General features: G+C 45.5%; 3 protein-coding genes across 7 annotated transcripts in view; 2 read left to right on the forward strand and 1 right to left on the reverse strand.

The window, feature by feature from the left end:
- pogzb (pogo transposable element derived with ZNF domain b) overlaps positions 1-14,127 on the reverse strand; it is a 17,863-nt gene extending 3,736 nt beyond the window's left edge. The window contains exons 1-19 of one of the 5 annotated variants that reach the window (XM_042319155.1): positions 13,975-14,112; positions 13,236-13,319; positions 12,802-12,917; positions 7,906-8,058; positions 7,259-7,461; positions 7,058-7,157; positions 6,677-6,922; positions 6,462-6,575; positions 6,261-6,337; positions 5,902-6,143; positions 5,526-5,671; positions 5,290-5,390; positions 5,039-5,185; positions 4,363-4,497; positions 3,707-3,924; positions 3,231-3,371; positions 3,060-3,119; positions 2,853-2,965; positions 1-1,059 (exon numbers count right to left, since the gene is read on the reverse strand). The exon at positions 1-1,059 is cut by the window's left edge and continues 594 nt beyond it. In XM_042319155.1, coding sequence (XP_042175089.1) covers positions 1-1,059; positions 2,853-2,965; positions 3,060-3,119; positions 3,231-3,371; positions 3,707-3,924; positions 4,363-4,497; positions 5,039-5,185; positions 5,290-5,390; positions 5,526-5,671; positions 5,902-6,143; positions 6,261-6,337; positions 6,462-6,575; positions 6,677-6,922; positions 7,058-7,157; positions 7,259-7,461; positions 7,906-8,058; positions 12,802-12,913 — 3,367 coding nt within the window. In that variant the 5' untranslated portion in view covers positions 12,914-12,917; positions 13,236-13,319; positions 13,975-14,112. Of the gene's footprint in view, positions 1,060-2,852; positions 2,966-3,059; positions 3,120-3,230; positions 3,372-3,706; positions 3,925-4,362; positions 4,498-5,038; positions 5,186-5,289; positions 5,391-5,525; positions 5,672-5,901; positions 6,144-6,260; positions 6,338-6,461; positions 6,577-6,676; positions 6,923-7,057; positions 7,158-7,258; positions 7,462-7,905; positions 8,059-12,801; positions 12,935-13,235; positions 13,320-13,974 lie in introns of those variants that run through there. The other 4 variants (XM_042319153.1, XM_042319154.1, XM_042319156.1 and 1 more) reach the window with 4 other exon arrangements.
- A 1,945-nt stretch (positions 14,128-16,072) lies between these two features.
- LOC112242232 (retinol dehydrogenase 12) lies at positions 16,073-19,387 on the forward strand. Its single transcript, XM_042319159.1, is given in 8 exon segments — positions 16,073-16,403; positions 17,342-17,476; positions 17,724-17,915; positions 18,246-18,407; positions 18,496-18,615; positions 18,778-18,982; positions 19,184-19,200; positions 19,203-19,387. Coding segments are annotated over 8 exon segments (984 nt in total). The 5' UTR covers positions 16,073-16,336; the 3' UTR covers positions 19,289-19,387.
- Positions 19,388-70,200: 50,813 nt separating this feature from the next.
- plekho1b (pleckstrin homology domain containing, family O member 1b) lies at positions 70,201-120,081 on the forward strand. Its single transcript, XM_042319094.1, has 6 exons — positions 70,201-70,771; positions 71,444-71,590; positions 109,857-109,997; positions 111,406-111,510; positions 114,768-114,869; positions 115,112-120,081. The coding sequence occupies exons 1-6, from the start codon at positions 70,745-70,747 to the stop codon at positions 115,898-115,900; spliced, it is 1,311 nt and encodes a 436-aa protein (XP_042175028.1). The 5' UTR covers positions 70,201-70,744; the 3' UTR covers positions 115,901-120,081.
- The last annotated feature ends 1,815 nt before the right edge of the window (positions 120,082-121,896 follow it).

The following is a 121,896-nucleotide window of genomic DNA, read 5'->3' on the forward strand; positions in this document are numbered from 1 at the left end:
TGGTGGACAGGCAGCCCATCTCCTTGGTGTCTTTCCAGCGGGTGGCCAGCAGGGGACCCAACTGCCTCTGCAGGAAGTCCCCAGGCTTCTCCAGCTGACCCTGCTCCCACAGCTCCCTGGGGAGGATGGGACTTGGTGGAGGAAAGGAGCTGGAGGCGTAAATGCCCTGGTCCAAGAGCTTCTGCATGAGAGGGGCAGAGGCCAGTGAGCTACCCAGGAAGAGCTGGTGATGTTTCTGCTGGAGTCCCTCCACTAAGGGGGGAACTACACTGAACCCCAGCTCATTCTCCTTCTCCCTCCCCATGTGGATGAGCAGTCGGTGGCAGTAGCCAGACTTGGAGTCACACAGCAGCCACACCCCTGGTTGGGCCTTGGGGTTCCCTTTGGCTTGGCCGGCCTCCGTCTCCAGGCTGGGCAGCAGGGCCCGGTCGATGGCCAGGCACCGGTTGGGTTGGTAGGCTTCCCACATGGAGTCGCCAAGGATGCTCAGCATAGGTCTGAAGAGACGCAGCCTGTCGCTGCCACTGCCCTCCCCCTCCTCCTCCTCCTCCTCCATGGAGGTGAGCAGACTACCCATCCAGATGTTGTTGGAGATCTGCTGGAAGCGCTTGATGGACATGGCCCTGAAGAAGGTGTGGCAGTTGTCGTAGTGCTGCCAGGACCAGTAGTTGGCAGGCTCTGGGAGGCTCTGAAGGCCCATGAGGATACTGAGACCTATGAAGCCCTTGATCTCGTGAGCGGCAACAGGGACCCAGTCCGGGTCACGCTGCCCAAGAAACTGGCAGGTCTTGGCCTTGGCGTTGGTCTCGTTGGCGATGAGCTCCATGAGCGAGTACGGAAAGAGCAGGTTGAAGTAGTCGACAGCGTCACTGTTTTTGTTTAAGGACTGGCGAGGACCGCAGCTCTCTGTGAAGTCGAGGATAGTTGCGGCGTTGGTGCCTCTCAGCAGAGGCTCTCTCCAGTTCTCCATTAACGCCCATTCAGACCTCCCCACTTCCACACCCCCCCTGGATTTGTCCTCCTCCTCTTGGCAGAACTCAATGTCAGACTCCAGAGACTCTGTGGGGGAGGGAAGGGGATCACAGGAACAACAGTTAGTCTTCTGCTCCACAGAGCCAAGTTGACAACTTTTCTTTTATAAACACCCTGGGCCATTTCTTATGTCAGCACAAGTCCACTTTTACAACACCATGTGTATAGAACGAGAACAGGGAAAAATATAACACCTTCTCAACTGGCCAGTAGTCTGAAAACAACAAACGGCAGACGAAAACAGATTGGTATGCAGACTGTCTCCTTGGTAAGACATTACTCCTCTGCACTTGGGTCATTTTTAGACTCCACACATTTTCCTATTTACTTTGGCACAAAACATGCTTTGGAGTGTGTCTTGATGTACAACAATCTGTCAGTTCCTGTAATGTAGGGTTCCACAAGTGGCAGCCCACAGGCCTCTTTGTTGGACATAAGACTGTAAACACACCAGCAAATCAGGGCCAGGTGATTTATATTTCCTGTTCCAACGTATTCCCACGCATAATAGAGAGATATGTGATCTTATACAAATGTAAGCAAGGTTTGAAATTATGTTTTAGTTTTAGCCCGTTTGGGCTTTGAGGTCAATTTGCAGTCTACAAATTATTTGTAATTATGTTTTGGCCCCCTGACCATCCCCTCAAGAAAAACTAAAATGGTCACGTGGCTGAATCTAGTTGATGATAATGTGTGAACGAGCAACATGGGATGCAGCCATGTAGAGTTCTTTGACCTCATTAATGAAGAGAAGGGGAATGTGTGGTAACAAACACCTGTTGTGTGTGGTTGTGAATAAGTGTGTGGTTCATCTTTTTCCACATTACTTTTTGTACACACACACACACACACACACACGGCCTATACTCGCTCACCATTTCATTTTTTTGTGTGTTTACAAGTTTGTAAAAATAGTTTTACATTAGGTAGGGCCAATAGCTTTAGTGCGACCTCATGACCAGAACATAAGGCCTTGTTCTAACCAATATAGATGTACAAATATTTATGATTGAAGGCCCCCTCTGGTGTCCTACATGAGGGGATTTTATGGGCACTCCACAATTCCTGGTGTGAACCATGTCTCACTGTACAATATCTGGTGTGAACCATGTCTCACTGTACAATATCTGGTGTGAACCATGTCTCACGCCACAATATCTGGTGTGAACCATGTCTCACTGTACAATATCTGGTGTGAACCATGTCTCACTGTACAATATCTGGTGTGAACCATGTCTCACTGTACAATATCTGGTGTGAACCATGTCTCACTGTACAATATCTGGTGTGAACCATGTCTCACTGTACAATATCTGGTGTGAACCATGTCTCACTGTACAATATCTGGTGTGAACCATGTCTCACTGTACAATAATCCTACCATGTCTTTCAGTGTTCACAAGGGGAGATAAGCTCAACACCTTGTGCAACAAAACATTTGGCATCAGGCCAAGTTAAACAACAAAGCAAATAACGACAGCAACCCACCACAACTAGATGTCAAATCATGGGGCTCTTTTGCTGCCACATTTTGCACAAAATGTCACCATGAATAGATACATTCTGTTAGGGTGTTGGTTCTACGTTGTTAGGGTCCTGGTTCTACGTTATAGTACATTTCATGAATAAGATTAATGGTGTATAAATGTTCATGTCTAAATGCTTATGCATTGTACGTAGTATTATACACTATAAATTGTGCTAGCAATTTCAAAACATTTTCTAAACTGCAAATATAAAGCATCTTTCTCCTTCCATGGTAAAACTGACATGCAAAGGCTATCTGTTTGGAGTTCTGTGGGGAGCTTGAAGACACCTACCGTTTGGTGTACAGGTGCTGGAGCCGTGACTTGGGTCCTGGGCCAGGTGCTTGGCCATAAGGTCCCCTGTCTGAGAGCTGAAGTCACAGAGCTCACACCGCAGCTTCAAATAGCTGTGTGGAACAGAGGGAAAGAAGGTTGGAACGTGTCCCTAGTAACTGGCAAGGCAAAAAATATCAAAAACACAGCGGAAAAGGTGTCCATTACCAAGGGGGAGGCCGCTTGTGCAGGGGGACCCGGTTGGTTTTCATACGTGGTGCATGATTTCTGCAACAAGAGAAATGAACACTATCAAACTGTCCAAGTCATCTATGATCAATGAATGAACCATTGTTTCTTTGACTAATAAAACATTATCTATATTGAAGCTTGACTCACGTAATCATGTGGTCTGCGTAGGAGCGCGAACAGCAGGTGCTGTAGGGGCACACAGCACAGTGGACGAAGGTGGGGTAGTGGTCGGGGAAGCTGGGTATGTCTGAGCTGCACTCCATGCATCGCTGCTTGACTAGAGACACACTGTTGAGGTCACACAGAGGTCAGATACTTCAGACACAATATATGCATTTATACATCACCCTGGCCGTGAGCCAACCCTCCAAGGGTGTTTCAGGGAGTTGGGATATGCAAAAAAAAACGCATTTCCAACTCACACACACGTATTAATACACACGTGTACATGTGTGAAAAATAACAAACACCCACCAAATGATGATTATGTTTATACATGCTCTCAGAGGGCAAGCTAGCGCTACTGTCACACTTCTCAATCAAAAACTAAGTCTGAGATTAATGATAGAAGAGCTCCTGCGATTTGTAGTCGCTCCATGTACAACAATATGACTATTACTCACCTCCGTTTCTGAAACTTGGTGAGCAGGTCCAACTGCTTGATGGATTTCCTCATGGTGGTTCTGGTTGTTTGTGGAGGTGGTTTGGACTGATGTTGTAGTTTATGTTGTATGTTTGTGTAGGTCTGGCCCGCCTGAGGAGTGGGGCCTGTCGTCTTATAGTCCATAGGTACATTCTTGGGCAACTGTCCCTTGTGGTGGGAATATGCCCTGATGGTCACCTAAGTACACAGACAAGAATAGAACCCAGTGTTTAACCCCATTTTACTTATGAATACTATACCTATACTAATATAACTCCTTCTTGATCTAGGACATGCATTTCCTTTTGGTTAACCGTTGTCCAACAAGTAAATTGCCTGAATCTCTACGCTCTTAGAAAAAAGGGTTCCAAAAGGGTTTTTCAGCTATCCCCATAGGAGAACCCTTTTGGGTTCCATGTAGAACCCTTATTTTGGGTTCCATGTTGAACCCCCTGTAAGGATTCTACATGGAACCAAAAAAGGTTCTTCAAAGGTTCTCCTATGGGAATAGCAGAAAGCACCTTTTCAACTAAGAGTGTAGATAAAGTGGCAAGACATTTCTCTGTGGATGATGCCACTTTGTGGCACAAGTAAGAGAAGGTCTAATCAGTGAAATGAAGCTGTTCATCAACTCACTTTAGTCCCAGGTTGGAGCCCCTCCAGCTGCTTGGGTTTGCGGAAGGTCCTGTGGCTGTGGGTTTTGTGCTCCATCCTGTCCGTGGCAGAGAGGAACTGCAAACGGCACTTGTTGCAGTGACTCGCTCTACTGGCCTGAAAAATCAAGAGTTGGGTTCAACGTTTCAGGGCTATACATAAACTGCAGAAGAAATTGTGATCTCTTTTTGTCTTTGTACAAGAGTTTACAAAACACTTTTTCTTGCAACGCCTACTTTGCAGTATCACTGCCTTTATAAAACATATGGGACCGGTTTCCCAGACCCAGATTAATCCTAGTCCTGGACTAAATACACACTTACAATGAAGATGCTCTGTTGAGATTGGTGTTTAATCTAAGACTAGGTATAATATGAGTCTGGGAAACCAGGCCATAAATACTTTTTTGCACTTTAAGAAAATGCCTTCCTTTAAGTAAATTCTTTACAACAGTTTTAAATGGGAACGATCCTTACTTTTTTATGGTCCTGTGTGGCTTAGTTGGTAGAGCATGGGACTTGCAACACCAGGGTTGTGGGTTTGATTCCCACGGGGGACCAGTACGAGAAAATGTATGCACTCAACTACTGTAAATTGTTCTGGATAAGAGCGTCTGCTAAATGACATAAAATGTAATGGGCCTGGGTTGTTCCTCTACCTGGTGTCGTATGTAATGCTGCTGGTAGGAGTTGGGGCTCTTGAACACCTTCAGGCAGTAGACACACAGCTGGTTGCACGTCTTTGCATGATTGGTACAGAAGTGGTTGTACACATCAGAAAAGAAAGAAGACCGGTACCGACACACCTTGAAAAGAAGGGATGGGACTTCAGGAAGGTGTGGTTCTGAGAGGAAATGGAAAGGCCAGCATTTATTCTATCCTGTTTAACTGGAGGTGAAAGGTTACCAACCTGGCAAATATAGGGCATCTCTCCTGGTTTGTGGGTGTTCTTCATGTGATGCAGGAACACAGGCTCACTCTCAAACGCCCACTCACAGATCTTACAACAAGCTGCACGTTCAATAGAGAAAACAAATCACAAATCCTCCATCAAATGCAACTTAGTTTAATCATAAGAAAATATATCTCACAGGATGCATATTTAACAACAGGTGAATATGTAAGTATGGTAATGTGAGGGTGTACTGGAAGACTGAGTGGGCCCGTGGGCATTCTCCACATGGTACTGGAGCTGGGCGCTGGTAGAGAACTGGCGGAAGCAGTGCTGGCAGGAGGTCAGCTGGTCCACCCATTTAGTCATCTCTGGGTGCTGCTTCATGTGGTCCATCAGCCTGCCGAGCACGCACACACAGTTAACATCCTTCCATCAATTGAGATTTGCATTTGCATAGTTCTAACACTTGAATAAGTGCTCCAGATACTTTTGTGGCAATATATCACACGCAAACATTTGATTGATACTTCTTCCCCTAAATGTTGTCATTTCAAATCAATTTATGGTCAGTCTGTATGTGTACATACTGTGTGTGTGTGTATCTGGAGCAGGGGACCCTATCCTCACCTAATGTTGCTATTGGACCTCTTGGGACAGATGACACATTTGAAGGAATAGTTCAGCTTCGTGGGCTGGCTGTCGACCAGGGACTGTTGCCCCGCGAAGTGGCCATAGTAGAAATCATCCACTAGCATAACCACCTTAGGCGGAGGGTCTGGGTTGGAGCTGGGAGCCAGTTCTGGCAGGGGGTTCTGAGTGCCACTGCTGCTGGAAGGCCCAGCAGTAATGACCAGGTCTGGACAGCAGAACTGGGAGGGGGGAATTCAATACAGTTTAAATTGCCATTAGTCTCATCATTACTAGTGGTGAATGTTCATGGTTTAATATCTGGAATGTTCTATAGTTCATATGATTAAGCTTCTTACACACATATGTCCTTGAAGTGCTTCTTGCATTTTGAATTGGGCTCCACATCGGGGGCATATCTTTACCTCCCGATCAACTGTAAAACAAACAGAACAGGGAAACATTTGCCTGATGTTCTGTTCAGCGACATTTTTACACTTAGAACCAGCGAGGGAATATGATAATGAGCAATAGATCTGATATGGATGTAATTACTGTACCTTTGGTGTTGCCCTGTGTCAGGGGCGTGGCCACGGGTACATTGGCCTGGCTGTTGCTCTTGACGATCTGCAGAAGCTGCGATTGGAGAGCGACTGGGACTTGGTTCCATTTCACTATAGCACAAAGGAAAGCAGGGGATGTTCAAAAGATGTCACTATAGAGACAAAAGCTGTACTTCATTGAATTTAGACCCACCCATAAAATAAGAATTTACAAATCTGAGGCTGTGAGGAAGTGTTGAGTAGAGTGGGCCGGGTGCCCATGGTGCTAGCCGTGGTGGTGAGGGGGGCATGACTGGACCCGCGGATGGTGAGGGTGGCAGGGATTTGCATAGTGGCAAAGGTGCTGGGCACCGCCTGCCGTAAAACACCACTGGGGCCAGCAGTGGGCCTAATCTGTGCAGGCTGGGTCACAACCTGAGGCATCCCCATAGACGGAGCAAAGAACTGCCCTCCAGGTCCTACCATAGGAGAGAGAGGGCTGTTAACAAAATGGTGTTACTATACCATTGGAACCCCTGTATTTCTATTGTAGCTCTGTGAAAACAGCACTGGATAAAGATGCTGAAATTAAAGATATAAAGTTATAAAATTACCAGAGAGCAGGGTGATGGGTCGAATCATCTGGCCTTGTTGTAAATTCAGAACTATCCCCATAGGGTTCTGCCCAGGCCTGACGTTTCGGACCGGGAAACCCTGTGAGATATAGTAATGAGATGAAGTTAAATACATTCCACCTCGCTGAGCTGAGCCAAAGCAGGTCAGAGAAGATCCATGAGCACTGATGCAGTCCGTACCTGGGTGAAGTAGATCTGCTGGGCATTGGCCGGGCCGGCACCAGGGTTAACAGCTGTGGGCAGTAGCATGGTGCTCAGACCTGTAGGGGTTTGGATCTGGATCAGCTGTTGTCCCTGGACCATGCCAGATGGTACCAGAGAGGGCATACCAGGGACTCCCGTGGGGACCATAAATTGAGGTAACACTGATGACGACACAGGAGCTGAGGGACACAGAGGAAGGGGAACAACCTAGTGGTTAGTGTCCAGGGCGGGATCTGAACTCAGGTCTACCAAGGGAGAAACCAATGTCTTGACTGTTAGACCAAGAGGACGTTCCCCCTTTGCTGATAATAACACAGATTTTGATGTCGTAGGCAGGGGCTACCTCATCACAAGATCATGAGCCACTCATGTCTGCTACAACAGCTTCAGTCCTCAGTTCTATATTATAATCAGTGTTGCCACTTTAAAAAGGAGCAGCTTGTGCATTCTCTTTAGTTTCCGACTCCGAGGTGTATAACACATGTATAAATACTCCTGTACAATCAAATAATGAAAATCAATTCCTGAGCCTTTCCTGTGTTTCTGAAAGTAACGACAGCTGTTTTAACCTTTGGGCAGTGTGCGTTTGAGACACCATCCTTCCCCCCAAAACATCAACTCACGTGCTCTAGTGGTGCGCTGCAAGACAGAGGAGGAGGACAGGATTGTGTTGGAAACCGTTGCCGGGACACGTTGTGCAGCTGAGGGAGTGAGGGAGGGTATGCTGGGAATTGGAGTCTCTCGGGATGTCGAGGAGAAAAAGGAGGCTTCACAGACTGCAGGAAACACACAATGGCATAAACCGCAAGGTACAGTTAAATTACATGAGAATTAGCATCCATTCTCCTGTGTTCTTATTTGATCTGACCTAGTATTGACTCTGAGCTGCTTTTTTCAGTTTCTATTCTGTATTTCTTACTTCTTGACCATTGACATTGAATATTCCATTGTTGAGGAAAAGCTTGCAAATAAGCATTTCACTGTACTATTTACCCTTGTTGTATCCTGTGCACAGGACAAATAAACCTTGATTTTATTCACCTTCACAGCATAGTCCTATGCCAGGGGTGTCAAACTCATTCCATGGAAGGCCTAGTGTCTGCTGGTTTTTTGTTTTTCCTTTCAATTAAGACCTAGACAACCAGGTGAGGGGAGTTCCTTACTAATTACTGACCCTAATTCATCAATCGAATCGAACTACACCGGCTGTTCCGACACTCGTCGTATGTGGCAGGGCTTGCAAACCATTACAGACTACAAAGGGAAGCACAGCCGAGAGCTGCCCAGTGACATGAGCCTACCAGACGAGCTAAATAACTTCTATGCTCGCTTCGAGCCAAATAACACTGAAACATGCATGAGAGCATCAACTGTTCCGGATGACTGTGTGATCACGCTCTCCGCAGCCGATGTGAGTAAGACCTACAAACAGGTCAACATTCACAAGGCCGCTGGGCCAGACGATTACCAGGACGTGTACTCTGAGCATGAGCTGACCAACTGGCAAGTGTCTTCACTGACATTTTCAAACTCTGTCTGAGTCTGTAATACCAACATGTTTCATGCAGACCACCATAGTCCCTGTGCCCAAGAACACTAAGGTAACCTGCCTAAATGACTACCGACCCGTAGCACTCATGTCTGTAGCCATTAAATGCTTTGAAAGTTGGTCATGGCTCACATCAACACCATCATCCCAGAAACCCTAGACCTACTCCAATTTGCATACCGCACCAACAGATCCACAGATGATGCAATCTCTATTGCACTCCACACTGCCCTTTCCCACCTGGACAAAAGGAACACGTATGTGAGAATGCTGTTCATTGACTACAGCCCAGCATTCAACACCATAGTGCCCTCAAAACTCATCACTAAGCTAAGGACCCTGGGACTAAACAGCTCCCGCTGCAACTGGATCCTAGACTTCCTGACGGGCCACCCCCAGGTGGTAAGGGTAGATAACACATCCACCACGCTGATCCTCAACATTTTTGCATCACTGCCTGGTATGGCAACTGCTTGGCCTCCAACCGCAAGGCACTTCAGAGGGTAGTGCCTACGGCCCAGCCAAGCTTCCTGCCATCCAGGATCTCTATACCAGGCGGTGTCAGAGGAAGGCCCTAAAAATCGTCAAACTCCAGCCACCCTAGTCATAGACTGTTCTCTCTGCTACCGCACAGCAAGCGGTACCGGAGCGCCAAGTCTAGGTCCAAGAGGCTTCTAAACAGCTTCTACCCCCAAGCCATAAGACGCCTGAACAGCTAATCAAATGGCTACCCAGATACCCCCGCTACTACTCTGTTATTATCTATGCATAGCCACTTAACAACCCTACCTGCATGTACATAATTATGTCAATTACCTCGACACCGGTGCCCCAGCACATTGACACATTGTACCGGTACCCCCTGTATATAGCCTCCACATTGACTCTTTACCGGTACCCCCTTTATATAGTCTCCACATTGACTCTGTACCGGTACCCCCTGTATATAGCCTCCACATTGACACATTGACTCTGTACCGGTACCCCCTGTAAATAGCCTCCACATTGACACATTGACTCTGTACCGGTACCCCCTGTATATAGCCTCCACATTGAATCTGTACCGGTACCCCCTGTATATAGCCTCCACATTGACTCTGTACCGGTACCCCCTGTATATAGCATCCACATTGACTCTGTACCGATACCCCCTGTATATAGCAGCATCCACATTGACTCTGTACTGGTACCCCCTGTATATAGCCTCCACATTGACACATTGACTCTGTACCGGTACCCCCTGTATATAGCCTCCACATTGACACATTGACTCTGTACCGGTACCCCCTGTATATAGCCTCCACATTGAATCTGTACCGGTACCCCCTGTATATAGCCTCCACATTGACTCTGTACCGGTACCCCCTGTATATAGTCTCCACATTGACTCTGTACCGGTACCCCCTGTATATAGCCTCCACATTGACTCTGTACCGATACCCCCTGTATATAGCCTCCACATTGACTCTGTACCGGTACCCCCTGTATATAGCCTCCACATTGACTCTGTACCGGTACCCCCTGTATATAGCCTCCACATTGACACATTGACTCTGTACCGGTACCCCCTGTATATAGCCTCCACATTGACTCTGTACCGGTACCCCCTGTATATAGCCTCCACATTGACTCTGTACCGGTACCCCCTGTATATAGCCTCCACATTGACTCTGTACCGGTACCCCCTGTATATAGCCTCCACATTGACTCTGTACCGATACCCCCTGTATATAGCATCCACATTGACTCTGTACCGATACCCCCTGTATATAGCATCCACATTGACTCTGTACTGGTACCCCCTGTATATAGCCTCCACATTGACACATTGACTCTGTACCGGTACCCCCTGTATATAGCCTCCACATTGACACATTGACTCTGTACCGGTACCCCCTGTATATAGCCTCCACATTGAATCTGTACCGGTACCCCCCTGTATATAGCCTCCACATTGACTCTGTACCGGTACCCCTGTATATAGTCTCCACATTGACTCTGTACCGGTACCCCCTGTATATAGCCTCCACATTGACTCTGTACCGATACCCCCTGTATATAGCCTCCACATTGACTCTGTACCGGTACCCCCTGTATATAGCCTCCACATTGACTCTGTACCGGTACTCCCTGTATATAGCCTCCACATTGACACATTGACTCTGTACCGGTACCCCCTGTATATAGCCTCCACATTGACTCTGTACCGGTACCCCCTGTATATAGCCTCCACATTGACTCTGTACCGGTACCCCCTGTATATAGCCTCCACATTGACTCTGTACCGGTACCCCCTGTATATAGCCTCCACATTGACACATTGACTCTGTACCGGTACCCCCTGTATATAGCCTCCACATTGACTCTGTACCGGTACCCCCTGTATATAGCCTCCACATTGACTCTGTACCGGTACCCCCTGTATATAGCCTCCACATTGACTCTGTACCGGTACCCCCTGTATATAGCCTCCACATTGACACATTGACTCTGTATCGGTACCCCCTGTATATAGCCTCCACATTGACTCTGTACCGGTACCCCCTGTATATAGCCTCCACATTGATTCTGTACCGGTACCCCCTGTATATAGCCTCCACATTGACTCTGTACCGGTACCCCTTGTATATAGCCTCCACATTGACTCTGTATCGGTACCCCTGTATATAGCCTCCACATTGACTCTGTACCCCCTGTATATAGCCTCCACATTGACACATTGTACCGGTACCCCCTGTAAATAGTCTCCACATTGACTCTGTACCGGTACCCCCTGTACATAGCCTCCACATTGACTCTGTACCTGTACCCCCTGTATATAGCCTCCACATTGACTCTGTACCCCCCCTGTATATAGCCTCCACATTGACTCTGTACCGGTACCCCCTGTATACAGCCTCCACATTGACTCTGTACCGGTACCCCCTGTATATAGCCTCCACACTGACTCTGTACCGGTACCCCCTGTATATAGCCTCCACACTGACTCTGTACCCCCTGTATATAGCCTCCACACTGACTCTGTACCGGTACCCCCTGTATATAGCCTCCACATTGACTCTGTACCGGTACCCCCTGTATATAGCCTCCACATTGACTCTGTACCTGTACCCCCTGTATATAGCCTCCACATTGACTCTGTACCTGTACCCCCTGTATATAGCCTCCACATTGACTCTGTAATGGTACCCCCTGTATATAGCCTCCACATTGACTCTGTAATGGTACCCCCTGTATATAGCCTCCACATTGACTCTGTACTGGTACCCCTGTATATAGCCTCCACATTGACTCTGTACCGGTACCCCCTGTATATAGCCTCCACATTGACTCTGTACTGGTACCCCCTGTATATAGCCTCCACATTGACTCTGTACCGGTACCCCCTGTATATAGCCTCCACATTGACTCTGTACCGGTACCCCCTGTATATAGCCTCCACATTGACTCTGTACTGGTACCCCCTGTATATAGCCTCCACATTGACTCTGTACTGGTACCCCCTGTATATAGCCTCCACATTGACTCTGTACTGGTACCCCCTGTATATCGCCCCGCTATTGTTATTCACTGCTGCTCTTTAAATATTTGTTTTTCTTATCTCTTACTTTTTTCTTATTTTTTATTTTTCAGGTATTTTTAAAAAACTGCATTGTTGGTTAAGGGCTTGTGAGTAAGTATTTAACTGTAAGGTCTACCACACCTGTTGTATTCGGCGCATGTGACAAATACAATTACAATTACAAATACAAAGTACAAGGGAGGAGCGAAAACCCGCAGATTCTCGGCTCTCCGTGGAATGAGTTTGACGCGTGTCTTATGCTAACAGACTATATGACTGGGTCATTGACCATTCATACATGTTCAGACCATGACAGGGGACGCAGTGATCAGTCCGTCACCAAGATGACAGTCAAAAGGGTGTGTCAGTCTGTCTCTGTGGCAATAGTTGGCCAATGGGCATGCTCACCGTTGTCGTTGTCGCCCTCTATGAATTCCAACTCCTCCTCCACGTCATCATACATCTGTTGCCATGGCTCCAGCTCCTCCTCCTCACATTCCATGAATAAATCGCCGTCCATATTGCTGAACGGATCAAATGTCTAATAAACAATTAAGACACACTGAACGGTTAAAATGTCTAGTAAGTGTACACTCATAAGTGTAGATCTATCGCTAGAGAACTACGAACAGTGTCAGAACACCATACAGTACATTTCAAAAACACCATTGTTGCTTGAGTAAATATCAGTGTTTTTATAAGTTTCATGTGTTTGTGTAACTTGTATGAAACTATAAAGTTAATTTATTTCAAACATTTATTATATTGTAACCTTTATTTAACTAGGCAAGTCAGTTAAGAACACGGCCTAGGAACAGTGGGGCAGAACAACAGATTTTTACCTTGTCAGGTCGGGGATTTGAACTTGCAACCTTTCGGTTACTAGTTCAACGTTCTAACCAATAGGCAATCTGCAGGAAGATACACTATTGAAGAAGAAAAAAAAGCCTATTGATTGAATGTTGGCAATGTGACTCAGAGACTTGGGTTCAGAGATATAGAAAATCTGTCCAGGATTTAAATAATCTTGTGAAATTGAATTTCTGAAGATATAAAAATACATATTAAACTATTGAATGAAAACATTGCTTCTATGACCATTTTTTGGGGGCCAATTGTTTTAAATGTATACGCAATTGAGTTAATCTATTATTCTTCTCTGGCTCATTGTGATAGAATTTCTCGCTAAATGTCCCTGGCAACCACTAGAAAATTTACGAAAGGGGCGGGGGACAAAAATAGTTCTCTACATGCATGACAGATTTGAGGTGCATGACTCAAATAAAACAGCTGTTCGTTCCGTGAGTCTAACAAGTCATATACATGTATTGCAGAAGAGATGATCTCGTAATGCAATAGTCGCATTCCAAAGAGATAAGACCCCCCTCACATTTTGTGGAAAATACATTCTGCGTCGGCGTAATGTTACTAATGACTCACAACGTGTAGGCTACGCTATTGATGCCTTTCCACTGTAACGTTTAGCGTGCACATTAGGTATATTTACGGCACAAAATATATATATTATTTGTGACACACAAACTACAGGTAAACCATAAACTATTACAGTTAAATTCTTACCCTTTCCAATACGAAGACAGAACGCTAATAAACTAGAACACACATAAATTCTTCGCGGGCTACATGTTCCCCATTGGAGGCATATTAATCCGCATGAAGGAGGCAGACGTTTACCTCTTTCAGAAAATGACATTGGTCAAAACAAAGTTTGCGTCATTTCCGCTTTAAAAATCTGCACTGTGATTGGCTTCCATCCAACGTAAAGAAGAGGGGCGGAGCAAAGCGTTTCAGGAAGTAGGGTTGTCCTAAAACTGCGTTGTTTTAATAAATTTCATTAAAAACGTAGTTAATTCAATTCAATTAATTTATAACATGGTAATTAATACTCAAATACATGAAATAGTATTAATTTCAACCAAATTTGTGTCAATACTAATATCCATACACCCACTAAAGGCAAATTCATTGAAGCTGCAAGCAGCCATTTTGTTATATCGTGATGCTATTTATTAGCCCTTATTCAATGACTCAAATTCCATTGCATTACATTGAGCCATTTGACTTCCTCTTTCGCCTTGTGAGAAAAATGCCCAGACGCTTGGTCCCTAACAAAATGCTGTCTAAATGCAAATACACCTCACACGCGATACAATTTTGGAAACATTTAGAATTGTACTTTCATATAAGCAAGAAATAATTGTTCAAATACAAAAGCTACATTTACTGTGCAGTTTAGGAAAGAACATTGCCTCAAACCGAGACTACACTTCCTCCCCTCCAATTTCCAATGGCGCGGAACTGTGGAGGAAGTTTTGTACTTTGGCTGGGGGCTGTGTTTTTGTAAATTCTGCAGGGTGCAACAATGATGCAACTTTGCTAAAAAATGCATACAGTAAGTGTATATTTTGTATTTGAAAGATTCTCCCACCCTGATGTGAAATTTAAAAAAACTGTAGGCCTATCAGAAGTGAAGATTATTAACGTTTCTAAACTTTCAAACAGTGACAGGATTGTAGTTCCTTGATCCAGCTGTGTTCCATACTTTCAATTGAGAACTAAAGGGCTGGGTTCTCGAGAACTAACTATTGATGTGCTGATTAATGTTACATACTCACATTGAAATTTTATGTTCTCACATTACAATTTTACAGAGTGAACTGTGTGTGCGCGCGTCAAATAAAAAATATATATATTTGTCACATGCGCCGAATACAAGTGTGAAATGCTCATTTACCAACAATGCAGTTCAAAAAATAGAGTTAAGGAAATATTTACTAAATAAACTAAATTGGAGAAAAAAATCATAATAATCTAAAAGTAACACAAGAAAATGCCATAACAATGTAATGTGTGTGTGTGTGTAAGAGAAAGAGAGAAGGGGTCATCATCCAGGATAATTTATTCACTTTGGGATTCATGTACATGTAGTCCACTCCACAAAACAATGTTACAAAAATACTGCTTATAGGCTATAGGCCTACGCTGTCAACCAGGCACATGGTAGCTACTTTGAAGAATCTCAAATATAAAATATATTTTGATTTGGTTAACTTTTTTTGGTTACTACATGATTCCATATGTGTCATTTCATAGTTTTGATGCCTTCACTATTATTCTACAATGTAGAAAAAGTAAACAATAAAGAATAAACCCTGGAATGACTAGGTGTGTCCAAACTTTTGACTGGTACTGTATTTGGAAATGTGTATATATATATAGGTTTAGGCTATTGTAATGCTGAATTGACCAGTAATATTACTGTGAGGTAGCCAACATAACCCATCAGTGCAGCACGTATGGCATGCTATCTCCCTCTGGTCCCTATACATTTGATAAAGGACATGTGTTATGCAGCAATAGGTCTTACCTCAAATAGCCTAACCAAACAACTATCACAGCAGCCTATAAACATACAGATATTAGCCCGACATTGTGATGTCAAAGTTTACCATTGTAGGCAGCAGATTAGCCTAAATGGCATGACATGGATATAGTCTTTATGGCAGATCATGTTCTAGGAATTGTATTCTAGTCAAATGCATTGTTATACCATTCTGCCTATTCATTTGCATTGGTATGTTTACATCTGTTTGCAGCGTTTTCATTCGCTAGACTGGGCTCACTCAGTTCACACCTAGAGATGTAACATAACACTTTGTATTTCGACACCACTGCTGCTCTCGTATTGCCCATGATACATTAGAGAATACGATTGTAATCTCTTCGTAATCTGAAGACAGACGCTAAATCCCTCTATTTAAATTGCTTTAAAACTATTAATAGCCTCGCTCTCAGATGAGAGCATCATAGCCGACAAAACATCGTAATATTCCTCGATTAGAACGAGGTGACTCCCAAGGCGAACGGTATTCGGTCCGTTCACCTATGGTCTGGCAGGTTTTTGACCAAGGCTACGGATAAAATGTGGGATGAAGTTGCTCGGTCTGCGCCGGTTAAGTATGGCGCTGTCATAGCGGTCACAGTGATCTGTAAGTCATGGCCTTTGTTTTTCATTGTACTATTTGAAACGTGTTTGTTACAATGAAATAACCAAGTAAAAAAATATATATAATAGACTTTGAATTAAATTTGAAGGCGGGGCAAGGAAATCACTCAGAATATGAAATCCAGTTAAGAAAAGTCTCTAAAGATCATTTTCATTCTCTATTATCATTCAACTTGGTTTGTCTTTTTGTCTCTCTTATTATTGTTTTATTAGAGAGAGCGATAACTTAGTTGTTATTTTGAATATTAAACAGACAATAACAAAATTGTTTGTGTTAATTGTAATTTGTGAAGAACACTTACTAAATTTGCCAGCATATGTTTATGCTCTCTCTGCAGACATCTGTTATTAAGATGTTATCTTGATGTTATTCAATGTTTTTTTAACAGTTATTTATCACAAACATATCCCAGCTCTTAATATCAAGTGCACAGTTAACTATTCATACATTCCAGGAGCATGTTAAAATGCTCAGAGTTTCTGTCAGTCCACCCAGAAAAATGTGTCCTACATTGCCTCCTCCAAAAACACATCATCAGCTCAGACATCAGAGCTTCACGGTCAGAGTTCTAGTCCATATTCCTGGTCACCATAATATTATGTTCTCAAATGAACCCACTACACTCTTAGAAAAAATGGTTCCAAAAGGGTTCTTTGGCTGTCCCCATAGGATAACTATTTTTGGTTCCATGTAGAAAGAACCCTTTTAGGTTTTAGTTAGAACACTTTTGGGTTCCATGTAGAACCCTCTGTGGAAAGGGTTCTAAATGGAACCCAAAGTGTTCTACCTGGAAGAAGAACCGAAGAAGAACCGAAGAACCCTTTTAGGTTTTAGATAGCACCTTTTTTCTAAGTGTACAGCTTTCAAGCAATAATGTGGGAGGATATAAATTCTTTCCATGTTGTTTGTTGCACCGACAGGCGTTGTTCTGTTGAGAAAATGGATTGCTGGGGGTGTGTGTCAATCTTCAGTCCAATTACGTGGCAAGACGGTGTTGGTCACCGGTGCCAACACCGGCATTGGCAAGGAAACGTGCCATGACATGGCACGTAGAGGTATGGCACAATCACATTATGTAGCTCTGTACACAATGTCACAAATATGTGTGTGTCATACTGTAAAGACACAGTTTGACCTACTTTAAGGCAGGGTGTTAAATTGCTGCCTTCGACCATCCCATCCCAGGAAATGGTTGCAATATTGGGAGCAGGGTACCCTCCTCTTTGGACAGGATGTGCTCTGTGGGGGGATGGCGTGTGTTGTGTGTTTGTGCCTTCTCTAACTGACTTTGGGGAGCTGCAGGGGCGCGGGTGGTGATGGCATGCCGGGACCTGACACGGGCTGCGAGGGCGGCGGATGAGATTCGTCAGGCCACAGGGAACAGCAACATCGTAGTGCGGCACCTGGACCTGGCCTCTATGTACTCTGTCAGAGAGTTGGCCAAAGAGTTCATTGCCAGTGAGGATCGCCTAGATATACTCATCAACAACGCTGGTGAGCATCAGCAACCACAGGAACAGCCATGTCTGGATGGGAAGCTGGCTCTATGGCTTCAGCAACCACTGGAACAGCCATGTCTGGGTCCAGATTTACAAAACGTCTCAGAGGGAAAAGTGCTGATCTAGGATATTTTTTTCTTCCTTTTAGATCATAAGGAATAAGATTACATGGACCGGGGGGACCTGATCCTAGATGAACACTCTTACTCTGAGACCCTTTGTTAATACGGGCCTAGAATGGGAAGCTGGCTCTATGGCATTATGACTGATAAGGATGGTTGATTCCAGTTATATAGCGCTTCATCATGATGGTTGTCTTCATCAGGTGTGATGATGTGCCCTAAGTGGCTAACAGAGGACGGCTTCGAGACACAACTGGCTGTCAATCACCTCGGACACTTTCTACTGACCAATCTCCTTCTGGGGAAGCTCAAGAGCTCCGCCCCTAGCCGCGTGGTCAATGTGTCTAGCATTGCCCACAAAGGGGGTAAACCGGCCTATTGGACTTTTATCTGCCTTTCCATAATATAGGTGCCATGCAATGTAAAAAACAAAGTCTATTTCCCTACATCTAGGTAAGATCCAGTTTGATGATCTTTTCTTTGCCAAGAGGCCGTACAACTCCCTGGTCAGTTACAGGCAGAGCAAGCTGGCCAACGTGCTATTCTCCAGAGAGCTGGCCAGAAGGTTGAAAGGTAAACAGATATACCCTCGGTTGTCTTTGGCCTTGTGCACATTTATTACAATCATTACAACAACAATATTGTCACCAATAAGAGTTATAATTGACTGTCAGATAGGACATTTCCCAGACACGGTGTAGAGGTGTAAAACACTGGGATCTGATCCCCTGGTAGGTACGGGGGTGACGTCCTACAGCCTGCATCCCGGGGTGATCAGGACAGAGCTGACTCGTCACGTGGAGACCTGGTTCCCCATGCTGAGGGCCATCCTGTCAGCCCCCTCCGTGCTCCTCATGAAGACCCCCACCCAGGGTGCCCAGACCTCCATCTACTGTGCTGTCACCCCAGGACTGGAGCACAAGTCTGGCAGCTACTTCAGGTAAGCTCTGTGGTGAAAGTAGTGCTGGATAGGACATGGACATCAAGTCACTGTATTTAATTGTTTTCAATTGTTGTCAAGGTTGTTTAGCTCCGGTTTGTAAAGTGTTATTGTGTGTGTGTGTGTGTGTGTGTGTGTGTGTGTGTGTGTGTGTGTGTGTGTGTGTGTGTGTGTGTGTGTGTGTGTGTGTGTGCGTCTCAGTGACTGTGCCATGACGGAGACCGCCCCAGGGGGAGGGATGATGCGGTGGCCAAGAGGCTTTGGAAGGAGAGTGCCCGTCTGGTGGGTTACATAGAGAAAGAATGAACAACCCCCTCCACCTGAAAACTATAGAGAAAGACTGAACAACCTCCTCCACCTGCAAACTATAGAGAAAGACTGTACAACCTCCACCTTCAAACTATAGAGAAAGACTGTACAACCTCCTCCACCTTCAAACTATAGAGAAAGACTGAACAACCTCCTCCACCTTCAAACTATAGAGAAAGACTGTACAACCCCTCCACCTTCAAACTATAGAGAAAGACTGTACAACCCCTCCACCTTCAAACTATAGAGAAAGACTGTACAACCCCTCCACCTTCAAACTATAGAGAAAGACTGTACAACCCCTCCACCTTCAAACTATAGAGAAAGACTGTACAACCCCTCCACCTTCAAACTATAGAGAAAGACTGAACAACCCCCTCCACCTTCAAACTATAGAGAAAGACTGTACAACCCCTCCACCTTCAAACTATAGAGAAAGACTGTACAACAACCACCTCCACCTGCAAACTATAGAGAAAGACTGAACAACCCCCTCCACCTTCAAACTATAGAGAAAGACTGAACAACCACCTCCACCTGCAAACTATAGAGAAAGACTGAACAACCACCTCCACCTTCAAACTATAGAGAAAGACTGAACAACCACCTCCACCTTCAAACTATAGAGAAAGACTGAACAACCACCTCCACCTTCAAACTATAGAGAAAGACTGTACAACCCCCTCCACCTTCAAACTATAGAGAAAGACTGTACAACCCCCTCCACCTTCAAACTATAGAGAAAGACTGTACAACCTCCTCCACCTTCAAACTATAGAGAAAGACTGTACAACCTCCTCCACCTTCAAACTATAGAGAAAGACTGAACAACCCCCTCCACCTTCAAACTATAGAGAAAGACTGAACAACCCCCTCCACCTTCAAACTATAGAGAAAGACTGAACAACCCCCTCCACCTTCAAACTATAGAGAAAGACTGAACAACCTCCTCCATCTGAAAACTGGGAACTCATGAACTAAGGACAGCCCCAACCCTCTCTGACAAACAGCATCAACAGATTGGACGACTGGTACCAAGGAATCCTCAAGCCTCTCTTCTCTGACCTCTCAATATAAAATGACCTGTAAGGATTCTTCAAAGAGACATGCATGTGTGATGTGTAGTTACCAGGTTGGGTCCATGCTTACCTTGGAGATTGCAGACTGTAAGACTAACAGACCTGTAGGAACTCAACTCAGGACAAAAAGTCCTTTCACCTCACTATGCTGGAGATCAGATTTCCAACAAATTATTTGGAGCATCCATCGCCAGTCATTCTTGTAGAATTCTGACCCCTGTTAACAGGGGCGTCATGTACCCCAAAAATCTGAGGTTTAACAGGGGTGTCATGTACCCCAAAAATCTGAGGTTTAACAGGGGCGTCATGTACCCCAAAAATCTGAGGTTTAACAGGGGCGTCATGTACCCCAAAAATGTGCACAAAGTATGTGAGGATGGCTGGGGGAGTGGTTGGATAATTTAGCAATTTTCAAACACCTGAAAAAGCTTTTTCCTGCAATCTAAAGCCATGATCATTATGCTTAATTTTATGTGAAAAATATGTATATTTTTCTGCATATTTAAGCATACTTTTTGAACTGTCTGTATCCACCTGATTGGTGGTTCTTTTTTTCAATAAACTAAATATTCATCTCTACATCTCTGCTAAAAATCTGGGCAAAAGTTTGAAAGGAATGTGAGTCTTATTCAGTACATTGAATAATTCCTCACTTTTCTAAAGTCTACCAACCTTGCCAGCACACATGCCAGCTAAGATAGTTAGACAAGCTAGCTACTCTAACTAGTTTGATAGCCTTCTTTATAGCTAGTTATGAGGTTGGGAGATTGGGAACCAATCTGGGCTAGCTAAAGCGAACTTCATAAAATTGCTAGGAGGCTATTTATTTTTTTAGTTGTAAAAACAGGACACATCTGAGGGGGCACGTGCCCCTGCGCCCCCTATGGGCATTATGCCTCTGCCTGATAATATGAACGTCAGTTGAGAGTGTTGTACTTGATAGCTTAGTACATTGGGATGAATATTACACTGGTGATCATGCATTTACTGCAGTTTAACACTTTAGAGTGTCATGTTTATGAAATAAGCAGGTAAATAGTTTATTTCATCATTAGAGATTGCAGGTAATTATTGCCAATTATTCACCTGGTTATTTCCTGAGGGCACTGTAAAAACATGTTTATACTAAATGTTCTCTGTAAAGAGTAGTTGTCTTTTGGAATTCACTCCTGAAATGGGAAACTACTGATGGTCATTCTGTTTTTCAAGGAAGGATCATCTTCAAGGTAATTTTGCAAAGTAGCAACAATGACTATCTCAAATAAAATGTAAGCTTTGTTTAAGTTGTTACCTTCATTTGAATAACAAAAATGTGTTTTGCATCAAACTGTATAAATGTGATTCTCTTATTCTATCTGTAAGGTTTTCTGACATGCAGTGAGCAGGAGTAACCAGCAGAGGGTAATGTGTCCATTATAATTGAGCCACTAGAGAGCAGCGTGGTCCACTTACCACGCAGTCAGCACTCTACAGCCTCTTTCCAGGATGGCCGATACTGAGTAGGAACTGAATTCTTTCATGTTACCAATGAATCATATTTTTACAATGATGACAACCTCTCAAATATAATTTGTCAATAGCCAATATTGTTCCAAACAGTTCACATCCAGAGACCCATACAAAGTGTGAAATTGTTTTGTATTGTGGGAAACGGGGTTCATTACATAAGCTATAGTTGTCTAAAAATATCAGTGTCAGAGGAATTATTTTACAACAAGTGCTTTGAAATAAAGAAGATGAGACACACACTATACACCATAAGTATATGACATACATAGTGTCTAATAGACTCTACTGTAAGGGTTTGGAATAATGTTAGTAGTCAGTAGACATGCTGTCCTTATTGACCTAACGGTTCAGTATACATGCTGTCTTTATAGACCTAATGATTCAGTAGACATGCTGTCCTTATAGACCTAATGGTTCAGTAGACACGCTGTCCTTCCTTATAGACCTAATGGTTCAGTAGACATGCTGTCCTTATAGACATAATGGTTCAGTAGACATGCTGTCCTTATAGACCTAATGGTTCAGTAGACATGCTGTCCTTATAGACCTAATGGTTCAGTATACATGTTGTCCTTATAGACCTAATGGTTCAGTAGACATGCTGTGGTTATAGACTTAATGGTTCAGTAGACATGCTGTCCTTATAGACCTAGTGGTTCAGTAGACATGCTGTCCTTATAGACCTAATGGTTCAGTAGACATGCTGTCCTTATAGACCTAATGGTTCAGTAGACATGCTGTGGTTATAGGCCTAATAGTTCAGTAGACATGCTGTGGTTATAGGCCTAATGGTTCAGAAGACATGCTGTCCTTATAGACCTAATGGTTCAGTAGACATGCTGTCCTTATAGACATAATGGTTCAGTATACATGCTGTCCTTATAGACCTAATGGTTCAGTAGACATGCTGTGGTTATAGGCCTAATGGTTCAGTAGACATGCTGTAGTTATAGGCCTAATGGTTCAGTAGACATGCTGTCCTTATAGACTTAATGGTTCAGTAGACATGCTGTCCTTATTGACCTAATGGTTCAGTAGACATGCTGTGGTTATAGGTCTAATGGTTCAGTAGACATGCTGTGGTTATAGGCCTAATGGTTCAGTAGACATGTTGTCCTTATAGACCTAATGGTTCAGTAGACATGCTGTCCTTATAGACCTAATGGTGAAGACCCTTGAACTGAGAGTCAGTAAGCAGATGCCAGCTCTGTCTTCCACTAAAGAGCTGATCTTATTAAGCTATAGCAGAGACCTATGACAGCAACATGTGACCTCTCACGGCTGGTAAGTAAACAGCAACTTAGAGAGGTCACATGTTACAGGATGTCACAGGTCAGCGGTAGGACAAACATCGCTAAGGTTTCCACATAGACTGATCTTGTTGCTAAAATTGATGAAAATCTAAAAATGTATATACAAGTTCCCCTAAATGTTAGCTTGGAAAACACCAGCTATCTCTTTGACAACCTCTGTCCTGTAGAGTCTGCGAGCTCTACTCAGTTGAATATCGACTCATCTGGACTGCCACTGGAGACACTGTAAAAGCTATTATCTTTTATATCCATTGGACATTACATTCCCAATGCCACCATTCTCAGACATATCGAACATCCTCATTCAGGACCCTGGACAGAAAGACCCACATACTGTAACGGTCTGGATCAATGACTGAGTGCCCGGGTGGAGTCTCAATACCCACACACACACACACACACACGCACACACACACACGCACACGCGCACACACACACACACACACACAAGGGCCTGAAAAGCCTGGAATGGGATAATGCATCCTGTTGGTGTGGGAACATTGATCAGGCCAGACAGTCTGGGCATTAGTGGGGGTAATGGGTACGGCACCAGCCTTCCTCTTTACCGGATCACTTACCGGCCATTTTTATAAACTCCTGTCTCCCCCTATCATACCCCTGTCTCCCCTCTATCTTACCGTGGTCTCCCCTATCATACCCCTGTCTCCCCTCTATCTTACCGTTGTCTCCCCCTGTCATACCCCTGTCTCCCCTCTATCTTACCGTGGTCTCCCCCTGTCATACCCCTGTCTCCCCTCTATCTTACCGTGGTCTCCCCCTGTCATACCCCTGTATCTTACCGTGGTCTCCCCCCTGTCAATGGAGTGATGGCCTCCTTTTTTGATTTTCATATAGGCTTGCTTCCCCATTGTCCTTTGAAGAAAATATAGTTGAGCACTTTCTACCCTCATCTCCAATCACCTTTGCCTCAGGCAAGAAGGTGTATTCCTCTGTCTGTCGTCTGTCTGTCTGTCTGTCTGTCTGTCTGTCTGTCTGTCTGTCTGTCTGTCTGTCTGTCTGTCTGTCTGTCTGTCTGTCTGTCTGTCTGTCTGTCTGTCTGTCTGTCTGTCTGTCTATCTGCAGGCATCGCCTCAACAGTTCCATCTCTCCAGGGAGAGAAGCCAACAACATCAGGAGGACCCCAGAGCCCGGCTACCAGTTGTGGCAATAAAACACGTGTTAGTCTAATTAGCAGCGCTAGCACAGCTGTGTTGAAGATCACAAAGGTTGACAGCACACTCCTCTCCTGAAACTGTGTCTATATTTATGGTTTAAATGGTTCTAATGGTTTAACAGTATGTCATTCCCTTCATAACATTATAGCTATATCCACATTGATTACAGTGCCTTGCGAAAGTATTCGGCCCCCTTGAACTTTGCGACCTTTTGCCACATTTCAGGCTTCAAACATAAAGATATAAAACTGTATTTTTTTGTGAAAAATCAACAACAAGTGGGACACAATCATGAAGTGGAACGACATTTATTGGATATTTCAAACTTTTTTAACAAATCAAAAACTGAAAAATTGGGCATGCAAAATTATTCAGCCCCCTTAAGTTAATACTTTGTAGCGCCACCTTTTGCTGCGATTACAGCTGTAAGTCGCTTGGGGTATGTCTCTATCAGTTTTGCACATCGAGAGACTGACATTTTTTCCCATTCCTCCTTGCAAAACAGCTCGAGCTCAGTGAGGTTGGATGGAGAGCATTTGTGAACAGCAGTTTTCAGTTCTTTCCACAGATTCTCGATTGGATTCAGGTCTGGACTTTGACTTGGCCATTCTAACACCTGGATATGTTTATTTTTGAACCATTCCATTGTAGATTTTGCTTTATGTTTTGGATTATTGTCTTGTTGGAAGACAAATCTCCGTCCCAGTCTCAGGTCTTTTGCAGACTCCATCAGGTTTTCTTCCAGAATGGTCCTGTATTTGGCTCCATCCATCTTCCCATCAATTTTAACCATCTTCCCTGTCCCTGCTGAAGAAAAGCAGGCCCAAACCATGATGCTGCCACCACCATGTTTGACAGTGGGGATGTTGTGTTCAGGGTGATGAGCTGTGTTGCTTTTACGCCAAACATAACGTTTTGCATTGTTGCCAAAAAGTTCGATTTTGGTTTCATCTGACCAGAGCACCTTCTTCCAAATGTTTGGTGTGTCTCCCAGGTGGCTTGTGGCAAACTTTAAACAACACTTTTTATGGATATCTTTAAGAAATGGCTTTCTTCTTGCCACTCTTCCATAAAGGCCAGATTTGTGCAATATACGACTGATTGTTGTCCTATGGACAGAGTCTCCCACCTCAGCTGTAGATCTCTGCAGTTCATCCAGAGTGATCATGGGCCTCTTGGCTGCATCTCTGATCAGTCTTCTCCTTGTATGAGCTGAAAGTTTAGAGGGACGGCCAGGTCTTGATAGATTTGCAGTGGTCTGATACTCCTTCCATTTCAATATTATCGCTTGCACAGTGCTCCTTGGGATGTTTAAAGCTTGGGAAATCGTTTTGTATCCAAATCCGGCTTTAAACTTCTTCACAACAGTATCTCGGACCTGCCTGGTGTGTTCCTTGTTCTTCATGATGCTCTCTGCGCTTTTAACGGACCTCTGAGACTATCACAGTGCAGGTGCATTTATACGGAGCCTTGATTACACACAGGTGGATTGTATTAATCATCATTTGTCATTTAGGTCAACATTGGATCATTCAGAAATCCTCACTGAACTTATGGAGAGAGTTTGCTGCACTGAAAGTAAAGGGGCTGAATAATTTTGCACGCCCAATTTTTCAGTTTTTGATTTGTTAGAAAAGTTTGAAATATCCAATAAATGTCGTTCCACTTCATGATTGTGTCCCACTTGTTGTTGATTCTTCACAAAAAAATACAGTTTTATATCTTTATGTTTGAAGCCTGAAATGTGGCAAAAGATCGCAAAGTTCAAGGGGGCCGAATACTTTCGCACGGCACTGTACATTATGTAATCAATTTGGCCAAAATAAAGCAACATTTATTTATTTACTGTAAATGCCTTTTCCCCCCAGTATGGAATACAAACGCTGTTGTCAAACATACTCTGTGGTTATGTTCCATGATCTGTGTAAAACATCTCAGGAGACTTTTCAACTCTATTGTTGAGTGAATGGATGATCACCACAGGCATCAGTGTGGTGCACTTTGTCAAGAGAGAAGACGAGGGGGCAGGGTGACTACTAAACACAGTGACTGAGTGTTTCACCAGAGAGGTTATGGGCAGAGGAATGTGTGATTATGACGGAACTCGATGCTAATGATGGCTAGTGACGCACTTTACCCGGCACAGTGAAAGGATCACTGGGCTACTCAGACAGGGGTTAGTGAATAGGACCCGTCATTATGGTCAACCCCAGCCCTTGTTATGCTGACCCGGGGGTCCCTGTTGTTCTCCTCACACACACACACACGCACACACACACACACACACACACACACACACACACACACACACACACACACACACACACACACACACACACATACACACACACACGCACAAGCACGCACAAGCACACACACACACGCGCATGCGCACACACACACACACACACACCAACAATCCCTTGGTAGGTCTTCACTGTTGGCCTGGCCGTGGGAGTCTTGTTCAACCCCAGTCTTACCTGTTGGCCTGGTCGTGGGAGTCTTGTTCAACCCCAGTCTTATCTGTTGGCCTGGCTGGGAGTCTTGTTCAACCCCAGTCTTACCTGTTGGCCTGGCCGTGGGAGTCTTGTTCAACCCCAGTCTTCACTGTTGGCCTGGCCGTGGGAGTCTTGTTCAACCCCAGTCTTCACTGTTGGCCTGGCTGTGGGAGTCTTGTTCAACCCCAGTCTTACCTGTTGGCCTGGCTGTGGGAGTCTTGTTCAACCCCAGTCTTACCTGTTGGCCTGGCTGTGGGAGTCTTGTTCAACCCCAGTCTTACCTGTTGGCCTGGCTGTGGGAGTCTTGTTCAACCCCAGTCTTACCTGTTGGCCTGGCTGTGGGAGTCTTGTTCAACCCCAGTCTTACCTGTTGGCCTGGCTGTGGGAGTCTTGTTCAACCCCAGTCTTACCTGTTGGCCTGGCTGTGGGAGTCTTGTTCAACCCCAGTCTTACCTGTTGGCCTGGCCGTGGGAGTCTTGTTCAACCCCAGTCTTACCTGTTGGCCTGGCTGTGGGAGTCTTGTTCAACCGCAGTCTTCACTGTTGGCCTGGCTGTGGGAGTCTTGTTCAACCCCAGTCTTCACTCAGAGGGGCCCGGGCTGTGCTAAATAGCCTGGCTATCTGGGCAACACTGACTCATGGCTGGAATGCTGGTATGTTCAACAATAGTGCTGCACGACGGAGGCTTTCATGTCTCTGGAGTAGCATGGCCTGGAAGCACCATTGTCTACTCCCCCATAGCTCACCCCCCAGGCAGGGGCTGGCTGATTTGCAGTCTCTACCCACTGAAGTGGTCATCTTTCTGGCTAAGTCATTTACAAGCTCCCCTCCCATCCTACCCCTCTAACCCCCAAGCCATGCAAAACAGAGGGCTAGAACTTAAAGAAGGCGAGTAAAACTAGCCAGGGGACAGAGAGACGGTAACAGGAACAGTGTGTCTATTTATGGTGCTTTGACAACAAGTGCACTTGTCATGCAAATAAAGTACTTTGAATTTGAAGCAGAGGGAAAGAAAGAAAGAAAGAAAGAAAGAAAGAAAAAGAAAGAAAGAAAGAAAGAAAGAAAGAAAGAAAGAAAGAAAAAAAGGGAGAGGAGGAAAAACAGAAATGGAGAGGAGGAAAAACAGAAAGGGAGAGGAGGAAAAACAGAAATGGAGAGGAGGAAAAACAGAAATGGAGAGGAGGAAAAACAGAAATGGAGAGGAGGAAAAACAGAAAGGGAGAGGAGGAAAAACAGAAATGGAGAGGAGGAAAAACAGAAATGGAGAGGAGGAAAAACAGAAATGGAGAGGAGGAAAAACAGAAATGGAGAGGAGGAAAAAGAAAGTGAAACAGGAGAGCAGGAGAGAAAAAGGGGTGGGGCCTCCTGGGTAGAGGGGGAAATCCTTTCATCTCAGTGGAGAGTTTCAATACAGCAATGGGAGAGAACAACAGGGTCTGTGTTTGAAATGGTTTCCCCACTGTCTCCTTCTCCCTTTCTATTCCCCCTGACCACAGAGACCTCTCTGGTTTCCCCACTGTCTCCCTCTCCCTTTCTATTCCCCCTGACCACAGAGACCTCTCTGGTTTCCCCACTGTCTCCTTCTCCCTTTCTATTCCCCCTGACCACAGAGACCTCTCTGGTTTCCCCACTGTCTCCTTCTCCCTTTCTATTCCCCCTGACCACAGAGACCTCTCTGGTTCCCCCACTGTCTCCTTCTCCCTTTCTATTCCCCCTGACCACAGAGACCTCTCTGGTTTCCCCACTGTCTCCTTCTCCCTTTCTATTCCCCCTGACCCACAGAGACCTCTCTGGTTTCCCCACTGTCTCCTTCTCCCTTTCTATTCTCCCCTGACCACAGAGACCTCTCTGGTTTCCCCACTGTCTCCTTCTCCCTTTCTATTCCCCCTGACCACAGAGACCTCTCTGGTTCCCCCACTGTCTCCTTCTCCCTTTCTATTCCCCCTGACCCACAGAGACCTCTCTGGTTTCCCCACTGTCTCCTTCTCCCTTTCTATTCCCCCTGACCACAGAGACCTCTCTGGTTTCCCCACTGTCTCCTTCTCCCTTTCTATTCCCCCTGACCACAGAGACCTCTCTGGTTCCCCCACTGTCTCCTTCTCCCTTTCTATTCCCCCTGACCACAGAGACCTCTTTGGTTTCCCCACTGTCTCCTTCTCCCTTTCTATTCCCCCTGACCCACAGAGACCTCTCTGGTTCCCCCAATCTCTCCTTCTCCCTTTCTATTCCCCCTGACCCACAAAGACCTCTCTGGTTCCCCCACTGTCTCCTTCTCCCTTTCTATTCCACCTGACTGCAGAGACCTCTCTGGTTCCCCCACTGTCTCCTTCTCCCTTTCTATTCCACCTGACCACAGAGATGTCTCTGGTTCATCCACTGTCTCCTTCTCCCTTTCTATTCCCCCTGACCACAGAAACCTCTCTGGTTCCTCCATTAATCCTCCTTCTGTCCTTTCTCTTCCCCATCTGTCTGTCTGTCTCACTCACTTCCCACTTAGGTCTCACACTCTCCCTTTTCTGTTCCTCAGATCACCTTCCTTTAGACATGAGCCTGCTTCTCTTTCTCTAACTACTGCCTAACCCCTTCCATCCCCATGTCCACCCCTCCCCTCCCCTCCCTACTGCCTAACCCCTTCCATTCCCATGTCTACCCCTCCCCTCCCTACTGCCTAACCCCTTCCATCCCCATGTCCACCCCTCCCCTCCCCTCCCTACTGCCTAACAGTAGGGAGGGGAGGGGTAGACACGGGGATGGAAGGGGTTAGGCAGTAGGGATGGGAGGGGTAGACATGGGGATGGAAGGGGTTAGGCAGTAGGGATGGATGGGGTAGACATGGGGATGGAACTAGGCAGTAGGGAGGGGAGGGGTAGACATGGGGATGGGAGGGGTAGACATGGGGATGGAAGGGGTTAGGCAGTAGGGATGGAAGGGGCTATTAGGCAGTAGGGATGGAAGGGGCTTTTAGGCAGTAGGGATGGAAGGGGTTTTTAGGCAGTAGGGATGGAAGGGGTTAGCCCCTTCCATCCCTACTGCCTAACCCCTTCCATCCCCATGTATACCCCTCCCCTCCCTACTGCCTAATTAGCCCCTTCCATCCCCATGTCTACCCCTCCCCTCCCTACTGCCTAACCCCTTCCATCCCTACTACCTAACCCCTCCCATCCCTACTACCTAACCCCTTCCATCCCAATATCTACCCCTCCCCTCCCCATGACTACCCATCCGCTCCTCATGTCTACCCCTCCATTCCCCATGTCTACCCCTCCTCTTCCCTCATCTCTCTTGCCCTCTCCATGGCTCTTAAACCTTCTTTGCCCAGTAGTCGGTCTTGGCAGTGTGATGGGAATTCTCTTGGCAGAGTGCCAGTGGCCCTGATAGAAAGAGAGAAGGAGAGAGAGAGTGACAGAAGGAAATTGAGAGAGAAAGAGAGTGACAGAGAGAGGTTGTGAGGGACAGCTGCAAGGAACCTCCATTCTGACCCTACTCTGACACTAGCTGAGACACTTACTGGGACACACCTGTTCTCTCACACAGGCATGCATGAAGGAACACACACTCAGGAATGCATGTAAACACACGCACACACTGTGACAAGCACACACACACACATACACAATCTCACACAGGCAGGGCTATAGGGAAAGTGAAAGTGTAGACCAGGTCACAGGGGCCACAAAGAAAACAGAGTCTGACCTACTGCTGGGATCTCTATATGTACTGCATTATGTCCCTTTATGTTACTGGGTCAGAAGCCAATCTCTAGCAGACTGGGACTCAGCACCCCGTTAATCTGGCTTGACTCTGAGTGCTGCAATATAGGGAGGAGGAGGAGGAGGGATAGAGGGATGGATAGAGAGATGGATAGAGAGAAGGATAGAGAGAAGGATAGAGAAAAGGATAGAGAGAATAATAGAGCAGGAGATCATGTCTGGGGTGTAATTAACTCCAGGCTCTGATCCCAGTTTATTGTTGTGTGTAGTAATCTCTCCCTCTCTCTCTCTCTTTCCCCCTTCTCTCTCTCTCAATTAAATTCAAGAGGCTTTATTGGCGTGGGAAACATATGTTAACATTACCAAAGCAAGTGAAGAAGATAATATACAAAAGTGAAATAAACAATAAAAATGAACAGTAAACATTACACTCAAATGTCATATTATGTATATATACAGTGTTGTAACGATGTACAAATGGTTAAAGTACAAAAGGGAAATTAAATAAACATACATATGGGTTGTATTTACAATGGTGTTTGTTCTTCACTGGTTGACCTTTACTTGTGGCAACAGGTATCCCTACCATCGGGTCGTCTGTGCTAGGGAGGGTTTGGTCGGTAGGGATATCCTTGTCTCGCATCCATTGGGTCGTCCGTGTTAGGGAGGGTTTGGTCGGTAGGGATATCCTTGTCTCGCATCCATCGGGTCGTCCGGGTTAGGGAGGGTTTGGTCGGTAGGGATATCCTTGTCTCGCATCCATCGGGTCGTCCGGGTTAGGGATGGTTTGGCCGGTAGGGATATCCTTGTCTCGCATCCATCGGATCGTCCGGGTTAGGGAGGGTTTGGTCGGTAGGGATATCCTTGTCTCGCATCCATTGGGTCGTCCGTGTTAGGGAGGGTTTGGTCGGTAGGGATATCCTTGTCTCGCATCCATCGGGTCGTCCGGGTTAGGGAGGCTTTGGCCGGTAGGGATATCCTTGTCTCGCATCCATCGGATCGTCCGGGTTAGGGAGGGTTTGGTCGGTAGGGATATCCTTGTCTGTCATCCATCGAGTCGTCTGTGCTAGGGAGGGTTTGGCCGGTAGGGATATCCTTGTCTCATCCATCGTGTCGTCCGGGTTAGGGAGGGTTTGGTCGGTAGGGATATCCTTGTCTCGCATCCATTGGGTCGTCCGTGTTAGGGATGGTTTGGTCGGTAGGGATATCCTTGTCTCGCATCCATCGGATCGTCCGGGTTAGGGAGGGTTTGGTCGGTAGGGATATCCTTGTCTCATCCATCGAGTCGTCTGTGCTAGGGAGGGTTTGGCCGGTAGGGATATCCTTGTCTCATCCATCGTGTCGTCCGGGTTAGGGAGGGTTTGGTCGGTAGGGATATCCTTGTCTCATCCATTGGGTCGTCCGGGTTAGGGATGGTTTGGTCGGTAGGGATATCCTTGTCTCGCATCCATCGGATCGTCCGGGTTAGGGAGGGTTTGGTCGGTAGGGATATCCTTGTCTCTCATCCATCGGATCGTCCGGGTTTGGTCGGTAGGGATATCCTTGTCTCGCATCCATCGGATCGTCCGGGTTAGGGAGGGTTTGGTCGGTAGGGATATCCTTGTCTCATCCATTGGGTCGTCCGGGTTAGGGATGGTTTGGTCGGTAGGGATATCCTTGTCTCGCATCCATCGGATCGTCCGGGTTAGGGAGGGTTTGGTCGGTAGGGATATCCTTGTCTCTCATCCATCGAGTCGTCTGTGCTAGGGAGGGTTTGGCCGGTAGGGATATCCTTGTCTCGCATCCATCGGGTCGTCCGTGTTAGGGAGGGTTTGGTCGGTAGGGATATCCTTGTCTCATCCATCGGGTCGTCCGGGTTAGGGATGGTTTGGTCGGTAGGGATATCCTTGTCTCATCGCGCATTAGCGACTCCTGTGGCGGGCCGGGCGCAGTGCACGCTGACCAGGTCGCTAGGTGCACGGTGTTTCCTCCGACACATTGGTGCGGCTGGCTTCCGGGTTGGATGCGCGCTGTGTTAAGAAGCAGTGCGGCTTGGTTGGGTTGTGTTTCGGGGACGCATGGCTCTCTCCCGAGCCCGTATGGGAGTTGTAGCGATGAGACAAGATAGTAACTACTAACAATTGGATACGAAATTGGGGAGAAAAAGGGGATAAAACATTTTAGAAAAAAAAGAAAAAAGAAAGGTAGGAACCTAGGTAGGAACCTAGGAAGGAACCTAGAGGAACCAGGCTCTTAGGGGTGGCCAGAGGGGGGGGTATCAACAGACCACCAACTTACTACCGTGAGACAAGGTTGAGTATGGCCCACGAAGATCTCCATGAGCCAGAACCGGAAGATCACATTAGTGACTCAACCTTTCCCCCCTCTCTCTCTCCTGCCCCTACCTCCTTCTCTCTCTCTCGCTCTCTCTCTCTCACTCTCTCCGTCTCACAAACACATGCAGAGGAAGAGAGATTCTTTCTATGAACCCTGATTAGATGGTGTTTAGATGGTGTTTGTCATGACAGAGGTGGTGTGTGACCCTCAGGGGTAGCCTGAGAGCTGGCACTGCTTATGGAGGATATAAGCTGATCTCCCTGGAGGCACAGAGGTGTTCCTCTCTTTCTCACATCTGTCGTTTTCCCCACACCATCCTTCCTCTGTCAGCCTCCTGCACCGGATAGTGTGTGATGCTCTGTGTATTCTGGCTGATGTGTTTGTCAATCACCATGACAGGTGCCCTAATTCTGTATAACACACACATTTTAAAATGTTTTTATTTTTTAAATTAACCTTTATTTAACCTTTATTCTCAGATTCTCTTTTGCGATAACAACCTGTAATAATACACACACACACACACACACACACCCTTCCGCCTCACCATCACTGTCCTATAACCTGTAAAATCATTATCAACCATCACTGTCCTGTAACCTGTATAGTCATTATCATCATCTATCTCTTTACAGTTTTCTATAACAACCTCAACCAAGAAAACCATGAAGACTGAAACAACATTTTGATCCTTAGGTTTTCATCAACCGCAAGCAAGCATACTCTGTCTGTCTCCCCACACTAAGATACAGTATGTACACACGCACAAACGCACACTCGCACACACTCACACATGCACATTCGCACACATGCACGCATGTGTACACGCTCACACATGGGAAGGAGAGCAGTGTTTGTAGGGAAAGTGGAGCCGTATTGATTCCCACTAGTCTGTGTCTGAGATATATGCCTCCTCAACCCCCCAGTCCCCATGTTCCTGTGAAGAGAGGTTGGAGCACACTAGTAAATATGAACCTCCTGGGGAAGGCCACTTCTCTATATGACTGTTTCCCAATATGATCAGCACGGATGCATTTTCAATATGTCCCATTTAAGGCTTCACCGGGGAGCTAAACAATCGCTTTCCCATGATTCAGCTGGGCTGGGCTGCAGTGTTCAGGATGCTAGACTTCCTGGGAAGTTACTATCAGGAACCTTGGTTTGTTGGCGGCTTTGTTTCTGGAGGCTTTGGTCACAACAATAATGGATTAATTCCAGAAGTGTGTCCTGACTTCTGGCGCCGACAGAGATCGCTTTGCGTTCCTAGGAAACTATGCAGTTTTTTTTTTTTACGTGTTATTTCTTACATTGGTACCCCAGGTCATCTTAGGTTTTATTACATACAGTCGGGAGGAACTACTGGATATAAGAGCAACGTCAACTCACCATCATTACGACCAGGAATACAACTTTCCCGAAGCGGATCCTGTGTTTTGCCCACCACCCAGGACAATGGATCGGATCCCAGCCGGCGAACCAAAACAACGACGCCGTAAAAAGGGCAGACGAAGCAGTCTTCTGGTCAGGCTCCGGAGACGGGCACATCGCGCACCGCTCCCGAGCATACTACTCGCCAATGTCCAGTCTCTTGACAACAACGTTGATGAAATCCGAGCAAGGGTAGCATTCCAGAGAGACATCAGAGACTGTAACGTTCTTTGCTTCACAGAAACATGGCTCACTCGAGACATGCTATCGGAGTTGGTACAGCCAGCTGGTTTCTTCACGCATCGCGCCGACAGAAACAAGCATCTTTCTGGTAAGAAGGGCGGCGGGGGGGTATGCCTTATGATTAACGAGACGTGGTGTGATCATGACAACATACAGGAACTCAAGTCCTTCTGTTCACCTGACTTAGAATTCCTCACAATCAAATGTCAACCGCATTATCTACAAAGAGAATTCTCTTTGATTATAATCACAGCCGAATATATTCCCCCCCCAAGCAGGCACATCGACGGCCCTGAAAGAACTTTATTTGACTCTATGTGAACTGGAAAACACATATCCTGAGGCTGCATTCATTGTAGCTGGGGATTTTAACAAGGCTAATCTGAAAACAAGACTCCCTAAATTCTATCAGCTTATCGATTGTGCTACCAGGGCTGGTAAAACCCTGGATCGTTGTTATTCTAACTTCTGCGATGCATATAAGGCCCTCCCCTGCCCTCGTTTCGGAAAAGCTGACCACGACTCCATTTTGCTCCCAGTCTATAGACAGAGACTAAGGTCTGTTCAATGCTGGTCCGACCAATTGGATTCCACGCTTCAAGATTTCTTCGATCATGTGGATTGGGGTATATATTCCGCATTGTGTCACACAACAACATTGATGAATACGCTGATTCGGTGAGCGAGTTTATTAGCAAGTGCATCGGCGATATCGTACCCACAGCAACTATTAAAACATTCCCAAACCAGAAACCGTGGATTGATGGCAGTATTCGCTCGAAACTGAAAGCGTGAACCACTGCTTTTAACCAGGGCAAGGTGACCGGAAACATGACCGAATACAAACAGTGTAGCTATTCCCTCCGCAAGGCAATCAAACAAGCTAAGCTTCAGTATAGAGACAAAGTAGAGTCGCAACTCAACGGCTCAGACACAAGAGGTATGTAGCAGGGTCTACAGTCAATCACGGATTACAAAAAGAAAACCAGCCCCATCGCGGACCAGGATGTCTTGCTCCCAGACAGACTCAACAACTTCTTTGCTCGCTTTGAGGACAATACAGTGCTACTGACACACTACCAAAACCTACGGGCTCTCCTTCACTGCAGCCGACGTGAGTAAAACATTGAAACGTGTTAACCCTCGCAAGGCTGCAGGCCCAGACTGCATCCCCAGCCGCGTCCTCAGAGCATGCGCAGACCAGCTGGCTGGTGTGTTTACGGACATATTCAATCAATCCTTATCCCAGTCTGCTGTTCCCACATGCTTCAAGAGGGCCACCATTGTTCCTGTTCCCAAGAAAGCTAAGGTAACTGAGCTAAACGACTACCGCCCGTAGCACTCACCTCCGTCATCATGAAGTGCTTTGAGAGACTAGCCAAGGACCATATCACCTCCACCCTACCTGACACCCTAGACCCACTCCAATTTGCTTAACAAAACAACAAAACAAAGGAGATGATCGTGGACTTCAGGAAACAGCAGAGGGAGCACCCCCCTATCCACATCGACGGAACAGTAGTGGAGAGGGTAGTAAGTTTTAAGTTCCACGGCGTGCACATCACGGACAAACTGAATTGGTCCACCCACACAGACAGCTTGGTGAAGAAGGCGCAGCAGCGCCTCTTCAACCTCAGGAGGCTGAAGAAATTCGGCTTGTCACCAAAAGCACTCACAAACTTTTACAGATGCACAATTGAGAGCATCCTGTCAGGCTGTATCACCGCCTGGTACGGCAACTGCTCTGCCCACAACCGTAAGACTCTCCTGAGGGTAGTGAGGTCTGCACAGCACATCACCGGGGTCAAACTACCTGCCCTCCAGGACACCTACACCACCCAATGTCACAGAAAGGCATAAAGATCATCAAGGACAACAACCACCCGAGCCACTGCCTGTTCACCCCGCTATCATCCAGAAGGCAAGGTCAGTACAGGTGCATCAAAGCAGGGACCGAGAGACTGAAAAACAGCTTCTATCTCAAGGCCATCAGACAGTTAAACAGCCACCACTAACAATGAGTGGCTGCTGCCAACATACTGACTCAACTCCAGCCACCTTAAATAATGTAAAAATTGATGTAATACATGTATCACTAGCCACTTTAAACAATGCCACTTTTATATGTTTACATACCCTACATTACTCATCTCATATGTATATACTGTACTCTATATCATCTACTGCATCTTGCCTATGCCGTTCTGTAACATCACTCATTCATATATCTTTATGTACATATTCTTCATCCCTTTACACTTGTGTGTATGAGGTAGTTGTTGTGAAATTGTTAGGTTAGATTACTCGTTGGTTATGACTGCATTGTCGGAACTAGAAGTCTTATCATTATGAAGAATAAACAGACATGTCTATCTATCTATCTATCTATCTATCTATCTATCTATCTATCTATCTATCTATCTATCTATCTATCTATCTATCTATCTATCTATCTATCTATCTATCTATCTATCTATCTATCTATCTATCTATCTATCTATCTATCTATCTATCTATCTATCTATCTATCTATCTATCTATCTATCTATCTATCTATCTATCTATCTATCTATCTATCTATCTATCTATCTATCAGGAGTCTTTGGGGGGGAGGATTTGTTCAGGAGCTTTTCTCTGTGTCCTGGGAGTTAAAGGGGAGGAATGATTTCAGTAGGTTTCAGTTAGCCTATTCCTAACTCCAACTGGGTTCCTAATTGTGTTCAGAGGGGGATCTAAAAAGCTGTTGCATTAGAGAAGTTAATTGAAAGACGGTTTGACATTGTTCCATGACAGAGGGAGCAACAGAAAGGCAGAAGTAAGAGAGAGAAGAGAGAGAAGAGAGAGAGAAAGAGAGTTCGAGAGAGAAAGGCCACCGTAGGCAGACCTGGCTCTCAAGAGAAGACAGGCTATGTGCACACTGCCCACAAAATGAGGTGGAAACTGAGCTGCACTTCCTAACCTCTTGCCCAATGTATGACCATATAAGAGACACATATTTCCCTCAGATTACACAGATCCACAAAGAATTTGAAAACAAACCTGAATTTGATAAACTCCCATATCTACTGGGTGAAATACCACAGTGTGCCATCACAGTAGCAAGATTTGTGACCTGAGAGAGAGAGAGCATGTGAGAGAGAGAATGAGAGAGAGAGAATGTGAGAGAGAGCATGTGAGAGAGAGCATGTGAGAGAGAGAGAGAGCATGTGAGAGAGAGAGAGAGAGAGAGAGAAAGAAAGAAAGAAAGAAAGAAAGAAAGAAAGAAAGAAAGAAAGAAAGAAAGAAAGAAAGAAAGAAAGAAAGAAAGAAAGAAAGAAAGAAAGAAAGAAAGAAAGAAAGAAAGAAAGAAAGAAAGAAAGAAAGAATAAAAGACACACAAAGAGACAGGGAGAGACAGGGAGAGACAGAGAGACAGGGAGAGACAGGGAGAGACAGGGAGAGACAGGGAGAGACAGGGAGACAGGGAGAGACAGGGAGAGAGGGAGAGACAGGGAGAGACAGGGAGAGTTACGGTGACTGTATTGATTTAACAGACAGTGATTAAGTTACCTAACCTGGCAGACATTTCCAGAGGCAAACAATGTTCCCTAGATGAACAAAATGCTAGATCAGTGTGTCCGTCTGGTTCCCGGATAAAGGGCACAGGCGCATGTCCAACCACAGACACACACACACGCACACATGCACACACACAAATACACACACACACACACACACATTGCACTACACAGCCACTCAGGGATGGAACAGGTCGATGAAACATCTACTGTATGTGTCTATGGTCTGGGCTAGCAGGAAGCAGCTTTTTGCTCTTATTGCATAGTGTGTTGATAGTAATGTAGAAAGTTATGTAATTATTTTTGAGTGGCTGGTCAACAACAATGTACTCTTGTGTTATGCAACAATAGTTGAAGTGACCCTTTAGAGCAACTTTTATAATTGGATCAGTGTGTATTTTATTTATTTTGACAGGGAGTCATGTGAGACCAAGGTCTCTTTTTCAGAATATATGCACATAAATACACATTATACACAACAGTATCCACCAAGGATGGGAATCTTTGACCGGGGTGGGGTCCACAAAAAAATCTGAATACATCATAAGGGGCCACAGTGGCTCCCAGGTCTGCATACCCACATTCATACCCAGACATGCAGTCAGAGCCGGCTTTAGCCTTTTTGGGGAACCCACCTTACGAGCAAAAGATTTTATCAGCCTCCCTCTTGACTGTGGAGAGAAAAAATCTGAGTTAAATTCCTGCAATTCTACAAAATGTTCCATGTGGTGTAGAGAACATTTAGCAGTTTTAAAACAATAGTCCACATTATGCCATGTGGTGTAGAGAACATTTAGCAGTTTTAAAACAATAGTCCACATTATGCCATGTGGCAGAGAGAACATTTAGCAGTTTTAAAACAAAAACACATTTAGCAGTTTTAAAACAATAGTACACATTTTGCCATGTGGTGTAGAGAACATTTAGCAGTTTTAAAACAATAGTACACATTTTGCCATGTGGTGTAGAGAACATTTAGCAGTTTTAAAACAAAACAATAGTACACATTTAAAACAATGCCATGAACATTTAGCAGGTGCCATAGAGAACATTTAGCAGTTTTAAAGCAATAGTACACATTATGCCATGTGGTGTAGAGAACATTTAGCAGTTTTAAAACAATAGTACACATTTTGCCATGTGGTGTAGAGAACATTTAGCAGTTTTAAAACAATAGTCCACATTATGCCATGTGGTGTAGAGAACATTTAGCAGTTTTAAAACAATAGTACACATTTTGCCATGTGGTGTAGAGAACATTTAGCAGTTTTAAAACAATAGTACACATTTTGCCATGTGGTGTAGAGAACATTTAGCAGTTTTAAAACAATAGTACACATTATGCCATGTGGTGTAGAGAACATTTAGCAGTTTTAAAACAATAGTACACATTTTGCCATGTGGTGTAGAGAACATTTAGCAGTTTTAAAACAATAGCCCACATTTTGCCATGTGGTGTAGAGAGAACAGTTTTAAAAGCAATAGTACACATTTTGCCAAAACATTTAGCAGTTTTAAAACAATAGTCCACATTTTGCCATGTGGTGTAGAGAACATTTAGCAGTTTTAAAACAATAGTGCCACATTTTGCCATGCCATGGGGCAGAGAGGCAGTTTTAAAACAAGAGAACATTTAGCAGTTTTAAAACAATAGTCCACATGCCATGGGGCAGAGAGAACATTTAGCAGTTTTAAAACAATAGTCCACATTTTGCCCACAGTTTTATGCCATGGGGCAGAGAGAACATTTAGCAGTTTTAAAACAATAGTACACATTATGCCATGGGGCAGAGAGAACATTTAGCAGTTTTAAAACAAAACAATAGAACACACATTATGCCATGCCATGGTGTAGAGAACATTTAGCAGTTTTAAAACAATAGTCCACATTATGCCATGTGGCAGAGAGAACATTTAGCAGTTTTAAAACAATAGTCCACATTATGCCATGGGGCAGAGAGAACATTTAGCAGTTTTAAAACAATAGTACACATTATGCCATGGGGCAGAGAGAACATTTAGCAGTTTTAAAGCAATAGTCCACATTATGCCATGGGGCAGAGAGAACATTTAGCAGTTTTAAAACAATAGTACACATTTTGCCATGTGGTGTAGAGAACATTTAGCAGTTTTAAAACAATAGTACACATTTTGCCATGTGGTGTAGAGAACATTTAGCAGTTTTAAAACAATAGTACACATTTTGCCATGTGGTGTAGAGAACATTTAGCAGTTTTAAAACAATAGTACACATTATGCCATGTGGGTAGAGAACATTTAGCAGTTTTAAAACAATAGTCCACATTTGCCATGGGGCAGAGAGAACAGTTTTTAGCAGTTTTAAAACAGTTTTAAACAATAGTACACACAGAGAACAGCAGTTTTTTTGCCATGAGAGGCAGTTTTAAAACAATAGAGAACATTTAGCCAGTTTTAGCAAAACAATAGTGCCACAGTTTTAAAACAATGCCATGTGGAACAGAGAACATTTAGCAGTTTTAAAACAATAGTCACACATTAGAGAACATTTGCCATGTACACATTTTGTAGAGAACATTTAGCAGTTTTAAAACAATAGTCCACATTTTGCCATGTGGTGTAGAGAACATTTAGCAGTTTTAAAACAATAGTCCACATTTTGCCATGTGGTGTAGAGAACATTTAGCAGTTTTAAAACAATAGTCCACATTTTGCCATGTGGTGTAGAGAACATTTACAGTTTTAAAACAATAGTCCACATGCCATGGTGTAGAGAACATTTAGCAGTTTTAAAACAATAGTCCACATTTTGCCATGTGGTGTAGAGAACATTTAGCAGTTTTAAAACAATAGTACACATTTTGCCATGTGGTGTAGAGAACATTTAGCAGTTTTAAAACAATAGTACACATTTTGCCATGTGGTGTAGAGAACATTTAGCAGTTTTAAAACAATTTGTGTGGTGTAGAGAACACAGTTTTATGCCATGTGCCAGTTTTAAAACAATAGTCCACATTTTGCCATGTGTAGAGAACATTTAGCAGTTTTAAAACAATAGTACACATTTTGCCATGTGGTGTAGAGAACATTTAGCAGTTTTAAAACATTTAGCAGAACATTTTTAAAACAATAGTCCACATTTTGCCATGTGGTGTAGAGAACATTTAGCAGTTTTAAAACAATACACATTATGCCATGGGTGTAGAGAACACAGTTTTTGCCATGTGCCATGGGGCAGAGAACATTTAGCAGTTTTAAAACAATAGTACACATTTTGCCATGTGGTGTAGAGAACATTTAGCAGTTTTAAAACAATAGTCCACATTATGCCATGGGGCAGTAGAGAACATTTAGCAGTTTTAAAACAATAGAACACAGTTTTTTGCCATGGTGTAGAGAACATTTAGCAGTTTTAAAACAATAGTACACATTTGCCATGTGGTGTAGAGAACATTTAGCAGTTTTAAAACAATAGTACACATTTTGCCATGTGGTGTAGAGAACATTTAGCAGTTTTAAAACAATAGTAGAGAACACAGTTTTTTGCCATGTGGTGTAGAGAACATTTAGCAGTTTTAAAACAATAGTCCACATTATGCCATGGGGCAGAGAGAACATTTAGCAGTTTTAAAACAATAGCACATTGGGGCAGAGAGAACATTTAGCAGTTTTAAAACAATAGTACACATTTTGCCATGTGGTGTAGAGAACATTTAGCAGTTTTAAAACAATAGTCCACATTATGCCATGGGGCAGAGAGAACATTTAGCAGTTTTAAAACAATAGTACACATTTTGCCATGTGGTGTAGAGAACATTTAGCAGTTTTAAAACAATAGTACACATTTTGCCATGTGGTGTAGAGAACATTTAGCAGTTTTAAAACAATAGTACACATTTTGCCATGTGGTGTAGAGAACATTTAGCAGTTTTAAAACAATAGTACACATTTTGCCATGTGGTGTAGAGAACATTTAGCAGTTTTAAAACAATAGTCCACATTATGCCATGGGGCAGAGAGAACATTTAGCAGTTTTAAAACAATAGTCCACATTTTGCCATGTGGTGTAGAGAACATTTAGCAGTTTTAAAACAATAGCCCACATTTTGCCATGTGGAACATTTAGCAGTTTTAAAACAAGAGATGTGGAGAACATTTAGCAGTTTTAAAGAGTCCACACACATGTGGTGTAGAGAACAGTTTAGCAGTTTTAAAACAATAGCAGTTTTAAAACAATAGCCACATTTTGCCATGGGTGTAGAGAACATTTAGCAGTTTTAAAACAATAGTCCACACATTTTGCCATGTCCACATTTTGGGTAGAGAACATTTAGCAGTTTTAAAACAATAGTCCACATTTTGCCATGGGGCAGAGAGAACATTTAGCAGTTTTAAAACAATAGTCCACATTTTGCCATGTGGGCAGAGAACATTTAGCAGTTTTAAAACAAACAATTTTGCCATGTGGTGTAGAGAACACATTTATGCCATTATGTGTAGAGAACATTTAGCAGTTTTTTTATGCCAAACAATAGTCCACATTTTGCCATGTGGTGTAGAGAACATTTAGCAGTTTTAAAACAATAGTACACATTTTGCCATGTGGTGTAGAGAACATTTAGCAGTTTTAAAACAATAGTAAAACACATTTTGCCATGTGGTGAACAGAGAACATTTAGCAGTTGGGGCAGAGAACATTTAGCAGTTTTAAACATGCCATAGTAGCAGTTTTAAAACACATTTTGCCATGTGGTAGTGCCAGAGAACATTTAGCAGTTTTAAAACAATAGTACACATTATGCCATGAACATTTAGCAGGTACACATTATGAGAGAACATTTAGCAACAGCCATTTTAGAGAACATTTAGCAGTTTTAAAACAATAGTCCACATTTTGCCATGTGGTGTAGAGAACATTTAGCAGTTTTAAAACAATAGTGTGGTGTAGAGAACACATAAAACAATGCCATGCCATGGTGTAGAGAACATTTAGCAGTTTTAAAACAATAGTAGAGAACACATTATGCCATGTGGTGTAGAGAACATTTAGCAGTTTTAAAACAATAGTCCACATTTTGCCATGTGGTGTAGAGAACATTTAGCAGTTTTAAAACAATAGTCCACATTTTGCCATGTGGTGTAGAGAACATTTAGCAGTTTTAAAACAATAGTACACATTTGCCATGTGGTGTAGAGAACATTTAGCAGTTTTTAAATTTTGCCAATAGTTTTAAAACATTTTGCCATGTGGTGTAGAGAACATTTAGCAGTTTTAAAACAATAGTCCACATTTTGCCATGTAGCAGGTGTAGAGAACATTTAGCAGTTTTAAAACAATAGTCCACATTTTGCCATGTGGTGTAGAGAACATTTCAGTTTTAAAACAATAGTCCACATTTTGCCATGTGGTGTAGAGAACATTTAGCAGTTTTAAACAATAACAATTTGTGTGGTGTAGAGAACACATTTAAAACAATGCCATGTGGTGTAGAGAACATTTAGCAGTTTTAAAACAATAGTCCACATTATGCCATGGGGCAGAGAGAACATTTAGCAGTTTTAAAACAATAGTACACATTTTGCCATGTGGTGTAGAGAACATTTAGCAGTTTTAAAGCAATAGTACACATTTTGCCATGGGGCAGAGAGAACATTTAGCAGTTTTTAGTCCACATTATGCCATGTGGTGTAGAGAACATTTAGCAGTTTTAAAACAATAGTACACATTTGCCATGTGGTGTAGAGAACATTTAGCAGTTTTAAAACAATAGTACACATTTTGCCATGGGGTGTAGAGAACATTTAGCAGTTTTAAAACAATAGTCATAGTACACATTTTGCCATGTGGTGTAGAGAACATTTAGCAGTTTTAAAACAATAGTACACATTATGCCATGTGGTGTAGAGAACATTTAGCAGTTTTAAAACAATAGTACACATTTTGCCATGGGGCAGAGAACATTTAGCATTTCATGCAATTCTATTCATTTTGCCATGGGGCAGAGAGAATTTTTTAAGCTAATTTCCTGTAATTCTACACATTTTGCCCTGACTTATGCCATGTTAATGTAATATCTGACTTACAAAATCAATGGGGGACCCCTGGTTTGTAGTTCTACACATTTTGCCCTGACTTGTGCCTTGTTAATATAATATCTGACTTACAAAATCAATGGGGGACCCCCGGTCTGTAATTCGACCATGATTAGCTGGATCGACTAATTTACTAATCTAGAAACGTTTAGCTGAAATGGACTAATTGATACAATGACATAACAAGAGAAAACTGCTGATACACATCCACATTTTCAAATTGCACCTTGTGTATTCTACTATTCTAACTCTCACATTAACATGGTTTTGTTTTGTTTGTAAAAAATTAAGAGAGAGAATGGGCGAGAGAGTAAACTTAGCAGTAGAAACCTAAACAGTATATTTGTGTATCAGTATATCAGCTTCCCTATCAAATCAAAAAATGTCAAGCAGACAACCAAAGAAAATGAATCACAATATAAAAAATAGTTTGATGAAGAATGCAAAAAACCTAAGATAGAAATTGAGAAACCTATCCAACCAAAAACATAAAGACCCATAAAACCTCAGCCTACGCCTTCACTATGGTGAATCACCAAAACAATTCAGAAGTACACCACGGAAAAAGAAATCAGAAATCAGCTCAATGTAATTGAAGAATCCATAGAATCTAACCACTTCTGGGAAAATTGGAACACACTAAGCAAACAACAACACGAAGAGTTATTCATCCAAAATGGAGATGGAGAAACCACTTCTCCAATCTTTTGGACTCTATAACAAAGAACAAACAGCAAAAACATATACATGATCAAATACAAATCTCAGAATCAACTATTAAAGACTATCAGAACTCACTGGATTCTCCAATTACCTTGAATGAACTACAGGACAAAATACAAACCCTCCAACCCAAAAAGGCCTGTGGTGTTGATGGTATCCTAAATGAAATGATAAAATATACAGACCACAAATACCAATTGGCTATACTTAAACTCCTTAACATCATCCTCAGCTTTGGCATCTTCAATATTTGGAAACAGGGACTGTCATCACTAATCCACAAAAGTAGAGACACATTTGACCCCATTAACAACTGTGTGATATGCATCAACAGCAACCTTGGGAAAATCCTCTGCATTATCATTAATAGCAGACTCGTACATTTCCTCAATGAAAACAATGTACTGAGGAAATGTCAAATTCGCTTTTTACCAAATTACCGTTCGACAGACAACGTATTCACCTTGCACACCCTAATTGACAAAGAAACAAACCAAAACAAAAGCAGTCTACTCATGCTTTGTTGATTTAAAAAAAGCTTTTGACTCAATTTGACGTGAGGGTATACAAATTGATGGAAAGCGGTGTTGGGGGAAAAACATATGACATTATAAAATCCATGTACACAAACAACAAGTGTGCAGTTAAAATTGGCCAAGAAACACTCCAATTTATTGCCACAGGGCTGTGGGATGAAACAGGGATGCGGCTTGAGCCTCACCCTCTTCAACACACACACACATATATATATATATATATATATATATATATATATATATATATATATATATATATATATATATATAAATGAATTGTCGTGGGCACTAGAACAGTCTGCAGCATCTAGAATCTAGAAGATGAAATCAAATGTCTACTGTTTGCTGATGATATGATGCAACTGTGCCCAACCAAGGAGGGCCTACAGCAGCACCAAGATATTCTGCACAGATTCTGTCAGACCTGGGCCCTGACAGTAAGACAAAAAATAATTGTATTGCAAAAAAGGTCCAGTTTCCGGGACCACATTAAGTAATTCCATCTAGACACCGTTGCCCAAGAGCAGGTATTGCCAAACAGGGGTACGAGCAATGCCGTCGGGGGTATGTCAAATAAAAATGTGAATCACATTAAAAAGAAAACATTTCTTCACATTTTCAAACAGTACATTTATATTTTCCAACAGGGCTATACATTTAGGTGAGGTTTTTTTCTCACCTGAGTAGCCTCTTTTCACTACCAAAAATGAAATTAAACCATTTAGTGTTTGGAGAAATACAATGTCAAATACAGCACAATGTCAAATACAGGTAGCCTAGTCAAACAATACAGGTAGCCTAGTCAAATAATACAGGTAGCCTAGTCAAACAATACAGGTAGCCTAGTCAAACAATACAGGTAGCCTAGTCAAACAATACAGGTAGCCTAGTCAAACAATACAGGTAGCCTAGTCAAACAATACAGGTAGCCTAGTCAAACAATACAGGTAGCCTAGTCAAACAATACAGGTAGCCTAGTCAAACAATACAGGTAGCCTAGTCAAACAATACAGGTAGCCTAGTCAAACAATACAGGTAGCCTAGTCAAACAATACAGGTAGCCTAGTCAAATAATACAGGTAGCCTAGTCAAACAATACAGGTAGCCTAGTCAAATAATACAGGTAGCCTAGTCAAACAATACAGGTAGCCTAGTCAAATAATACAGGTAGCCTAGTCAAACAATACAGGTAGCCTAGTCAAATAATACAGATAGTCTAGTCAAACAATACAGGTAGCCTAGTCAAACAATACAGGTAGCCTAGTCAAATAATACAGGTAGTCTAGTCAAACAATACAGGTAGCCTAGTCAAATAATACAGGTAGTCTAGTCAAACAATACAGGTAGCCTAGTCAAATAATACAGGTAGCCTAGTCAAATAATACAGGTAGTCTAGTCAAATAATACAGGTAGCCTAGTCAAATAATACAGGTAGCCTAGTCAAACAATACAGGTAGCCTAGTCAAATAATACAGGTAGCCTAGTCAAACAATACAGGTAGCCTAGTCAAACAATACAGGTAGCCTAGTCAAATAATACAGGTAGTCTAGTCAAACAATACAGGTAGCCTGGTCAAACAATACAGGTAGCCTAGTCAAATAATACAGGTAGCCTAGTCAAACAATACAGGTAGCCTAGTCAAACAATACAGGTAGCCTAGTCAAACAATACAGGTAGCCTAGTCAAACAATACAGGTAGCCTAGTCAAACAATACAGGTAGCCTAGTCAAATAATACAGGTAGCCTAGTCAAACAATGAACATCCAATCACATTAACCGTTACTTTCTCATGGGAAACCTTCACTCTTGCCAGACATTTAGAAACGAAACATGACAATTAGAAAAATAAGCCACAGGAGTTTTCTGAGCGAGAATAAAGACAACTTTTGAGTAGTAAGACATGTATAAAAGCAACAGATACCATTAATAAGAAGAGGCTAGAAGCGTCTTTATGGTGAGCTACCAAGCCCCATACTATTGTGGAGAACTTAATTCTTCCTACGGCCACGGATATATCTGGGACAATGCTGGGGGAAAAGGCCCCCAAAACTATACAGACAATGCCTTCATCAAACAACACTGTTTCACAGCACATCAGTGACATGGCAGGAGATTGTTTTGAAACAATTACTGCTTCACATACAAGCCAGTGAATTATATGCGTTACAGCTTGATGAGTCAACAGACGTGGCGGGCCTGGCACAGCTCCTGGTATACGTATGTCCGTTACGTTTATGGGGGTCAATTAAGGAAGACATCCTCTTCTGCAAACCACTGGAAACTAGGACAACAGGAGAGGATATTTTTTAAAGTATTCGACAGCTTTGTGACATCAAATTGGCTTTGGTGGTCAAGATGTGTTGGTATCTGTACTGGTATCTGCAAAAGCCATGACAGGGAGACATAGTGGAGTGGAAACATGCGTGCAAGCAGTTGCTCCCGACGCCACTTGGGTACACTGCAGCATCTACCGAGAGACTCTTCCTGCCAAGGGAATGCCTGACAGGTTGAAAGACGTTTTGGACACTACAGTGAAATGGTTAACTTTCTTAAAGCAAGGCCCCTGAACTCGTGCATTTTCTGAATTATGCAATGATATAGGCAGCGACCATGTGACATTTTAACAACATACTTCTGTGTGCTGGTTATCAAGGGGAAAAGTATTGACAAGTTTTTTGAACTGAGAGATGAGCTTAAACTTTTCTTCACTGACCATCATTTTCACTTGTCTGACCGCTTGCATGATGACGAGTTTCTCGTGAATGGCCTACCTGAATGATCTTAATCTAGGATGACAGGGACTCTCCGCAACTTTATTCAATGTGAGAGACAAAATTGAGGCTATGATTAAGCCACGCTCAAGGTCCTAAACAATATCATAACCGCCATCGATAAAAGACAATACTGTGCAGCCGTATTCATCGACCTGGCCAAGGTTTTTGACTCTGTCAATCACCGCTTTCTTATCGGCAGACTCAACAGCCTTGGTTTCTCAAATGACTGGTTCACCAAATACTTTTCAGATAGAGTTCAGTGTGTCAAATCGGAGGGCCTGTTGTCTGGACCTCTGGCAGTCTCTATGGGGGTGCCACAGGGTTCAATTCTCGGGCCGACTCTTTTCTGTGTATACATCAATGATGTCGCTCTTGCTGCTGGTGATCCTCTGATCCACCTCTACGCAGACGACACCATTCTGTATACATCTGGCCCTTCTTTGGATACTGTGTTAACAAACCTGCAGATGAGCTTCAATACCATACAACTCTCCTTCCATGGCCTCCAACTGCTCTTAAATGCAAGCAAAACTAAATGCATGCTCTTCAACCGATTGCTGCCTGCACCTGCCCGCCCATCTAGCATCACTACTCTGGACGGTTCTGGCTTAGAATATGTGGACAACTACACATACCTAGGTGTCTGGTTAGACTGTAAACTCTCCTTCCAGACTCACATTAAGCATCTCCAATCCAAAATTACATTTAGAATCGGCTTCCTTTTTCGCAACAAAGAATCCTTCACTCATGCTGCCAAACATACCCTCGTAACACTGACTATCCTACCGATCCTTGACTTGGGCGATGTCATTTACAAAATAGCCTCCAACATTCTACTCAGCAAATTGGATGCAGTCTATCACAGTGCCATCTGTTTTATCACCAAAGCCCCATATACTACCCACCACTGCGACCTGAATGCTCTCGTTGGCTGGCCCTCACTGTATATTTGTCACCAAACCCACTGGTTCCAGGTCATCTATAAGTCTTTGCTAGGTAAAGCCCCGTCTTATCTCAGCTCACTGGTCACCATAGCAGCACCCACCCGAAGCACGCACTCCAGTAGGTATATTTCCCTGGTCACCCCCAAAGCCAACTCCTCATTGGGCCACCTCTCCTTCCAGTTCTCTGCTGCCAATGACTGGAACGAATTTCAAAAATCACTGAAGCTGGAGACTCATATCTCCTTCACTAACTTTAAGCATCAGCTGTCAGAGCAGCTTACCGTTCATTGCACCTGTACACAGCCCATCTGTACATAGCACACCCAACTACCTCATCCACATATTGTTATTTGTTGTTTTGCTCCTTTGCACCCCAGTATCTCTACTTGCACATGAATCTTCTGCACATCTATCACTCCAGTGTTTAATTGCTAAATTGTAATTATTTCGCCGCTATGGCCGATTTATTGCCTTACCTCCCTAATCTTACTTCATTTGAACACAGTGTATATAGACTTTTCTAATGTGTTATTGACTGTACGTTTGTTTATTCCATGTGTAACTCTGTGTTGTATGTGTCACACTGCTTTGCTTTATCTTAGCCAGGGCGCAGTTGTAAATGAGAACTTGTCCTCAACTGGCCTACCTGGTTAAATAAAGGTGAAAAAATGTAAATGAAATAAGTTGTAGCTCTTCTCTGTCTTTATTAACAAGGACAACACACAGGTCTTTCCATCATTGTTAGATTTTGTTGTGAGCAAGTGAACTCAAGCTTACAGACAATGTCAAATGTGATAAAGTGAAGCACCTGAGTGAGTTGGGTGTGCAATTCCCAAAACAGATGACACAAACAACTGGATTCATTATCCTTTTCATGCCCTTCCTCCAGTCCACTTACCGATATCTGAACAAGAGAGCCTCATCGAAATTGCAACAAGCTGTTCTGTGAAAATTTAATTTAATCAGAAGCCACTGTCAGATTCCTGGATTGTGCTGCGCTCAGAGTATCCTGCCTTGGCAAATTGCGCTGTGAAGACACTGATGCCTTTTGCAACCACGTACCTATGTGAGAGTGGATTCTCGGCCCTCACTAGCATGAAAACCAAATACAGGCACAGACTGTGTGTGGAAAATGATTTAAGATTCTCTCCAGTACAACCCAACATTGCAGAGTTATGTTCATCCTTTCAAGCACACCCTTCTCATTAACCTGTGGTGAGATATTCACAATTTTTGATGAACAAATAAGGTTTTATATGTAAGATGGCTAAATTAAAAGCAAAATTATTGATATAGTATTATTTGTGCCCTGGTCCTATCCGAGCTCTTTGTCACTTCCCACGAGCCGGGTTGTGACAAAAACTCACGCTCATTCTTATGTCTAATAAATGTATCATATAATGTGCGTGTGGCAGGGTTACAATGATGGCAAAAAACAACATTTGAGAGTACACTGACCCTGGTGCTAGAGGGGGTACGCAGCTGGAGGTTGAATGTTTGAAGGGGTACGGGACTATAAAAAGTTTGGAACCACTTCCCTAGAGCATACAAATAACTATACATTCCTCGGCCTGAACATCAGTGCCACAGGTACTGTAACTTCCTCAAAGCTGTGAACGATCTGAAAGACAAGGCAAAAAGGGCGTTCTACGCCATCAAAAGGAACATAAATGTAGGATCTGGCTAAAAATACTTGAGTAAGTTATGGAACCCCTTGTCCTTTATGATTGTGAGTTCTAGGGTCTGCTCACTGACCAAGAATTCAGAAAATGGGACAAACACCAAATTGAGATTTTGCAAAAATATAATCATTGTACCGCAGAAAATACCAACTAATGCAGGCAGAGCAGAATTAGGCTGATACCCGCTAATGATCAAAGTCCAGAAAAGAGCCGTTACATTCTACAACCACGTAAAAGGAAGCGATTCCCAATCTTCCATAACAAAGCCATCACCTACAGAGAGATGAACCTGGAGAAGAGTCACCTAAACAAGCTGGTCCTGGGGCTCTGCTCACAAACACAGACAGACCCCACAAAGCCCCAGGACAGCAGCATAATAAGACCCAACCAAATCATGAGAAAATAAAAAGATAATTACTTGACACATTGGAAAGAATTAAGAAAAAACAGAGCAAACTAGAATGCTATTTGGCCCTAAACAGAGAGTACACAGTGGACGAATACCTGTCCACTGTAACTGACCCAAACTAAAGGTTTGACTTTGTACAGACTCAGTGAGCATAGCCTTGCTATTGAGAAAGGCCGCCATAGGCAGACCTGGCTCTCAAGAGAAGACAAGCAATGTGCACATTGCCCACAAAATGAGGTGGAATCTGAGCTCCCCTATCTATTGGGTAAAAACCACAGTGTGAAATCACAGCAGCAAGATGTGTGACCTGTTGCCACAAGAAAAGGGCAACCAGTGAAGAACAAACACCATTGTAAATACAACCCAAATACTTTTATGAGTGTAATGTTTATTGTTAATTTTTTATTGTTTATTTCACTTTTCTTTATTATCTATTTCACTTGCTTTGACTATGTAAACATATATATTTCCCATGCCAATAAAGCTATTTGAATTGAGAGAGAGAGAGAGAGAGGGGGAGAGAGAGAGAGAGAGAGAGAGAGAGAGGGGGGTGGAATAGAATGAGAGAGCGAGAGGGAGAGAGAGAGGGAGAGAGAGGTGGGGGAGAGAGAGAGAGATAGAGAGAGAGGGAGAGATAGAGAGAGAGAGTGGAATAGTATGAGAGAGGAGAGAGAGAGAGAGAGAGAGAGAGAGAGAGAGAGAGAAAGATAATTTTCTACTTCACTTGCTTTGGCAATGTTAACATATGTTTCGCATGCCAATAAAGGCACTTGAATTTAATAGAATTTAATTTAATTGAGAGGGAGAGAGAGAGAGGGAGAGACAGAGAGAGAGAGACAGAGAGAGACAGAGAGAGACAGAGAGAGAGAGACAGAGACAGAGACAGAGAGAGAGAGAGAGAGAGAGACAGAGACAGAGAGAGAGAGAGAGAGAGAGAGAGAGAGAGAGATGGGTGAAATTCCACAGTGTGCCATCACAGCAGCAAGATTTGTGACCTGTTGCCACGAGAAAAGGGCAACCAGTGAAGAACAAACACCATTGTAAATACAACCCATATTTATGCTTATTTATTTTATCTTGTGTCCTTTAGCCATTTGTACATTGTTAGAACACTGTATATATATATAATATGACATTTGTAATGTCTTTACTGTTTTGAAACTTCTGTATGTGTAATGTTTACTGTTAATTTTTGTTGTTTTTCACTTTATATATTCACTTTGTATGTTGTCTACCTCACTTGCTTTGGCAATGTTAACACATGTTTCCCATGCCAATAAAGCCCTTGAATTGAATTGAATTGAATAATTGACAGAGAGACAGAGAGAGACAGAGAGACAGAGAGAGAGAGACAGAGAGAGAGACAGAGAGAGAGAGAGAGACAGAGAGAGAGAGAGAGACAGAGAGAGAGAGAGAGAGACAGAGAGAGAGAGAGACAGAGAGAGAGAGAGAGACAGAGAGAGACAGAGAGAGAGAGAGAGAGAGAGAGAGAGAGACAGAGAGAGAGACAGAGAGAGAGACAGAGAGAGAGACAGAGACAGAGAGAGAGAGAGGGAGAGTGAGTGAGTGAGTGAGTGTGAGTGAGTGAGTGAGAGAGAGAGAGAGAGAGAGAGAGAGAGAGAGAGAGAGAGAGAGAGAGAGAGAGAGAGAGAGAGAGAGAGAGAGAGAGAGAGAGAGAGAGAGAGAGAGAGAGAGACAGAGAGAGAGAGAGAGAGAGGGAGAGAGAGAGACAGAGAGAGAGAGACTTACCACCTCTCCTGTTCCAGGCCCTATGAATAATGAGCGAGCCAATAAAAATGTTATTAATAATAGATGACTGTCCAGAACAGAGCACAACCCCTGTCTATCTATCACCCTGTAGTGTTCGGAAGAGTAGACACACTCTACATGATCTACAGCTGAGGGGAATCAGCTCATTGTCCCAGAATACCCCTACCAGGTCAAAGCACATGATTGATAAAAGGTATTCAAATTTCAGAATGACATCAAAATCTAATTTTCAGCGTAATAAAACAATACATGTGATTGATACTATAATAAAGTGTATTGAAAGCTAGTATGGAGGTGTTCCTCAAGGTGCTACTGTCCTTACAATGTCCACTACAATAAACCATTTAATGGTAGTGTCAGATTCACTCATCACTGTGCCAAATTACTAGGTATCTTACAGTAGAGTTGTGTACCATTTACCGCTGTATGTGGGTTTACTTCTAGCCGACTAGGTAGGTTATATGTGAATTACAGTAGACAGTGACAGGAAATACGCTGTACACTGTTAAGAAACCAAAACAAATAAATGTCAATATGACTAAACAGAAAAGATCATGAGAGTTATTCTCCCCGTTGTCCTACTCTGAGAGAAGAGAGTTGTGTGGGAGTTGTTAAAATGCTGGACGGATTCAGATTCTGTCACAGATAAAACCCCACTTTGTCTCCAAAAGATGCACTCTCTCTTTGTCTTATTCTTACTGGGCATTTAATCAAAATCAGACCAAATTGAATTTATCACATGCTTCGAATACAACTGGTGTAGACTTTATAGTGAAATGCTTGCTTACCAACCTTTCCCAACAATGCAGAGTTTAAAAAAGAATATTACAAAATTAAATTACTAACATAAGTGGAATAAAATAAAATACACATCACAATATCATACAGAATGAATCCATAAAAAAATAAGATATTTGCAAGTGTACATATGAACCACAATAAACTATTGATTGTCCTTGCATTAGCGAGGGAACAGAGTTGCTTAGTTTATAATATTTATGCTCATAGTTTTTTTGCCCAGTTCTTGACCAAACTAACGATGATTTCAATTAGTCTTCAACACACTTCTACAACAACACTTCACACGTCGTTGTGTTGGGTGGTGTGTATGAGTCTAGAGCAAGGCCTTGGTGGTGCTATCGCTACAGCCCACTGCTACAGCCCACTGCTACAGCCCACTGCTACAGCCCACTGCTACAGCCCACTGCTACAGCCCACTGCTACAGCCCACTGCTACAGCTCACTGCTACAGCCCACTGCTACAGCCCACTGCTACAGCCCACTGCTACAGCTCACTGCTACAGCCCACTGCTACAGCTCACTGCTACAGCCCACTGCTACAGCTCACTGCTACAGCTACAGCTCAGTGCTACGGCTCAGTGCTACAGCTCACTGCTACAGCCCACTGCTACAGCTCACTGCTACAGCTCACCGCTACAGCCCACTGCTACAGCTCAGTGCTACAGCTCAGTGCTACTGCTACAGCTCAGTGCTACTGCTACAGCTCAGTGCTACAGCTCAGTGCTACAGCTCACTGCTACAGCTCAGTGCTACAGCCCACTGCTACTACAGCTCAGTGCTACATCTCAGTGCTACAGCTCACTGCTACAGCTCAGTGCTACAGCCCACTGCTACAGCTCAGTGCTACATCTCAGTGCTACAGCTCAGTGCTACATCTCAGTGCTACAGCTCACTGCGACAGCTCAGTGCTACAGCTCAGTGCTACAGCTCACTGCTACAGCTCAGTGCTACAGCTCACTGCTACAGCTCACTGCTACAGCTCAGTGCAACTGCATCTAGGGTATTGCGCAAGGTTAAATTGAGTTCCTCTGGTCCCCACAAGAATAGTTAAACACATCCACATGCGCAAACACACACACACACACACACACACCAACAGACCACACAGCTCTTCCCATAGCACGTTCTTCACATTCCAGATCCAAACCCTCCTCTAAATCATCAAGGTTGCTCTGGCATGGCTGTTTATTTGGGGTGTTTAAAATGACATGTCAGGGAAAACTAGTGGTACAGGGTCATTTCAGTCTGTGTTTTGTGAAGGAGTGCAGGGAACTAAACAAGCTCAAGGGCCCACTTGGGTTGCTGGAAAAGTGGTACAATGTACGCTGAAATACTCACTGTACCATGTGAACACAACTAAATGAGAGAGTATATATCAGTGGAGGCTGCTGAGGGGAGGACGGCTCATAATAGTGGCTGGGATGGAATATAATGGCTGGATTAGAATGGAATGGCTGAAATGGAGTCTAATGGATGAAATGGAGTGTAATGGCTGAAACGGAGTGTAATGGCTGAAACGGAGTATAATGGATGAAATGGAGTGTAATGGCTGGAATGGAGTGTAATGGCTGGAATGGAGTGTAAAGGCTGAAATGGAGTTTAATGGCTGGAATGGAGTTTAATGGCTGGAATGGAGTTTAATGGCTGGAATGGAGTTTAATGGCTGGAATGGAGTTTAATGGCTGGAATGGAGTGTAATGGCTGAAATTGAGTTTAATGGCTGGAATGGAGTTTAATGGCTGGAATGGAGTGTAAAGGCTGAAATGGAGTTTAATGGATGGAATGGAGTGTAATGCAACAGAAAGGAATCAATCATTACAGTCATCTATGCTAATAGGACGCATGGTTAATTACTTCACCATTCATCATGTGACTCCTTGATCTACATTGACATAATACATGAAAAAAGCCCATGAAACTAGTAAGTATTATGGAAAATGAAGGCTTGCCGTAAACAGAAACAGCTGTTACAATTCTCCCCCTAACCTCTGACCGTCTAATGGCCTAACTGGAAGACGGCTGTTTATTTTTTCTTCTGAAGTGGATCAACAAAGGAGGAAGTGGAGCGCTATTGGCCAACGGAGTAGGGCGGTGAAGGGTTTGTTGTTGCGGACTGACTCCCTTCTTGTTGCAGAGTCAGCCCTCTCAAAAATGTGACTGTGGGATTCCCTGGGCGGCTGTCTGGGTCTGCATAGAACAGGTCAACAACTCTAACTTCTCAAGACCTCAGTACTTTGAGCAAAAAACTGATACAGGCCTTGTAGAGGAGACAGGGTATGGTTGTCACGCTTGTGCAAACAGCCACAACTACGGGTTGGTTGTCATAAATACTGTGCTGGTGAATTTTTTAGAAAACACTGTTAGCCACGCTGGCCAATCAGCACTGTGAAATGTAAATGTGTGGCTGATATGGTGCCTCTATGGGGGAGGGAAGGATGACCCAGATAGTGAACTGTATACACAGTGCAATGTAACGATAAGTTTGGTCCTTTAAGGGGAGGACAAGTAATGTCATGATATGTCAAACATCTCACTTACAATGTTGAGTCTGATGGTAAATCAGACTGGGCATTTCTTCACAGACATGCTATGACGTGGCCAATCTGACTTCCTCTTCCCCTGTCTCACTTCCTCTGTAAACCATCAGACTGCAGACCATTCAGAACCACCTGACTGTGTCATATCTACCCGCTATTTTTGGTATTCACGTTGCTTTTATCACAAGAAAGGAGCTTTGACTCATCTTCCTGAGGTTATTCTTGGGATTCTAATAGCAGATGTAGCACCATGAAATTGTTCCATTTGACACCCCTGAGAAGATTTTGGTCTGATTCAGCAAATCCTTTCAGGAAACAGTAATAGCTCGGAGCTATGAAATAACGCACCAATGTGTTCTAACCTTAGAACAATACTGTACGGGTGGTTGAACACAGAATGACCCCACAGGTTTGGCTGATGTTGGATTTACGGGTCCATCAATCTTACCAGCATTAGCTAATTCTGTGGAGAATGGACTCGCAGCGCTAGTAAAATATGAGTTATAGTGTACCATTCTGCCACGCAATAAAGAGCTATGGCCTTGGTATGGCCGAATACAGAGGTACATTCTGAAAGATGAGTTTGTGATGACGTCTTTTGTACATTGTGGTTCTGAGAAGCTTCCTCACATGACTCACACCAGCACTTAACCTGAACTGAGCAACACACAACCTTTAGACCACCATAACTATTTGTAACTATTGTATTTATAGCCGTTACACATTCATAGCCACTTGATGTTTTGGTATTGTTTAAAGCCAGAGATATGGATAAAGCGTCTTAAATTGATTATCCTGTTGTTGCAGGAAATGTCGTGCATAGCAGGAAATGCAAACTTGTAGTGTATTCACGGTTTAAAAAGGCTTCTAAAGTTTGTAATTTCCACTTTAAAATGTCAGACTTGATTTGCCATCGATAAATGTGTCCACCCCTACTAAAATGTCCATGAATTATAATCCAATAATTCCAATATTTTCCTGCTGTGAGAAACTGATTCAGATCCATTCTTTAGGGTCTGTCATTTTGTATAATATAGTAAAGAAAATTACTTGCAGTTTAATCCATTAATCATAAAAATCCTAATCGAAATAAATCAGCAGCTCAAACACAAATGGCATTCCTCAACCAAATAGACCCCAAAGCTGGTTTTAACCAACATGTGAGAGCCTGAGCCATGACCCATTTCAGACCTTTCCTTTGGCCTTCCATTGGGTAATGAAATTATCAGTTGTGTGGCGCCTGCGGATCAACTTCCTCTCAACATCTGTCTGAGGCCTCGCCTTAAGATTAGAGTGAATGAGAAGACCAGATTTGACATCTCAGAATCGCTGGGCATCTATCTACGCATCACTGTTTGTAGGATTAATTTCATCCTCATTTTGGAAGGTCAGGGGGTGGGGGCTTGATGAAGATCCTGGTACTTAACTTACCCTGCTGATGACCTGTAAGATCAAATCTATTGGCAGAGAGAGAATGGAGGGCCAGGGGTTTTACCAGCCTAATCCCATTGGGATATCCTGATCTGGACTCCCAAATCCCAGACCAAGGAATGAAACCTTCCCCCCAGTCACACCAGTCCCCATGTTGAGTCCCCAGTCACACCAGTCCCCATGTTGAGTCCCCAGTCACACCAGTCCCCATGTTGAGTCCCCAGTCACACCAGTCCCCATGTTGAGTCCCCAGTCACACCTGTCCTATGTTGAGTCCCCAGTCACACCAGTCCCCATGTTGAGTCCCCAGTCACACCAGCCCCCATGTTGAGTCCCCAGTCACACCAGCCCCCATCCCATTCCCCTGGCCGCCCGTCTGTCATGTCCCAGCCCCACTGCCCTACATTGCTGGTTTATAAACCCAGGCCATCTGCGCCCCTGTCTAGCGCCCACAAAAACTGCTCCTACCATGCTTGGGCCCTAATCTCTCCCCTTCTCACCTAATCCAGTCCACAGGATCCAGTAGTGGAGCAGCTCAATCCCACTAAGACACATACCAAGTTGGTTAACTTAGTCAGCCTGGCCTCATAGACGAGTTATAACACAGTACATGTAAATCCAAGACACTCAAATTAGTATGTGTTATGTTTGGTATGGTAACATAAGACAGATGACTAGTTAAGGCAAAAACCCAAAGGATGAGAGGTCGAATCTCATCATGAACAACTTTTCAACTACATACAACTTTTAACCACTTTGCAACTACTTAGCTAACATTCTAACACTTCCCCTAACCCCAACCCTAACCTTAACCTTTTTAGTTAACCCTTCCTCTAACCCTAACCTCAACCCTTTCAGCTAACCCTTCCCCTAACACTAACCTTTACCCTTTAACCTTACTCCTAAGCGAAATGCCTTTAGACCAGGTTGACCTAGCCTATGGTCCAATGTATAACACTTGTTGGAGCAATCAGTAAATGAGCAAAGTTCCATGCTTCCATGATTCTATTCAATTCAGTACTTTCTGAGAAGAATATCACCAATCAGCTTTAGAATCAGCATCATACTGAGCACCATATGGCACTACTGCCCAAAATGTTTACAAATGGAATCCATTGTAACCTTGAAGTGCAGAGTGCAGACTGACGACATGAAATGTGTTTGAGGTAACAGGTTTAAAACATTTTTGAGATACTACAACAGAGTTAAGTATTTTGTTGGGCTCTCCAGTCTTGTAGCTAAGACATTTGATTTGTGATAGCAGGAAGCATCCCATCCGTTTTGACTTGATCTCCTCCAAGTACCAGACAACCTTTCAATCTTCTTATCGCAAAGGATTTCATTTCAAGCCCATGAGGAGGTAGACAAAAAGGTTCAGGTTATTTTGGTTTCATGTTAAAAGGCTAAGCATAGAGAAAGGCAGTGTTCCTCTAAAGGCTTTGGGTAAAAAATGTCATTTGGTTGATAATGCTTCACTTTTAAGAGACATCTGTGTTTGTTGCTAATAAAGATATTTCCTATGCCATCACACAAGCTTTGTGTTCACATCTGCTCTTCCAGGAGTGTTACCTGTTTGTGGTAGTTAAAGATGCAGTTCGGGATCTTAAGCATTTACAAATTCGTAACACATCATACGAAATGGATGACATTTTCTGGGAACCGTTTTGGCTCGTGAGCACTACTTTTCAAAACTACTGGCTAAAATTATACAGAACCTTTGGAGCATCACTTTAAGGCTTTATTGTGTTCTGAAGAAATCCAGTCAGTGAGATGACCTTTAACATCACACTAGCTAACCAGTGCTCTCCATTCTCTGTGCTGTGTAAAGAAGGGCCACAGTTTAAAGTTTCCTGCAGTCATGGTCCTTCAAGACAATAGCCTTGATAAACCTTCAAAGATACGCAAAAATAAACATGTGCACACACACACACACACACACACACACACACACACACACACACACACACACAGACACACACACTTGATAAGGTGAAGAGTGATCTCTATTTATAGGGATGACCTTTGGAGAAACAACAATAAGCGTCTGAAGGTGAACACTTGATGTGAGGCTCTGATCTTATCAGTGGGGGAGGATGGCAGAGGCATTGGGGGTGAAGAGGGTTGTGATTTTAGTCCTTGAAGGCGAGAGAGAGGAGAGAGGGAGAGAGAGAAAGAGAGAGAAAGAGAGAGAGAGGGGGAGAGAGAAAGGGAGAGAGAGAAAGAGAGGAGAGAGAGAAAGAGAGAAAGAGAGAAAGAGAGAGAGAGAGAGAGAGAGAGGATAACCGTTAATTATCAAAATCCAGAAAAGAGACGTTAAATTTTACAACCACCTAAAAGGAAGAAATTCCCAAACCTTCCATAACAAAGCCATCACCAACAGAGACATGAACCTAGAGAAGAGTCCCATAAGCAAGCTGGTCCTGGGGCTCTGTTCACAAACACAAACAAACCCCACAAAGGACCCAGGACAGCAACACAATAAGACCCAACCAAATTATGAGAAATAAAAAATGATTACTTGACACATTGGAAAGAATTAACCAACACAGCAAACTGGAATGCTATTTTGCCCTAAAAAGAGAGTACACAGTGGCAGAATACCTGACCACTGTGACTGACCCAAAATTAAGTGTACAGACTCAATGAGCATAGCCTTGCTACTGAGACAGGCTATGGGCACACTGCCCACGAAATGAGGTGGAAACTGAGCTGCACTTCATAACCTCCTGCCACAAGTAGGACCTTATTAGAGACACATATTCCCCTCAGATTACACAGACCCACAAAGAATTTGAAAATTATATTAGGTGAGTTGCAACAGTGTGACATAACAGCAGAAAGATTTGTGACCTGTTGCAAATGGAAACCAGTGAAGAACAAACATCATTGTAAATACAACCCATATTTATGTTTATTTATTTCCCCTTTTGTACTTAACTATTTGTATATCATTACAACACTATAAATAGCCATAATTTGACATTTGAAATGTTTGTGTGTGTAATGTTTACTGTTCATTTCTGATTGTTCATTTCACTTTTGTTAATCTATTTCACTTGCTTGGCAATGTAAACATATGATTCCCATACCAATAAAGCCCTTTGAATTGATAAGAGAGAGCAAGGTCAGAGAGGGAGAGAGAGAGAGAAAGCAGAGAGAGAGTGCAGAGAGAGAGAAAGTATAGAGAGAGAGAGGGGAGAGAGAGAGAAAGTATAGAGAGAGAGAGGGAGAGAGAGAGCAAGATCAGAGAGAGAGAGAAAAGAGAGAGAGAGTGCAGAGAGAGAGAAAGAGAAAGAGAGAGAGGGGGAGAGAGAGAGAAAGTATAGAGAGAGAGGGGGAGAGAGAGAGAAAGTATAGAGAGAGAGAGGGGAAAGAGAGCGAGATCAGAGAGGGAGAGAGAGAGAGAAAGCAGAGAGAGAGCAGAGAGAGAAAGCATAGAGAGAGAGAGGGAGAGAGAGAGAGAGGGAAAGCAGAGAGAGAGCAGAGAGAGAGAAAAGAGCAGAGAGAAAGCAGAGAGAGAGCAGAGAGAGAGAAAGCAGAGAGAGAGAGAGAGAGAGGGAGAGAGAGAGAGAGAGAGAGAGGGAAAGAGAGAGAGATCAGAGAGGGAGAGAGAGAGAGAAAGCAGAGAGAGAGAAAGCAGAGAGAGAGCAGAGAGAGAGAGATCAGAGAGGGAGAGAGAGAGAGAAAGCAGAGAGAGAGAGATCAGAGAGGGAGAGAGAGAGAGAAAGCAGAGAGAGAGAGATCAGAGAGGGAGAGAGAGAGAGAAAGCAGAGAGAGAGCAGAGAGAGAGAAAGCAGAGAGAGAAAGCAGAGAGAGAGAGATCAGAGAGAGAGAGAGAGAGAGAGAGTGAGGTCTGGGGATTAAGAGAGAGATTGAGACATGGAGAGGAAGACAAACAGACGTCAATAGACAGTGTTGGTTTTACTCCCTAACATGACAAAGACACTTGCATGGTTTGCGTTGTGTGTTTGTGTGCATGTTGATTGTGTCATTGCTATGCTATAACACTAAAAGGCCCACTCCCAATGACACACTTTCCCCAGTGTGCTATAAGCTGGCATGAGAACCCAGAGCTGACCCCCAGCGTGCTATAGCCTGGCATGAGAACCCAGAGCTGACCCCCAGTGTGCTATAGCCTGGCATGAGAAGCCAGAGCTGACCCCCAGCGTGCTATAGCCTGGCATGAGAAGCCAGTTGTCAAACACTAGCGAGCATTACACAAAAAAGTGCATTTCAAAAAGAAGTGTGCTTTGTTCTGTCTCTGTTCTTTTTTCTATCCTGTCTCCCTTTCTTCTCCACTTTCTCCCTCTTCCAACTCTCTTCCCCCTCATCCCTCCCAGACACAGAGAGAGAGAGAGAGAGAGAGAGAGAGAGAGAGAGAGAGAGAGAGAGAGAATGGAACAGTCACATGTGGAGTGAGGGGATTGACATGCTTTCACATTAGCCTGAGGGCTGTGTTTGTGTCGGAGTGGGTTGGGTAGTTTATTGATCAGTATTATGGACCTAATCATGGATTGATAATCTACAGGCATGTGAGAAAAATAGGGGAGAGCAAGAGAAACAGGGAGAGTGAGACAAAGAGGAGAAAGTGAAGTCAGAGTGAACTGTTGAAGTGGGTTTGGTCTAACAAAGGGTTACAGCCTGTTGTAAACTAGACCATTCACTCACTGGTCTACACACACACACACACACACACACACGCGCGCCTCCTTTGGCCCCCGTGAAGTGAGGTCATGCTATAGCCTATAAGCTGATTTCCAGTGTAGTTGCTCAATAGCCTTGTGTTATACCAGGCCAGGAGTGCATTTTAACACTACTGCTGGGTGGGATTAGCAGGAGTCATGCTGCTGGGACTATTCTGGGATTACTCCATCCTATTACTCCATCTGGATTTCCTTTTTTCATCAACCATGATAGGAGATAGTGAGAGGAGACAGCGGGAGAAAGAGATCGGGGGAATCTTGAGACGGTAGACTCACTACCCTCTGTCTCTTTATTCTCAGACAGACAGAGAGAACCGTCTGTGCATTGAAGAGTCTGAGAGTCTGTCCTGAGAAAGAGCAAGGAGAGAAGAAGGAACGTCTACACCTGTAACGGTCGTTGTATGAAGAAGATGAGGACCAAAGCGCAGCGTGGTACGTGTTCATGTTAGTTTATTGACAGTGAACACGAAATACAAAAATAACACAATGAATAACCGAAACAGTCCTGAAAGGTGAAAAAACACTAAACAGAAATCAACTACCCACAAAACCCATGTGGGAAAAAGCTACCTAAGTATGGTTCTCAATCAAAGACAACGATAGACAGCTGCCTCTGATTGAGAACCACACCCGGCCAAACAACAATGAAATACAAAACATAGAAACTGAACATAGAATGCCCACCCTAGTCACACCCTGTGTCACGCCCTGGTCAAAGTATTTTGTGTTTATCTTTATGTATTTGGTCAGGCCAGGGTGTGGCATGGGGTTTTTGTAATTGTGGTGTGTTTGTCTTGGGGTTTTGGTGGTGGTATTGGGATTGTAGCTTAGTGGGTTGTCTAGCAAGGTCTATGGCTGTCTGGAGTGGTTCTCAATCAGAGGCAGGTGCTTATCGTTGTCTCTGATTGGGAACCATATTTAGGCAGCCATATTCTTTGAGTTTGTCGTGGGTGATTGTCCTTAGTGTCCTATGTGTACTCGTTGTTAGTTTGCACCAGATAGGCTGTTTCGGTTTCGTTTATTGTTTTTTGTAAGTTCGTGTTTTTTTTGTTATATTAAACATGGATCGCAATCGACACGCTGCAGTTTGGTCCGACTCTCTTTCATCACCACTAGAAAACCGTTACAGAATCACCCACCACCAACGGACCAAGCGGCGTGTCAACAGGCAGGAGCAGCCGAAAAAGGAGATGCTCACCAAGGATTTCTGGTCATGGGAGGAGATCTTCGACGGGAGAGGACCCTGGGCTAAACCAGGGAGTGTAGCCGCCCAAAGGAGCAACAGGAGAAGAGGCAACAGAGGCAGCAGCAGCAGGAGCAGCAGCAGCTACAGTGGGAGAGGTTGCACCACCTGGAGTTATGGACATGGGAGGAGGAATTGGACGGTAAAGGACCCTGGAATGAGCCTGGAGATTATTGTCGCCCCAAAGCCGAGCTGGAGGCAGCAAAAGCAGAGAGGCGGCATTATGAGGAGCTAGCACGGCAGAGCGGATGGAAGCCCGAGAGTCAGCCCCAAAAATTTCTTGGGGGGCTTACAGGGAGTATGGCTATGCCAGGTAGGAGACCTGCGCAAACTCCCTGTGCTTACCGGGGGCTGGAGAGACCGGGCAGGCACCGTGTTATGCTGTGGAGCGCACGGTGTCTCCAGTGCGGGTGCACAGCCCGGTTCGGTATATTCCAGCTCCTCGTATCGGCCGGGCTAGAGTGGGCATCGAGCCAGGTAAGGTTGGGCAGGCTCGGTGCTCAAGAGCTCCAGTGCGCCTGCACGGTCCGGTCTATCCAGTACCACCTCCACACCCCAGCCCTCCGGTAGCAGCTCCCCGCACCAGGCTTCCTGTGCGTGTCCTCGATCCAGTACCACCAGTTCCAGCACCACGCACCAGGCCTTCAGTGTGCCTCGCCTGTTCAGCGCAGCCAGCGCTTTTCTCCTCTCCTGCGCTGCTGGAGTCTCCCGCCTGTTCAGCGCAGCCAGAGCCTTTCTCCTCTACAGCGCTGCCGGAGCCTCCCGCCTGTTTAGCGCAGCCAGAGCCTTTCTCCTCTCCTGCGCTGCCGGAGTCTCACGCCTATCTAGCGCTGTTAGAGCTTTCCTCATCTCCAGCGCTGCCGGAGTCTTCCGCCTGTTTAGCGCAGCCAGAGCCTTCCTCCGACACAGCGCTGCAGGAGTCTCCCGCCTGTTCAGCGCAGCCAGAGCTGCCAGTCTGCATGAAGCAGCCAGAGCTGTCAGTCTACATGAAGCAGCCCGAGCTGCCAGTCTGCATAAAGCAGCCAGTCTACATGGAGCAGCCAGAGCTGTCAGTCCGCATGGAGCAGCCAGAGCTGTCAGTCCGCATGGAGCAGCCAGAGCTGTCAGTCTGCATGGAGCAGCCAGAGCTGTCAGTCTACAGGAAGCAGCCCGAGCTGCCAGTCTGCATGAAGCAGCCAGTCTACATAGAGCAGCCAGAGCTGCCAGTCTGCATGAAGCAGCCAGAGCTGTCAGTCTGCATGGAGCAGTCAGAGCTGTCAGTCTGCATGGAGGAGCCAGAGCTGTCAGTCTACATGAAGCAGCCCGAGCTGCCAGTCTGCATGAAGCAGTCAGTCTACATGGAGCAGCCAGAGCTGTCAGTCCGCATGGAGCAGCCAGAGCTGTCAGTCTACATGAAGCAGCCCGAGCTGCCAGTCTGCATGAAGCAGCCAGTCTACATGGAGCAGCCAGAGCTGTCAGTCTGCATGAAGCAGCCAGAGCTGTCAGTCTGCATGGAGCAGCCAGTCTGCATGGAGCAGCCAGTCTGCACGGAGCTGTCAGTCTGCACGGAGCTGTCAGTCTGCACGGAGCTGTCAGTCTGTAAGGAGCTGCCAGTCTGCAAGGAGCTGCCAGTCTGCAAGGAGCTGCCAGTCTGCAAGGAGCTGCCAGTCAGCACGGAGCCGCCAGAGCGGTCAGTCTGTAAGAAGCCGCCAGAGCTGTCAGCCTATATGGAGCAGCTAGTGCCGCCAGTCTGCCCAGCGCCGCCAGTGCCCCCAGTCTGCCCAGCATCGCCAGTCTGCCCAGCGCCATCAGTCTGCCCAGCATCGCCAGTCTGCCCAGCATCGCCAGTCTGCCCAGCATCGCCAGTCTGCCCAGCATCGCCAGTCTGCCCAGCACCGCCAGTCTGCCCAGCGTCGTCAGTCTGCCCAGCGTCGTCAGTCTGCCCAGCACCGCCAGTCTGCCCAGCGCCGCCAGTCTGCCCAGCGTCGCCAGTCTGCCCGGCGCCGCCAGTCTGCCCGGCGCCGCCAGTCTGCCCGGCGCCGCCGGTCTGCCCAGCATCGCCAGTCTGCCAGACTCTTCCAGATCTGCCAGTCAGCCAGACTCTTCCAGATCTGCCAGTCAACCAGACTCTTCCAGATCTGCCAGTCAACCAGACTCTTCCAGATCTGCCAGTCAACCAGACTCTTCCAGATCTGCCAGTCAACCAGACTCTTCCAGATCTGCCAGTCAACCAGACTCTTCCAGATCTGCCAGTCAACCAGACTCTTCCAGATCTGCCAGTCAGCCAGGATCTGCCAGTCAGCCAGGATCTGCTGAAACCACCAGCCAGCCAGGAGCTGGTAGATCTATCTACCTGCCTGAGCTTCCTCTCACTCCTGAGCTTCCTCTCACTCCTGAGCTTCCTCTCACTCCTGAGCTTTCTCTCACTCCTGAGCTTTCTCTCACTCCTGAGCTTTCTCTCACTCCTGAGCTTTCTCTCACTCCCGAGCTTCCCCTCAGTCCCGAGCTGCCTCGGTCCCGAGCTGTCCTTCAGTCCCGATCTGTTCCTCAGTCCAGTGGGGTTCTGGGTGAGGACTACTAGGCCATGGTCGGCGGCGAGGGTGGACTATCCAGGGACGAAGGGAGAGGGGACTAAGACATTAAAGGAGTGGGGTCCACGTCCCGCGCCGGAGCCGCCACCATGGACAGACGCCCACCCGGACCCTCCCTATTGTTTTGAGGTGCGTTCGGGAGTCCGCACCTTAGGGGGGTTCTGTCACGCCCTGGTCAAAGTATTTTGTGTTTATCTTTATGTATTTGGTCAGGCCAGGGTGTGGCATGGGGTTTTTGTAATTGTGGTGTGTTTGTCTTGTGGTATTGGGATTGTAGCTTAGTGGGTTGTCTAGCAAGGTCTATGGCTGTCTGGAGTGGTTCTCAATCAGAGGCAGGTGCTTATCGTTGTCTCTGATTGGGAACCATATTTAGGCAGCCATATTCTTTGAGTTTGTCATGGGTGATTGTCCTTAGTGTCCTATGTGTACTCGTTGTTAGTTTGCACCAGATAGGCTGTTTCGGTTTCGTTTATTGTTTTTTGTAAGTTCGTGTTTTTTTTTGTTATATTAAACATGGATGAACGACACGCTGCAGTTTGGTCCGACTCTCTTTCATCACCACTAGAAAACCGTTACACCCTGGCCTAACCAAAATAGAGAATAAAAGCCTCTCTATGGCCAGGGCTTGACAACACTTGACAGGTTCAGCACACGTCCAGCTGTAAACAAATCTACACAAAAAAACATAGAAAGTGTTGGTCCCATGTTTCATGAGCTGAAATCAAAGATCCCAGAAATGTTCCATACGCACACATTTGTTTACATCCCTGTTAGTTAGCATTTCTCCTTTGCCAAGATGATCCATCCACGTGTGGCATATCAAGAAGCTGATTAAACAGCGTGATCATTACACAGGTGCACCTTGTGCTGGGGACAATAAAAAGCCAGTCTAAAATGTGCAGTTGTGTCACACAACACAATGCCACAGATGTCTCAGGTTTTGAGGGAGCATGCAATTGGCATGCTGACTGCAGGAATGTCCACCAGAGCTGTTGTCAAATAATTTGATGTTAATTTATCTTCCATAAGCAATCTCCAACATTGTTTTAGAGAATTTGGCAATACTTCCAACTGGCCTCACAACCGCAGACCATGTTTAACCACGCCAGCCCAGGACCTCTACATCCACTTCTTCACCTGCTGGATTGTATGAGACCAGCCACCCGGACAGCTGATGTAACTGTAGGTTTGCACAACCAAAGAATTTCTGCACAAACTGTCAGAAACTATCTCAGGAAAGCTCATCTGCGTGCTCGTCGTCCTCACGAGGGTCTTGACCTGACTGCAGTTCGGCGTCATAACCGACTTCTGTGGGAAAACGCTCACCTTTGATAGCCACTGGCACGCTGGAGAAGTGTTCTCTACACAGATGAATGCCGGTTTCAACTGTACCGGGCACATGGCAGACAGTGTGTATGGCTTCATGTGGGCGAGCGGTTTGTTGATATTAACGTTGTGAACAGAGTGCCCCATGGTGGCGGTGGGGTTATGGTATGGGCAAGCATAAATTACGTACAACGAACACAATTGCATTTCATCAATGGCAATTTGAATGGACAGAGATACTGGGACGAGATCATGAGGCCCATGATCATGTCATGCTATTCACCGCCATCAAATCAAACTAAATCAAAGTGTATTTATCACGTGCGCCGAATACAACAGGTGAAGTAGACGATACAGTGAAATGCTTACTTACAGGCTCTAACCAATAGTGCAAAAAAGGTATTAGGTGAACAATAGGTAGGTAAAGAAATAAAACAACAGTAAAAAGACAGGCTGTATACAGTAGCGAGGCTATAAAAGTAGCGAGGCTACATACAGACACCAGTTAGTCAGGCTGATTGAGGTGGTATGTACATGTAGATATGATTAAAGTGACTATGCATACAGTGGGGCAAAAAAGTATTTAGTCAGCCACCAATTGTGCAAGTTCTCCCACTTAAAAAGATGAGAGAGGCCTGTAATTTTCATCATAGGTACACTTCAACTATGACAGACAAAATGAGAAAAAAAATCCAGAAAATCACATTGTAGGATTTTTAATGAATTTATTTGCAAATTATGGTGGAAAATAAGTATTTGGTCAATAACAAAAGTTTCTCAATACTTTGTTATATACCCTTGTTGGCAATGACAGAGGTCAAACGTTTTCTGTAAGTCTTCACAAGGTTTTCACACACTGTTGCTGGTATTTTGGCCCATTCCTCCATGCAGATCTCCTCTAGAGCAGTGATGTTTTGGGGCTGTTGCTGGGCAACACAGACTTTCAACTCCCTCCAAAGACTTTCTATGGGGTTGAGATCTGGAGACTGACTAGGCCACTCCAGGACCTTGAAATGCTTCCTACGAAGCCACTCATTCGTTGCCCGGGCGGTGTGTTTGGGATCATTGTCATGCTGAAAGCCCCAGCCACGTTTCATCTTCAATGGCCTTGCTGATGGAAGGAGGTTTTCACTCAAAATCTCACGATACATGGCCCCATTCATTCTTTCCTTTACACGGATCAGTCGTCCTGTTCCCTTTGCAGAAAAACAGCCCCAAAGCATGATGTTTCCACCCCCATGCTTCACAGTAGGTATGGTGTTCTTTGGATGCAACTCAGCATTCTTTGTCCTCCAAACACGACGAGTTGAGTTTTTACCAAAATGTTCTTTTTTGGTTTGATCTGACCATATGACATTCTCCCAATCTTCTTCTGGATCATCCAAATGCTCTCTAGCAAACTTCAGACGGGCCTGGACATGTACTGGCTTAAGCAGGGGGACACGTCTGGCACTGTAGGATTTGAGTCTCTGACTGCGTAGTGTGTTACTGATGGTAGGCTTTGTTACTTTGGTCCCAGATCTCTGCAGCTCATTCACTAGGTTCCCCCGTGTGGTTCTGGGATTTTTGCTCAGCGTTCTTGTGATCATTTTGACCCCACGGGGTGAGATCTTGCGTGGAGCCCCAGATCGAGGGAGATTAGGTCCGTGTTGATGAAGCCAATGACTGATGTGGTGTACTTTTCAATGCCATCGGAAGAATCCCGGAACATATTCCAGTCTGTGCAAAACAGTCCAGTAGTTTAGCATCTGCTTCATCTGACAACTTGTTTATTGGTCTAGTCACTGGTGATTCCTGCTTTAATGTTTGCTTGTAACATGCTGACAACATGATGACAAATATTTGGAGACGTGCTTTACCTTGTTAAGTGTCATTTCAAAAGTAATTCAGTTTATTAAAATATTTGTTTTAGGGGGAAATTAAAATAATGGCGTTGAGAAGACACTGGAGAAAAACATATTTCAGGCACAACAATCTGGTTTATTCATATTGGTGTAGACCTATCCTTTCTGTTTTACAACATCGAGAGTGTGTGAAAGTGGAAAGGGGGCTTAAGGGATAAGCTTCCTCAGATATTCTTGGAAACCTAAGAGGGTCAGCAAAGGTTGTAAACAGCAAGTGGCCGTTTTGTTGTTAATGAGACTGACTATTACATCACAGGTATAACATTTTCCACCCCATAGCCCACACCTATATTCTATCTTCCTATAATTTTCTAGTCTTATTGATTTTCTGTGAGATCTTGAGGGTCATTTGAACATCACAACATAATTAAAGATGCCCTCCAGGATCTTAAACACATCAACTTTGTAAGATATAGCATATTACGAATTGAATTTGTAACATATACCAATTGAACAGGATGTAACATATATGAAATGGATGACTTCGTACACAATTTGATGACATTGTACACAAAAAAAGGGGACCACTTCTGGCTCTTGAGCATCACTTCCGGCTGAAATCATACAAAAGTTAGAGAGTGCAATTTAACATTTTCTAGACATCACTGTACTTGTAGACTAACACCCCCTCCCACACATCCCCACTTTCTACAGTCTATAATTTCCATATTTGCGTCTTTCACACGAATCTCGTGCCTTCATTCCTTATTTTCCGTGATGATATCATGACTCCATAGCCCTGCAGCTTGGGTTTTAGAAAGATTGAGCCATCGAGTTACAGAGCGGGGGAGTAGGCTATCCAGTCTCCCAGCTGCATGCTCTCTAATAACCAAAGCCGCGGAGAAGAGAGGAGAGGGAGAGGGAGGGGGACTCAATAGGGAGGCAATGAAACGGACTCATCCGCGTAACTAGACACTACCAGTCCAGTTCAGTGTTCAGAGCATGCGAGAGCGTAGCTCGACCAACCGCATTCAGTTATATCTACAAAGGAATAGAGAGGGAGAAAATTGAAGTGTTCCAGCCTAGGGAGTCGGCGAGGAAAGGAGCAAGACATAGGCTACTGGCGGCTTTCGAGCGTCACGGGCATATACACCCCGTGTCCAGAATTTACGGCCATTCTTGGCATCAGCCTGTTGTACAAAATTGCGGATTTATAACTGAGTGAATTCGGGGATAGTCATCGACAGTCCTATCCTTCACAATGAAGAAAAACAATTCAGCTAAACGGGTAAGGTTTCGAAACGATGCAAGTGATGATCACTTCAGCTACAATGTAATAACGGGTTTCTGGTTAGCTGCTATTCCAGAGAATGTAACAAAAAGCTACAATGTAACGAGTGTTGTATTTAATAAACACGTCAATGCTACTTGATATGTTACTCACTCAGTTACTTTATAGCCAAGTCTCAGTCCAAACTCCAAAGTGATGCTGATTTGCTTTATTTATTCATTGTCTAACTGGAGAATGTCCCCCACTATCTTAACGTGATTAACACAATTATATTTGACAAGAGATCTAGCAATGTAGAGTTTAAAAGTGTTGATGTAATGCTTGTTGTGGATGCTGTGAAAGACAAACGTTTTTAGGGAGTGCTCTTTTTGTGTATAACGGAATCATTTTAAAACGAGCTTTATTTTTGGAATGCTATTATCTAACGTGGTCGGTGTAGCCTAACTGAGATCATAAGATGGTGACAAAAACACTAGCCCAAGAAAAACGGTGCGCGCAAGGAATGTGACAGCATCTACATGACAAAGGAAATGACAGGGGGCTGAGTCGCCTCACAAAAAGACTCTCCTCTTTTTCGTGTCTGTTCAGTCCCCCTTTCGAATCTAAACGAGGTGCTCTGCCATTTTCATGTCTTAAACTGCTACTTTGTTGCTTTCGTTGAATATGCAGGGCCCGCAGGACACAAACCAGCACAACACGCAGCCAGACAAAATCGGTTGGATTCGCAAGTTCTGTGGCAAAGGGATATTTAGGGAGATCTGGAAAAATCGTTTTGTAATACTCAAAGGGGACCAACTTTACATCTCAGAGAAAGAGGTAAGTGACGCCTCGTCATTGAACAGCTGACATTTACACACCTTGACATTTTTTGGAGCATTGAACACGTATTTTTTAAAAACTTTTCAAATGCAAACAGAACCAGCACATCTTATACACTAATTTTGGGGTACATTGTAATAGTCCTTGTTGAGCATCAACACTGTGAAATATAGGCTACTTTATGACATCATACCGTGGTTTATAAATGACAGTATTTCCAGTGACAACATACAGTAAGTATATGGACGTGTTTAACCATGTGGCCATGTAGCAGTCTCAAGAGATACCCTAGACATGCTCTCTTCTGTTCTGGATCCACTCAGACTGGTGGACCATATCAGCAGCTCCAAAAGCTTTGTGTGTGTGTATTTGTGTGTGTGTGTGTTCAGGTTCACTTAAGGCTTCACATAAATCTCTGTATCCTCCCGCCAAGCCTCATCTATCATCCCTCTGGGGCTGGTGAGCCAACGAGTTCTGTCTTTTTCCCTCTCTCTCTCTCTCGCTCTCTCTCTCGCTCTGTGTCTCTCTATGAGTCTCTCTCTGTCTCTCTCTCCCCTTCTCTCTCTCCTCTCTCTCTCTCTCCCCTCTCTCTCTCTCTCCTCTCTCTCTCTCTCTCTCTCTCTGTCTCTATGAGTCTCTCTCTCTCCTCTCTCTCTCTCTCTGTCTCTCTATGAGTCTCTCTCTCTCCTTCTCTCTCTCTCTCTCTGTCTCTCTATGAGTCTCTCTCTCTGTCTCTCTGTCAGCAACAAACCTGAGCTGCAGCACACTTTCCACCTCACTGGATACCCAACATTATAGATGAAAAACTCCACTGTATGTCTGCTCTACACTATACTTCAGTTCTTTGACCTACAGTGTCTGTTATCATTGCAGTCAGACGTCAGTTAGAGTGCTCTGAATGGCTGAAGTCTGATTCATTACTGTTGTCCACAGCAAAACAGCTTGACAGAAGATTAGAAAGTATCCCCATCTCAAATCTGCGCTCATAGAGTGTTTATTAATAGAGGTAGGAAGTCTCCAGAGACCTCTAGCACATCGGTCTAGCCTTATGACAGAAGGAGTTGTCGGAGAGATAACCCTAGATGGTAATAAGGCGCGCAGTAACTGTGGTCAGGCTCACTGAACAGAGAGCGTGCTCCAGGTATAGCTACGAGATAGCACAACAGCACCCGCATGGTTGTGGTGTTGCAATATTAAGGCCTTAATGAATGTTGTGGTAACCATAGTGACAGAGCCAGCCTGTGATGTGTCAGGGTGATTGCTCCAGATATTAAACAGAAGCAATAATGAGCCACATAGTCAGAGTCAATGTGGTGCTTGATACAAGGCAGAGGCAGTTTTAAACCGCTTAGCTGAGAGTTACAGGGAATTTAATACAAACGCACATGTACGCACGCGCACGCACGGACACACACACACACACACACACACACACACACACACACACACACACACACACACACACACACACACACACTGCGATCGGGCACTGACAGTTCTCTTGCTGGGCTTGCTTTAGAGTTGCAGGGTATTAGTATTCTGCCAAGCTCAGCTGAAGCTTACAGGAGGATGTGTTGGCAGCTTCTAAGGGACCACTTTAACACCTTACTCCAGTTGTAAACAGAACTCCAGGGATCACAGTGGAATCTGACAGACACTGAAGATTCCAAACTGTGATCTAATCAATCCTAACATAATCACAGCTTTGAGGGAAAGTAACCTTTGAGAGTTGAATATCAATCAATGCATATGTGGCAAAGAAATGCCTTCCAGGGTTTTGGTCACTTGAAGAGGTCACCAAGCTTATCAATGTAGTGCCCTTTTCAGTCATTTGTCACAGAATGATAAATAAAACCACCCAGAGCTAAGTACCCCAAAATAACTAACCTTAGGAGACAAGGGCAAAGGAAAGCTTCCCTTTGGAAACCCCACCAGATAGAACATTAGCTTTTATCATTGTCAAATTAAATGGTGAATTCATGATCACTTCCCATTGACATTCTGTCATGGGGCATGTTAAGGTGGGTGACGTCAGTGCAGCTCTTCTATTCACCCACCAAGCCTTCACTTGAGTTGACTGTCATGACTTATTAAGTGTCAGCAGTCCTGAGAGAGATTTTTACCATGGAGGGAGCATGAGTCACAGGTCCCGTCTGTAATCAACCTGCTAGCCCCCTTTCCCTACACCTTTCCAAGGGTCTTTATAGACTGATGGCTGTAAACAATATGGCTGGAACTCTATACAGCCAACAGGTTTGCCAAATCCTATTCTTTCAGATCTGTAACTGATGACCCTGTGCAACAAGTAGCTTGGGTCCATATCAAGTGGCTAGCAGGTAGGTCTAAAGTCTATGGTCAACAAAGAAAGTGCCTTCCTCGACTTTTCAAGTGGGTTTTAGGGCCAAATGTCAACCCAGCATTATTTGTCAAGACAGTGCGGGCATGAGGTCAGGTTTCATGGAGATCTGAGAGGAAAAGCCTCCCCGTAGTTGGGACAGCTGTGAGGAGCGAGCTCTGGCAAGTGGGAGAGCTCTGATTTCACCTCGCTGACCAACCTGTTCCAGCCTGACATCTGTCATGTCCTGATTCAGTCTCTGTCCACTTTCACTATGATGTCTGGTGTGTTTCACTACACTTTTTACACACCTACCCACATTCCCATTTCCCAATTCACTATGATGCTTATACTGTCCTCAACCAAAGAGACAACTAACTGGCAGATATGAGCCATGGACATATTGACTGAATTAGTTCCTTCTTCTGAGTGTTGTTCTTTGCCCAAATAAGGAAGATGTTTCTTCCCTGTGGCGTATTTTGAAACCGTCTTTGTCTCTGTTCTGCTTTGTGTGTTAGAGGGTTATTGGTCAGAGCACCAAACAGTACTTCCTCTCAGAAACTGACCGCATAACCTTCTACAAGACTTGGAGGGATTTTAAGAGCACTTGTGCAAAAGACAATAGCCTAGGTAACACCAGCACACAACAATAAACTTTAGTCCATGTTTATCAAATCAAATGTTATTTGTCACATCGAATACAACCACGAAATGCTTACTTACAAGCCAACAATTCAAAGTTTTCAAAAAGTAAGTAAGAAAAATGTGCAAAATAACTAAATGAAAAAGAGTAACATAATAAAATAACAATGAAGTGGCTATATAGAAAGGGGTACCGGTACCGAGTCAATGTGCAGGGGTACGGGTTAGTCAAGGTCATTGAGGTAATATGTTCATGTAGGTAGGAGAAAGTGACTATGCATAGAAAATAAACAGAGCGTAACACTAGTGTATGTGAAGAGTGTGAAGGAATGTGAACGTATGTGTATGTGTGGCGTCAATATGCATGTGTGTATGTGTTTTGTGTGTGTGTGTGTGTCCATATGTGTGTGTGTTGGAGTGTCAGTGTAGTATGTGTGAGTGTGTGGTTAGAGTCCAGTGAGTGTACATGGAGCCAGTGAGTGTGTGGTTAGAGTCCAGTGAGTGTACATGGAGCCTGTGAGTGTGTGGTTAGAGTCCAGTGAGTGTACATGGAGCCTGTGAGTGTGTGGTTAGAGTCCAGTGAGTGTACATGGAGCCATGGAGCCTGTGAGTGTACATGGAGCCTGTGAGTGTGTGGTTAGAGTCCAGTGAGTGTACATGGAGCCTGTGAGTGTACATGGAGCCAGTGAGTGTACATGGAGCCTGTACATGGAGCCTGTGTACATGGAGCCTGTGAGTGTACATGGAGCCTGTGAGTGTACATGGAGCCTGTGAGTGTACATGGAGCCTGTGTACATGGAGCCTGTGAGTGTACATGGAGCCTGTGAGTGTACATGGAGCCTGTGAGTGTGTGGTTAGAGTCCAGTGAGTGTACATGGAGCCAGTGAGTGTGACATGGAGCCAGTGAGTGTACATGGAGCCTGTGAGTGTACATGGAGCCTGTGAGTGTACATGGAGCCTGTGAGTGTACATGGAGCCTGTGAGTGTGTGGTTAGAGTCCAGTGAGTGTACATGGAGCCTGTGAGTGTACATGGAGCCTGTGAGTGTACATGGAGCCTGTGAGTGTACATGGAGCCAGTGAGTGTACATGGAGCCTGTGAGTGTGTGGTTAGAGTCCAGTGAGTGTACATGGAGCCAGTGAGTGTACATGGACATGGAGCCTGTACATGGAGCCTGTGAGTGTACATGGAGCCTGTGAGTGTACATGGAGCCTGTACATGGAGCCAGTGAGTGTACATGGAGCCTGTGAGTGTGTGGTTAGAGTCCAGTGAGTGTACATGGAGCCTGTGAGTGTACATGGAGCCTGTGACATGGAGCCTGTGAGTGTACATGGAGCCTGTGAGTGTACATGGAGCCAGTGAGTGTACATGGAGCCTGTGAGTGTGTGGTTAGAGTCCAGTGAGTGTACATGGAGCCAGTGAGTGTACATGGAGCCTGTGAGTGTACATGGAGCCTGTGAGTGTACATGGAGCCTGTGAGTGTACATGGAGCCTGTGAGTGTGTGGTTAGAGTCCAGTGAGTGTACATGGAGCCAGTGAGTGTACATGGAGCCTGTGAGAGTGTGATTAGAGTCCTGTGAGTGTACATGGAGTCTGTGAGTGTGTGGTTAGAGTCCAGTGAGTGTACATGGAGCCAGTGAGTGTACATGGAGCCTGTGAGTGTACATGGAGCCTGTGAGTGTACATGGAGCCTGTGAGTGTGTGGTTAGAGTCCAGTGAGTGTACATGGAGCCTGTGAGTGTACATGGAGCCTGTGAGTGTACATGGAGCCTGTGAGTGTGTGGTTAGAGTCCAGTGAGTGTACATGGAGCCTGTGAGTGTACATGGAGCCCGTGAGTGTACATGGAGCCTGTGAGTGTGTGGTTAGAGTCCAGTGAGTGTACATGGAGCGTGTGAGTGTACATGGAGCCTGTGAGTGTACATGGAGCCTGTGAGTGTGTGGTTAGAGTCCAGTGAGTGTACATGGAGCCTGTGAGTGTACATGGAGCCTGTGAGTGTACATGGAGCCTGTGAGTGTACATGGAGCCTGTGAGTGTACATGGAGCCTGTGAGTGTGTGGTTAGAGTCCAGTGAGTGTACATGGAGCCTGTGAGTGTACATGGAGCCTGTGAGTGTACATGGAGCCTGTGCAAAAGATTCAGTGCAAAACATGTGAATAAACAATAATAAAAGGCGGTAAATGTAAATAGTCCGGGTGGCCATTTGATTAACTGTTCAGCAGTCTTATGGCTTGGGGGTAGAAGCTGTTTAGAAGCGTCTTAGACCTAGACTTGGCGCTCCGGTACCGCTTGCCGTGCGGTAGCAGAGAGAACAGTCTATGACTTGGGTGGCTGGGGACTTGGACCATTTTTAGCGCCTTCCTCTGATACCGCCTGGTGTAGAGGTCCTGGATGGCAGGGAGCTCGGCCCCAGTGATGTACTGGGCCATAAGCACTACCCTCTTTAGTGACTTGTAGTCAGATGCAGAGCAGTTACCATACCAGCGGCGATGGATGCTCTTGTTGGTGCAGCTGTAGAACTTTCTGAGGATCTGTGCTCCCATGCCAGGTCTTTTCAGCCTCCTGAGACAGAATAGGCTTTGTTGTGTCCTCTTCACGACAGTGTTGGTGTGTTTGGACCATGATAGGTCCTTAGCAATGTTCCCTCTAGCAGCTCCCCTGCGGCTGCTGCGTTGATGAAATATCAGCCTGCGCAGAGAAGCATAAAATTGAACTTCACTCAACTTTCTAGAGATAACACTATCTACGTTTCCCTTTACTGTGGGAATTGTGATCGAATAAATGTAATATTAGCCACTTTCAATGCAACATACCGAAACATGAACAATGCAAGATTTAGTATGCAAAACTAACTATGCAAGAGATTTTGTTGAAGGCAGAACGCATCAGAGTAGGATTCTATTGCATTGACAAGCACGACTCCGGCCCGTACTCTACACACACCGGTGCCCCAAAACCAATCAGAGCTGCAGTAGGCCTATATGCAAATAGATCAATCCATATAAGGATCTGTGCCATTCACATTGAACTGGACTGTTTTTACAGCATGAGCGGTCATCAGTAGATGAGCTTGTTTTGAGATCAAAGCGAGAGCTACATCTACCGACGTGTGCACATTTGGACATTTGTTCAAATCCTTTGCTAGTTAGTGAGTTAATAGTCCAGTTTTAGATCATTTGTAGTCATCAATGGGGGGAGTTATTGCTTCCTACAAAAGCACAAAAGCTTTGCATTTTGAAAAGCGAGTCAGGAAAGGAGCTTTTTTTGTCTTAAAGGGGCAGTGTTGTGGCCATTAGGCAGAGGGGAGCATAATTTGTCTGATTCTCCGTAATAATGGTATGTGAATAATGATGCATTATGGTTTCTTGCATCAAACAACACAACAACTATTGGCTTGATGAGGTCTTGTTCTATTGGCTTGATGAGGTCTTATTCTATTAGCTTGATGAGGTCTTATTCTATTGGCTTGATGAGGTCTTATTCTATTGGGTTGATGCGGTCTTATTCTATTGGGTTGATGAGGTCTTGTTCTATTGGCTTGATGAGGTCTTATTCTATTGGCTTGATGAGGTCTTATTCTATTGGCTTGATGAGGTCTTATTCTATTGGCTTGATGAGGTCTTATTCTATTGGCTTGATGAGGTCTTATTCTATTGGGTTGATGAGGACTTAGTCCATTGGGTTGATGAGGTCTTATTCTATTGGCTTGATGAGGTCTTATTCTATTGGGTTGATGAGGTCTTAGTCCATTGGGTTGCACACACACCTCTTTTGTTTGATTTGTGAGTTATCAAGTCATGCCTGGCATTGTGCTTTCACTTAAGCCGATAACCTCATTGCCCAGTGGGTTTCTGAAACGCTCTGCACATGATTTGCTATCTTGAAGGGGAGCATGTGCTACAGGCTCCCATCCAGTTTGTCTTCTCAACACTGCTAAGCACTAGATCCATTTTGAGACCGTTTTCAGCCCACAGCCCCACACTATACTTTCCGCTTCCTCATTGGTATCATCAGACTTCCTAACTAAAGGCTGCAGTGTTTATTTGCACTAGTTTCTTTTCCTGGACCTGTTCTTATTGAGTCAGTCAAGGGGATGGTATGAGGGAAAGTAGCGTGAGAACGATCGTCTGTTTGAATTTTAGAGCCTGATCAGTCCCAGAACGGGTGGATTTCACTTCACAACCACAGCTTTTCTTCAATGAAACCATTCTAGCAACCTGCTCAGTGATTCATTCAGTGTTGAGGCACATCAAGATTTAGCTCCTTACATTTGAATTAAAACATAGGCTCACCCCAAGCAGTCCGTTAGCCTTGGCTTTGTCCTGAAGGGGAGGAGATGTTTTCTGTTTGTCTAAAGGGAATGATGCAATGGAGGAGGGAGGGACGAAGGGGGGGGGGGAGTTGGAAGAGAGAGAAACCAGGAGAAAGTGGAGAAGAAAGGGAGACAGGATAGAAAAAAGAACAGAACAAAGCACACTTCTTTTTGAAATGCACTTCTTTGTGTAATGCTCGCTAGTGTTTGACAACTGGCTTCTCATGCCAGGCTATAGCACGCTGGGGGTCAGCTCTGGCTTCTCATGCCAGGCTATAGCACGCAGGGGGTCAGCTCTGGGTTCTCATGCCAGGCTATAGCACGCTGGGGGTCAGCTCTGGCTTCTCATGCCATGCTATAGCACGCAGGGGGTCAACTCTGGGTTCTCATGCCAGGCTATAGCACGCTGGGGGTCAGCTCTGGCTTCTCATGCCAGGCTATAGCACGCTGGGGGTCAGCTCTGGCTTCTCATGCCAGGCATGCTGGGGGTCAGGCTCATAGCAGCACAGGGGGTCAACTCTGGGTTCTCATGCCAGGCTATAGCACGCTGGGGGTCAGCTCTGGCTTCTCATAGCCAGGCTATAGCACACTGGGGGTCAGCTCTGGCTTCTCATGCCAGGCTATAGCACACTGGGGGTCAACTCTGGGTTCTCATGCCAGGCTATAGCACGCTGGGGGTCAGCTCTGGCTTCTCATGCCAGGCTATAGCACACTGGGGGTCAACTCTGGGTTCTCATGCCAGGCTATAGCACGCTGGGGGTCAGCTCTGGCTTCTCATGCCAGGCTATAGCATGCAGGGGGTCAGCTCTGGCTTCTCATGCCAGGCTATAGCACGTAGGGGGTCAGCTCTGGCTTCTCATGCCAGGCTATAGCACGCAGGGGGTCAGCTCTGGGTTCTCATGCCAGCTTATAGCACACTGGGGAAAGTGTGTCATTGGGAGTGGGCCTTTTAGTGTTATAGCATAGCAATGACACAAACAACATGCACACAAACACACAACGCAAACCATGCAAGTGTCTTTGTCATGTTAGGGAGTAAAACCATGCAAGTGTCTTTCTCATGTTAGTGAGTAAAGCCAACATTGTCTATTGACATCTGTTTGTCTTCTTCTCCATTTCTCTCTCTGTCTCTCTCTTAGATTGGAAAGAGGTAATTCAATCTGGATGATTGTTTAATCCCCAGGCCTCTCTCTCTCTCTCTCTCTCTCTCTTTTTTTTTCTCTGCTTTCTCTCTCTATCTCTGCTCTCTCTCTCTACCTCTGCTCTCCCTCTGCTCTCTCTATCTCTGCTATCTCTCTATATCTGCTCTCTCTCTGCCATCTCTCTATCTCTGCTCTCTCTCTCTGTTCTCTCTCTCTCTGTTCTCTCTCTCTCTGTTCTCTCTCTCTGCTTTCTCTCTCTATCTCTGCTTCTCTCTGCTCTCTCTATCTCTGCTCTCTCTATCTCTGCTCTCTCTCTCTGCTCTCTTTATCTCTGCTCTCGCTCTCTCTGCTCTCCCTATCTCTGCTCTCTTTGCGCTCTCTGCTATCTCTCTATCTCTGCTATCTCTCTATCTCTGCTCTCTCTCTGTTCTCTGTTCTCTCTCTGCTCTCTCTCTGCTTTCTCTCTCTATCTCTGCTCTCTCTATCTCTGCTCTTTTTATCTCTACTCTCGCTCTCTCTGCTCTCCCTATCTCTGCTCTCTCTGCGCTCTCTATATCTGCTCTCTCTATCTCTGCTTTCTCTCTGCTATCTCTCTATCTCTGCACTCTCTCTGCTCTCTCTCTCTGTTCTCTCTCTGCACTCTCGCTAACTCTACCTCTATCTCCCTTCCCTCTCTGTCTACCTCTATCTCCCTTCCCTCTCTGTCTACCTCTACCTCCCTTCCCTCTGTCTACCTCTACCTCCCTTCCCTCTCTCTACCTCTACCTCCCTTCCCTCTCTGTCTACCTCTACCTCCCTTCCCTCTCTGTCTACCTCTACCTCCCCTCTCTCTCCCTCTGTGTTCTGAATGGGAGTGGTGGGTCTGTGCTAGTGAGCCTCCAGCTGCCCATCAGGAGGGTGAGGGGAGTAGTGGGTTAGATGAGGATGGGCTGCTAGTTTCCATGCCAACCTATAGAATGTCTCCAAAGCCTGGCACGGGGCAGACCATAAGTCCTCATCCCCCCTCCGGAAAGATGCCATGCTGAACGTAATCATGGGCCGGACTCAAGGTGTGAATGAGATGAACAGAAACCCCTCTGTGTCTGGTAATAATAATAGTTTGGTGGGGGCTTGTATGTGTCCTATTTCACACATGTCCAAGTGGGTATTATATACTTGTGGGAATTGGAAGTGTATTTTTTGCATATCCCACCTCCCCTGAGACACCCTCGGAGAGTGGGGTCACGGCCAGGGTCAGCCATTATCAGCGGTGACCTTTGGAGCAATTAGGGTTAAGTGCCTTGCTTAAGGGAACATCAACAGATGTTTCACCTCATCAGCTCAGGGATTCAAACCTGGGACTTTTCTTACTGCCCCATCGCTGTAATCGCTAGGCTGCCTGCCGCCCAGATGCGTATGTTATGGTCGTGCTGCTTGTGCATTTTGGACTCACGCCTTGTTACAAAGATGCAGGGTTGTTGAATCCAGCAGACTGTTTAGGGGACTGAGTCAAGGATGAACACAAATGAGGAGCCTTCCATTTTAAAAGTGGATAGCAAAGGCTAGTTTATAGTGACACCTCGATGCCTAGGTGTTCCACGTGTAGAAGACAGGGTGGAGGGGGGCATGACTCATTAAAGCAGTGGTCCAAACGGCCTGATTCCAGTGCTGCTGGACTTTTAGCGTTTGCATCAGGGCCATTCAACTCTGGCAGGGAGGATGATGATGGAGTCAATCGGCTGGAAACGCTCAGTACTCTTTTTCTCATTTGAATGTATTTCGGTCCCACTCCAGCCTTGCTGAAATGCTATGTCAACTCACATGTTATCCACTGACTGGGGGAGTTGTGGTAAGAGCAATGTAACAAGACTAAATTATCTTTCAATGAAAAAGGGGTTTGTGGGGGGTTGGAATATGGAGACGAGTTTGAAGGCTCCTGCCTAGATGGGACACATCTCACATATACACTCAGAATGTTGTTGTCAAGATCAAAACGAGGTTGGATGGGAGATGAATAGTTGTAGCTCAGAATGTTGTTGTCAAGATCAAAACGAGGTTGGATGGGAGATGAATAGTTGTAGCTCAGAATGTTTTGCTGCAGAAACAGTAATGATATAAAGTAGGCCAGAGTAAGAGCGGTGTTTCCCACACCATGACTGAGGCGGGCCTCCGTTGGTTCCAACACAACAGGCTGGTGCAGTAGGTAATGGATAAGCATGGCCAGAGTAATGAGCCAAACAGAAAAAAGCTTGTAAAGTGAATTTCAATTTCGGATTGATGGGAAGTGTGGGATGATGATGATTAGAAGAAAGGATTGGAACAGGTCGGATTAGAGGCCCAGCAGTAGATGATATCAGAATGATCTCACACGTACAGTAGAAATACCTCCAGTATGTTATGACTCCCTGTCAGCTGCGTCTGACTCATCCCTGTAAGGGATCCTGTTAGGCCCTGCAGGTCCTCCTATTGAACAGCACCACTTATACATTTCCCTACTATACAGCAGGGAATCAATGGAACCAACCCAAGTGTTTACCAGCGTTGCCATTAGCCAATTGTTTTCTCATGTATGTCAGTGTATGACCAGATTCATCACAATGGCACATCAAACAGTGTGTTCCTGTGTGGGTGAGAAGGGTTGCGTTTGGAGAGGACCATCATTACCTGCTATTGTATTCTCCAACTGAGCTTAGCCAAAGAGGAGCAGGTGCGTTCCCCTGAAGTTGCTCTCTAAATACGACACAGGTTATTTGCATGGCTTGGTTCAGACAGGCTTCACTCTTTGAATGAACAAATCAATAAAAAGGTGTTAACGTCTAGTTCTAGAACCACGGCAACAACACCCTATGTGTCCATTCCACTTCCTCATGGTGAGACTACGGGGACCAAATCTGACCTCACTATTTGCATTAAGACTCATAATTAGGGTTACAGTCAGAGGGTCAGGTTCTCACCATGATCAGTAGCCTAATCTACTACTCACTCCCTTCGGTGTTAGTAGCACCCAACTGAAATAAAGGTTGAGGTGATTTAGGAATTATAAACAATTCATTCAATACTGTCAGAGAGTGTTTTTGGCTTTTGACACCATAATCATTTGAACCTTCATCACCCTGTCTGTGTCTGTAACTGTCACTAACTGGCTGAGTTCTCCTGAGACCTACACCACTGAAGTGACAAAACAGTGTTATGTGGGGAGACCAAGATTCTCTAGCACCTAGTAGAATGCACTCAACCACTGTTTTTTAAAGGAAGTAGTACAAGAGTCAACCGTAGAGACAAGGGCTTGTTATGTCCGTCTACATGTGAGAATACACTTCCTCGATTTTTGTGAATGTGTTACCTGTTGCTACAAGTTGGTGTCACTTGGCTGTGGATTGACACTGACAATTATCTACTTCTATTATGTGGTAAAGATCTGCATGGACTGGATGGGTGAAGCTGTATAGAGATGGTTCCACCTAGCATCTCAATAGGCTCAGGGGAGTTTTCCTTCTATTATGTGGTAAAGATCTGCATGGACTGGATGGGTGAAGCTGTATAGAGATGGTTCCACCTAGCATCTCAATAGGCTCAGGGAGTTTTCCTTCTATTATGTGGTAAAGATCTGCATGGACTGGATGGGTGAAGCTGTATAGAGATGGTTCCACCTAGCATCTCAATAGGCTCAGGGAGTTTTCCTTCTATTATGTGGTAAAGATCTGCATGGACTGGATGGGTGAAGCTGTATAGAGATGATTCCACCTAGCATCTCAATAGGCTCAGGGAGTTTTCCTTCTATTATGTGGTAAAGATCTGCATGGACTGGATGGGTGAAGCTGTATAGAGATGGTTCCACCTAGCATCTCAATAGGCTCAGGGAGTTTTCCTTCTATTATGTGGTAAAGATCTGCATGGACTGGATGGGTGAAGCTGTATAGAGATGGTTCCACCTAGCATCTCAATAGGCTCAGGGAGTTTTCCTTCTATTATGTGGTAAAGATCTGCATGGACTGGATGGGTGAAGCTGTATAGAGATGATTCCACCTAGCATCTCAATAGGCTCAGGGAGTTTTCCTTCTATTATGTGGTAAAGATCTGCATGGACTGGATGGGTGAAGCTGTATAGAGATGATTCCACCTAGCATCTCAATAGGCTCAGGGAGTTTTCCTTCTATTATGTGGTAAAGATCTGCATGGACTGGATGGGTGAAGCTGTATAGAGATGATTCCACCTAGCATCTCAATAGGCTCAGGGGAGTTTTCCTTCTATTATGTGGTAAAGATCTGCATGGACTGGATGGGTGAAGCTGTATAGAGATGGTTCCACCTAGCATCTCAATAGGCTCAGGGAGTTTTCCTTCTATTATGTGGTAAAGATCTGCATGGACTGGATGGGTGAAGCTGTATAGAGATGGTTCCACCTAGCATCTCAATAGGCTCAGGGGAGTTTTCCTTCTATTATGTGGTAAAGATCTGCATGGACTAGATGGGTGAAGCTGTATAGAGATGGTTCCACCTAGCATCTCAATAGGCTCAGGGGAGTTTTCCTTCTATTATGTGGTAAAGATCTGCATGGACTGGATGGGTGAAGCTGTATAGAGATGGTTCCACCTAGCATCTCAATAGGCTCAGGGGAGTTTTCCTTCTATTATGTGGTAAAGATCTGCATGGACTGGATGGGTGAAGCTGTATAGAGATGGTTCCACCTAGCATCTCAATAGGCTCAGGGGAGTTTTCCTTCTATTGCTTTTACCCACTACCTTCATCTCTGCAAACACTGATGTGATGGGGTCAACGAGGCTAGTGGCTGTTTTCAGGCCAGGCATGGCTTTAGGAACCTCACCTGGTATGAGCACCGTGTCTGAGAAGCCATCACTCAGTTGATCCACACTGATGGAGAGGGGCTGTGACTCACATGAACACGGTGACTCATACTGCTGATGTAGGATGACATTTGTTTTCTCACATAATGTAGACACAGAATGGATTGTGCTGGCACACTTCTCAGTGTAATTTATATAGACATACTGTATATTAGAAACTGAGGTGTGGGGAGTTATTAACATAATGTAGACACAGAATGGATTGTGCTGGCACACTTCTCAGTGTAATTTATATAGACATACTGTATATTAGAAACTGAGGTGTGGGGAGTTATTAACATAATGTAGACACAGAATGGATTGTGCTGGCACACTTCTCAGTGTAATTTATATAGACATACTGTATATTAGAAACTGAGGTGTGGGGAGTTATTAACATAATGTAGACAGAATGGATCGTGCTGCCACACTTCTCAGTGTAATTTATATAGACATACTGTATATTAGAAACTGAGGTGTGGGAGTTATTAACATAATGTAGACACAGAATGGATTGTGCTGGCACACTTCTCAGTGTATTTATATAGACATACTGTATATTAGAAACTGAGGTGTGGGGAGTTATTAACATAATGTAGACACAGAATGGATTGTGCTGCCACACTTCTCAGTGTAATTTATATAGACATACTGTATATTAGAAACTGAGGTGTTGGGAGTTATTAACATAATGTAGACACAGAATGGATTGTGCTGCCACACTTCTCAGTGTAATTTATATAGACATACTGTATATTAGAAACTGAGGTGTGGGGAGTTATTAACATAATGTAGACACAGAATGGATTGTGCTGGCACACTTCTCAGTGTAATTTATATAGACATACTGTATATTAGAAACTGAGGTGTTGGGAGTTATTAACATAATGTAGACACAGAATGGATCGTGCTGGCACACTTCTCAGTGTATTTATATAGACATACTGTATATTAGAAACTGAGGTGTTGGGAGTTATTAACATAATGTAGACACAGAATGGATTGTGCTGGCACACTTCTCAGTGTAATTTATATAGACATACTGTATATTAGAAACTGAGGTGTGGGGAGTTATTAACATAATGTAGACACAGAATGGATTGTGCTGGCACACTTCTCAGTGTAATTTATATAGACATACTGTATATTAGAAACTGAGGTGTTGGGAGTTATTAACATAATGTAGACACAGAATGGATCGTGCTGGCACACTTCTCAGTGTAATTTATATAGACATACTGTATATTAGAAACTGAGGTGTTGGGAGTTATTAACATAATGTAGACACAGAATGGATCGTGCTGGCACACTTCTCAGTGTATTTATATAGACATACTGTATATTAGAAACTGAGGTGTTGGGAGTTATTAACATAATGTAGACACAGAATGGATCGTGCTGCCACACTTCTCAGTGTATTTATATAGACATACTGTATATTAGAAACTGAGGTGTGTGGAGTTATTAACACTTGAACATTATGAAAGTGTGTTGAAAATTCGCATCATTTTTTAAGGCAGAATTAGGTTTGTTCCTAACACAGTGAATACAGAACGCCACACAACATGGACAGAGAGCTGAAAAGCAATTTTTTGTTGTCTTCATTCCTTTAGTTTCTCCTAAACTCAGTAAGAGCTGGGAGTGGGCATTGGTCAATATCCTAACCTGACAAAGGAGAAAGAAAGAGAGAGTGAGGGAGATAAAGAGAGATGGAAGTCAGCCTCGTGGGTTCTATACTGCTTTTCCTTTTCAAGCACTGAGGAAACTAATCTGTCACGCTGTTCATTTCTCTGTGCTCACGTGGCGTCTCATTCAATTCTGCCTCTGAAACAAGGGAGTTCTCCAAACATTGGATGTTTTTTTCTGGAGCAGCTGTGTTTTTCTCTTCAAAACCACAGTCAACGGTTGGCTCTCCCACCCCCTGCCTCCCTCCCTGTCCTCACCTGTTCCTCTGTCGAACCAGAGCCAGAGACCGCTGCCAAGTCGTGGCTATGGGAGCATGGGAGGGGGCACAGGGGGTGTTACTGAGGCTATTTCTGTATCTTTGATATCACCAGTGCATGTTGCCATGCTCCCATCCCTCCCGCCTCACTGATAGCCTCCCAACGCTACTCCATACTCCCATCCCTCCCACCTCACTGATAGCCTCCCAATGCTACTCCATGCTCCCATCCCTCCCGCCTCACTGATAGCCTCCCAATGCTACTCCATGCTCCCATCCCTCCCGCCTCACTGATAGCCTCCCAATGCTACTCCATGCTCCCATCCCTCCCGCCTCACTGATAGCCTCCCAATGCTACTCCATGCTCCCATCCCTCCCGCCTCACTGATAGCCTCCCAATGCTACTCCATGCTCCCATCCCTCCCGCCTCACTGATAGCCTCCCAACGCTACTCCATACTCCCATCCCTCCCGCCTCACTGATAGCCTCCCAACACTACTCCATGCTCCCATCCCTCCCACCTCACTGATAGCCTCCCAACACTACTCCATGCTCCCATCCCTCCCGCCTCACTGATAGCCTCCCAATGCTACTCCATGCTCCCATCCCTCCCACCTCACTGATAGCCTCCCAACACTACTCCATGCTTGTCACGCCCTGGTCAAAGTATTTTGTGTTCATCTTTATGTATTTGGTCAGGCCAGGGTGTGGCATGGGGTTTTTGTAATTGTGGTGTGTTTGTCTTGGGATTGTAGCTTAGTGGGTTGTCTAGCAAAGTCTATGGCTGTCTGGAGTGGTTCTCAATCAGAGGCAGATGCTTATCGTTGTCTCTGATTGGGAACCATATTTAGGCAGCCATATTCTTTGAGTTTGTCGTGGGTGATTGTCCTTAGTGTCCTATGTGTACTCTCTGTTAGTTTGCACCAGATAGGCTGTTTCGGTTTTGTTTATTGTTTTTTGTAAGTTCGTGTTTCTTTGTTGTATTAAACATGGATCGCAATCGACACGCTGCAGTTTGGTCCGACTCTCCTTCATCACCACTAGAAAACCGTTACAGAATCACCCACCAACCAAGGACCAAGCGGCGTGGTAAACAGAGGCAGCAGCAACAGCAGCAGCAGGAGAAGCGACAGGTGCAGCAGGAGCAACAGCAGCAGCAGCAAAGGCAGCAGCAGGAGCAAAGGCAGCAGCAGGAGAAGCAACAGAGGCAGCAGCAGCATTGGGAGAGGCTGCACTCTTTGGATAAATGGACTTGGGAGGAGATCCTTGACGGACAAGGACCCTGGGCAGAGCCATGGATGGAATTGGAGCTGTCGGCGAAGCAGAGTGCTGAGTCTGAGAGTGTGGAGGATGTATTGGACAGAGTAGAAAGAAAGGTGTGGGCTTGGCATAGCATGCACGGCATACCAGTGCCAGCACCACGCATCAGGCCTACAGTGCGTCCCACCTGTTCAGCGCTGCCGGAGCCTTTCTCCTCTACAGCGCTGCTGGAGTCTTCCGCCTGTTCAGCGCAGCCAGAGCCTTTCTCCTCTCCTGCGCGGCCGGAGTCTCCCGCCTGTTCAGCGCAGCCAGTCTACAAGGAGCTGCCAGTCTGTAAGGAGCTGCCAGTCTGTAAGGAGCTGCCAGTCTGTAAGGAGCTGCCAGTCTGTAAGGAGCTGCCGGTCTGCACGGAGCTGCCGGTCTGCACGGAGCTGCCGGTCTGCACGGAGCTGCCGGTCTGCACGGAGCTGCCGGTCTGCACGGAGCTGCCGGTCTGCACGGAGCTGCCGGTCTGCACGGAGCTGTCAGTCTGCAAGGAGCTGTCAGTCTGCACGGAGCTGCCAGTCTGCACGGAGCTGCCAGTCTGCACGGAGCTGCCAGTCTGCACAGAGCCGCCAGAGCTGCCAGTCTGTAAGAAGCCGCCAGAACTGTCAGCCTACATGGAGCAGCCAGAGCTGTCAGTCTGCATGAAGCAGCCAGAGATGTCAGTCTGCATAGAGCAGCCAGTCTGCATGGAGCAGCCAGTCTGCAAGGAGCTGTCAGTCTGCAAGGAGCTGTCAGTCTGCAAGGAGCTGCCAGTCTGCACGGAGCTGCCAGTCTGCACGGAGCTGCCAGTCTGCACGGAGCTGCCAGTCTGCACGGAGCTACCAGTCTGCACGGAGCTACCAGTCTGCAAGGAGCTGCCAGTCTGTAAGGAGCTGCCAGTCTGCACGGAGCCGCCAGAGCTGTCAGCCTACATGGAGCAGCCAGAGCTGTCAGTCTGCATGAAGCAGCCAGAGATGTCAGTCTGCATAGAGCAGCCAGTCTGCATGGAGCAGCCAGTCTGCAAGGAGCTGTCAGTCTGCAAGGAGCTGTCAGTCTGCAAGGAGCTGTCAGTCTGCAAGGAGTTGTCAGTCTGTAAGAAGCCGCCAGAGCTGTCAGCCTATATGGAGCAGCTAGTGCTGCCAGTCTGCCCAGCGCCGCCAGTGCCCCCGTCTGCCCAGCGTCACCAGTCTGCCCAGCGCCGTCAGTCTGCCCAGCGTCGCCAGTCTGCCCAGCGTCGCCAGTCTGCCCAGCATCGCCAGTCTGCCCAGCATCGCCAGGCTGCCCAGCACTGCCAGTCTGCCTAGCGTCGCCAGTCTGCCCAGCGCCGCCAGGCTGCCCAGCGCCGCCAGATCTGCCAGTCAGCCAGACTCTTCCAGATCTGCCAGTCAGCCAGACTCTTCCAGATCTGCCAGTCAGCCAGTCTCTTCCAGATCTGCCAGTCAGCCAGACTCTTCCAGATCTGCCAGTCAACCAGACTCTTCCAGATCTGCCAGTCAACCAGACCCTTCCAGATCTGCCAGTCAACCAGACTCTTCCAGATCTGCCAGTCAACCAGACTCTTCCAGATCTGCCAGTCAACCAGACTCTTCCAGATCTGCCAGTCAGCCAGACTCTTCCAGATCTGCCAGTCAGCCAGTCTCTTCCAGATCTGCCAGTCAGCCAGACTCTTCCAGATCTGCCAGTCAACCAGACTCTTCCAGATCTGCCAGTCAACCAGACCCTTCCAGATCTGCCAGTCAACCAGACTCTTCCAGATCTGCCAGTCAACCAGACTCTTCCAGATCTGCCAGTCAACCAGACTCTTCCAGATCCGCCAGTCAGCCGGGATCTGCCAGAACTGCCAGTCGGCCAGGATCCGCCAGTCAGCCAGGATCCGCCAGTCTGCCAGGATCAGTTAGATCCGCCATTCAGCCAGGATCCGCCAGTCTGCCAGGATCCGCCAGTCAGCCAGGATCCGCCAGTCAGCCAGGATCCGCCAGTCCATGATCCGCCAGTCAGCCAGGATCCGCCAGTCTTTCAGGATCCGCCAGAAGTGCCAGTCAACCAGGATCCGCCAGTCAGCCAGGATCCGCTAGTCTGCCAGGATCCGCCAGTCTGCCAGGATCCGCCAGTCTGCCAGGATCCGCCAGAACTGCCAGTCTGCCAGGATCCGCCAGTCTGCCAGGATCCGCCAGAACTGCCAGTCGGCCAGGATCTGCCAGTCGGCCAGGATCTGCCAGTCAGCCAGGATCTGCCAGTCGGCCAGGATCTGCCAGTCGGCCAGGATCTGCCAGTCGGCCAGGATCTGCCAGTCGGCCAGGATCTGCCAGTCGGCCAGGATCCGCCAGTCTGCCAGGATCAGTTAGATCCGCCAGTCTGCCAGGATCCGCCAGTCTGCCAGGATCCGCCAGTCTGCCAGGATCCGCCAGTCTGCCAGGATCCGCCAGTCAGCCAGGATCCGCCAGTCAGCCAGGATCCGCCAGTCTCCCAGGACCCACCAGTCAGCCAGGATCCGCCAGAAGTGCCAGTCAGCCAGGATCTGCCGGAACCACCAGCCAGCCAGGATCTGGTAGATCCATCAACCTGCCTGAGCTTCCTCTCACTCCTGAGCTTCCTCTCACTCCTGAGCTTCCTCTCACTCCTGAGCTTCCTCTCACTCCTGAGCTTTCTCTCACTCCCGAGCTTCCCCTCAGTCCCGAGCTGCCTCAGTCCCGAGCTGTCCTTCAGTCCCGATCTGCTCCTCAGTCCAGTGGGGTTCTGGGTGAGGACTACTAGGCCATGGTCGGCGGCGAGGGTGGACTATCCAGGGACGAAGGGAGAGGGGACTAAGACATTAAATGAGTGGGGTCCACGTCCCGCGCCCGAGCCGCCACCATGGACAGACGCCCACCCGGACCCTCCCTATTGTTTTGAGGTGCGTTCGGGAGTCCGCACCTTAGGGGGGGTTCTGTCACGCCCTGGTCAAAGTATTTTGTGTTCATCTTTATGTATTTGGTCAGGCCAGGGTGTGGCATGGGGTTTTGTAATTGTGGTGTGTTTGTCTTGGGGTTTTGGTGGTGGTATTGGGATTGTAGCTTAGTGGGTTGTCTAGCAAAGTCTATGGCTGTCTGGAGTGGTTCTCAATCAGAGGCAGATGCTTATCGTTGTCTCTGATTGGGAACCATATTTAGGCAGCCATATTCTTTGAGTTTGTCGTGGGTGATTGTCCTTAGTGTCCTATGTGTACTCTCTGTTAGTTTGCACCAGATAGGCTGTTTCGGTTTTGTTTATTGTTTTTTGTAAGTTCGTGTTTCTTTGTTGTATTAAACATGGATCGCAATCGACACGCTGCAGTTTGGTCCGACTCTCCTTCATCACCACTAGAAAACCGTTACAGAATCACCCACCAACCAAGGACCAAGCGGCGTGGTAAACAGAGGCAGCAGCAACAGCAGCAGCAGGAGAAGCGACAGGTGCAGCAGGAGCAACAGCAGCAGCAGCAAAGGCAGCAGCAGGAGCAAAGGCAGCAGCAGGAGAAGCAACAGAGGCAGCAGCAGCATTGGGAGAGGCTGCACTCTTTGGATAAATGGACTTGGGAGGAGATCCTTGACGGACAAGGACCCTGGGCAGAGCCATGGATGGAATTGGAGCTGTCGGCGAAGCAGAGTGCTGAGTCTGAGAGTGTGGAGGATGTATTGGACAGAGTAGAAAGAAAGGTGTGGGCTTGGCATAGCATGCACGGCATACCAGTGCCAGCACCACGCATCAGGCCTACAGTGCGTCCCACCTGTTCAGCGCTGCCGGAGCCTTTCTCCTCTACAGCGCTGCTGGAGTCTTCCGCCTGTTCAGCGCAGCCAGAGCCTTTCTCCTCTCCTGCGCGGCCGGAGTCTCCCGCCTGTTCAGCGCAGCCAGTCTACAAGGAGCTGCCAGTCTGTAAGGAGCTGCCAGTCTGTAAGGAGCTGCCAGTCTGTAAGGAGCTGCCAGTCTGTAAGGAGCTGCCGGTCTGCACGGAGCTGCCGGTCTGCACGGAGCTGCCGGTCTGCACGGAGCTGCCGGTCTGCACGGAGCTGCCGGTCTGCACGGAGCTGCCGGTCTGCACGGAGCTGCCGGTCTGCACGGAGCTGTCAGTCTGCAAGGAGCTGTCAGTCTGCACGGAGCTGCCAGTCTGCACGGAGCTGCCAGTCTGCACGGAGCTGCCAGTCTGCACAGAGCCGCCAGAGCTGCCAGTCTGTAAGAAGCCGCCAGAACTGTCAGCCTACATGGAGCAGCCAGAGCTGTCAGTCTGCATGAAGCAGCCAGAGATGTCAGTCTGCATAGAGCAGCCAGTCTGCATGGAGCAGCCAGTCTGCAAGGAGCTGTCAGTCTGCAAGGAGCTGTCAGTCTGCAAGGAGCTGCCAGTCTGCACGGAGCTGCCAGTCTGCACGGAGCTGCCAGTCTGCACGGAGCTGCCAGTCTGCACGGAGCTACCAGTCTGCACGGAGCTACCAGTCTGCAAGGAGCTGCCAGTCTGTAAGGAGCTGCCAGTCTGCACGGAGCCGCCAGAGCTGTCAGCCTACATGGAGCAGCCAGAGCTGTCAGTCTGCATGAAGCAGCCAGAGATGTCAGTCTGCATAGAGCAGCCAGTCTGCATGGAGCAGCCAGTCTGCAAGGAGCTGTCAGTCTGCAAGGAGCTGTCAGTCTGCAAGGAGCTGTCAGTCTGCAAGGAGTTGTCAGTCTGTAAGAAGCCGCCAGAGCTGTCAGCCTATATGGAGCAGCTAGTGCTGCCAGTCTGCCCAGCGCCGCCAGTGCCCCCCGTCTGCCCAGCGTCACCAGTCTGCCCAGCGCCGTCAGTCTGCCCAGCATCGCCAGTCTGCCCAGCGTCGCCAGTCTGCCCAGCGCCACCAGTCTGCCCAGCATCGCCAGTCTGCCCAGCATCGCCAGGCTGCCCAGCACTGCCAGTCTGCCTAGCGTCGCCAGTCTGCCCAGCGCCGCCAGGCTGCCCAGCGCCGCCAGATCTGCCAGTCAGCCAGACTCTTCCAGATCTGCCAGTCAGCCAGTCTCTTCCAGATCTGCCAGTCAGCCAGACTCTTCCAGATCTGCCAGTCAACCAGACTCTTCCAGATCTGCCAGTCAACCAGACCCTTCCAGATCTGCCAGTCAACCAGACTCTTCCAGATCTGCCAGTCAACCAGACTCTTCCAGATCTGCCAGTCAACCAGACTCTTCCAGATCTGCCAGTCAGCCAGACTCTTCCAGATCTGCCAGTCAGCCAGTCTCTTCCAGATCTGCCAGTCAGCCAGACTCTTCCAGATCTGCCAGTCAACCAGACTCTTCCAGATCTGCCAGTCAACCAGACCCTTCCAGATCTGCCAGTCAACCAGACTCTTCCAGATCTGCCAGTCAACCAGACTCTTCCAGATCTGCCAGTCAACCAGACTCTTCCAGATCCGCCAGTCAGCCGGGATCTGCCAGAACTGCCAGTCGGCCAGGATCCGCCAGTCAGCCAGGATCCGCCAGTCTGCCAGGATCAGTTAGATCCGCCATTCAGCCAGGATCCGCCAGTCTGCCAGGATCCGCCAGTCAGCCAGGATCCGCCAGTCAGCCAGGATCCGCCAGTCAGCCAGGATCCGCCAGTCCATGATCCGCCAGTCAGCCAGGATCCGCCAGTCTTTCAGGATCCGCCAGAAGTGCCAGTCAACCAGGATCCGCCAGTCAGCCAGGATCCGCTAGTCTGCCAGGATCCGCCAGTCTGCCAGGATCCGCCAGTCTGCCAGGATCCGCCAGAACTGCCAGTCTGCCAGGATCCGCCAGTCTGCCAGGATCCGCCAGAACTGCCAGTCGGCCAGGATCTGCCAGTCGGCCAGGATCTGCCAGTCAGCCAGGATCTGCCAGTCGGCCAGGATCTGCCAGTCGGCCAGGATCTGCCAGTCGGCCAGGATCTGCCAGTCGGCCAGGATCTGCCAGTCGGCCAGGATCCGCCAGTCTGCCAGGATCAGTTAGATCCGCCAGTCTGCCAGGATCCGCCAGTCTGCCAGGATCCGCCAGTCTGCCAGGATCCGCCAGTCTGCCAGGATCCGCCAGTCAGCCAGGATCCGCCAGTCAGCCAGGATCCGCCAGTCTCCCAGGACCCACCAGTCAGCCAGGATCCGCCAGAAGTGCCAGTCAGCCAGGATCTGCCGGAACCACCAGCCAGCCAGGATCTGGTAGATCCATCAACCTGCCTGAGCTTCCTCTCACTCCTGAGCTTCCTCTCACTCCTGAGCTTCCTCTCACTCCTGAGCTTCCTCTCACTCCTGAGCTTTCTCTCACTCCCGAGCTTCCCCTCAGTCCCGAGCTGCCTCAGTCCCGAGCTGTCCTTCAGTCCCGATCTGCTCCTCAGTCCAGTGGGGTTCTGGGTGAGGACTACTAGGCCATGGTCGGCGGCGAGGGTGGACTATCCAGGGACGAAGGGAGAGGGGACTAAGACATTAAATGAGTGGGGTCCACGTCCCGCGCCCGAGCCGCCACCATGGACAGACGCCCACCCGGACCCTCCCTATTGTTTTGAGGTGCGTTCGGGAGTCCGCACCTTAGGGGGGTTCTGTCACGCCCTGGTCAAAGTATTTTGTGTTCATCTTTATGTATTTGGTCAGGCCAGGGTGTGGCATGGGGTTTTTGTAATTGTGGTGTGTTTGTCTTGGGGTTTTGGTGGTGGTATTGGGATTGTAGCTTAGTGGGTTGTCTAGCAAAGTCTATGGCTGTCTGGAGTGGTTCTCAATCAGAGGCAGATGCTTATCGTTGTCTCTGATTGGGAACCATATTTAGGCAGCCATATTCTTTGAGTTTGTCGTGGGTGATTGTCCTTAGTGTCCTATGTGTACTCTCTGTTAGTTTGCACCAGATAGGCTGTTTCGGTTTTGTTTATTGTTTTTTGTAAGTTCGTGTTTCTTTGTTGTATTAAACATGGATCGCAATCGACACGCTGCAGTTTGGTCCGACTCTCCTTCATCACCACTAGAAAACCGTTACAATGCTCCCATCCCTCCCACCTCACTGATAGCCTCCCAATGCTACTCCATGCTCCCATCCCTCCCACCTCACTGATAGCCTCCCAACACTACTCCATGCTCCCATCCCTCCCACCTCACTGATAGCCTCCCAACACTACTCCATGCTCCCATCCCTCCCGCCTCACTGATAGCCTCCCAACACTACTCCATGCTCCCATCCCTCCCACCTCACTGATAGCCTCCCAATGCTACTCCATGCTCCCATCCCTCCCACCTCACTGATAGCCTCTCAACGCTACTCCATGCTCCCATCCCTCCCACCTCACTGATAGCCTCCCAAAGATACTCCATGCTCCCATCCCTCCCACCTCACTGATAGCCTCCCAAAGATACTCCATGCTCGCATCCCTCCCACCTCACTGATAGCCTCCCAACGCTACTCCATGCTCCCATCCCTCCCACCTCACTGATAGCCTCCCAACACTACTCCATGCTCCCATCCCTCCCACCTCACTGATAGCCTCCCAAAGATACTCCATGCTCCCATCCCTCCCACCTCACTGATAGCCTCCCAACGCTACTCCATGCTCCCATCCCTCCCACCTCACTGATAGCCTCCCAACACTACTCCATGCTCCCATCCCTCCCGCCTCACTGATAGCCTCCCAACACTACTCCATGCTCCCATCCCTCCCACCTCACTGATAGCCTCCCAACGCTACTCCATGCTCCCATCCCTCCCACCTCACTGATAGCCTCCCAAAGATACTCCATGCTCCCATCCCTCCCACCTCACTGATAGCCTCCCAACACTACTCCATGCTCCCATCCCTCCCACCTCACTGATAGCCTCCCAACACTACTCCATGCTCCCATCCCTCCCACCTCACTGATAGCCTCCCAACACTACTCCATGCTCCCATCCCTCCCACCTCACTGATAGCCTCCCAACGCTACTCCATGCTCCCATCCCTCCCACCTCACTGATAGCCTCCCAACGCTACTCCATGCAACTCTAATGACATGTGCCCATACTGTATACCTTCCCTGGGTGATCTGACCTTTCTGGAGAAGGGAGATTGAGAGTGTGTGTATTCACGTTATAGTGCCTGAATGCTCATAATTTATTCATGTAGTAGTTAGAGATGCTTGCTGAATCTGGTGGGCATCTTGATCTGTACAGATGTGACTGAAACTTTTTGGATGTTCTAGAGCAGTGGTTCCCAAACTTTTTATAGTCCCGTACCCCTTCAAACATTCAACATCCAGCTGCGTACCCCCCTCTAGCACCAGGATCAGCGCACTCTCAAATGTTGTTTTTTGCCATCATTGTAACCCTGCCACACATACATTATACAATACATTTATTAAACAAAGAATGAGTGTGAGTTTCTGTCACAACCCGGCTCATGGGAAGTGACAAAGAGCTCTTATGGGACCAGGGCACAAATAATAATAAGAATCAATCATTTTGCTCTTTATGTAACCATCTTACATATAAAACCTTATTTGTTCATCGAAAATTGTGAAAAACTCACCACAGGTTAATGAGAAGGGTGTGCTTGAAAGGATGCACATAACTCTGCAATGTTGGGTTGTATTGGAGAGAGTCTCAGTCTTAAATCATTTTCCACACACAGTCTGTGCCTGTATTTAGTTTTCATGCTAATGAGGGCCGAGAATCCACTCTCACATAGGTACGTGGTTGCAAAGGGCATCAGTGTCTTAACAGCATGATTTTCCAAGGCAAACTGAGTGCAGCCCTATCCAGAAATCTGGCAGTGGCTTCTGATTAATTTCAATTTTCACAGAACCGCTTGTTGCAATTTGGATGAGGCTCTCTTGTTCACATATCAGTAAGTGAACTGGAGGCAGGGCATGAAAGGGATAACGAATCCAGTTGTTTGTGTCATCCGTTTCGGGAAAGTATCTGCGTAATTGCGCACCCAACTCACTCAGGTGATTCGCTATATGACCTGTGTGTTGTCCTTGTTAATGCAGACAGAGAAGAGCACCAACTTCTTCATCACAGCCTCAATTTTGTCTCACACATTGAATTTAGTTGATGAGAGTCCCTGTAATCCTAGATTCAGATCATTCAGCCTAGAAAAAACATCACCCAGATAGGCCAGGCTTGTGAGAAACTCGTCATCATGCAAGTGGTCAGACACGTGAAAATTATGGTCAGTAAAGAAAACTTTAAGCTCGTCTCTCAATTTAAAAAACTTGTCAATACTTTGCCCCTTGATAATCAGCGCACTTCTGTATGTTTTAAAAACGTTACATTGTCACATCCCATATCATTGCATAGTGCATAAAATACAGGGGCCTTGCATTAACAAAGTTAACCATTTTCACTGTAATGTCCAAAACGTCTTTCAAGCTGTCAGGTATTCCTATGGCAGCAAGAGCCTCTCGGTGGATGCTGCAGTGTACCCAAGAGCCTCTCGGTGGATGCTGCAGTGTACCCAAGAGCCTCTCGGTGGATGCTGCAGTGTACCCAAGAGCCTCTCGGTGGATGCTGCAGTGTACCCAAGAGCCTCTCGGTGGATGCTGCAGTGTACCCAAGAGCCTCTCGGTGGATGCTGCAGTGTACCCAAGAGCCTCTCGGTGGATGCTGCAGTGTACCCAAGAGCCTCTCGGTGGACGCTGCAGTGTACCCAAGAGCCTCTCGGTGGACGCTGCAGTGTACCCAAGTGGGGTCGGGAGCAACTGCTTACACGCGCGTTACCACTCCACTATGTCTCCCTGTCATGGCTTTTGCACCATCAGTACAGATACCAACACATCTTGACCACCAAAGTCCATTTGATGTCACAAAGCTGTCCAGGCACGCCACATCTGTTGACACATCGAGCTGTAACGCATAGAATTCACTGGCTTGTATGCATAGAATTCACTGGCTTGTATGCATAGAATTCACTGGCTTGTATGCATAGAATTCACTGGCTTGTATGCATAGAATTCACTGGCTTGTATGCATAGAATTCACTGGCTTGTATGCATAGAATTCACTGGCTTGTATGCATAGAATTCACTGGCTTGTATGCATAGAATTCACTGGCTTGTATGCATAGAATTCACTGGCTTGTATGCATAGAATTCACTGGCTTGTATGCATAGATTTCACTGGCTTGTACGCATAGAATTCACTGGCTTGTATGCATAGAATTCACTGGCTTGTATGCATAGAATTCACTGGCTTGTACGCATAGAATTCACTGGCTTGTATGCATAGAATTCACTGGCTTGCATAGAATTCACTGGCATGCATAGAATTCACTGGCTTGTATGCATAGAATTCACTGGCTTGTATGCATAGAATTCACTGGCTTGTATGCATAGAATTCACTGGCTTGTATGCATAGAATTCACTGGCTTGTATGCATAGAATTCACTGGCTTGTATGCATAGAATTCACTGGCTTGTATGCATAGAATTCACTGGCTTGTACGCATAGAATTCACTGGCTTGCATAGAATTCACTGGCTTGTACGCATAGAATTCACTGGCTTGTATGCATAGAATTCACTGGCTTGTATGCAGAATTCACTGGCTTGTATGCATAGAATTCACTGGCTTGTATGCATAGAATTCACTGGCTTGTATGCATAGAATTCACTGGCTTGTATGCATAGAATTCACTGGCTTGTATGCATAGAATTCACTGGCATGCATAGAATTCACTGGCTTGTACGCATAGAATTCACTGGCTTGTATGCATAGAATTCACTGGCTTGTATGCATAGAATTCACTGGCTTGTACGCATAGAATTCACTGGCTTGTATGCATAGAATTCACTGGCTTGTATGCATAGAATTCACTGGCTTGTATGCATAGAATTCACTGGCTTGTATGCATAGAATTCACTGGCTTGTATGCATAGAATTCACTGGCTTGTATGCATAGAATTCACTGGCTTGTATGCATAGAATTCACTGGCTTGTATGCATAGAATTCACTGGCTTGTATGCATAGAATTCACTGGCTTGTATGCATAGAATTCACTGGCTTGTATGCATAGAATTCACTGGCTTGTATGCATAGAATTCACTGGCTTGTATGCATAGAATTCACTGGCTTGTATGCATAGAATTCACTGGCTTGTATGCATAGAATTCACTGGCTTGTATGCATAGAATTCACTGGCACTTTGTATGCATAGAATTCATATGCATAGAATTCACTGGCTTGTATGCATAGAATTCACTGGCTTGTATGCATAGAATTCACTGGCTTGTATGCATAGAATTCACTGGCTTGTATGCATAGAATTCACTGGCTTGTGTCACTGGCTTGTATGCATAGAATTCACTGGCTTGTATGCATAGAATTCACTGGCTTGTATGCATAGAATTCACTGGCTTGTATGCATAGAATTCACTGGCTTGTATGCATAGAATTCACTGGCTTGTATGCATAGAATTCACTGGCTTGTATGCATAGAATTCACTGGCTTGGAATTCACTGGCTTGTATGCATAGAATTCACTGGCTTGTATGCATAGAATTCACTGGCTTGGCTTGTATGCATAGAATTCACTGGCTTGTATGCATAGAATTCACTGGCTTGTGCATATGCATAGAATTCACTGGCTTGTATGCATAGAATTCACTGGCTTGTATGCATAGAATTCACTGGCTTGTATGCATAGAATTCACTGGCTTGTATGCATAGAATTCACTGGCTTGTATGCATAGAATTCACTGGCTTGTATGGCTTGTATGCATAGAATTCACTGGCTTGTATGCATAGAATTATGCATAGAATTCACTGGCTTGTATGCATAGAATTCACTGGCTTGTATGCATAGAATTCACTGGCTTGTATGCATAGAATTCACTGGCTTGTATGCATAGAATTCACTGGCTTAGAATTGCATCACTGGCTTGTATGCATAGAATTCACTGGCTTGTATGCATAGAATTCACTGGCTTGTATGCATAGAATTCACTGGCTTGTATGCATAGAATTCACTGGCTTGTATGCATAGAATTCACTGGCTTGTATGCATAGAATTCACTGGCTTGTATGCATAGAATTCACTGGCTTGTATGCATAGAATTCACTGGCTTGTATGCATAGAATTCACTGGCTTGTATGCATAGAATTCACTGGCTTGTATGCATAGAATTCACTGGCTTGTATGCGAAGCAGTAATTGTTTCAAAACATCTCTTACAATGTCACTGATGTGTCGTGAAACAGTGTTGTTTGATGAAGGCATTGTCTGTATACTTTTTTTTTGCTTTTTTTTGGCCAGCATTGTCCCAGCCATATCTACGGCAGCAGGAAGAATTAAGTCCTCCACAATAGTATGAGGCTTGCCTGTCCTAGCCACTCAGTAGCTCACCATATAAGAAGCTTCTAGCCCCTTCTTATTAATGGTATCTGTTGCTTTTATACATGTCTTACTACTCGAAAGTCGTCTTAATTCTTGCTCAAAAAACTCCTGTGGCTTATTTTTCAAATGGTCATGTTTTGTTTCTATATGTCTGCGCCAGAGTGAAGGTTTCACCGAGTTGTGAGATGGTACTTTTGCACATATAACACACTGTGGCTGAGGAAAGGCACTATTCCCAATATAAGTGAACCCCAAATCAATGTAGTTCTCATCATATTTGTGCCTCTTCGATGGTCCAACGTCCCTGTCCCTAGAATTACTGATGCTAGTGTTGGATGTGGAAGCAGAACAACTTGTGTTGTCGACAGGTGCAGGTGTAGTACTGCTGGTAGTAGCAGTACTACCAGTAGAGCTGCTATGTGTCTCTATGGACACGGGCCTTACTTTTGTTAACCATATATCAATATTTGGAGCAAACGGAATGAGCAGCGTTTGGCTACATACAGACCGTTAGTGGAATCCCCATGAGAGAGTAACGGTTAATGTGATTGGATGTTAATTATTTGACTAGGCTACCTGTCTTTGACATTGTGTTGTTATTTCGATGAACACTATATGGTTTAATTGTATTTTTGGCAGTGAAATGAGTCTACTCAGGCAAGAAAAAAAAAATAAATGGACTGTTTGAAAATGTGAATCACATAAATATACTTTTTAAAATGTGAATCACTGTTTCAAAATGTGAATCACATAAATATACTTTTTAAAATGTGAATCACTGTTTCAAAATGTGAATCACATAAATATACTTTTTAAAATGTGAATCACTGTTTCAAAATGTGAATCACATAAATATACTTTTTAAAATGCGAATCACAGTTTTATTTGGCGTACCCCCGACGGCATTGCATACCCCAGTTTGGGAAAACCTGTTCTAGAGAATCTCCCCTGGAGGCAGCTGGTGTGAAACAGAATCCATGTGTGTGTCCTCATAAACCATGATTTACATAGACACTGGGCCAGAGAGCTTAAAGGGTCCCTACATTTTCCAGGCGATGATACCATGAATGCACATCGTCACTGTCATCATCCTCAACTGATCACTCTTTCAGTCAAGATTAGTCTTGCATCAGGTGTTGGTTGAAGTCAGAATTCTCCTGGGATTAGAATATAAAGAATACAACAACACCTATACAGGGGACTATAATGTTCCCCTGGGGAGATGAATGCACCAATTACAGGGCTAGCCTCATAGGCTCCACCTCCACCCAGTACCTTGAGGTGATCCTCTGTAACTCTATCAGTAGCTTGTAACACCAGGCCAGTGGGTTCCTTTCTTGGGGCCATCTGTAAATCACTCTGGATAAAAGCTTCTGCTCAGTGGCATATATTGTTATATATTATGTGGAATAATGCTTGTAAATACACAGAGGGAAAATGCATGATTCCATCATGTACAGTCAAGATGCAGGGAATTCAGTTTTTTCAACCCAAGCACTGGCCCTTTAACCTGAAGGGAACTCACCCTATGAGTGATTATAGGGTATTGGCTGCACTTTGGTGAAACTAGGGATGGTGATTAGTGGTTACATGATACATAATCTGATGTGTTTCAGGTATGCTTGTGACCTCACAAATATACTTTATACCACTGGAAAACATGTATCATATATATGATCATGAGTGGTAGGAGAGAGATCCACAATATGCTGTTTTTATTCATTAGTATCATTGGAGGATATTTTGGAGGGGCCTCATCCTTTTGGAAAGTGTTACCTTGAAAAGGGATGCCCCTACTTTATTCTCAATGCAATACATAAGAGCTGTTAATTATTCCCCACACCCCCCCAATCCGCAACGGAAAAAGTCCCCCGTAGTTTTGTCGGCACAGCACGTCCTCAGCCAAAATTAGCACCGGCATCTTTTGTGTGGCGAGCACTTGGGTTTCTCCTTCTCGTTGAGGGTCTATGTATAGCCAGGGCCAAGCCTTGGAATAGCTGAATGCTACAAAGAGCCTCCAACAAAGCCGGACAAGATGGCGTTTTGATATCCGTTTCTTCCTAGGCAGGTATCAGGGCCACCGAACACAGTGCTTGTTGTTTTTCCACCTCTGGAGTTTAATGGCTGGTCTTGAAACAGGGCCTCCTTCACAAAAGAGTCCAAACCAAGCTTGACGAGGGGACAATGTGTTCTCCATGTTCCTTGGCGAGCAGATATGGGCTCCAAGATTAACAAACACACTGTTTGGTTATCGCCTACTTGTGACGCGTCACGTGAGCAGAGTCCGGCTCAGGTTCTGGCTCTGTTGAGGCTACATCAGATAGGCTTCTCCTCAGAGGATACCCTGGTCTGTCTTGACGCTAGCCGAGGTCACCTAGCCTCAATGAGTCTCCTCCTGCCCTGATCCCCAAACCCAACTGAAACAGTATTAATATATCTCCTGTTCTGACCACTAAACCCATCTGAAACAGTATTAATATATCTCCTGTTCTGATCCCTAAACCCAACTGAAACAGTATTAATATATCTCCTGTCCTGACCACTAAACCCAACTGAAACAGTATTAATATATCTCCTGTTCTGACCACTAAACCCAACTGAAACAGTATTAATATATCTCCTGTCCTGACCACTAAACCCATCTGAAACAGTATTAATATATCTCCTGTCCTGACCACTAAACCCAACTGAAACAGTATTAATATATCTCCTGTCCTGACCACTAAACCCATCTGAAACAGTATTAATATATCTCCTGTCCTGACCACTAAACCCATCTGAAACAGTATTAATATATCTCCTGTCCTGACCACTAAACCAAACTGAAACAGTATTAATATATCTCCTGTCCTGACCACTAAACCCATCTGAAACCAGTATTAATATATCTCCTGTCCTGACCACTAAACCCATCTGAAACAGTATTAATATATCTCCTGTCCTGACCACTAAACCAAACTGAAACAGTATTAATATATCTCCTGTCCTGACCACTAAACCCAACTGAAACAGTATTAATATATCTCCTGTCCTGACCACTAAACCCAACTGAAACAGTATTAATATATCTCCTGTCCTGACCACTAAACCCAACTGAAACAGTATTAATATATCTCCTGTCCTGACCACTAAACCCAACTGAAACAGTATTAATATATCTTCTGTTCTGACCACTAAACCAAACTGAAACAGTATTAATATATCTCCTGTTCTAACCACTAAACCCATCTGAAACAGTATTAATATATCTCCTGTCCTGACCACTAAACCCAACTGAAACAGTATTAATATATCTCCTGTCCTGACCACTAAACCCATCTGAAACAGTATTAATATATCTCCTGTCCTGACCACTAAACCCATCTGAAACAGTATTAATATATCTCCTGTCCTGACCACTAAACCCAATCTGAAACAGTATTAATATATCTCCTGTTCTAACCCCTAAACCCATCTGAAACAGTATTAATATATCTCCTGTCCTGACCACTAAACCCAACTGAACCAGTATTATGTGACACTCCCTCCTCTCTCCCATTCTATCCAGTAGGTTCAGACATTGCTGACTTGCAATATGCTGCCTTTGAGTTCTAAGAAGAGTGACGATGTTGGCCTGACCACTGCGTTCTGGAGGCACCTCTGAGAGGGAAGAAGAGTGTAGAGTCAGTTGACTGGACTAGCGTTGGCATTGCCTTGCTGCCTATCTTGTGTCCTGCTGTCTCCCAGGTCCAGCCTTGCATCCAGCCATGCGTGTGTCCTGCAGCTTCTGCACAGTTTGGTCAGTCTCTATCCTGCTCCACTAATGGAAATTGATTGCCACTTAGCGAGGGCCTAGTTGTGCTGAGGGATCAAGTGACGTAAGCGCAGGTCCTGCTGTGCGCTAGGAACCAGTTGAGAGAGAGGCTTTCTGACAGTAAACCAACCAGGGTGGTGTTTGAGGCATAGCACGGTCACACCATGTCTGGTCTTCTCCCTCCTGAAATCATACAGTGGACAGTACAGGGTGTCTCTCCACTCAACCACAGGAAGTCATAGAAGATGACAAGGTGACAGAGTCCTGTGACTTAAAGGTGTCAGAATGAATGTGACAAGATTAGCTTTTTCATCAGCAGAAGAGAGAGGAAAGAACTGGTGTCTGTGGATAGACAGTATGGTGGATAGACAGTGTTGTGGATAGACAGTACGGTGGATAGACAGTGTTGTGGATAGACAGTATGGTGGATAGACAGTACGGTGGATAGACAGTGTTGTGGATAGACAGTATGGTGGATAGACAGTATGGTGGATAGACAGTATGGTGGATAGACAGTGTGGTGGATAGACAGTATGGTGGATAGACAGTGTGGTGGATAGACAGTTGGTGGATACAGTGTTGTGGATAGACACGGTGGATAGACAGTATGGTGGATAGACAGTTTGGTGGATAGACAGTATGGTGGATAGACAGTGTGGTGGATAGACAGTTTGGTGGATAGACAGTATGGTGGATAGACAGTGTTGGTGGATAGACAGTATGGTGGATAGACAGTATGGTGGATAGACAGTATGGTGGATAGACAGTGTGGTGGATAGACAGTATGGTGGATAGACAGTGTGGTGGATAGACAGTGTTGTGGATACACAGTGTTGTGGATAGACAGTATGGTGGATAGACAGTATGGTGGATAGACAGTGTTGTGGATAGACAGTATGGTGGATAGACAGTGTTGTGGATAGACAGTATGGTGGATAGACAGTGTGGTGGATAGACAGTATGGTGGATAGACAGTGTGGTGGATAGACAGTATGGTGGATAGACAGTTTGGTGGATAGACAGTATGGTGGATAGACAGTGTGGTGGATAGACAGTATGTATGGTGGATAGACAGTGTGGTGGATAGACAGTGTGGTGGATAGACAGTATGGTGGATAGACAGTGTGGTGGATAGACACGGTGGATAGACAGTGGTGGATAGACAGTATGGTGGATAGACAGTGTGGTGGATAGACAGTATGGTGGATAGACAGTATGGTGGATAGACAGTATGGTGGATAGACAGTGTGGTGGATAGACAGTATGGTGGATAGACAGTATGGTGGATAGACAGTATGGTGGATAGACAGTGTGGTGGATAGACAGTTTGGTGGATAGACAGTATGGTGGATAGACAGTGTGGTGGATAGACAGTATGGTGGATAGACAGTATGGTGGATAGACAGTGTGGTGGATAGACAGTATGGTGGATAGACAGTGTGGTGGATAGACAGTGTGGTGGATAGACAGTATGGTGGATAGACAGTGTGGTGGATAGACAGTATGGTGGATAGACAGTATGGTGGATAGACAGTATGGTGGATAGACCGTGTGGTGGATAGACAGTTTGGTGGATAGACAGTGTGGTGGATAGACAGTATGGTGGATAGACAGTGTGGTGGATAGACAGTATGGTGGATAGACAGTGTGGTGGATAGACAGTATGGTGGATAGACAGTGTGGTGGATTAACAGTATGGTGGATAGACAGTATGGTGGATAGACAGTATGGTGGATAGACAGTTTGGTGGATAGACAGTGTGGTGGATAGACAGTATGGTGGATAGACAGTATGGTGGATAGACAGTATGGTGGATAGACCGTGTGGTGGATAGACAGTGTGGTGGATAGACAGTATGGTGGTTAGACAGTGTGGTGGATTAACAGTATGGTGGATAGACAGTATGATGCATACAGTCTGTGGTTATCAGTCCCAGACACTGTCACAGAGAAAGAGGAAGACAGACTCAAGTCTGGCTTTGTGGCTCTGAGCTCCAACATCACATTGGCTCAGGGCACCCCCCTCCCTGATGAGGAGTGACAAAGTGTGTGTGGGGGGGGTTAAAACCAAAGTGAGTGTCAGCGCTGAGGGAGACATATATTGGGAGGGAGGGGGGTGGCCGAGGGTTATGATATCTCCAAAACCTTCTGTCGGGTGCCATCTACTCTTTCAATCCTAAACCCACAGCCCAACTCACCCACCCACCCAGGGCCACAACACGTCTCCCAACAGCGATGCCGTATAGCTGAAATCTAATCCTTTGTAAACACTTTAAATCACCCAAATGTATCATGTTTATGCAATGACCATTTCTGTTTTTGAATTGTTATTCCTGTCTGAAAGCACAAATAAGTATTCTTATAAACCCATGTTCTAAATACATGTATTAATCTTTTTCCTGACTGGCTGTCTGACCATTAGCTTACCAGCTAGATAACGAACAGATATCTGCCTTGTCTCAGTGCAAACAGGCCTTTTGATTGTTCTACGGCAGCGTTTCCCTAACTGGGTTCTCGGGACCCCCAGGGGGGCACGTTTTGGTTTTCTGAACCCTGGTGGAGCCATACACACTCTTTAGAACAGGGTTTCCCTAACTGGGTTCTCGGGACCCCCAGGGGGGCACGTTTTGGTTTTCTGAACCCTGGTAGAGCCATACACACTCTTTAGAACAGGGTTTCCCTAACTGGGTTCTCGGGACCCCCAGGGGGGCACGTTTTGGTTTTCTGAACCCTGGTAGAGCCGTACACACTCTTTAGAACAGGGTTTCCCTAACTGGGTTCTCTGGACCCCCAGGGGGGCATGTTTTGGTTTTCTGAACCCTGGTGGAGCCATACACACTCTTTAGAACAGGGTTTCCCTAACTGGGTTCTCGGGACGCCCAGGGGGGCACGTTTTGGTTTTCTGAACCCTGGTGGAGCCATACACACTCTTTAGAACAGGGTTTCCCTAACTGGGTTCTCGGGACCCCCAGGGCTGCACGTTTTAGTTTTTGCTCCTAACACTACACATCTTATTCAAATGATCAAAGCTTGATGATTAGTTGATTATTTGATCATCAATCAGCTGTGTAGTGTTAGGGCAAAAACCAAAACATGCCCCCCTGGGGGTCCCCAGGACCCAGTTAGGGAAACCCTGTTCTAAGGAGTGTGTATGGCTCCACCAGGGTTCAGAAACCAAAACATGCCCCCCTGGGGGTCCCCAGGACCCCGTTAGGGAAACCCTGTTCTAAGGAGTGTGTATGGCTCCACCAAGGTTCAGAAAACCAAAACGTGCCCCCCTGGGGGTCCCAAGGACCCCGTTAGGGAAACCCTGTTCTAAGGAGTGTGTATGGCTCCACCAAGGTTCAGAAAACTAACATCACCAGAGGCAGCAAGCGGTATGTTGACTCACTGAGGCACATTTATGTACGAAAGTTTAACAATATTTTCATTTAGTCTTTTGTACGCCCAATAAAATGTTTATGGGGAGGATGGCTGGCATGTCGTCACACTGTCCCATGATAGACGGTCCTGTGGGGGTTGTGTCATAGGCCCACAGCTGTGCCCCATTTGGCAACTGGCTGCCCCGGATCTGAACTCACAGTGCCACCATGCCACCTGGGGAGGGTTAAGATGGTGACACTTTACTGGTGACCTCTTACAAACCTAGGGCCATTTAAATCTGTGATGCGGAGAAAGTGGACGGAATCACAGAATCCAGAGATTTAAACATAATTCAATGTTCAAACATTTATTGAACTTAGTAGGATATCAATTACATTTGCCCAAGTTTATCATAAGAAATGAACAGACTGCACCAGTGATTCGTATTTCCTGCAACTTCCTGAATAGGCAACGAGAAATCCCTCTGTCTGCGTATGTGAGGTGAGCACATCTACCTCTTTGTGTAGCGGTTAGCGATGATGCTAATGAAAAGTCTTCTGGTAGATGGAAAGGCTTTCCCCAAAAACTTCTCAATTAAATGTTAACTACAAAGTAGCCTATGCTGACCTGGCAGAATTATATAATTATTATTTTCATAAATCCAGTGGGTATTTGTTTAGCAAAGTCTACCATCATATGTGTGCTACAAAAACATGCTAAACAACAGCCTCTTGCTAGGTGTACACTTGAATTGAAGGGTAACTATATCCAAAAATCTAATCTTTTCAAATTTTTCCCAGACCTCATAAGTGGTCTCCTGATGTGGTTTTAACATTGTTGTGGACAGACACAAAGCCGTGTCTGACCTTAATCCAATTAGCTGTTGTGTTGTCACTGGGTGCTGCCTGTTCAGTCTATTGCCTTTGTCCTGGGATGTGTTTGGTGGTGGGGTGGGGGCGGGGGCGGGGGACGTCAGATTAATAACACAAGTTATTAACAACCCGGAACAGGAGGGAGTTTGTGTCTAGGAAGGGTTGGGGGTTGGGGCTTGTTGTGCACATTGTGATTAGTGCAGCATGTTCCGGACCGGTTGTGTCCTTCAAGAATTGATGGCCTCCTGCCCTATCTGCACCCTGCAGCATTATTGGATGACTGCCTTTGATTCTATTTTAGTGACTTCGTGCCTGCTAGCTCCGCCTTTACACCATACAGCCTCACACATCACATGGGGGACATCCTTTGTATCTCTCTCACAGTTTTCAGGGACACAGAATACACTATTACAGTTCATACAGTTCATTCTGTTGAAGTTGACATCTGTATTGGAGTCTTAGCTTTCTGTTCAACATCTCCATCTATCTACTGTGTCTATCTGAAACATCTCCATCTATCTATTGTCTATCTGAAACATCTCCATCTATCTACTGTGTCTATCTGAAACATCTCCATCTATCTACTGTGTCTATCTGAAACATCTCCATCTATCTACTGTGTCTATCTGAAACATCTCCATCTATCTACTGTGTCTATCTGAAACATCTCCATCTATCTACTGTGTCTATCTGAAACATCTACATCTATCTATTGTCTATCTGAAACATCTCCATCTATCTACTGTGTCTATCTGAAACATCTCCATCTATCTACTGTGTCTATCTGAAACATCTCCATCTATCTATTGTCTATCTGAAACATCTCCATCTGTCTATTGTGTCTATCTGAAACATCTCCATCTGTCTATTATGTCTATCTGCAACATCTCCAACGGTCCATTGCGTCTATCTGAAACATCTACATCTATCTATTGTATCCATCTGAAACATCTGTCTATCGTGTCTATCTGAAACATCTCCATCTCTCCATTGTGTCTATCTGGAACATCTCAATCTGTCCATTGTGTCTATCTGAAACATCTGTCTATTGTGTCTATCTGAAGCATCTGTCTATTGTGTCTATCTGAAACATCGCCATCTGTCCATTGTGTCTATCTGGAACATCTCAATCTGTCCATTGTGTCTATCTGAAACATCTGTCTATTGTGTCTATCTGAAGCATCTGTCTATTGTGTCTATCTGAAACATCGCCATCTGTCCATTGTCTATCTCAAACATCTGAAACATCTGTCCATTGTGTCTATCTGAAACATCTGAAACATCTGTCTATTGTGTCTCTGAAACATCTGTCCATTGTGTCTATCTGAAACATCGCCATCTGTCCATTGTCTATCTGAAACATTGCCATCTGTCCATTGTGTCTATCTCAAACATCTGAAACATCTGTCCATTGTGTCTATCTCAAACATCTGAAACATCTGTCTATTGTGTCTATCTGAAACATCTGTCCATTGTGTCTATCTGCAGGTGAAGGATGAGAAGAAGATCCAGGAGGTGGTTGACCTGACGGATTACGAGCGTTCTGAGGAGCTCCGCAAGGCCAAGAGCCGCAGCAAGAAGAACCACAGCAAGTTCACCCTGCTGCGCTCCAGAACCCCAGGCAACACGGTGGGTCCACAGGAAGTGTCCACAAGAACCCAGATCTAGAACCTTGGAAAGAGCAAACCTGTACCTCAAAGTACTGTACCACAATAGCAACACAATCAATACTTACATTTTAAACACAGAGATGAGATGAGATTCACGGTACTGTAGCCAGACATTAACATAGTCAGATCAGTTACAGCAGCCAGATTGATTGACAGGCTGATTGACACTCACCTGACTCGGCTCGCCAAACCGGGCCACCACCCTGTACACCCTGTCCTTAGTCATTAGCCATGATCCCCTTTGACTCTACTTAGCTCCTCCCACTTCTGTCTCTGCACAGAGACACTGTCCTCCCTCCCTCTGTTCCCTCCCTCCCCCTGTTCCCTCCCTCCTTCTGTTCCCTCCCTTTCACAGGGACATTGTGTTCCAGACTCGCCACACCTCCAACTCCTACATCCAGTATATGATCACCAACGCTGATGGACAGACTAACTTGAGAAACAGAGTGAAAGTGTCAAATTTCCAATGCTTGTAGACCATTTGAAATCTGACAGTTTGCCAGTCCAGTTCACCTTTGAAACATGGAAAGGCTCTTCTGGTGAGGCAGTGATTCCCCCATGACTCCTACACACGCTAGGGATGGGCATTTGACGCTTTTTTTAAATGTTTGAGTACTCGCATATTTATTTATTTTGAGTACTCAAATCCGTTTTTTTAATAATATGTAGAACACAAGACCCCCGCTGGGAAAAAAGATGTGTCCATTTATCTATAGACATAACCTGTATGACCCTTGGCTTGGTTTCACATATTGGTTTCACATATTGGTTTCACATATACAAATGGAACACTAACATGGTCTCCAAGTCCTGTTCAGGCAGCCACAAAGCACAATCCACCAAATAGTTTTACAGTAATTGACACAAATGTAATCTCTGGTTAAAGGTCATGCATTGACTTCCGTTCCAGTACTCCATTACTCATACCCATCCCTTACACACACATACACTCACAAAGAGGCGCACACACACGCACACACACGCACACATACACCATCTGCAGGATCTCCCAGAACCCTCAGAGCAGCAGGAGGATAGGGTATCATGTTGGGTTGTCAGGGGAGGAAGCTTGTGTTTCAGCACACAGACAGACACAGACTGAGAGAGATTCTCAGAGTCTCCACACAGCTGCAGCTTCCTGTAGCCTCAGTGGGAGAAAGAGCACCATATGGTCATATCTGTGTGTGAATGTGTGCGTGAGTGATATGGGTTTCTGGAATGGTACCTATATGAAAGGTATCCCTTACAGATGGTTGACTGAGAACTATGCATGTTAGGATTTTCAACGCTCCCTTCATGCTCAGTTACACAATAGTGTGCAAGGCCCTGGCTTCTTACATTCCCTGTCTCTCGTTTGTGTCTGTCAGGTTCCTAACCTGGTGTTCCTGGCTGTTAGTCCAGAGGAGAAGGAGTCCTGGATAAACGCCTTAAATGGAGCAATCACCAGATCCAAGAACAGCATCCTGGATGAGGTGAGACACACCTCCACTCTCCTTCTCCTCTCTCTCTCTCTTATAAACAACACTTCATCTGTCACATGGCCAATTGCAAGAGGATATCTTACTGAATGCACTTTTGAGGAATGGAATCCATTGACCCGCCCCTCATTCACACACACCCTCATGACCCGACACTAAACTCCCACAGCATGTTGACATGTATAAAGTGCTTCAGAAATAGAAGGAACTGTTATCGTATCTTACATTCTATCTTAAACTGGTTTCCTGATGAGGGCATTTTCTGGGTTTCAGTCTAGTGTAGTGTAGATGAAATGACCTCTATAAAGAAGAGAGACAGGTGGTGACAGCTGTGACAGTCTTCTAGCTGAGGCAGCTGATCAAAGGATTCCCTCTCTGTTTGGGGATGATGGGATGGATCCTTCATCCCTCCTTCTCACTGCAGGTCAATCACCCTGATGACATCAATAGACAGACGGTAGGGGAGCAGCTTGATGTGAAATAAGATGTACACACACTAAAACACACATATACATACACACACACACACACACTTCTGAGCTTTTATGCACTTAACGCATCGTGTCAACACCACCCTTATATAAGGCCACAACACACACATTTGACATAGTCCCCAACACACACACATGGATGGACACATGCACACACACACTGACGCACGAAAGCACACGCAGACACACACACACACACGGACCCTATCACACAGCTATAGATGGCCCAAACTGTACAGGTCCCTATCACACAGCTATAGATGGCCCAAACTGTACAGGTCCCTATCACACAGCTATAGATGGCCCAAACTGTACATGTCCCTATCACACAGCTATAGATGGCCCAAACTGTACAGGTCCCTATCACACAGCTATAGATGGCCCAAACTGTATAGGTCCCTATCACACAGCTATAGATGGCCCAAACTGTACAGGTCCCCATCACACAGCTATAGATGGCCCAAACTGTACATGTCCCTATCACACAGCTATAGATGGCCCAAACTGTACATGTCCCTATCACTCAGTTATAGATGGCAGAAGCACTCTCACAATGACTATCCAAATCCATGTCATCACTGTTAAAGAAACAGAACGAATACAACATTGAGCTACTTTCACATAACTATAAAATACATTTAGAGGACAACTGGTCAGGCCTGTGGATGGACTCGGAACAACAGCACCAGCACTGTGAGAGATATCAATTACCTCCAGGGCTCCAGTGTCTCTGCTGCTCAATGGCCTGATGACATCAGAGATGGGATTCACTCTTCCACCAGGATGGTGTTTCATTGCTCTCAACTGTAGGGTTATCGCAGGTGGAGTCCTACATGATGGTACACACGTACTGTAGATCTATGTTGATAAACCTGCATTGAATTGCAATGCAACATTGGTTGAAAGTGTTTTATACACATAATGAATGTATGTGTACAATAGCAAAGCTAGTGCCCTTAAATACACCCTTATTTTAATTTTAATTTTAATTTAACCTTTATTTAACCAGGTAGGCTAGTTGAGAACAAGTTCTCATTTATAACTGCGACCTGGCCAAGATAAAGCAAAGCAGTGTGACACAAACAACAACACAGAGTTACACATGGAATAAACAAACATACAGTCAATAACACAATAGAAAAGTCTACAGTGTGTGCAAATGAGGTAAGATCAGGGAGGTTAGGCAATAAATAGGCCGTAATGGCGAAATAATTACAATTTAGCAATTAAACACTGGAGTGATAGATGTGCAGAAGATTCATGTGCAAGTAGAGATACTGGGGTGCAAAGGAGCAAAAAAATAAATAACAATATGGGGATGAGGTAGTTCGATGGGCTATTTACAGATGGGCTGTGTACAGTGCAATGATCTGTGAGCTGCTCTGACAGCTGATGCTTAAATTAGTGAGGGAGATATGAGTCTCCAGCTTCAGTGATTTTTGAAATTCGTTCCAGTCATTGGCAGCACAGAACTGGGAATTTATTTACAATGACGGCCTACACCGGCCAAACCCGGACGGCGCTGGGCCAATTGTGCACCGCCCTATGGGACTCTCAATCACAGCTGGTTGTGATGCAGCCTGGATAGCTAACCTAGTGCTCTTAACTACACACATACGCTGGTCATCTCCATCTTTTCTCGTTCCACCTGATAATGTAATGGTTAAAAGCTTTCAGATCCAATTGACAATTATGACATTGATATTAGACATAAAATCCCAGCGGATAAAATATGACATGTTGCTTAGTCCCACTAGCCAGTGAATAAACTACACTCCAGCTGAACTCACTTCATCAGTGGAGACGGTGTTATCACCAGATGACAGTGCAGACGTGTTGGTCATCAGTGTAGCTATATGTTAGCTATAGGTTAGCTATAGGTTAGCTATAGGGCTGAACTCACTTCATCAGTGGAGACAGTGTTATCACCAGATGACAGTGCAGACGTGTTGGTCATCAGTGTAGCTATATGTTAGCTATAGGTTAGCTATAGGTTAGCTATAGGGCTGAACTCACTTCATCAGTGGAGACAGTGTTATCACCAGATGACAGTGCAGACGTGTTGGTCATCAGTGTAGCTATATGTTAGCTATAGGTTAGCTATAGGTTAGCTATAGGGCTGAACTCACTTCATCAGTGGAGACACTAGATAAAACTAGATAACAGTGCAGATGTTTTGGTTGTCAGTGTAGCTATAGGTTAGCTATAGGTTATCTATAGGTTAGCGGCCTGTTTCCCAAGGCCTTATGCAAATTGTTGTGGCCCATTTGGCCCAGTGAATCTCATGCCTGTAGATAATCAATCCATGATTAGGTCTATAATACTGATCAATAAACTACCCAACCCACTCTGACACAAACACAGCCCTCAGGCTAATGTGAAAGCATGTCAATCCCCTCACTCCACATGTGACTGTTCCATTATCTATCTATCTCTCTCTCTCTCTCTCTCTCCCTCTATTTCTCCTTTATCTCCCTCTCTCTCTCCTTTATCTCTCTCCCTCTCTCTCTCTCTCTCTCTCTCTCTCTCTCTCCTTTATCCCTCTCTCTCTCTCTCTCCTTTATCCCTCTCTCTCTCTCTCTCCTTTATCCCCTCTCTCTCTCTCTCTCTTTATCTCTCTCCCTCTCTCTCTCTCTCTCCTTTTTATCCTCTCTCTCTCTCTCTCCTTTATCTCCCTCCCTCTCTCTCCCTCTCTCTCTCCTTTATCTCTCTCCCTCTCTCTCTCTCTTTCATCTTTCTTTTTTTCTTGCTTTCTTTCAGGTCATGGTTGAGGATGAAAACCTTCTGTCCCATCTCACACGGGACAGGGCTAAGATCCCTCACACACGGCGCCTGCCTACACGAGGACACATCATGGCTGTGGTAGGTATCCTGCTTCTCCTGGCCTGTCTTGTCTTAGCCCTCCTTATTACCACAACGGCTCGTTGGAGACAATTCCAACTCTGTCAATTGAGCTTTAATTCAATGAGTCAGTTGGACATGGTGATGATCAAACTACTTTCAACTGGAATTTTTCATTAGTTTAATCCAATTAATTTCCTAACTTAACTAAATCACAATGGGCCTTATCACTAACAGACTGTTTCTCCTTGCTCCGTATCCAGGCCTCCACTTCTACCTCTGACGGCATGTTGACCCTTGACCTGATCCAGGAGGAGGACAGCCCCAGCACAGACGGCCAGGACACCTGTGACAAGAGCTTCCGGGCCAACCTGGACAAATCCACTCAGCTCGACTGCCTCAGGTCCAAAACAGAGGGTGCCATCAGTAGCATCTGTCTAACGCCTCCCACAGAGGTCACTGGGAAGTCCCAGAGCCTGCCGCGTGATACCGGGGTCACCTGGGACGATAAACAGCAACTTCAGAGCCCGATGGGGAAGTCCTGCACTCCTCAGCCAGGCAAGAGGCTCACACCGGCCGAGAAAAGCCGCTGCGCCTCCATGGACGAGATCCTCTCACACTCCGGGACGCAGGCCACCAAACCCAGGACATCCATCCCCCGCTCTGCCACCTCTGCCCCCCCAGGCAACCTGCCACCCATCAGCCAGCTGCAGGACCTAATCGCTCAGAAGCTGGAGCGAACTCAGGAGCTGCTGATGCAGGTGCAGGGGGCGAAGGGGGAGGAGGTGGAGCGGGGGAAGGGGAAAGGGAAGGACTCGCCAGGTTCCAAGGGCTCCAAGGGTTCCTCGGACGGGGCCCGGGCGGAGGCAGAGAGGCTGCTGAAGGAGGCAGCGTCCACATGGGGCCAGGCCAAGGATGTTCTAGAGGAGGTGAAGGAGCTGAGGGCGCTCTACCGTCAGCTGGACTCGCTGCCCACCACCCCTGCCTCCCTCTCACCCCTCACACCCTCCAACAGCTGCAAGCAGACTGACTACAGGAAGAGCATGATGTGACCGTCAGAGAACTCAACACAGACTGGACTATGAATCCCTGAGCAAAAAAATAACTCAACATGCAAAGCCACAATATTGTTAAATATGTCTGTTTCTCTCCTTCTGTGTTCTTTCACTTTATTGATGCTGTGACAAAGTGAGGACATTCAGTTGCCCAACGACGTCCCCTGTGCTTGACCACTGTGCCCTTACATGTCTGCTTGATGAAGGGTGTGGGGGGCAAAGGGAAGGGGCCAATCTAGGGACTCAGGTACATGTTGGCCAGGGAGTCTCTCTGTATTGACCTGCTGATGAAAGACCTTGTGATGCTGCAGTGTCGGTGTTGTTTTCCTCTGCGTTGGTTGTCAAAGAGGGGATGTTGCAAGGTTTGGGCGGGGAATCAGAAGGGCTCTGCTCTCCAGGGACAGACACACAGTGGGTGAGGATGACTCAGATTACAGGAAGGGAAACATGGTGTCCAGACCAACCTGTATGTTGGGAATGTCAATGTTTTCCTTTTTCTGTTACACAACACACTGGAAGGTTGGTCTGAGCCAGATTCCCAACGACCACCACTCTAAAAACCAACAGCAGCCCACCGTACAGTACAGCATTCTCCCTCCCTCCCTCCCTCTGCTGCTCTGGGAATGGAGCTCAGTGGACTCCTCATCTCTGCTGGTCCATTATGATTCACAGGGACAAGGGGAACCAGTTCACATAGTCAGAACTCACTGGCGTTCCATAGGGTGTTTCTGTCTGTTCCATGAGCCATATGATACAGTCAAAATGGAGGACGTCTGTCTGGGTTGTGTTGTTACTAGATGGTACATACTAGGACAGGGCTGTTCCTTTCCTGTAGGCCTACAGCCAGTTGTCTTCAGCCAGTTGCCACTGCAGCCATTGATTCTCATGCTGCTGTAGAGCCATGGAACCGGGATGTCGTCTGTGTGTGTCTGGTGTGAGTGGTGATGATCATGCTACTGTAGAGCCATGGAGCCGGGATGGCGTCTGTGTGTGTCTGGTGGGAGTGGTGAGGATCATGCTACTGTAGAGCCATGGAGCCGGGATGGCGTCTGTGTGTCTGGTGGGAGTGGTGATGATCATGCTACTGTAGAGCCATGGAGCCGGGATGGCGTCTGTGTGTGTCTGGTGTGAGTGATGATTATCATGCTACTGTAGAGCCATGGAGCCGGGATGGCGTCTGTGTGTGTCTGGTGTGAGTGGTGATTATCATGCTACTGTAGAGCCATGGAGCCGGGATGGCGTCTGTGTGTGTCTGGTGTGAGTGGTGATTATCATGCTACTGTAGAGCCATGGAGCAGGGATGGCGTCTGTGTGTGTCTGGTGTGAGTGGTGATTATCATGCTACTGTAGAGCCATGGAGCCGGGATGGCGTCTGTGTGTGTCTGGTGTGAGTGGTGATTATCATGCTACTGTAGAGCCATGGAGCCGGGATGGCGTCTGTGTGTGTCTGGTGTGAGTGATGATTATCATGCTACTGTAGAGTCATGGAGCCGGGATGGCGTCTGTGTGTGTCTGGTATGAGTGGGAGGCATGACATAGAGGTCAGATGCAGTACTAAGGAGAGGAACCACTTGTAAGTGATTTGCTAAAATAGTAATAATAACAGAATTGCACTATGAAGGAAGGCTGTAAAACAAGAGGATGAAACTGGTGGGTGGAAACTGGAGAGAACAGATGTGTCTAATATGGCTTTTCATTCTGTTCTACATATTTGTTACGACAATCTAGTGTTTGTAGAACAATACAGGCTGCATAGTTCCAACGCCTTGATACCTAAGACAGTCGCTCAACTCGCTACTCTTTGAAAATCTGAGCTTCTCAAAGGTACAATGTGTGTAAACAATGCTGTTGATGAACGCATCCCTCCGGCTAGCTAACAGTGATGCTAATGCTTGACCTCTGACCTCCCTGTCCTACTTAAGGACTTATAGGGTTTATGGCAGAGAAGAGAGCTATGCAACGTAGCACGAACACACACAACCACAACGAGAGAGAGGGAGAGAGAGAGAGAGAGAGCAGCGGCCAATGGACTGCATCACCTGATCAAAACATCCAGTGCGTCTCTCCAGAGCACCCCGTCTTGTTTTATAGTCAGTAGCTACATATGTTATGTGTTTGCACAGTGCTGTGGAAATGGTTCTCTCTGGACTGTCAGACAGACAAAAAAAACAGTGTTATGATTATGTTGTTATCATTGTTTGTGTTTTTTATTTGTTTAAAATGCTTTTGTAGGATGATTTAAGGCACGCTTTAGAGAAGAAATGGCCGGGGCATTCTAGAACGTTCAGGCTCTTAGAATGCTCAACTGGAAACTCTGCATATTGTAGTGTTACTCTGTTTGTTCAACCAACAACCACAACCCAATAACAGAAGTCAAAAATCATTAACGTCGAAGTTGGATATGGACATAAAAGAGGGTGAGGTGAGAAAGGTATGTTAGAAAGAACACAACAAGAAACATTTAACTGAGTAGGCCATAAACAAGATTTTTACTAGTACGTCTATTATTGTTGTTGTTATTTTGTTTTATCTGGGATGAAGTACTATCTTGTGTGAGGCTGAACACAAAACCTAACGTTTGTGCAATCCTGAAAAGATTGATATGACCGCCGATGCACTGTACATACTCGGAGCAGTTTGATATGACCGCCGATGCACTGTACATACTCGGAGCAGTTTGATATGACCGCCGATGCACTGTACATACTCGGAGCAGTTTGATATGACCGCCGATGCACTGTACATACTCGGAGCAGTTTGATATGACCGCCGATGCACTGTACATACTCGGAGCAGTTTGATATGACCGCCGATGCACTGTACATACTCGGAGCAGTTTGATATGACCGCCGATGCACTGTACATACTCGGAGCAGTTTGATATGACCGCCGATGCACTGTACATACTCGGAGCAGTTTGATATGACCGCCGATGCACTGTACATACTCGGAGCAGTTTGATATGACCGCCGATGCACTGTACATACTCGGAGCAGTTTGAATCATCTCAAAGGATGTTGCTGTATTTTCTTATTGCGTTGCATTATGATGGAGACGGAAGTGGCTTTGCTTTGCACTGAAGTTCATCACTTCTGGACTGTCAAAGTACTTGAGACATAACCACGTGTGCAATTATAACAATCAGCCTAATTCAGACAACCAGTGTTCTACATTGAATGTTTGCTTTTTTAAGTCAAAACCTAGCCGAGAATTGTAATAAAATGATTTTTGTATGTCCATTCAGAAGAATACCCTACTGGAATATAGGGCTGGTTTTCATAGGAAATGCTGAGGTAGGAAGTGATTGATCCAAGCATTGTTTTTGTGGCAGCAATAATACCATCTTCAAGTTATGCCAAAGATAATATGGCTGTACAAGGAAATAAAATTATTCCCATTGAAATACTTTGATAATGTAAATAAGGATGTTTCATATTTTTAGTTGACAATGTGAATGTCAGCCTACTTGTTCTGACAACCATACCACATGTTGTGTGAAATGGTTGGTCACACCAACTCCAACCTTAATAATCCATCAAACACCAAGTCAATTTACCCTCTTCTACAGCTGGCAATGCATTCTGGGATATAATAATAATATAATATATGCCATTTGGCAGACAGTTTTTATGTATGGGTGGCCCCTGGAACCGAACCCTCAGGTATGGCAGTACAAGCACCATGCTCTACCACCTGAGCCATACAGGACCAGGATACAGGATCTGTGGCCACAAGTTGTGAAATCCAGCCAATATTGGCCACACATGGTCACACACAAACGCATAACATTCAATCAAGACTGTTTTCTTATTTCTGTAAGGTGAAATGTCTTCCTTCGTTTTATGTATGACATGTTATGTTGTCATATTTTCAGTTTCCTTTACAATTTTGTTCACCAAATGTGGGTCTGGCACCAAAACAGTAGCTACCGCAGCCTTAAATACCAAGAGGAATGTAGGAAAGTTACTCAGCAACTACAATGATTGTCCCCCAGATATTTACAAAATCCTAATTCTTGTGCATTATGGATGAGATGAAGATTGTACCATAGGAATACAATAGCAGAGAACGAGCTAGGTGGATTACTAGATGGGAATGGAGAAGGCATTGTACACAGACTCAGAGGTTTAAATCCTGCTCCCTCAGGGTTCCATTTTAATAAATTGTGCTAAACAAAAGAAATGGAGGATTTACTTTCTCTTCATTTTTGACCAAATCTGTTCAAGAGCATTTGAAACTTCACTCACACTCTCTCTGCCAGTCTGTAGAAACTGTATGTACATGCACACATACACACACACACAGGAATGATTCCATGCATGTGTGCATCTCACACCATGTGGCGGGAGCTGCCTGCTAGTCCGACACAGACAGACAGAGCTGGGCCTACGGCATGACGGACTGTGTGTTATCATCCTCCTATGTTGTCACTACTAAAGACAGTACAGAGATGATGGCACCTCCTTAAAACTGGGTGAGAGATCCTGACAGTGATTTTCAATGAGACACAAAAATACACCACAGAAATGAAGAAGCCAGAACACATCTGAGAGAAGTCTACTGTGAGAATAGAATACATCCAATACATCCTCTACCCAATGCACACTTCAATATGCATAAATATTACCCTGTCTTTCTCTCGCTCTCTCTTTCTGTCTTTTGTTCTCTCTCTCATTCTCTTGCTCTCTCTCTCTGTCTCTCTTTCTCAACTCTCGTGCTCTGTCTGTCTGTCTGTCTGTCTGTCTGTCTGTCTGTCTGTCTGTCGAGATCCTGATACTCCATAGGGCAAAATCCCTCCCAGGGGGCAGCAGGCCCCTGTGGCCTCCACGCCAAGCCCTGCTCATTCAACACATGAGAGAGGTCCCTCTGCCTCCTCAAATTAGGACTGACGCTGCTCTGCTCCGTGACTAACTAGTCACACTCCAGATGTCAACACTTCATCCAACAGCGCAACAGACAGGAAGAAGCTTGCTGTCACCACGAGTCTAATGGGTGTATATGATTTTATGAGCGACACTGCGTTGACTTACACATTGAGGAAGAAAAGCATCTCATGGTCACCTCAAGCATCATTGAGGTATTTGTTGAGCACACGTGTTACCGTCATTGTAGGCCATCATTGTAAATAAGAATTTGTTCTTAACCTCTCTGGGATATTCGGGACGGTAGCGTCCCACCCCACCAACAGCCTGTGAAAGTGCAGGGCGCCAAATTTAAAACAACAAAAATCTCATAAATAAAATTCCTCAAGCATACAAATATTTTACAGAATTTTAAAGATAAAATTCTCGTTAATCCAGCCACAGTGTCTGATTTCATAAAGGCTTTACAGCGAAAGCACCACAAATGATTATGTTAGGTCGCCACCAAGTCACAGAAAAACACAGCCATTTTTCCAGCCAAAGAGAGGAGTCACAAAAAGCAGAAATATAGATAAAATGAATCACTAACCTTTGATGATCTTCATCAGATGACACTCATAGAACTTAATGTTACACAATACATGTATGTTTTGTTCGATAAAGTGCATATTTATATCAAAAAATCGCATTTTACATTGGCGTGTAATGTTCAGTAGTTCCAAAACATGCGGTGATTTTGCAGAGAGCCACATCAATTTACAGAAATACTCATAATAAACATTGATAAAAGATACAACTATCATGCATGAAATTATAGATACACTACTCCTTAATGCAACCGCTGTGTCAGATTTTTTTTAAACTTTACGGAAAAAGCATACCATGCAATAATCTGAGTACGGCGCTCAGAGACCAAAACAGCCAAAGAGATATCCGCCATGTTGTGTCAGAAATAGCATTATAAATATTCACTTACCTTTGATGATCTTCATCAGAATGCACTCCCAGGAATCCCAGTTCCACAATAAATGTTTGATTTGTTCGATAAAGTTCATATATGTCCAAATACCTCCTTTTGTTAGGAAGTTTGGTAAACAAATCCAAACGCGCGTGCAAATCCAGCCGAAAGGT

The sequence above is a fragment of the Oncorhynchus tshawytscha genome, unplaced genomic scaffold (assembly GCF_018296145.1).
Source record: "Oncorhynchus tshawytscha isolate Ot180627B unplaced genomic scaffold, Otsh_v2.0 Un_scaffold_7589_pilon_pilon, whole genome shotgun sequence".
Lineage (NCBI taxonomy): Eukaryota > Metazoa > Chordata > Actinopteri > Salmoniformes > Salmonidae > Oncorhynchus > Oncorhynchus tshawytscha.

Excerpts from the sequence above, each read along its gene's own strand:
- plekho1b (XM_042319094.1), top strand. The coding sequence starts at position 70,745 with ATGAAGAAAAACAATTCAGCTAAACGG. Across the intron at positions 109,998-111,405 it reads CCAGAACCCCAGGCAACACG|GTTCCTAACCTGGTGTTCCT; the intron begins GTGGGTCCACAG and ends TGTGTCTGTCAG. Across the intron at positions 111,511-114,767 it reads AGAACAGCATCCTGGATGAG|GTCATGGTTGAGGATGAAAA; the intron begins GTGAGACACACC and ends GCTTTCTTTCAG.